Source organism: Xenopus laevis, chromosome 5L, assembly GCF_017654675.1.
Source record: "Xenopus laevis strain J_2021 chromosome 5L, Xenopus_laevis_v10.1, whole genome shotgun sequence".
NCBI lineage: Eukaryota > Metazoa > Chordata > Amphibia > Anura > Pipidae > Xenopus > Xenopus laevis.
In genome coordinates this window covers 20090561-20217840 of record NC_054379.1, presented here as the reverse complement: position 1 = coordinate 20217840, position 127280 = coordinate 20090561, and the positions used below count along the sequence as shown (strand labels likewise).

Sequence of the window (127280 nt, the reverse complement as noted above, 5' to 3'; positions counted from 1 at the left end):
AGAAGAGGCTCATTACACAGTTACAAACCAATAAAAATGTGTTACATAGATTACATCACACAGATCCATATCCAATGAAAAACAAGCAGATTCACACAGAACTTGGACCAATAGAAAAAGTGGTTGTGTTAGAAAAGAAATTAATGTAATTTAATTATTTACCAAGACCCCCGAGCAAAAGTGCAAAAGCACTAAGGGGTACAAAGGGCCTAGGGTCTGGCTGCATTTTGCTCCTTAAAATAAAAAAAGTGCAGAGCACAAAACAGGATAAAAAAAGCACTGCATTAAATATAAAATTAACTTTATACAACAGAAAAAATTTAATTAGTGTATAATGGATAGCTACTTGGAATTGGAATTTTTTATTTTGCAGAAAACTGTGTTTGGGTGTAGTTCCCCTTTAAGATCGACCACACGAAGAATATTGATTGAATGTGAATGTCAAGCAAAACCAATAAGTCTGTACTCAATATCAGAACAATGAGAGAGTTCTGCTTTGCACAGATCCCCTTGTCAGATGCAATTTCTACTTGCCCTTTACACTTCATTTGTAGAAAATGTAATTTGGAGAGAAGGAATCTATAGAAATGTGTCTGTTGTTTCATTGCAAGGAACCATTATCAGTACTAGAAACACTGAAGGGCAAGTGATTGAACCCATTGCTGGAATAGTTGCCATACCAACCCCCACTGATAGTGAATGCTCATACAATAACGTGGGGCAACTCTGAAATCTGATCAGCCCCTGTAATGCGCAATTTATAAGCCGACTCTTCTATGGATAATGTCACAATGGGTGGCTTGTCAACAGTGATGACAAATAAACAATGACTAATATTGTGTGCAACTCCCCGCTGTAAATAAGGCATGCAGGTCTTGGCCATATTTACTCGGACTGCCTTCAACCTTGCCATGTAGTGAGAATAGTTACTCCACGGATAACCAGGGAGCTGAATGCTAACACAGTTAGGGCCCTCTGAACTGTGGATCTGCACCCCACCAAGACTGACATGCTGCCTGTGTGGTGTTTGTACAAATGGCCTGTGGGTGTCGCTGTGCACAGGACTTGTACTGTGCATACACAGGACTTTCTGTACAGCTTAAAAGTGAAAGTGAACGCTTACTGTTGTGTAATGTCTGCATGACTCTGCTAATAAAGCACTGTTATACTCTACACATCCTCGGCTACCGAAAAGATAACAAATGGCGACAAGGATGGCTTTTCTACCTCTGCAGCAGCCTGCACCTTTTCTTCCAACCCTGGTGAGCCTACCATACCTTTTACTGCTTGGATTCGTATGTTTGAAAATTACATTATTACTGCTGACCAAGGGGAGATTTCTGTTGCTAGAAAGTGTGTTTTACTTATTCACTGCCTGGGAGCAGAGGGACAGCGTATATTCTATACATTACCATTACCTGATGATACTGATGAAGCTGCTCTTACTGCTATAAAGAACTTTTTTTGTGCCAAGCGTAAATGTGGTTGCTGAAAGATATAATTTCCGCCAACGTGGACAACGTAATGGCGAATTCACAGAACAATTTGTAGCAGCTTTGAGAGAGCTGGTTGTCACCTGTGAGTTTGGGAAACTAACAGATGAAATGCTAAGAGACCAAATAGTGGAAAAAACAAATACAAATAGAAAATACTGCTTTCGCTGTGGTTCAACACAACACACTGCAAAAAGCTAAACGGTGCCGCAAATGCACAAAAATAGGACATTTTGCTAAGATCTGCCGTAGTTCTGCTAAAGATGTTCATGAAGTCACTACTACAAATGTCACAGTATTAAGTGTGGATAAAGCTGGTAGATTTATTCCTGACAAGACATTTTCTTGAAATACTTTGCAAAAGATCTGCTTGTTGCACCTGCCCTGAAACTGGTCAGTTACTTAAAGGATCCAATCTCTATGCTTGGTTGCTTGCCAGTGACTGTACAATTTGAATCAAATACTGCAAAATGTGACTTTTACATTGTGAATAAGGGTACTGCCATACTTGGAAGGGATCTCTTTGCTGCATTAAACCTACAATTAGTTCTTGGTCTCATTACTACAGCACCAGTGCCTGCCACACAGCCAGTGTCTAAAATTTCACCACTTCAGCCAGTACCATTCCCTGATTGAGCATGGGAAAAACTTGCTATTGATATTGTCGGTCCTTTTACAGATGATCCTATAGACTGTAGATTTGCTATAATCTTGATAGATTATTACAGTAAATGGCCTGAAATTGCATTTGTTTCATATATAACATCAGCTACAGTGATAACATTTCTGTCTACAGTCTTCAGCAGAGAAGGTAATCCAAAGGAGTAAATATCAGACCACGGACCACAGTTTGTCTCATATGAGTTTGAATCCTTTCTGAGAGAGAGGAATATTGTGCATAGGAAATCTTCAGTGTATTACCCACAAACAAATGGAGAAATCAAGCGATTCAACAGAAGTCTAAAAGAAACACTACAGACACCAAATCTTACTGGGAAATCTTGGAAAGTATTTACAACACAGTTCCTACATAACTACAAAGCAACGTGCCATGCAACAACCCAATTATCTCCATCTGAATTACTACTTGGCAGACAGATGCGCACTTAGTTACATTTTGCAGACATCAAACTTCCACAAAATACGGCGCCTACAAAATCATCTACTGCTGACATTGTGAAACATCAACAAGCCAAATGCAAGGCTTATACTGACAGAAAATGTGGTGCCAGAGATGTACACTTTCAGCCTGGATCTTTAGTCAGAATTAAGAAACCAGGAATACTGAAACAAGGACAATCTAAATTTACACCCTATCATCTGGCGATAGGGTGCGAATGAACGTTAGCGACGGCCTCATTCACTAGCGAATTGTCCTCTACGCCTGTTAGTGGATTGGCGATGTCCCTGTGGATAGGATTTCTGGCTATAATAAATACCCCCCTATGTGAATTGTCGCTAGCGTCGGCCACTTCACCCTTTAGTGAATCTGCCCCCATCTATTTCCACTCTTTTCTCCCATATAGAAATAGGGGATAACCATGAAATAAGCTAAATGGTTAGGAATAGGAGGACCCACTGACACCTGGGCCCACTGGGAGTTTTCCTGGTATCCTGGTGGACCAGTTCAACACTGCTGAACACTCATGATAGTGACCTGCTATAAGGCAATTATATCCTTGTTTTAGCAACCTAGCTAAATCAGTAGATCTTGCCAGGGCCAGCTTTACATTGTATGCAGTAATGTGACAGGGACTGATATATATCATAAACACTTTCTGTAAGTATTGAATTATATAGTATTGTTCCTAGGGAAAACTTTGCCCCTTCTTTCTACACAACCCCCTAAATTTTACATAAAATGGGACATCCTTGGCAGGGTTACATTTACTTTAGAATGAGCTAGTCTATGCCAGTGCATTTAACCTAAATGTGCCTCACGGGATGTTTCCTTTACAGAAGAGATCAGTTTAGATCTGATTATGAACACTAAGCACCTAATACAAAATTTGGTTTTGGGATGGAAACAGCTTAGAGATTAGCATGATAGCCGTCACAGGAGCTGGACAGCCTGCATTTGACCCTGGAAAATCGCTGACTGTTTCGTTTTGCAAGGTTTTTTTTCTGTAACATAATTGGTGTGTAAAAATTTTTTATATATATATATATATATATATATATATATATATATATATATATATATATACACATAGAAAATGGCAGCGCACTCCTGGGGTTTCATCTATACAAATTTAGTTTATTGATTCATCATTGTAATAATCGACGTTTCGGCTCGTGTCCAGAGCCTTTATCAAGATATATATATATATTTATATATAGTTCAAAAGGACCCGCACTCCAAAATCAGTGAAATATCAGTGTTTATTCTTCAAACTTGATGCACGAGTTTGAAGAATAAACAGGTGCACACCAGGATTCTTTAAAACTTAACAAAATATTACTTTATGCTAAAATTACAGGGAAGCATTTAGGTCTCCATCTAAAACCTTTATGAAGACCCTGATTGATATAAATATATATTTAAATTATATGGATATATTAGAAGCCACTGAGGGGTTCTTTGACCATATAAAGGCAAACGGCTGCAGGCTGAGTTATACAGGAAACTCTGAGTATCAATCATGTATTATAAGGGATCATTTCGCCCCCAACTTTAAATTATAAGGATATTAGAAGTTTCAGAGGAGTTCTGTACCATATAAAGGCACAAGGCTGCAGGCTGAGTTATACAGGGAACTCTGAGTATCACTCGTTTATTATAAGGGATAATGTATCCCCTACTGTACATTATAAGGATATTAGAAATCATTGAGGGGTTCTGTGACCATATATAACGGCACAAGGCTGCAGGCTGAGTTATACAGGGAACTCTGAGTATCACTTGTTTATTATAAGGGATAATGTATCCCCTACTGTAAATTATAAGGATATTAGAAGTCATTGAGGGGTTCTGTGACCATATAAAGGCACAAGGCTGCAGGCTAAGTTATACAGGGAACTCTGAGTATCACTCATGTATTATAAGGGATAATGTATCCCCTACTGTAAATTATAAGGATATTAGAAGTCATTGAGGGGTTCTGTGACCATATAAAGGCACAAGGCTGCAGGCTAAGTTATACAGGGAACTCTGAGTATCACTCCTGTATTATAAGGGATAATGTAACCCCTACTGTACATTATAAGGATATTAGAAATCATTGAGGGGTTCTGTGACCATATATAAAGGCACAAGGCTGCAGGCTAAGTTATACAGGGAACTCTGAGTATCACTCATGTATTATAAGGGATAATGTATCCCCTACTGTAAATTATAAGGATATTAGAAGTCATTGAGGGGTTCTGTGACCATATAAAGGCACAAGGCTGCAGGCTAAGTTATACAGGGAACTCTGAGTATCACTCCTGTATTATAAGGGATAATGTAACCCCTACTGTACACAACAAACATCTCTCAAGGAAACAAAAGCTCATCAATACAGTGTCCTTTTTATGGTGATCCCAGCAGAACAAACTATTCTATGAAGTAGAGACTCAAGGTTCTTGTCTAACAGGTCATGGCAACACTGCTGCAGAAGTGCCCAGAAATGATCTGCACTTGTTGACTGTTTAGCCTTGACCTTTCTATCCAATTCCATCCCACATCAGCGGGCATTAAGGTCATCACTTTTGGCTTTTCTTTATGTTCATTCTTCTTCTAATGGCTCTGGCAGACCTTGAACACATGCTTAGCTTCATTATCCTGTTGCATCACAAAGAGCTGCCCTTCAAGATTCATGGCATTGGATTCATGGCACGGAATACCAGTCACTTTATGTCCCCACATTTACATCAGGCAACCGCCCCCCCCCCAAAACCATAATGCTACCTTGTCAGTGCTTAACTGTTGCTTTTACACATGCAGAATTAATTATTCTTCGTATTTCAGACTTGGATTCATAAATCCACAATACTTCATTCCATATTGCAGGAGTTCTTGTGTTTCATAGTCCAAACAAGCATCTTAACCTGTTGCCCTAACAGAGGTTACATGACCTTTCCTGACCTCCCGAAATCTTCTCTGCACTGTTGAAGTGGACACTTACCTCTGATTCAGCTGGGCCTTAGTATCTGGCACAGTCCGGCTTTTGTTACCCAGGCTAGTGACCCATATGAATTTGTCATATGATCTTGACATTGATATAGGTCTCATCATAGTGCATTTCTAGTTATAAAAATAGAAGTCACAGACATTTCTTAATTGACACTTTTTCCTACACGGCCTATACATATCAATACAAGAGAAAGCTCTAGCTGAATGTAGTAGTCACTTTTTGTGGGTTCAGTTGGTATGGTATTCATAAAACTGGAATCTGCTTTGTTATTTTACAACATTCACCATCACAGTTTATACAACAGATAAACTAACTTAATTAACTAAGGAGCCCCACTTTGGTCTGGGGAACAAGGGCTGCTGCATCAGGGGTCTGCACACCCCCTGGACCATTCCCTGCCTAAGCAGGAACTGCTCCACCCTCTCCACCAGCATGTACCTTCTTATGGAAGTGCAAAGTCTCAGATGGCCGTGGAAAGCGGGTCTGGGCTGGGCCCACCAGGTTTTTTTCCCGGTGTCCTGCTGGTCCAGTCCAACCCTGCAGACACCTTGGATAGAGTTTTTTTTCTAAAGGAATCGTGATTGAATTCACTAGAAGGACCCTAAAATATTGACACCCCCCAATTAAATTCAGGTTTCCTTGTCCTATAAGGGAAAACAGATGTAAGAGTAGCCTTAACTCTAAGTGGGGTTTGTTTCCCTGTAATAGTGTTACAAATTCAATCAGAACAGCTGATCTCTGGCTTAATGAATGAATCCGGTTCCTGAAATAGATGGGAGGGATTATGTAATCCCAAACATTCCTATTGTTCTAATACCATACAAAGTGTAATTTTCCTAAACTGCTTTCATTATCGAATTACATTGTAACTCAGGAGACTGTGGGTCAGTACTAGTTTGCAGTAGCCTCATTGGTTTCAACTGTTACATTGCTAATTGGAGATTTGTCTGTGCATCAGCAGAAATCCCATGTAAAAACAAGGAGAGAAGATTAGGAAGTCACGTGTCATCTCTATGTTCCTTACGCTCAGGCTTCACTTACATTAATCGTGACTTGGAGTATTACTTAAAAAGGCTTTGGTGCTTAGACAGAATACACTTTCTGGCCTATGGCTCATGTTATCATGTAACCAAGTGTCTGATCATTTGGAGGGGTTATTTTGAATTGTCTCTTTTCAACCCGATTTAACCCAGTCAGAAATGCTGTACATTGGGGAGGAAGAGATGAACCTATGGAAAATATATCTCTCCGGTTACTAGTTCAGATGCAGTACAGAAAATGAGGTCATAAAATGCAGCTTCAAATGCAACTCAGAATGCACTAAATCCACATTATTTTTGGTAACCATGTGGCAGTAGATGAAGCCCATAATATCTATTGTACAGTTAACTGATCTCTTAAGACAATAACAATGTAAATATGAGTTCACCTGTGCACTAGACTAAAGCTAAAGCCTAGACTAGTAAATATGGATAAAAGCCTTATTGCTAGCCTCCCGAATACAGCTTTCAATTTAATTTCTGATCTCCAGCCATGGATAAAGGATACAGCAGAAGCCTATTGAACAATACAATAGGCTCACGAGTAATTGACTTGAACGCACAGCACTGCTCTCTCTATTATTTTCACGGTTCAGTTTTCAGATGAATACTATTATAGGATTTGTTTTAAAAAAAATCAATTTGTTCTGCGGCGAGGCAAATACATTTTATGAGATTATTCGTTATGGCTGATATTTAGAAATATGTGTTCATGCCAGCTAATATATATGCTACAAAATAGACATGTAGAAAAGACTATATTCAGACTAATTGTCAATATAACATAGAACTGGCAGACCTATAGACATTTAGCTGTTGATCTCTAAAACCATTTCCATACTGTTGGAGAATTCTGCCACTAGTTTTGTTCCAGAGCCACCTGCTAACCCACAGCCACAGTCCCCTCCCAGAGACTATTATTCCACTGCAACTATAGGCACCATCTCTCCCTACTATACCTGCTATCCCACAGTCACACTCCCTTCCCAGAGACTATTATTCACTGTTACTATAGGCACCATCTCTCCCTACTATACCTGTTATCCCACAGTCACACTCCCTTCCCAGAGACTATTATCCACTGTTACTATAGGCACCATCTCTCCCTACTATACCTGCTATCCCACAGTCAGTAACGTAACTAGAGGGGGGCGGGCCCTGGTGTGTGACGCGCAGCTGGGCCCCATCCCCCTCCGTACAAAATTTTCGGCCCCATTTTTGTTGTTGCGCGGACTGCTGGGGGGCCGTGAGGGGGTGCGGGCCCTGGCCTCCTTGCACCCCCTGCTCCCCCGGTAGTTCCGCCACTGCCCACAGTCACACTCCCTTCCCAGAGACTATTATCCACTGTTACTATAAGCACCATCTCTCCCTACTATACCTGCTATCCGACAGGCACACTCCCTTCCCAGAGACTATTATCCCACTGTTACTATAGACACCATCTCTCCCTACTATACCTGCTATCCCACAGCCACACTCCCTTCCCAGAGACTATTATCTCACTGTTACTATAGACACCATCTCTCCCTACTATACCTGCTATCCGACAGCCACACTCCCTTCCCAGAGACTATTATCCACTGTTACTATAGACACCGTCTCTCCCTACTATACCTGCTATCCCACAGCCACAGTCCCTTCCCAGAGTTACAAACAACATGTTACCCAATTGTGGAACTGTGGAACCAAAGAACTTAAAATGTGCAGGGCATACAGGAAAGTAGGTGAGGGTTCAGATGATCTGGAGATGTTTGGCACAACAGGAATAGACAGGACAAATCAGGGAATTGCTAAAAAATCTTCCCCATTTTGATTTTCAAATGTCAGGACCAGTAGCAGAACAAGAACTATCTGTGTCCAGGCCCGGACTGGCAATCTGTGGGTTCTGGCAAATGCCAGAGGGGCTGCTATAAGGTGCCATAGAAAGTCAGTGTTTAGTGGGCTGGTGGGGGCTGTTTGGGCCTCTGCGTGGGCTGATTGGGCCTCTGTGTACCTGAAATGCCAGGGCCTATTTTCATTCTCAGTCCGGACCTGTCTGTGTCCCCTGCAAAAATATCTTTGGTGGGGCCCAGTGTGTGCTAATCCCTCCCCACCACCCCTTTCCCCACCCAATCTCACACGCAAGTATTCGCTGCTGGTAGTTTACAGCGGGCATGCAAATTTTTCAGAACAAAACTGCAGCTTTGGAGGAATGGCGTCCCCCCTTCCCTCTGATTCCTCTATTGTTGCGCCACTCTTAAGGACTTGGGAAGTATGTATACAGGTTGTTCCACATTAAGGGGGTTATTATTATTTATTAGTCCAAATGCCAAAACCTTGAAACATGTTAGTTTTTTTTTTTACTATAAAATCCGAAACTTTTAGCAGAAAAAAAAAACTTGCATTTTTTGGGATTTATTATACCCCGAGTATGGAAGAGGTCCAAATCTGAAAATCCAGCATCTCAGACCCGCCTAGGTTGTATGGGAGTCAATGGGAGAAATCTCGAAGATATCCTGATCTGTGCTGGGTTTCGTGTAATAACCCGAAGATTTTGTGGTTTTCCTGAAAAAAAGTTTTTTGGGCAGAAAATTGCAAAACTTGTAAAATTTATTTTTTTATGATTTATTGATTTTTCTTGCACCGAACTTTTCGTAAAAAATTATTGATAAATAAGGGGGGAAAACTGTGCGGATTTGGTCGGAGTAGTTTTCAGAAAATGTATTTTTGGATTTTGATAAATAACCCCTAAGAGTCCATTACCAGAGGCTTCTTAGCAGCATTTATACTCCCACTGGGAGCACAAAGAGTTGTTAAATCTTGCACATATTCAGGCACAATCAATGCTTTCATGGCATCTAAATGCTCCATTACTGCATGTTCAGGTACTGTGGAAACTATAAATACCTAATGCAGTGCATAAAACTCATTTATTTATACACAGTTTTGAGTTAACAAGGTCTGGTTGTGGATTTGTTTATGAATAAAGTGTGTGTGTGTGTTTTAACTTTATTTCATTTGAATATTTTCTTCTTTAAATTTAAAAATCATTTTTATTCAAACTTTCCAAAATTTGACATCATACAGTATTTTCCAGTGCACATATAATCCTCATAAAGCCGTAATAAGGTTTGAATAATCAAATCTAAAATAAACAAAAGACAATATAAAAGGCTCAAGGTACATTTTGCTTATTCCCCACCAGTCATATTCATCCATAGGAGAACTTCCCACAGTCTGTGCCGTTAATACTAACCTCAAAACTTGCATGGGCTGCACTTAATGGTGTTGCTTGATGCCAAGGGCCAATGCCTCAAGCATTTTCCCCAAGCCAAGCCAAGGGGACCCAGGATGGTGGGTTTACAGATTGTCCCTCTCTTCCTGGCTCCTCTGGATTCTCTGAAGATTCCCTCTCTAGGACCACCTCAACTGTAGCATATTGTCTTTCCACAGCTCTGGAAGCAGGCATGATAACACTGGCCCCTTCAATGGGAAGTCTCCTACCTCGCTACTTGGGGTAAGAATTCCACCAGCTCCACCAACTAGTCCAGTTGGGCTCACCCTACCTGCCATAAGTTACATCACCACCTTAGGTTATACTATTTGCTTTCATCCATAAAGGAGTCTATTCAGCAAACCTGATGGCATTGGCCCTTGACATCATGCAAAGCATGGTATGCTTCCAGCTCACAACATCCACACAGCAACTCCTTCACTCTTTGGCCATCAAAGACCACTTTTCCGGAAACGCCCTGGCCCAAACATATGGACGGCCTGCGTCAAGCACTAGCCCCCTCATTGGCTTTTCGAGTAGGGGTGTTGTTCTTTAACTGTTGTGCTCTGACATGTTGGTATCTGTTTCTATTGGCAATTTGGACTGCACAACTGCTCCGTTATCTTCCTGGGCTGTCACTGATTCCAAGATGGCACCTGTGATGTCATGTCGCAAGTGCTGCCCTTCAGGTTGGAAACATCTCTCAATCTGTAAGGACGGACTACAGGTGTGTGGTTGGCAGGTAGGAGCCTATGTGCTGTATAACAAGGGTAATGCAGGAACGGAGCATGATAATAGGCAGATGACATGTTATAAATTAAGTGGATTTATTATTGAAAATAAAGAACAATGTTGCAGGTTAAAAATAAACAAAAAGTACTTTTACCAAGCCAGGGGTCAGAGGCAAGTGGCAAGTAATCAAAATCCATTAAACAGGCCGAGTTCTGAACAGGGAGCAAGCAAGGCAAATCCGGTAGGCAGGCCGAGGTCAGGGGCAGGTTGCAGACAAAGGATAAACCAGGGAACAGGCCGAAGTCAGTACCAGGAGATCAGTCGAAAACAGGCAGGGCTCAGGGACAAAGACTCAGATCAGGAATCGGCAAGGAACAAAACAGGAATCAGGCAGGGAACAAGCAGGAACAGAGTAACGGGCTGGATCAGGCTTGTGGGCTACAATGATCAAGCAGCTGGTAGATGCAGGAAGCAGGCTTATAAAGGCCCCAGATTGCTTGATCAAGAACAGATGAATCAAACCAATTGGGAGGAGGGGCACTGTGTGGAAAGGAATGTAAAAGACCAATTATAGAAACTAGTCAGTGCAAGTGGTATATGCTTCCAGTGGCTCACTGAGGTAATGCAGGTGAGTGGAAACAGTGGGGCTCATTTATCAACACTGGGCAAATTTGCCCATGGGCATTTACCTATAGCAACCAATTAGCTTTTTGAAGCCAGCTGCAAGCAGAACAATGAATGCAACAATCTGATTGGTTGCCATGGGTTACTGCCCATGGGCAAATTTGCCCAGTGTTGATAAATGACCCCCAGTGACTAGAGTTCCAGGAGATCCTGACACAATCACTGTGGATTGGCTCAGGGCCGCCATCAGGGGGGGACAGGGGGGAGAGTTGTAGGGGGCCCCGAGGGTAAGGGGGGTCCTGCCACACCGCACTTACTTGATTAGCCGGGCCCCCTGCTTTCTGAGAGCTGCCAACTTCAGAAAGGCAGGGCGGGAGCACAGGGGGAGGTATCTTCTGTCCATTACTTTCACTAATTGGTCACAGAGTTGTCCCGGTTGAGCTGCTCAGGGATTGTATAGCTGAGGTTTGAACTTCCCCTCCAGCTCATCCAATCACCACGCAGCTTTACCGGGACTTGAACTTCTGTGACCAATAAGGGAAAAAAATGTTGTCACTGGAAGAAGATGCAGCCACCTGTGCTCCACTCCTCCCTGTAGTTGGCAGCTCACTTATAGCAGGTGGGCCAAGCTAATGAAGTAAGTACAGCATGGCAGGGCCCCCCTAAAGGTAATCCTTTGTGGTCCCTGTTGTGTGGTGGGGCCCTGGGCACCAATTTTTTTTTCCTTACCATGTGGGGTCCTAGCCACCAATATTTTTTAATGGGGGGCCCTGACCACAAATGTTTTTTTATTGGGGGGCCCTGACCACCAATATTTTTTATTAACATATTTACTGTGTAGTGGGGTGAGTACAGTGGACCTATAGGTGGGGCTTGCGGTGGGCTCAGCCCAGGGGGCCCAGGAAATTTTGTCGTATGGGGCCCTGCAATTTCTGATGGCGGCCCTGGATTGGCTGTTCACAATGTCTCCCACTTTTTCTCCCACTTTTCCTATTGCGTCTGGCTCTGTAGCTCCTCTTGTGATTTTATTTCATAGTGCACAATGATTTTAAGCCTTTATGGCCCACATATTGGACACAAGAGCTCCTAAGGTTTCGATTGCATTAGCTGGTATACCTTATAGTTGGTCAGATAAGCCTCGGTTCTCTCATAGGGCAATATGTTTTATGTGACTGTTCCTTTTCAGGTGAGTGCTTGCTTTACTGTTGAAGGATGGGTTAACCACATTGTATTCCAACATTCTTTCAAATCACTTGGGTTCCATTGGTTCTTTAAAAACAAAAGAAACTCTTTAGAAAGAAACTTTATTTGGTAGATGATTCACAATATAGAATAAGGGTGCTGATTATGGTGTTACAAGATGTTCAAGTACTTCTTTTCAAATCAGTTGTTACTCACACAATCACAGCTGTAGTGTACCCAAATGTAGTACTTTGCTGCCTCGGTGAACCAATCTAGCTGTTAGAGCTCTCCTAGGAAAAATAAAGAAAATAAAGCTCAGCAAAACCTTTACAGTTCTAATCTACCATGTGCCATGTTAAATGTGTCCAAAATTTGGCAACCCCCAACCCCAAAATCTTTTGTTTAACCCAAACTATTGTCTGCTGCCAAGTGGAGTAAATCAATCACTGTTTGAATAGGGTTTTTTTTTTCTTAGGTATTTTTGACATATTTAATACAAATGTACAAAAATATGAAAATTTTGTAAGCTCGGGTGCTATTTTAATCCTATCAAGTTGCATATTATTGATTTATTTATCTTATTTTTAAATGTCAAAAACTCCTGCAATATAATTTTTTATCTATTATAATGTGGTAAAACCTGTAATTCATTACAAGAAGGTCAAAAGGGGTCAATGCAAAATGCATGCTCCCCCTTCAAAATTTTGTGTGGCATTTAATTCTCCTGGGCTCCCGCCCTACTGCTCCTGTGCTGATTGTTCCCAAGTTCTGTTTGTTGTCTTGTTCCACTAGCACAATATCTAAGCACCAAAAACCTCTACTGCTGCTGTGCCGCATCAGTGGGGAAGACACACAAGATGCAGTTGGGCTTTTACAGTGTCCCAGTGCTTCCAGTACAGTTCAGCCCATTAATATTTGTGGTTCAATGCCATGGCTAGGTGCATATGCAATCTGGATAAGAGGTGCCATACCCTTATCATGCCTATAAACTAGACTGGTGCTCACTTATCATTTAGGGTACAATCTTACCAAGTTCCTTCTTTGTCCCTTTTTCTTTCTGTTCATTTTTTCATATTTCCTATTTATTATATTTATTGGATATATTTATCCAATGCCTACTTTTTTCAATTCTTTTACGCTTTTACCTTCTCCCACTCATGGTACATTCTATGCTCTTTCTCTGTTTGTGTGCCCTCTGATTGCCATTTTTGTTCTATCTTTCCACGCATGTGCCATTTTCTGGATGGTGTTAATTCCTGCACTTGGCATCAAAATGCCTATTCACGGTTTGATTTTGTCTTATGAACCTAAATAGACTGCAAGGCAAGAGTGTAGCAACAGGTCTTATTTCAAAGATGGTTCAGCCCAGATTAAAGGGGTGGTTCACCTTTAAGTTATCTTTCAGTATGTTATAGAATGGCTAATTCTAAACAAGCTTTTAATTTAACTTTTTATAGTTTTTGAATTATTTGCCTTCTTCTGACTCTTTCCAGATTTCAAATTGGGGTCACTGATCCCATCTAAAAAACAAATGTTCTGTAAGGTTACAAACGTATTGTTATCGCTACTTGTTATTGTCATCTTTCTATTCAGGGCCACTCCTATTTATATTCCAATCTCTCATTTAAATCAGTGCATGGTTGCTAGGGTAAAATGGACCCTAACAACCAAATTGCTGAAATTGCAAACTAGAGAGCTCCTGAATAAAAAACAAAATAACTCAAAAAATACAATTGATAAAAAAAAGAAAACCAATTACAAATTGTCTCAGAATATCACTCTACGCCATTCTAAAAGTTACATTTATGGTGAACCACCCCTTTAAGTAGCAGAGAGGTTCTCAGAAAGCAAAATTAGAATCAATTAAATTTTTAAAGGATTTAAATGTGAATGCATGACTTTTGTTTGTGATCATGTATGTTTCTGACACATTTTTGATCGATCATCACTACAATTAAATAAAAACTGTCTCCTGGTAGAGAGGCCTATTTATAGCAGATAAAGACAATGACCGAGGGAACAAGTCAAGAGGGTTTAATTTTTTGTGCCTTGGCAAACAAGTTCTGAATTAATCTCAAAGAAAGGAATCATTTGCAAATGCAGAGGATTAAGTAACATGCCTGTCTAGTAATAAACACTATTAAGGGGAAAATGCAACAACCATACATATATATACCCTAAAATAATGTTGTTGTACATGATATTCCTGTCTGTATTGCTGAAGTCACTGTCACACAGCACATCCCCTTTCTATAAATTCTCATATAAGATAAAATGTATTACCTACTTAAAAATATAAGGATATTTAAAGGTACATTTTAAAGAACTCTAGGGGGCAGATTTACTTATGGTCGAATATCGAGGGTTAATTAACCCTCGATATTCGACTGCCGGATGTAAATCCTTCGACTTGAAAATTGCAAATAGTTCGATTGAACGATCAAACGAAAAATCGTTCGATCGAACGATTAGATCCTTTGAATCGTTCGATTTGAAGGATTTTAATCAATTTTAATCCATCGATCGAACGATTTTTCTTCAACCAAAAAAAGATTGCAAAGCAAGTTCGAATTGTTCGATTCGAAGTCGTAGTCGATGGTCGAAGTAGCCCATTCGATGGTCGAAGTAGCCAAGAAAAACATTTGAAATGCGAAGTTTTTTTTATTCTATTCCTTCACTCGAGCTAAGTAAATGGGCCCCAAGGAGTTCTGTGACCTTTTCAACTGAGCCTGCAGCCTTGTGTCTTTACATGGTCACAGAATCCCTCAGTAATTTCTTATATATATATATGTGTGTGTATAATCTATCTATCTATCTATCTATCTATCTATCTATCTATCTATCTATCTATCTATCTATCTATCTATCTAATATATATTATATAGATAGATAGTATATATATATATATATACTTCTCATTTATCGGCACTCACCACTCAGCTCTTCACCAGCCGGGTGCTCGCAAAAAGGCACTCACGGCATCATATTTCGTAAAAGAACAATAGTCTATTTTCCAACCACATACCAATGCATTTCGGTCCGAAAAGTCCGAACAGTACTCAGTTCCCTGTATAACTCAGCTTGCAGCCTTGTGCCTTTAAATGGTCAAAGAACCCCTAAGTGACTTCTAATATATCCTTATAATTTACAGTAGGGGGTACACTATCTCCAACTACAACCTTGTGCTTTTATATGGTCCAGAGCTTTTCTAATATCCTTTTACAGTTGGGGGTACATTATCTTATATATGTACATACAATATTAATCATCTGCTGTGTAAATTCCATTCAAAATTACTTGGCTACAAGATTGGCTGCTGACTTGTCCACTCTTGATTGAGTTTGTGACAAACATGTACGGTATCAGAATGATGCCCTCCATATTTGATACATTTTCAGGCATCAGTCAAATCCATACAAGACTTGTTAGCCTGTGGGTCAAAAGATCAGATACGTGTGGCCAAGTCTGGCAAAGAATCCCATTGTTTAGTAAGCAACTGAAAGGATTGATCAATGTATGGCCAGTGCAAGACTTGTAATGGATGGAATAATGTATACTAATATATTATACTGTATGTATATATATATATATATATATATATATATATATATATATATATAAAAAATTGTAGAAAGGACCAGCACTCCGTGTTCCAAAAGAATTCAATGTTTTATTCAAAACTCACAGTGTCTCCAACGTTTCGACCCTCTTTGGGGTCTTTATCATCCTTGATAAAGACCCCAAAGAGGGTCGAAACGTTGGAGACACTGTGAGTTTTGAATAAAACATTGAATTTTTTTGGAACACGGAGTGCTGGTCCTTTCTACAATTTTTTATATATCCACATTTGACCTAGCACCCGGCGAAAAAATACATGTGAAGGAGTGCGGGTATCTTCTATATTTTTGTTATATATATATATATATATATATATATATATATATATATATATATATATATATATATATATATATATATATATAAACACCCAGGCTTTGGCTACCAGGGCAAGAGGAACATTTCTATTTGAAGCCTGGAGACTTGTGTACCAGCTGATGTATTTATACAGTACAGGTATGGGTTCCGTTATCCGGAAACCCATTATCCAGAACGCTCCAAATTACAGAATGGCCACCTCCCATAAACTCCATTTTGTCAGCATTTTTAAAAATGATTTTCTTTTTCTCTGTAAAAATAAAACAGTAGCTTGTACTTGACCCAAACTAAGATATTATTAATCCTTATTGAAAGCAAACCCAGCCTATTGGGTTTATTTAATATTTATATGATTTTCAAGTAGACTTAAGGTATGTTATCCAAATTACAGAAAGATCCATTATCTAGAAAGCCCCAGGTCCCGAGCATTCTGGATAAAAGGTCCCATTTCTGTGTATCTATAGTAATAAGTCAATACATACATGTGCATGCACAGTGGTAAAGTTGGCAGAAATAAATATAACATGCAATATAGAAATAGCACGGGTATCACGCAATGGAAAATAAATACGGGAATAAAGGAAAGGGATAATCTTACATCTCTGTAGCAATGAACTACTGTAAACAACTTCCAGTCTGCACTGCACAAACAGCCATATAAATAATGCAGCAGCCTCAGAGGAATAATATACAATGGCTCCAGCAATAATAACAGCCTGGCCCAGTTAAAGAAGCAATTCACATTGGAATTAACATTTTGTATGATGCAGGCAATGTAATGTAATATATATTAATGTAACAATATACAATTGGTTCTCGATTTTATATTGGGAGGTTTTCAAACTGAATTTTTTTCTCTTTTTCTGTAACTGTTGTCTGCCAGCTGGGACCCAAGCAAAATATTGGGTTAAATAGCAGATTATAAGGAGAGGATCTGAATAAAAATCTAGATGGTGACAAATATTAAAAGGAGAAGACTAAAATAATGAAGAAAATAATATTTTCCTAAAGAAAAAAAGTATTTGTAAAAGCTCTTGGAATCCAGAGCACTATTTGTCCCTTTCTAATCTTTGCACAGCTGGATCTTTTGACAAGATTTAGCAGAATATTGTATCCAAAGGGTGTGAGGGTCTCCAAAAATAAAGAAGCAAATATAAAAAGTAGAAAAATTTATTAGGACATGAAGACCTCCTTCTTCATGTCCGTCTTCAGTTCCTAATAAATTTTTCTACTTTTTATATTTGCTTCTTTATTTTTGGAGACCCTCACACCCTTTGGATACAGTGTTTTTGGTTTTTGCACCTTGGGACTGAGGTGAACTGTGAGTGTTTTCTCCTTATTATTTTTTCTATTATATATTTTTGTATCTTTACTTATCTAATATTTATTTGTTGAGTGGTACCATAGATATTTTTTGTTATGTGGCAGTAGCACAAACCAAAGTATTTTCAAGATTTAGCAGAAGCCAGCTCTCCTACCCCAGGTCTGTTAATTAGCTTCTGCAAACCTGTTTCAGGAGACAGAACCAGCAGTGCAGAAAACAAGCAAAGGCAGTCAGACACAGCTGTCAAAAGCAATTACATATAATTTTAAAGAAGAAATAAACCCTAAAAATTAATATAGCTAAAAATTCCATATTTTATATATTGAATTTATTGCACCAGCCTAAAGTTTCAGCTTGTCAATAGCAGCAATGATCCAGGACTTCAAACTTGTTACAGGGGGTCACCATCTTGGAAAGTGAGTGTGACACTCACATGCTCAGTGGGCTCTGAGCAGCTGTTGAGAAGCTAAGCTTAGGGGTCATCACTAATCATTATCAAGCAGAAAATGAAGTTGGCCTGTAATATTAGATACAGGGCTGATTATTAAATTCTGATGCTAATTGCACTGGTTTCTGTGCTGCCATATAGTAATTATCTGTATTAATTACTAATCAGCCTTATATTATGACATTTATATTCTATGTGTATTGTATATTATGAGTGGGTCCCTAAGCTCAGTAAGTGACAGCAGCACAGAGCATGTGCAGTGAATCAGCAGAAAAGAAGATGGGGGAGCTACTGGGGCATTTTTGGAGACACAGATCTTTACCGGTAAAGGGCTGTGATTGCCTTGGGCTGGTACAGAAGCCCAAAACATAATGTACAACATTTCTAGCCTACTCTTTGGTTAAGCTTTAGTTCTCCTTTAAAACCAATGAAATTAAATATATTCACACTCCCTAGCAACACACTGTAACTTTGGTCTGCACAGCTAAACCAACTACACCTCAGTTATAAAGTAAATACTATGTATAACGTATATAGTGAATAAAGTACCCCCTCTTGTAAAAGATAAGGATATTATAAGTTACCAAGGAGTTTCATGACCATATAAAAACACGAGGCCAAAGGCCGAGTGTTTTTATACAGGTCATGGAACTCCGAGGTAACTTCTAATATCCTCATATTTTGCAAGTGGGGGTACTTTATTTATTATAATACACAAGTTCCAGTGAGTCGTGTGACAGAAATGACATCAGAACTCACCGTTTATAACTGATGACATCAGAACTCACCGTTTATAAGGATATAATTTACAGCATATTCATGGCTTTTGTGTATTATATATGTATATTTACTATACTATACCAGTATACTCAGGACTGTACATTTTTGCACTGCAATAAACATAAACCTGTTATTGCTACCTGCTGCCATGGGCAGATTAATCCACAGGCTCCACTATGCTATAGCCTAGGGGCCCATCTAGTTTTTTTTTTCCAATTATTATTTTCGTTTACTATTTTATTTTATTTGCGCTGCTGGGTCAGGTTGGGCACAACTGCTGGGAGGGTCTGTGCCCGGACTAGGGTTGCCACCTGGCCGGTAAAAATGACGGTTGATCCCAATGTTATTAATAGGGAAAAAAGATAAATATATAGGAAGGCCGGTATTTTTTTTCCAGAAAAGGTGGCAACCCTAGCCCGGACGCATGCAGACCCAGTGCGCAGGCTGAAGCCAACACGGTGTAGTGAGCTTGGGTGCATGTGTGCCTGGATCTGCACGCATTAAGACCCAACAGTAGCCTAGAAGAGTGATCTGTAAATGTAGCCTAGGGCCCCACCTCTCATTAAACAACCACTGCCTGCTGTTACCATTCATTGGTATGGAAAACACAAGGCAACATAGGTTTGATAACTTTTCCGTCCAAACATAGCTAGTTTTCAGTCCAAAAAATGCTCCAATATACAGTTTCCATTCAAGTTAGCAGTGGCGTATGTAACTAACATACAGCAGACCACACAAGGGAACCTGCCACCTGGGAAATGAGGGTTCCATAAAGGGGTGTTTCACATTTAAGTTAAATTTTAGCTGGTTATTTATTAAAGTTCGAATCCAAAAAAACTGAATTTTTCGAGATTTATAATACTCCGAGGATGGAAAATGTCTGAATCCAGAAATACTCCATCTCAGACCTGTGAGAGGTCCCTATCCTATCAGTTTCTGTGGTACGACTATTTTGGACTTTTCAGGCACTTCTGGTTCGTGACAACTGCGCATGTGCCGTCAGCGTGACAGAAATTGCCGAAGGGAAGGAAGAAGAACCGAAGAAGACGGAAGAGCCGGAAGACGGTGTCCGTGAGCTCCGCTGCGCTGACTCTGCAAGGAGAGTTAAGTAAAGAATTATGGGCAATTACAGGATGTAACACCTAGGCTGGGGGGCTATGTAGGGTAGTGATTTTAAATAGCAGGGTGGTTTATTTCCCCAGGATTGGGATGGGCAAGTGGAACACCATTAAAAAAAAACCTGGTAGGCTCCAGCCCTCTTGGGCCCTGCTACCCAGGCCTGATTACTGCCAGGAACTGTGGCCACTCCTGTACCACTGCTCAAAAGGTTAAAACTTACGCAGGGGCCAGTTGGAAGGGCTGGATTGCTTTTTAGCAAGTGAAGGAATACAGGGTTATGGGAGATAGCTCATAGTACAAGTTGATCCAGGGACTAGTCCCATTGCCATTTTGGAGTCAGGAAGGAATTTTTTCCCCCTCTGAGGCAAATTGGAGATGCTTGGGTTTTTTCTGCCTTCATCTGGATCAACTGGCAGTTAGGCAGATTAAAATATAACAAAAAGGTTGAACTTGATGGACGTGTGTCCTTTTTCAACCTTCCTTACTGTGTTACTATGTTACTATGTAAGGGCTCGTGACTGGGGCCTACAACTGGGGTGTGGCTAGGGTTGCCATCCTTTCTGGGAAAAAAATACCAGCCTTCCTATATATTTATCTTTCTTCCCTATTAATAACATTGGGATCAGCCATCATTTTTACCGGCCAGGACAGTAAAATACCAGCCAGGTGGCAACCCTAAGTGTGGGGCCCCTGAGTTGGCAAACCCAATATCCCCCAGTCCAACACTGGGCCTCAAGCTAGCGGCCTGGCCTGTAAAAGTGATAGTTAATCCCAATGTTATTAATAGGGGAAAAAAATAAATATATAGAAATATATAGAAAGGCAGGTATTTTTTTCCAGAGAAGGTGGCAAACTCCTATAATATAGCAACACATGATGATTTTGTTTGTATCATTTTGTTCACAGCTGAGGCAATTTTTTAATTTTTGAAATAAACGTGAAAATGAGATGTTTTAATTCCACATAAATCTATAGTTTCGCGATGATATGTTTGCGTGGACAAACATATCATCACGATGTCTATTTCCACTGCCATTATATTATGTTATACACACACATTGGGGTAGAAAAGGCCGGCAGCGGGTTTATAATGGAACAAGACTGAGAGAACTTGGCCCGCAGCCCCTTCACACAACAAACACACACACTGCATCTTGAGACACAGCTCGCGCTGACGTCACGGCTGCTAGGATACCGAGGTACGGGTAACAGCCCAAAACACGAGCCAAACCCTAAAGAATTATACACGGCTTTACAGCAAAGGGGCGTGTCGGAATACGAGCAAACAGCATTCCGGCACCATAAGGTCTTGGCAGTGATATCATGATTCCAACACCGCCAACTGTCACGAAAACCACCTTCAAATGCGTATAATTATAACGTGGATACGTATTAAAGTAATAAGGGGCGTGGTATTTTCCTTTGAGAGGCGGAGCTCTAAGATGTGTTGCCCATTACGACGCTTCCCATTGGCTGGCGAGCAGAGTTTCCGCTGTCTGTTAAACTAAGGTACTGGCGTTCTGTTTTCTCCCGCCCTTTTTCTGTAACTGGTCTTTCTGCTATCGAGACCTCCCTTTGGGCGTGGCCATACGCTGTTGTGACGCGGCTACGCCCGGCTCGAGTTCAGCTGCTGTGGTGAGGGAAACGCAAAATGGCGGACGGAGAGCTGAACGTGGACAGTCTGATCAGCCGATTACTGGAGGGTAAGTACCTGGGATATGCCAGGACATGGTATTTATAAAATACTGTGGTGAACTTGTGGGCCTGAGAATCGCGCGCTTGGAAAGTCTAGTGTCTGCCCTGCCAGTGACACTGGAGCTGAGCCTCGGCCTGGAGGAGGGGGTGTCTCTGGGGCGCGGGGGTTGGCTGTTATGGGGCCCAGAGACACTACAGCTGTTGGAAATTAATAAATGCACGTGGTTTATTAATGGGGAACATAGAGCAAGTGGGATATTAATGGGGAACATAGAGCAGGGGGGATGGGATATTCATGGGGAACATAGAGCAGGTGGGAGATTCATGGAGGACATAGAGCAGGTGGGAGATTAATGGGGGACATAGAGCAGGTGGGAGATTAATGGGGTGCAGAGGAGGGCCAGGTGGGATGGGCTGTTATTGTACAGATGGGGTTTAGGATAAAGAGGGGTACGTTGGCTTTAGGAAAGGAAGGTGCCAAGAGGTTTGGAATATGATAGGACAGGTGAGCTGTTAAAAGGTGCCAGTGACTAGACAGGCAGTTAAGTGTTAATTGTAGAAGGATTTGCACCACAGGGAACATAACTTTGATGGGTTATTATGTAATTTGTTTTTTACATAATTATTAAGGGTCAGAATATTCTGCAGCTCTGTACAATAAATACGGTAGAACTGTAGAATTACAATGGCATGTGGCTGCCAGCACTGTATTTTCTCATCCGTTACTGAAAAAGGTTTTCGGTTAAATGATGGACCTTATTCCTTGGTTAAAAAGTAAAGGGCACAGTAGTACAGTACAGAGCACGGCGGTGTCTCTGGTGTTGCCCTGCCTGTGCATTCTGCAGTTGCTCCTGGAAATATCACATCCGTAAAAGGCACAAATCCACTAAGGGGCTATGGTTAATACATTATTTTTCATGTATATTGTAGCAACCCCAGAGCATGATATTTTTTTAGACTGAAACATTGTGTATTGTATGCCTCCGACATACATAAAATGTACCATTAGTGGCTGTACTTGTGGTTTATGCAAGATATGTGCTTGTGCAATGTATTGATTCATTAGGGTTTTGGTTATTTACAACCGAAGAAACCAGGCACACCCACATGTCCCACTGCGCACACATGTGAAGATAGTCCTTACGCTGTGCCTGGTTTTCTTGTAAGTGACACAGAAGTGTTTAGTATTTCCTTGCGATACTGTTTTGCATGTTCTGTTTATTGTCCCAAACTTTTGGTCCCTATCACTCTTGTGTACTGGATTTTACTATAACCTTTACTCTGTTATAAAGGTCAGAGAACTGGCAATGCAGCATGAAAATTTACAGGGTGATTGCTTTGTGTATTTGCCACACAGGGGAGAATATATTGATTACCATTCTGAATAGCATTACTTGCTACTCTCCTATTTATACCTGTAGTAAGGTACCCTCCCTCCCATGTAGATTGTAAATTCTGCAGGGTATGTACCTCCTTCTCATGTGTCTTAATGTGTAGCTTCATATTTATGGGGTACTACATGGGGGTGGTGTTATGAAAATTAGCCTGCTATGCAAGAGAGTGTATAGGTCAGGAAGTAGACTACTTTAAGAATATTATGTAGGACTGAGTATACATTGCACGTTTATGTTCTATGAGTCCCATTTTATAGAGCAGGGATCCCCAACCTTTAGAACCCGTGAGCAACATTCAGAAATTAAAGGAGATGGGGAGCAACACTAGCATGAAAAATGTTCTTGGAGTGCCAAATACAGGCTGTGATTGGCCATTTAGTAGCCCCTATGTGGATTGTCAACCTACATTGATGCTCTGTTTGGCATTACACCTGGTTGTAATGCAGCCAAAACTTGCCTCCAAGCCTGGAATTAAAAATAAACTCCTGCTTTGAGGCCACTGGGAGCAACATCCAAGGGGTTGGAGAGCAACATGTTGCTCACGAGCTACTAGTTGGGGATCCCTGTTATAGAGTATAAGAAGTAGGATCATGTATGCAAGTATATGGAGTAGGCTCATGTACTTAGTTGTGCCACCCTAGTGAGTATAGGGAGTAGGCTCATGTACCAGTTTGCCATGTTAGAGAGTATAGAAAGAGTCTGATGTTCTAGAAGTGAAATCCTGGGGAGTACAGGAAAAAGGCTGAGGTTCTAGGCGTGCCAAGCGAGCAAGTATAGAAAGGTGACTGATGTTCTAGAAGAGAAATCCTAGGGAGTACAGGAAAAGGCTGTGCTTCTAGGTGTTCCAAGCTAGCAAATATAAGAAGGAGGCTGATCTTCTAGGAAGTGCCATATTGAGGTCTATAGGGAGTAACAAGACATTTTGGGGTTGTTACCCTGCCTAAGCTGGCAGCATTGCAGTAAAGCTGTTCATATACAGGTAAACATTTACTTTTGATGGTCTCACGCTACACTGAGTTGCCCACCTGTTGCACCATGTAAGGGCCCAAAACGATGATCTTCCCATTTGATTGCTGGTTGTTCACAGTTTTTCATAATCTTGCATGTGGTTTGATTGATTATATTTTCTGGTTTGAAAAGTAAGGTTACCTTGTTTTGGCCTATCATTTGGGTGACAAATTTGATTTGTTTCTTCATGAGCGAATCTCAACATCTGATGTAGCTAGCTGGATAATCACTAGAATTAAGTGAGCGGAAGAGTTCAGCTTCTTATGGGTAGGATGATGGTAAGTTAATATTTTTCTGTCTTCGTCTGTGTGGTCCATACTAAGCCCATTGCCTGCTGTGTTCCCTAGTAAGTGTCTCCTATCCTTACAAATGCCACCGGCTAGTCCATTCAGTATTAATGTATTCATGTTAGTCAATAGTCACGTCTCTCGCAGATCACGATTTCAACCTACTGCAGTTGCTGTTAGGAACTGCAGCTGACCGTTTCAGCTGAATGCATAGAGTGGAGAGTTTATTTCATAACGGAATAGAAGATTGTTAGGAGGGGACCCGAATAGAACAATCAGCAATAAAAAATAAGAATTGCAACATAATTAAAATCTTACAATCAGCTTGTTTTTTGGTTGCTGAGCTCAGTGAACTGTACAAGTAGATGGAATTTTTAGTTTCTGGCTATACTTTAAATGCCATGCAAAGAAAGGAAATTCCATTTTCAAGATTTATCATACTGTGGCCCTATAAGAACTTGAATTTGACTATTCGCCACCTAAAACCTGCCGAATTGCTGTTTAAGTCAATAGGAGACATCCAGGGATCAATTTTGAGTTGTTTGCAGCCTTCCTGAGTTTCTAAAATTCGAATCAAATTCAGTTCAAGCTTTCGGCTCGAGTACATTCATCCGAGTGTTTAAAAATTTTATTTTAATTTTTTTTTTAAATAAATTTATATTGGTCGAATTTAGAATTTATGGGATTTTAGGGGAGTTTTTAAAGACTCATGAATTTGAAATTCAACTTTTGATGAATGTGCCTCTCAGTAATAAGGTAAGAGGTACTTAGCTACAGCCGTGCCATGTACTGACTGCTTCTAGCAGGGATGTTGTTTCTCAGGGGAGCTGTATGGTCTGGGCTATCCAGGCACAACCTTACTATATTTGGCTTTGTTTAAAGCAGATTTCCCATTGCTTAGGCAACTAGTGCGTCTGGTTTGTTGGAAGGAATCTTGTATTACTGCTGGCCGTGCTGTAAGGGTCTTACTGCGTTTGCATGGAGATGGAATTAGCCTGTTTGTAATATCCAAGAATCAGCTCTTTATTTTTAGAGTATTGTATTTCTAGTAGTAAAGGCTTTCCAGCTGCCAGAGAAAACTGAATTTCTGCTTTCAGATTAAACACTCATCAAGAACTACTCTGAGACTTAGGGCAGTGGCACACGGGAAGATTTGTCGCCCGCAATTTTTTGTGTGGCTGCGGTCGGCATATCTTTTGAAAATGCCCCTCCATTGCCATTAATTGAAGTCACTGGCCAAATTTATAGCTAAATCGCCCGAAGATTCCTTCAAAGTAAATTTTGACCCATTTAGCAATATATTGTGCATACAGTGCTACGCAATATGTTGGTGCTATATAAATACATGTTAATAATAATACCTCCAGGGATTTCAGTTATTGTTAATGGAGAGGCATTTTCGGGAGATTACCTGCAGCAGCTCATATAAAATAATCGTTGCCGACGAATCTTCCTGTGTGCCACTACGCAAACCATTTAAAATACAGATTGTGATTATTAGCATTGGCATAACATTAACCCTATGAACAGTCCTGTGTTGCTGTCGCTTGCATAAACTGAGAGGCACATTTATCAAAGGTCGAATTTTAAATTCATGTGAGTTTTTAAAAAAACTCTCAAATTCAAAATTCGACCAATCCAAAAAAAAAAAGCAATTTCAATTTCAAATTCTGTTGAATTAAATCGACCCAAAAACTCGCATCGAGAAAAAACTTGAATGTCGGGAGGGCTGAAAACAACTCCAAATTGATCGCCGCACGTCTCCCTTTTAGTTCTTAAAGGGCCAGAGTATGATAAATGTTGAAAATCAAATTTGAATAACTCCCTAGTCAAATTTGATTGTTTTGACCATAAAAAAAAAGAAAATTTGAATTTTAAATTTGACCCTTGATAAATCTGCCCCATAGTGTATATACAGTATAACATTCACAATACAAGGCTGATTAGTAATTTATTCACATTAGATAGACTAGTGTGGTTGGCATAATCAGTCCTGCCATCTTCTGGTGCTCATGAACATTTAATGGAAATAAACTGCAACATCTAGTAAACAAAGTAAAACAACAACATGGTGTGATATGCTGATCTTGGGTATGATGCATGTGCATTGGCTGCTTTCATTTTTTTATATGCAGTTTTTCATTTTATAGGAGAAGGTGTTGGGATTCTGAGCGTTCTGAACTGTTAAAATTTGCTACTTTTAGTTGATACATTTAGTTTAATCTGAAAATGTTGGCAACTATTGTACCAGTTGAAACAGCTGTAGGGATTCTACCGGGCCAAAGATAAGCAATGCATCAACTAATGTATCAATTTAAAACTGTTACAGAATCAGCTACCCCCCAGCTGCTTTAGAAAGACATAAGGTGAAAAATGAAACTTTTACACTTCAATATTAGAAACAGTCTAGAAATAGAAAGTAATTGGAAAAAGTCTTTATTTATCTGAAACCAACTGAACTGAAAAGTGTTGGCATGTGACCTACCCCTTTTAATAAGAGCTGAGAGTAATAAGAACAAAAATTAGTGGTGTGGGTAGAGTTCCCCCATAACTTGCACCCGACACTAACCCGATCCCGGCTCACTCCATGCCCTGTATTTATAGACCCGCCCCCACCCAGCTGTGATGTCATCAAAGGGGCAGGGCAAGTGCAAGTCTAAATTCAGGGAACGGAAGCCCAGAAGCTGGCAGTGTGAGGTTGCAAGTGGGGAAAGCAGAAGGAACCCAAAGATTTTTTTACGGTAGTTGGCCTGAACCAGGTAAACCCGCTGGTTTTGGGCTGGCCCGCACATCACTAGTCTCTCTAAAAGGACCAGTGTATCCTAAATACCCATGCTGCCTTTTGCTTTATATTGATGCACTGAATTCAGCATTCTGCTAGGTGTTGGCTACATCTGAGCACATTTTGCATGGTTTGGAGTTGGTTTCATAGCTATCTACAGAAACAAACAAAGAATTCCTTAGGGTTCCACAGCAATGATGATAAAAGTGCTGGAGCCACATGACTAATTGGGTTCGGTTGTGTTATCCCATGGGCCACTGCCTGGTTATTTTCTGGTGTTTGTGTTATTACGGTGCCTCAGTAAATCCACTTTCTTATTTTGGCCATAGGGACTATTTTTCAAAAAGGTGCAGAACACCATAAAAATCAATCAATAAGTTTGATGCAGACAGGCATATTTAGAGACAACTTGCAATAGATCTTCATTTATTTTTTGGAATTATTTAGTTTTTGTTTTAAAGTTCTCGAATTTTGGCTTTCAACAGTTATCTGGTTGCTGTGGTCCAATTTGCCCTATCCACAAGGCAGTGGTTTTAAATGAGAGACTAAATATATACAAGTGTAGCCCCACAGAGTTTTTTTTGGCTGTTGGAGTCAGTGATCCCGATTTTGAAAGCTGGAAAGACAGGAGAGGACGGAAAATAATTTTAAAAACTATTAAAAAAAATATATATGTTTATGCTGTTTGAAAAGTTGCTAAGAACAAGACATTTAATGATATATAATAATTATTTAGAAAAAAAATCTGTATATTTGTATAATTATGAACTAACATTTGCTGCCTTCCAAGGATAATTTTTGATTAAGTGTGCAGCACTTTAAATGTTATTGTTCAGTGAAGGAATTAATTTTTTTTTTTATATATTTATAAAAAAAATAATAATTTTGTTTTTCACTAAAACAGTATGCAGATTAGTTGAACTATTTGTTAAACTCCTGTTGAACAGTAGGATATATTCCCTCAATATATACATTGTAGTCTAAGGACTGCCAAGTGAACAGGCTTTATTTGGCCCCAGAGCCTTACATGGCTATATTTAGTGCTGATCTTAAAAGGATTTACTTTGTTTAGTGTAATTACATAGAGGCTGTCTTTGTCCTAATTCCGTGTTTTGGGAATGCTCTATACAGTAGACCATTAAACTACACATTGGACAGGAAGTTGAAGTGCCTAGCCATAGGTAAAGTGACATGAATGAGCAATTGTGTGCAGGATTCTGGTGATTATTTATACATATAATATGCTGGAGCAGAATGCAAAGTATTCAATTCATTTGAGTGTTGGTTTTCTATTTTGGACCGTGTCTGTGTACTAGTACTCAAAGTGTGTTTAATTTGTGCTTTATTTTACATGCTGTATGCAACGTTTCAGCCCCTCTTGGAACCTTTATCAAGAAGGTGTGTTTATGAGAACTGTTATCCACAATGCTTGGGACCTGGGCTTTCCGGATAATAGATCTTTCTGTCCGTGTCGGACTGGCCCACCAGGATACTAGGAAAACTCCCGGTGGGCCCAGGTGTCAGTGGTCCCTCGGGCTGCTAAACTTTTGGCTGATTTGATGACCGTTCCCTAGTTCTATAAGAACAAAGAGGCTAAATAGGTGGAATAATAGGTTATAGTATGTAAAGAAAAGAGACTAGTTGAATAGACGTTGAGTGAGGAGAGGAAGAAAATAGTACTGAGAGCGGGCCCCTGGTCTAAAAACCTTTGGTGGGCCCCTGGTCTAAGGTTTTTTGGTGGGTGCCTGGTTTCTCAGTCCAACACTGCTTTCTGTAAATTGGATTGTAAATTCATACCTTAAAGGGGATCTCCGGCTTCCAAACCAAAATTTGATAAAGAGGCCCACATAACACAGAAACCCTTAATATACCCTTCACAGTCACCGGTTTCATCAAGAAGTATGAATAAATGCCATTCTCTGTGCTGCAATCCCGCTTGTTAGGGTTTAAGCACACGGGCAGATTCAGGGAGATTTAGTCGCCTGGCAACTAATCGCCTCTTCTTCAGAGGGCGACAATCTTCCCGAACTGCCTTCCCCATGCCTACCGCCTGCTAAAATGAAAAAAAAAAACACCTGCACCAATGCACTCGCTGCACTTCGATTTCCGAAGTTGCCTCACGAGGAAACTTCAGAAATCGAAGTGCCGCCGGTGCATTGTCGCAGGCGTTTTTTCATTGTAGCAGGGGAAAGGCAGTTCTGGGAGATTGTCGCCCCAAAGAAGAGGTGCTTCGTAGCCAGGCGACTAAATCTCCCCGAATTTGCCCTGGTGCTTAAACCCTTAACAGTTCTTCTCTTTCAGCATCATTTGAAATCCTGGCAGGGAAGGAGGGACTAAACACTGATGTAACAACTTCTCCACAGCTTACAGACAGCATGCAGGAACTACATAACCCATAATGCATTGCACTGTGATGTTCCGTTCCCTATTGAAATCAAGTGTGCAGGAATTGTGGGATTCGGAGGGTGCAGGCTGAGGACAGCTGGCTGTTGATACAAAGTAACAGTAGTCAGCCAGCTTAGCAAAGTAGTCAGAAAGATCAGCAGGAGAGCAGGGGGCTAGGCTTAGGGAACTGTCCAAACGATTAAAAATCATGAAAAGTCTGCATATTTTTAAATTGATGTATATTATATACATATATAGATATGCAAAGTTGCTTAAAATTAAGTTTACTTTTCAAAAAGCTTGTTATGTTTTTGGGGAGTTCCCCTTTGATTTAAAATCATGTAAAAGTTAAACACAGTGGTTTTGCTTCAATCAGGATTAACTATATCTTATTTTGGATCAAGTACAAGGTACTGTTTTATTATTACTGAGAAAAAGGAAATAATTTTTAGAAATTGGATAAAAAGGAGATGGCCTTTCCATATTCCTGAGCTTTCTGGTTAACAGGTTTCTGAATAAGGGATCTCATACCTGTGTGTGTCTAAATATGGATGTGAAAGAGACATTCTTTTGTATGCTTCTTTGAGGCAGGGACTGGATGATGGAACTTTAACCCTTAAATGTTTACCATGTTGTGCTGCCTGTTAATTGCCTAGAAATGTTTTATTTTCTTTCATTTTAATGGAAGATATGTAGAATGGCTGAAATTTAGAATCTAAATTACTTGCACTTTTTTGGTTTATGGATTCCCCTCCGTGTCTGCTTCCTTGCAATGGCAATTTCAGTCCCCTGGTGATGTGAAGAGGCACATATTTATTACAGCCCTTTTTGCCGGGCACACTGCCTGGCATTTTTCCCCCCACCGCCAGCTCTCTTCTACCCCCCGGTGCATTTTTTCTTTTATTTTCCTTTGGGATATTTCAGAAGCTGGTAGAACTTTGTGCTATATTTGCAGATACACCCAGCCCTACTGGCTTCAACAAAAAACACTAATAGGACAAGAGAGAAGGGGGAGGCATATCATTATTTTTCTCTTGCCAGGGGAAACACTGGAGAGAATTTCTGAAACAAATACGCTTTTAGTCTTACCCTTAAGGCCATAACTAGGCTGATAAAATCTGCCAGCTTGGTCCCACTGGACTGGGTCGGGAGTTTAGGGTAAGGGCACATGCTAAGATACGGGGAGATTTAGTCGCCCGACGACAAATTGTCTCTTCTTTGGGCGACTCGTCTCCCCGAAAAGCCTTCCCCCTGTTACAATCTAAATTGCCAGCAGAAAACAAACTGCTCCGAGTGCCATCCCGCCGGCGATTTAGATTCAAGCCACCGGGAAGGCTTTTTTCGGAGATGAGTCGCCAGGAGAAGAGCCAATTTGTCGATGGGCAACTAAATCTCCCCGAATTTTAAGCATGTGCTCTTTACCCTTACTGGCCCATATATAGGGCCCTCATGCAGGGTTGCCTAAACATTATCTCTCTGAATATAGGACAGATATCTGTTGGGCCAGTTAGAAAAATCCAAGAATTTACTATTGACATTTCAGCTGGACATTGTTTCTCATCAGACCTTCCCAAAGAACAATCGGTTGTGGAGGTGGTACTGAACGGGCTATGGGCCTGTTGTGAGGTGTTCATATAACAATGGTCCATTACAGAGGGCAAGTAAGGTTCCTTCTGAAGGTTTAATCTGAGATTTTGTATTACAGGGATTATCTGCACATGTCTGGCTTGTGTATTGTGGAGCCAGACCTGCAGCAGTTTATTACATGAAGGTCTATGAGGTTTAAATCACTCCGTGTGCTGCATTGCACTCTGCCCGCTCATGCCCTATTCACCTTCAGCCCTTCTGTGGGAGTTCATATAAGGAGAGACATGAATGTTACTGAACACTGGCACTGAAAAGTCTTCTAGGAGATGTTCCATTATTATTAAAGGGGGACGATCGTGAAATTGAAAGTTGAATATAAGCTTCATCATACTGAAGTAAGAAACTTTCTACATACAATCAATTAAAAATGCTGTAATGTTTCTGAAATAATAGTTTATCTTCACTATCCCTCAAAATCTAACAAAATAGCTGCCTTTTGCCCAAATTCTGCATGTAGAGAGACATATCTGGTGATTTCAATAGAGTGAGCTCAAATACATCTTCTAGGCAAAAGGAGCCCCCCTATAAGATATTGGATCTAACTGTCAATGATTATCTGACACCCAACTGCTGAATGAAGAAAAACAGATGCTGAGACAGGGACAGTGAAGATAAACTTAATTATTTCAGAAATGGTACATCATTTTTAATCGATTATATTTAGAAAACTTACAAACCTTATTTGGCTGTAATATAACTAGGTACCGGCCGAATCCTTCTACCTGGCCTGGAGGAAAATTGCGTGGCTTTTTGTCACAAAGCAAGGAAGTAAAAAAGTATTCCCCTTCCCACCCCTAATTTGCATATGCAAATTCGGATTTGGTTTGGTATTTGGACAAAACTTTCACGAAGGATTCGGGGGTTTGACCGAAACCAGAATAGTGGATTCTGTGCATCCCTAAATATAACCGACTTTCTACAACTGCCCACATATATTTGTAGAATACTGTCTGTATAAATAAAAAGTACAGATTTCTGAAAAAAGAAAAGCTGTACAGGTGTGAGATCCATTATCTGGTAACTTATTATCCAGTAAACTCTGAATTATGTAAAGGCCGTCTCCCATAGACTCCATTTTTATCCAAATAATCCACAATTATTTCCTTTTTTCTCTGTGATAATAAAACGGTAGCTTGTAATTGATCCAGACTAAGATATAATTGATCATTATTGGAAGCAAAACCAGCCTATTGAGTTTATTTCATGTTTAAATGATTGTCTAGTAGCCTTAGGGTATGAAGATCCAAATTACGGAAAGATCCTTTATCCGGAAAACCCCACGTCCCAAGCATTCTGGATAACAGCACCTGTTACCTACCTACCTACCTGTTCTATTTCTCAGAACTGGTGTTGCTTCTGAAAAAAAAAATTGGACTTCTAAAAATGTAGTTCTTATGTGGGGGAGTGTATTTGCTGGTACTCGCATGTCTAGTTATGTTTCCTGTCCAGTAACAACATTCCTGTTCGGCTTTATGGCAGAGATTCCAAATATAAACTCTGGGTCAGAGGAGTAGTTTCACAAATGTTCGAAAGATAAATATATGAATCTGACCCACAAACTGTTAAAAAAAAAAAAAAAAAAAAAAAAAAACATAAAAAAATTTGGCCCTGTCTAAACGTGGGACGGACCTTCAATGAGTAGTGCCTGGCCAAATGTTAGACCTTCAAGTGAAGCTGAAAAGATTTTCTCTAGGAAAGCATGGTACCATTATAAAATGTTTAAACAACTAGAAAAAGACTAGTAATTATTCCTTAAATGTTTAGTGAATTTGGCAGAAGAAACGTTTTGTATAAGGGTTAGGCCACATGAGCAGAATCGGGGAAATTAGTCGTCCTAGCGACAACAAATCTCCTCTTCTTCGGGCGACAATCTCCCCGAACTGCCTGCCCTCCGCCAACTCAAATGAAAATGGCCTGCCGGAATGCACATGCGGCACTTTGTTTTCCTAAGTCGCCCGAAGTTGCCTCATGAGGGGCGACTAATCTGCCCGAATCTGATTGTGTGGCCTGACCCTTAATGTTCAATAAGTATTGGTGACTTTGTTTTGATTCTTTTTTTTTTTGTTTGTTTTTTATTTGAAGGTTTAAATTTGAACTGTTGTCAGCTGAGCTAAAAAAAAAAAAATATATATATATATATATATATTTATTTAAAAAAAATTTTTTTTTTGTCAGAAGAGTCCAGTGTATCTTTCTCCATCTTTGTTCTACTGATATTGTACCCGTAATAGTCAAATTATATTTTTATAGACTTAAAAGAATGATGATCCAAATTACGGAAAGATCCCTTACCCGGAAAACACTAGGTCCAGAACATTCTTGTTAATAGCTTCCATATCTGTATAGAAAAATGGTTGGGTTTTACCCAGCAATTGCTTTCAAGCAGATATCTCAGACATGGTATAACATGTTTGTCAAAACATTTGCAAAATAACCGTTGCTCTGATGCAGACATTACTAACTAGCAATTTGCTGCAGTTATTTGTGGTTTTATTCACTTTCTGCTCCACAGCACTCAGGCTGGGCATATGATATTCTATGGGGGTGTTCTGATTAGACATGCTTGGAACAGGCCGTTCATTGTCAAGGTAAAAATGCAATGGAGAGCACTTCTATAAAAATGTGAAAGAAAGCAATATAAGATTTTGTTTCCAGAACACTGACCATAGAAACCACACAGTATAACCTTTTAAGATGAAAAATAAAAAAGCATGGTGACTATATAAACAAACACACAAATTAAGTCCAGTTGCTCAGATTCAAATGAGCAATGTGGCCTTAAATGAAGTAGTAGACGTGTTTTCCCTGCTGCGTCTGCATTGTATGGGCTGACTCCTGTGTGTTTAATTAACCCTTTTCATGCCATGCAGGTATGTGCCTGCTATATTGGAAGCAAATAGCCCTTGATCTATTCTGCTGGGCCATTTTCAGCTCTGTTCCTGGCGCTGCAGATCCACTGGAATAAATGGGACCATTAATTAGAGGCAATGGAAAATATACTACAGAATCCCAGTGGGTACATGCCCCATCCTTGCTTTCAGCAACCTGGAATACCAAGGAGATTCCTTCGATCAGTGATGTGCTGAGCGGCTAATTGAGCAGCTCTGGTTCAGTGGCCTTTGGGCTAGGACTGGCCTCCAGGGATGAAGTAGTACAGATCATTAAATTGATGTGGGTGCTGCCTGGTATTGGGCCATGCATTAGTCTGTGATTAAGTCCCAGGCTGCCATTGCATTGCACCACTGATCTTCACTTTGTTTCTACAAGCTGTTTAGTTTAGCTGGAGAAACACAGGCTGAAGATCAGTGCCATATAGGCTGCTACTCTTTGCAGACACTTGGGAATTCCTGTGGGAAATCTTGTATATGAATTGTAGTTAGGCAGTTGATGTGCTGCTACCTACATGCAGTTCACCTTTAAACTAACTCTTAGTATGATGTAGAAAGTGATATTGTTAGACAATTTGTAATTGGTTTTCATTTTTTAATGTGGTTTTTTGTTATTTGGCTCTCCATTTTGCAGTTTCAGCAATCTGGTTGCTAGGGTCCAAATTACCCTAGCAACCATGCACTGATTTCAATAAGGCACTGGAATAGGAGAAACTTAGAGACTAATTCTAAGCAACTTTTCAAATGTCTATTCTAGAACATACTAAAAATTAACTTAAAGGGACAAAGGACTGTTGCTATTAAACCATGGATGTTCCCCGTGTGTATTTATATGTATTTGGGCTTTGGAAGCAGAGTCGCTGAACCTTTACACTACTTGGTTCAGTCCATGCATTTCAGATGTAACTCCCCCTTTCCCACAAGGGTTCTGTAAATAGCCGGTCTAATCTGATTTAATGAGCGGATTTGCAATGCTTTGCTCACTTTCTTTTTGTTTTTCCTTGTGCAAAAATATACGCTGATCCTCTGGATAATCCCACCAGCGCTGCACATTCTCTCTACAGGGTAGAACGGTTAGTGCTTTAACCCTTTCCCTACCAACAGCATGACCAGCAGAGAAAGTGACATTCTGCCATCAATATAGTACCTGTGTCTCCAGGGGTAAGGTTGTCTAGCAACCGTTTTGCCACCAGATTGCTGGCAGAAAAAGGATTAAATGTGTGACCGATGTAGGGTGTTCATGTTAAAAGTGATGCATGACTCTAGCACTGCAATGTAGAATGCCGTGTTTTCCTTCAAAATGAAGGAATTTGGATGTTTCATGGCTGGAAGATGTTCTGCCTGGGTTCTATGTCTGCAAAAGCATGATCATTGGGTGTGCCAAAATGTTAGGTACCCCAGGGGATTGTAATCCTTTAACTGAGACCCCAGGCCAGTGTTTCTGTTCCTACAAGGTGCATCTGCTCAGTAGAGTGAAACGCCCACATTTTTACAGTTTTACTCGTGTGAGCACTTGTACTGGGCCATAGAAAGGATCCAGGAACAAGATGGAGGCATGGTGCCCCTACAGTAGTACACCAGACTGGTGCAGTTTTCGGAGAACAGGAGCATTGACCCAGGGTCTCAGGTAAGTGGTTTTAATCACTGGTGGGTACTATCGCGAAAATGAAAATTTAATATACGCCTTATCATACTGAAAGAAACTTTCTAAATACAATTAATTAAGAATTCTGCATTGTTTCTGAAATAAGCAAGTTTATGTTCACTATTCCTCTCTCAGCATCTGTTTCTCTTCATTCCGTCTTCATGCATTAGTTGGGTGTCAGATGAATGATCCAATATATCTTACAGGTCGGCTTCCTTTTCTAGCAGATGTATTGGAGCTCACTCAAATAACTGATTCCAGTACAGGTATGGGACCTGTTATCCAGAATGCTCGGGACCTGGGGTTTTCCGGATAACGGGTCTTTCTGTAATTTGGAACTTCATACCTTAAGTCTACTACAAAATCATGTAAACATTAAATAAACCCAATAAAATGGTTTTGCTTCCAATAAGGATTAATTATATCTTAGTTGGGATCAAGTACAAGATACTGTTGTATTATTATAGAGAAAAAGGAAATATTTTTTAAAATTTGGATTATTTGATTACAATGGAGTCTATGGGAGACGGCCTTTCTGTAGTTCAGAACTTTCTGGATAACGGGTTTCCGGATAATGGATCCCATACCTGTACAAACAAAATCTAACAAAATAACTGCCTTTTGCACAAATTCTGCATGTAGAGAGACATGATGTCTGGTGATTTTAATAGAGTGAGCTCTAATACATCTTCTAGGCAAAAGGAGTCCCCCCCCCCCCCCATAAGATATATTGGATCATTCATCTGACACCCAACTCCTGAATGAAGACAGAATGAGGAGAAACAGATGCTGAAAGAGGAATAGTGAAGAAAAACTTGATTATTTCAGAAACTGTACAGATTTTTTTAATTGATTGTATTTAGAAAGTTTCTTATTTCACTATGCTGAAGCTATTTCAATTTCCGCGATAGTTCCCCCTTTAATGTTACGCATTTGGCAAGACTCAAGCAGTCTGAGTTGTAGCTCTATAATACACGAGACATGTATCCTGTAAATGATATTCTTAAGGGTTAGTTCACACGAGGAGATTTCTTCCCATAGGCTATAATGAAAAGTCGCCTGCGCTAAAGCACACGCGGTGATGCGTTTTCCGAAGTCGCCCGAAGTTTCCTCCGTGAGGCAACTTCGGAAAACGCATCGCTGCGTGTGCTTTATCGCAGGCGACTTTTCAGACTTTGTCTATGACATTGGCTGTAATATGGATCCAACCATAAATACAGCGTCTTGCTCTTCAAACTAATTGACCCGTTTCTCCTTATGGAAGGCTCCTCATTAATGAAAGCAGCAGGGGGTCAGGATCTCCATTTGCTGCCAGCCCAGTAATGTTCCAGTGATTTTCCAACGTGACACTTTCCATTCTATCCGAGATCCTGGAACTCCAGCCAGAAAGTCTTTCATAAAGGCAGAGGCGCCAGGAGCATGTTGTCAGCGTGCCCAGGCCATAAATCCACAGCCACCTTGGGTTTAATTGTCCGCACTGATTCTGCAGTGACATGGGAGCCGTCGCATTGTTCTGTGGGCTCTTTGGTTGGATTGTTCTGCAGCCAATCACAGGGGGGTGGGCTATAAATCACTTGGTAATTCTGAGTTGCAAGCAGTGCATTGATTAATCATCACTTCTGGGTTGTGCAAGCCTTTGCTCATTACTGTAAAATCCTATTTGCCATGTAGTGAAGCAGCCTTTGTATAGGGCTGCTTTATTCCTTGGCCTTGGAGGTCTTAAAGGAACAGTAACATAAAAATTATTGAAAAGTGTTTTAAAGTAATAAAAATATAATGCAGTGTTGTCCTGCACTGGTAAAACTGGTGTGTTTGCTTCAGAAACACTGCTATAGTTTATATAAACACGCTGGTGTAGCAATGGGGGCAGCCATTCAAAGGAGAGAAGGCTCGGGTTACACAGCAGATAAGGTCTGTATAATATAATGGTGTTATCTGTTATGAACCTGTGCCATATAGTCTTTTTTTCAATTTCTGCCATTGATACACAGGAGCTTGTTTATATGACCTATAGATCAGGTTTACCAGTGCAGCGCAACAGTTACATTTTTATTGCTTTAAAACACTTTTTTTGGTTTATTGTTCCTTTAATGCTTTGATACTGCACCATAGAATGTTACGGGACAGTGCATAGTAAGAAGAAAAACACAGATGGAGCCAGCAGAACCCCAGTATACTCCATTCTGTCGGCCTGAGAATTTGTGCCTTTATTTTTCTGAATGATAGGACCTGCTTTGCTGGTTACCAGGCAGTAACCAATCAGTGACTTGAGGGGGGCCACATGGGTCATATCGGTTGCTTTTGAGTCTGAGCTGCATGCTAAGGATCAATTGCAAACTCACTGATAGTTATGTACCATGTGGCCCCCTTTCAAGTCGCTGACTAACTCAGAGTTAGAGAGCTGAAAAGCAGGAAGTAGTATTCTGGCTATTATTAGACATCCAGTCACTCCAGCCTTTATACATTACATTTTTGCCTAACGAACTATATTAGAAACATTTTTTTAATCTGCACAGCCTATCTATTTACCCAGTTTTTATTTTTACACTGAACTGTTCCTTTAAGGAATGACCATATAATGTACTATTGTCCTACACTAGGAAAGCTGAAAAAGGAGAAAAGGCACAGGATATACAGTAGATGAGATAAGGTCTGTAGTATACAAATTGATTTTACTGAGTTTATCTGTTAGCTACTGTGTATCCTGTGCTTCAATGGCTGCCCCCATTGCTACACAGCAGCTTATTTATAGAAACAATAGTAGTGTTTCGAAAGCAAACACACCAGTTTTACCACTGCAGGGCAACACTGTGTTATATTTTTATCACTTTAAAACACTTTCATTTTTGATGTTACTGTTCCTTTAATTTATCCTCCAGCCTGGTTGCTAGGCTAAACTGGACCCTAGCTATACGATAGCTGTCCAAATGGGAGAGCTTCTAAACAAGAAAAGAAATTTGAAACCGTAAAAAATGGAGACCAATTGCAAGCTGTCTCAGGCTATTTCTGTCTATCATAGTGAAGTTTAATTTAAATTTGAGCTATCCCCTAATCTAAAAAAATAAAAACCACACCTTTTTAAATATACCAAATATCTGTTTGTAATGGCTGATTTCAGTGATTGTAATGGATGGGGCTTAAGTTAGGTGTAAGGGGAGTGATACCGTATTATAAATACCTTTTAGGCATAAAATATTTTCCACTTCCAAATAAATAGGCCCCACAGTCTTGCTTGGCTTAGTACACTTGCCTTAAATAGATACAGAGCACACTACCCAAATTCCCTGGGGTTTAAAAGATAATCTCTTGCAGTACCCTGGTTATATAAAATGCATTTCAGGGCTAAGTAAAAATGTTTATAGTGTAGAAATAAAGGGTGTGTGTGGCAGAACAATACAAAGCACTAAATGATTAATGCAGCAAAGACCGCCAGGTTGCGTTGTAACAAGCCGGGATTGGGCGCCCGACTATGAATAGCTCATTGTATTTCGGCAGGCACGGAATTCAATACAAAGATAAAGTGTGGAACTTGGAGTGAAAACGCCAGTGTAAACAGAATCTTGTATTGGAAAATGTTATTCACATATATTCATATATGGCAACAACATCAGGTTTTGTTGAGCAGCAACTGCCTGTCCCTGTTGTTAACTGTCAGTTATTGAAGTCTAGAGCAGGCAGCAGGAGTGATAGTAGGTAGTCTTCATTCAAGTCTTGAGGCAGACAGAATGAGCGAGGAGGATGGCTGCCACTCAAACATACGGCAGGCAGCACAAGCAGTGAGGGGTGTTCTCCAGGTGCAGCAAGTAATAATCTAGGCCAAATTGATTCTACTGCAGATGGTATATACACAGACATATAAACATGTAATAATTACAAAATGGACAGAATAAAAGTCTTCAAGTGGTGATATGCGGGCCGGCCTAAAACCCGTGGTTCGGGCAGGTTCCTGCACAAAATCTTCAGGTCTCGGCAGTGTCCAGGTTGAGCTATTCTCCTGCTCTCCCTACCCACAACCTAGCACTGCCGGCTTCGGTCGACTAAGTTTATAGACTCCCACCTGCCCCACCCTTTTTGTGGCGTCACTGCGGGGCGGGTCTACAAATAGATGGAGACCGGTGGGCCGGGCCGTATACGGGTTGGGAGGGGGCAGGTCGCGTGTGGATCGAGAGTCTCCACCCGCACACCACTAATTTTCAAGAGAGAAGGACTAGCAGTTAGGCAGGTTATATATAGACTTAAAGGAGAAGGAAAGCTACCAAAGCAGTTTATTGCCAATATATTAGCCACCCTAGTCCAGGCTATAACACTATATTTATTCTTCAGATTGCTTTACCATACCTGAGTAAACAACTCTAGAAGCTCTCACTGGATAGCAGCTGCCATATTAGCTTGTGACATCACTTCCTGCCTGAGTCCTTTCCCTGCTCTATTAGCTCTGAGCTAACTGAGCATGCTCAAGCCCTAGCCCTGGAGCTTATGCTGAAAACAGGAAGTCTGATACAGAAGTCCATGAATACACAATAGAAGGAAAACAATGTGGTGTTTCTTTTGACAGAGGATTCAGAGCAGCATTACTTTGTGGGTTTACTGGTGTATTTATATAGACCTTTCTGATGAAGCTTACTTAATTTTAGCCTTTCCTTCTCCTTTAGGGTCTGACCACACGAGCAGATTTGGGGAGATTAAGTCGCCAGGCGACAAATCTCCTCTTCTTCGCGGCGACTAATTTCCCCGATCTGCCTTTTGCTGGCTAAAATGTAAATCGCCTTGGGGCAGGCACACGGAGCGCTACATTTTCCGAAGTCGACAATTACGGGAGACTTCGGAAAACAAAGCGTTCCGTCTGCCTGCCCGCAGAAGATTGTGTGGCCAGACCCTTAAAAGGTGGAACTGGAGGGGCATGTCTTTTTTTTCACCCTAACTTACAATGACTATGAGGATATGAGCAAAATTTTCATGAGATGCTCCAACCATTGTGTAAATAATGGTGCCGATAATGTTCCACAATATTCCAGCCCCATAGAGCTTACAGTGAATTTCCAGACGTCACAAGTCATTAGCAATGGGTTCAATGTGCTGTTTTTCAGTTTTGTTTTGCTTGCGAGCCGTATTTCCTGTTACTTGCGATCATATCGACTTCCTTAATCCATAATTAAACCCACTACAGGCTTTATTATTGCAGACTAGCGATCCTCTTATGTAAAGGCATTTCTGTTTTGTTAGAGAAAATTTATAGGATGGAGATTTTCCCAATTTAGAGGACTTTCTTTATGACCTTTTTTAGACATCAAGAAAAAGCGTGCGGCATGAATTTATTCACAGATGTATCTATTTAGCTAGAAATCTTTACTAATTCTCTTTTGTAGATTTTAATTAGTAATAAACAGATGAAATAACTGGTTTATTGCGAACTACTGTACCTTCTAGTGTTTAGCAGTGTTCTGCGAAAAATCTAACTGAGACATTTTTTTATGCTCCGTTTGGGGGTTATTTTGGCTGATAATGAATGTGGTTGCAGTACTGTTTCCTTGTTGCCTGTGACTGCTGGGAGAAAGCAGGTGATGTTAGGATGCTAAAATGATAAATATTAACAAATATTTGTATAGGAGAAAAGAAAGAAAGTATCCCCGTCTTTTTGATCAGAAAAAACACACAAGTTATATATTATCACTATGTAATTTGATTTCAGTTAAACATTTAATCTCGTGATTCTATATCTATTGGTTCCCCCCTTAATAATTCGTCCCACAAAGTGCTGGTGCTTAACCTTAATTAAATTGCATTAAATAGAGTAAAACTAAGACACAATTGATTTTTCTTTTAAATATTGTGCATGCTTTGTAATTTTTAACTCATGAACAATTCATTTAACATTAATTGGTTGTTGAATTACTAAAAATCAACTAAAACACCAATAAGGGTGATAAAGTGCCACCAGATTGTGATCAATTCACTTATGAATCAATTAAAGTGCAATTGTTTATCTCTGATTCCAAGAAAAGGTAAGAAAAGGAAATTAAATAGATGGGTGAAGTCCCGTATTTTCTAGCTGATTGTTTTACTAACTGCGGGACCCCACAAAGAGAGAGAAGTCAGTGGTCTGGAACTGTGGTCTCAATTCTATTTTAACTAACTGGATTGAGAAGCTATCTTTTCTAAAAAAAAACACACAAATTCCAGAGCACTTATAGTGAAAACAGTAGAACAAGAATGCAGATAAGGAATCTCCTTAGGCTAAGGCCACACTAGGCGATTTGACTCGCGGCGACTTTTCGCCGCGACTTTTTGGCGAGACTTTTAAGCAATCGCTGGGGAAATTTTTGCGCTGGCGTCTATGGGAATCGCGACAAATCGCCAGCGTAAAAACACACGCGGCGATCTTTTCTCTACTGTCGCTCGAAATTGCCTCGCTAGGCGATTTCGAGATATTCCTGGGTATCGCCTTGTTCCCAGATATTCCTGGGTATCGCCTTGTTCCCAGATATTCCTGAGTATCGCCTTGTTCCCAGATATTCCTGGGTATCGCCTTGTTCCGCATCCCTTTGTTTTTGTTTTTTTAATTGAATTGACTCATTAGGCCATGAGGAGGAGTCGCAGGACATTGGAGGGCTTTGTAAAATTACTTTTTCCCCTGGCTTCTTCACTTGCCCATTCAAGTTGTTTTGCATTGAAGGTAATGGCACACAAGGAAGGTGACAGATCTCCTGGAAATACCTTTCCCTAAGTAACATTAGAATTGCTGCATGTCAAAAGCTTTACACATGGCAAGTGGAGGTGATTGCAGGAAACCACATTTTCTGCAACTAATCCGGATCTTTGCATTTTAAGGGTCAAAAAGTAAATTTGAATTCTAATTTTTCAGTCAGGCTTGTGTATCTAGCGGTGCCAAGGCAAAAGCAATTGCAAGTGCCTGGCAAGATCAAATGTTTGCACTTACATTCTTTGTTACTGAATTCACATCACTTTCTTCAGTCTCCGCTCGAGACTTGGGGGTGCTCAGGCATCTGATTTTCACTTTTCAAATTTTATTTTCCTATTAACTGAGCACTGAGCTGTTGCTACTTAGTTGACTTGGGTAGCAGGTATCAGCCTGGCATCCTTTTGTCACAGACACTGTGTGCAGCCTGCAGTCTATTGTTCATAGATAGATAGATAGATAGATAGATAGATAGATAGATAGATAGATAGATAGATAGATAGATAGATTCCACGATGAATCCAGCACTCCCGACATATGGTTCAACTTGCCTGGGTGCAGTATCAAACATTTAAATCTATATCAAATAAGGAGGATCCGCACTCTCAGGTCTTGTACAACATTATAATATTTATATTAGTCTCCCATTTAAATAAAAATATTTTATAATTTTGTATAAGACCTGAGAGTGCAGATCCTCCTTATTTGAGAGAAAGATATATATATATATATATATATATATTGCTTTTTATTTTTTAAAAAATCACACTCGCACACGCATCTAGAGCCTTTGTCAACATATATACACATACATACATACATACATACATACATACATACATACATACATACATACATACATACATACACTTATAAGTCCATTTGCACTGGGCTATAGTGAGGATGCTGCAAAGTGCTAAAAAGACCCAGGCTCTTGCCCTCTGGGTTACAGTATATACACTGCCAGTCTAATTCCGGGGAAGGCCGCTTCTTTCCAACAACAGTGCCTGACTGATTGTTTATATTGTATAAGCTCATTTTCTGAGTGGCTTCCATTAATTACGGCTTTTATTTGAAGATGGCCATTCTATTGGAATACAGCATTGTGTGTATGTATAATACAGCATTACATTTACTGTTCATCCTTTGATCCGCTGTGTGCTTAATTGCTGCTCAATACATTCATTGTTTGGTGAAGTGGGGGTTTGTTCTGTGCGCACGTACTGACTGAAGGTCTATGTACCTAAAATACATCAAATATATGCTGATGTATTTAGTCAGAAATATAGTTTAGTATGTTAACGTTTAGTATGTTTTACAATGGCCAGTTCTAAGCAACTTTTCAATAGGTCTTCTTTATTTATTTATTTTTATAGCTTTTTTAAATTATGTTCCGCCTTCTTCTAACTCTTTCCAGCTTTCAAATGAGAGTCACTGACCCTATCTAAAAAACAAGGGCAGAGACACACGTGGAGATTTGGGTAGATTTAATTGCCCAACGACAATTGCCTCTTTTTCTGCGACTAAACTCCCCGCAATGCCTAGAATCTAAATCGCTGGCGGGATAAAGGGGCTGTTCACCTTTAAAATTAACTTTAAGTATCATACAGAGATTGATATTCTGATTTAGCATTTTGTTTAACAGCTCTCCAGTTTGGAAATTCAGCTATCTGGTTGCTGGTGTCCAAATCACCCTAGCAACCAGGCACTAGTGTACATGAGACTGGAAGATGAATAGTAGTGGAGCTGCATAGAAAGATAACGATGCACTGTTCTTGTCCTGCTTTATTTTGAGTGTAACCTCAGAACTTTTTTTTTTCTCCTGCAGTACGAGGATGTCGCCCGGGGAAGATTGTGCAGATGACAGAGGCAGAAGTGCGAGGGCTCTGTATAAAGTCTCGTGAGATCTTCCTGAGTCAACCAATCCTGTTGGAGTTGGAAGCCCCATTGAAGATCTGCGGTAAGTTTGGACCTATATAATCTGGACTCAAGGGAACACCACAATTCCCTGGTTGCAGAAGGGGTGGACTGTGTTGTTGGCTGACCAATCAGAAAGGTAATGAAGCTTTGAGATAACTTTGGAGACTGGTGCTGTAACCTCTGTGCATAAGGTATATACAGTAGAACCCCCATTTTGCATTTTCCAGTGGACCAGAAAAAAATGGTGTAAAATCCAGGAAAATGTAAAATCAGGGAAATCTATTATGCATAATAGATAGGTGGGACCACAAAACAACAATGTAAAATGAGGGAAAACTTAAAATCAGGTTATGTAAAATTAAAGTTTCACTGTAGTTTCTAAACTGATCTATCAGGCTTTAGTTGTCCCTTACCTATACTTCACAACTGCTACATCTGTAAATACAAAAATATTTGCATTGGGGAATATTTATAAAGACTGTATGGTGTTGCTGGGAACCACATTTGGCCACACCTGTTTTTAGCTGTTGTGACACAATCCATTTACCTTTAGCAGGAGAGCATTAAGCAATATCTGCCTGACTGCTGGCATTGTTTGTGCATGAGGAGAGCCTGAATGATGTGTATATTCCTTCTGTGTGTGTGAGTGTACCTTGTTCTTGCTGGTTCTGCTTACACAAGGGTTTGATGCAGAAAGAGGTAGCGTGTGTTTTATTTGGCTGTGTATCGGCAGCCAAGCAGGACTTTCAGAGGACGGCTTATTTATCTGTACAGCACCGAACGTGTACAAATCTCTGTCATTCCACAAGAAACTCCGCTCGATTCATATTGCAATTATTCCAGCACTAATCAATAATTTAGGATGCAGGTAAGACACAGTTTAAACCCTGCAGGATGAGCACATGGTGGCAGTTCTGCAATATTTACTAGAAAATTTCAGAATATTGAAGTCCCTGTATTCATGCCTTGTATAAATGCATACAGCTGTATAATGCTTTTATTCTGGGTATATTTGTGTAGGTAAAGGGTTCATAGTGGGGCCTCCATCCAGAAGCTTTGAAAATGTATACATTCTCACTGGATTTGTGTAACTGATATTGAAAGCAGTGTCTCTTTTTCTTTCTGTTCTCTGCTTCTGACTACCAGAAATCACCCAGATACTCTGCTACATTTTAGTAGAGATTAGTGTATAAGATAAACACCACTGGTTCTGACTGAGAGACAGTAGAGATTATATAGTGAATAAAGTACCCCCTCTTGTAAAATAAATAGGATGTTATAACTTACAGAGGACTTCCATGACCATATAAAAAGTGCGAGGCCAAAGGCTGAGTGTTTTTATACAGGTCATGAAACTCAGAGGTAACTTCTAATATCCTCATATTTTGCAACAGGGGGTACTTTATTTTTTTATAATACAGATGTATCAGCGAGTCATGTGACAAATTAAATCACTACGCTCCAATTATAACCAATGACATCACTATGCGCCTTTTGTAAGGATATAATTTACATGATATTCATGGCTCTTGTGTATTATAAACAGATACTGATCAGTCAAGAGGTTTCATCAGATTTATGCAGACACGCTGAGTAGGCCTGGAATTCTGTAAAGGAGGATGTTTTCATGTCCAAAGCTGATGTAGGGTTTCTGCATGCAACCAGAGCTACAACACCAAAAAAACTAAAACAAATGCCATCTGTTATTTTGGGACTTGGGATATGAGAGGGACTGCATAGGCAGAAAAGTTATAAAAAGTAACAAGTTCAAGCCTCAGGGATAGTTTTTGGCAGCCGTAGGCAGTGACCGCATTTCAGAACTGGAAAGAGAACAAAGATGATAAATGCATAATATAGATAGATAGATAGATAGATATAGATATATAGATAGGCTGTGGCACACACTTACTTAGGCAAAACCCAGGTGCTAGTCAGATAGAAGCCATATAACCATACAGAAAGCTGACGCACACTGGGATTTATCAAAAATAAAAACTTATTTTATTTGGATCGACGTTTCGGTCCACACACGGACCTTTATCAAGATACTTGATAAAGGTCCGTGTGTGGACCGAAACGTCGATCCAAATAAAATAAGTTTTTATTTTTGATAAATCCCAGTGTGCGTCAGCTTTCTGTATGGATATATATATATATATATATATATATATATATATATATATATATATATATATATATATATATATATATATATATATATATATATATATATATATATATATATATATATATATAAATAAAAAAATGAAAACCAATTAATGTGATGCTCAGTGCCTCCTAAAATCCATACTCTGACGTCTCATGGGCTCTGAACAGTGTGTTTGTTGCTTTCCTACCGAGTGTGTGTTGTGACAGCTGGATCATAAGGGCAGTTACGCTTGGGAGAGGAATGCTGCTCTGCTCTTTGATGGAGCTAGGGGGGAGGCTTTCTTACTTCTTTTGGTTTATGACACTCTGTGAGGTCCTACATTTGTTGTAAGGTTCCCTTGACAAGGTTACAGATGGTTGCAAACATGGCAAAACCAGCCATTTGTAGTTTGAAGAGCATCTAGTAGTAATGTGTGGGTCGAGAATTTCTCCCTGGCCCCTGCCTGCTCCAGCCCTCTTTATAGACCTGCGCCTGCCCCGCAGTGACATCACAAAAGGGGCAGGGCAAAGGCAGGCGGAAGTCTATAAGTCCCGGCGCCGGAAGCCGGCAGTACTAGGTCCCGCAACCTGATGAGTTGGCCTGAACCCGCCCACGGGTTTCGGGTTGGCCTGCACATCACTAGTGTCTAGGGCTGGAAATTAGTTTACGTCTCAAATCTCATCCTAATGGACCTTCAGAAGTATCCATCCTAGTGACTTTTCCTGGCCAACCCCACAGTTTAGGAACCATGGCCCTATGGTCTGACTCGGGGGGGGGGGGGGGAGTTGTCTGCACAAGCTCCTGATGATACAGGACAGGTTGTTTATGGTCTCCGCCTGCCCAAGCACTCATTAGACCTCATCCTTTAATTATAATCCCTCCACAGGCATGAGGTAAGTGTATACTTGGATAATAGGCCCAGTACATAGAGACAAAACATGTTGCATTTTGTTTTCATTTGATAGTTTATAGTGATGTGCTGTCCGAGCCAAAACATGAAGGTCAGGTGGGTTCAGGCCGACTTCTGCACAATCTTTGTGGGTCACAAAGCAGCTTAGGAAAAGGCAGCATAAGTCCTGCAGTTTGTTACAGATCAAAGTCATTCTTTCCTATAAGGAATTTTTGACATTCTACATTGGATGGTGCTGTTTCATCTGCAACAGTTCTGTGGTCCTGTTGACAAGTGGGTAATGTGTAATGTGCACCTGTTATTGCGTTGACTGCTGACACTTGGAATAAAGAAAATACATAGAGATCAGTCAGGTCAGCCAGTTTGTCTTCTGTGTGTACTGATGTAAACAAATGTCTTGACAAGTACAACATGGCAGCTCCACATATATCTCCTTACAGATACTCCTATATTATTAGCATGGCTGCCTATTTTGGGGGGGAGGGGGTTGGCTGTAAATGCTGGGAGTAGTAATTCATGACTTCTGAACATATTTTATTTGTAGGCTTTCTTGTATGTATTTCAGATCTTTGTACGTTTTGAGCCATTTGGTGTCTGTACCTTGAACTGGGCACAAATAATATTCTCGATCAACACTGTTTTTATGCACCTTGGTGGTCTACACTATTCCCTGTAGCATTTTCTTCTGTAGCTTCCAAGCTTCTCTTGCTCCTTTGGGGTGGGTGAGGGGTCCAAATTCTGTACATGAGAGAATTTATGATCCCTGCCTGATTGGTGATGTTTTGCTATTATATGTTTCATCCGTTTGGCATAGATCTTTCAGCCTATTCCTCTGTAAAGGTGGCCATAGACACACAGATCCTATTGTACGATTTTCGGATCGTGTGTGGCGTGTGCCGACATCTTTCGCCCGGCGGAGATCGTTTGTTTGGTCGATCGGCGGTCAGGTTTGATTTTGACCCGACCGATCCCGCCGGAACCCACGGCACATCGTAATCGGATCGTTTGGCCATACGCCCGAACAATCAGATTACACCCGATATAGCCATGTTTGTTGCCAAACGAGTGGATCTTTGCATCTATGGCCACCTTAAGGCAGATATCTTAAAGGAATATGCATATACACTATTTCACCTGGGTTTATGCTCCATTAACTCGGTAACTAGAGGAATAAGCTGCAAGTTAGAGCAAATCTGTAAGTTATATAGTGAATAGTTACTGAGTAGTTCCGTGACCATATACAGGTCATGGAACACAGAGTTGACCTCTAATAATCTCATATTTTGCAAGAGGGGTACTTTATAATAATACAAAAGTTTCAGTGAGTCGTGACAAATTACATCACTAAAATCAGATTATAACCGATGACATCACTAAGCACAGTTTATAAGGATATAGTTTACATTCATGGCTTATGTATGTATGTGTACTGTATATCGATCATCTATTCTAGTCCCTAGATATCTCAGTACTGAGGTTGCAATGGGAACTCTGAGATGCTCACACTAGATACTCGTCTCATAAATTCTGCACGATTTCTTTATATTTTTATTCCAAAATACCTTTTTATATTCGCTTTTTAGGGTTTTCTGGCTCAATCATTGAATATTTATAACCCCATTGTTTATAGTCTGATTAAAGATGTAAAATAGAAATAATCATAGAATAGTTATAGTCACATGTTGGTCTATGGATTATCTTTTTATTCATTGCCCTTTAAATGGTGAGATTCTCAGTATGCTTGATGATACCTCTAGATCACCTATATTAGTATGAGGTGCACTTGGCAAATGCAACTGGATAGTATCATGGCACTGTATATAGTGCTAGGCTTGATAAATGGCTAGACTTGGTAAATGATTTATGACTCCATTTATTCCATTAAAAACCACACCTGAGCGACCCTGACCCCAGTCTGAGACCTCTGGGGTCAGAAGGGAGGTTGCTGTGTTAAAGAAAAAAAATAAATTCCTTTTAATTGTTGCCACAAGAAGGATCTTTAATCCTCTCATCTATTAAAGCTACTGAGCAGTGATGCGTGAAATTTCTTTCCAAAATTTAGAAATTTCTTCCAAAGTATGCAGTTTCTGGAGTGGTGCTTTCGAAATCTGGCAGTTGTACTGCTGGAGTTTTTGACCTACACAGTCAGAAACCCCTGTTAAACTATACATATAACAAGGCATCTGGTACAGATGCATTTGGAAGACCTGGAACTTTATCAGTTGTATTTTTGTGCGTTAAACTACAACGCTTAAAGTGATACTGACACTAAAAAAAAACTACTTATAGGTTATGTTGATCGTTTTATGCTGAGAGGTTTGTTTTTGTTAGCAATTGTTAGTTGAAGTTCCTAAACCTGACTGTTTTGCCAACCTGACTGTCCCATCTCGGCCTGTCAGTGAAAGTTTCTAATGCTAATAGACTTCTGCTGCACAAATATGGCAGCCCCCTCATACAGGAACATGGGGCATCAGACAGGTAATGTAAAAGTATTGCACAAATACTTTATGGCAAAGTTATAAGTAGCTTTCAAAGGCAATATTATGATATATGTATAAAAGAGTTTAATTTCTGGTGTCAGTATCTCTAACTAAAGCAGTAGAAATGCTGTACGTTATGTTTTGTTCTTCTGTACCAGCCCAAGGCAACCACAGCCCTTTAGCAGTAAAGATCTGTGTCTCTAAAGATGCCCCAGTAGCTCCCTATCTTCTTTTCTGCTGATTCACTGCACATGCTCTGTGCTGCTGTCACTTACTGAGCTTAGGGACCCACTCACAATATACAGTACACATAGAATAGAAATGTCACAATATAAGGCTGATTAGTAATTAATACAGATAATTACTACATGGCAGCACAGAAACCAGTGCAATTAGCATCAGAATTTAATAATCAGAAAACCTGTAGCATCAGCTTATATTACAGGCCAACCTCATTTTCTGCTGGATAATTAGTGACGAGCCCTAAGCTTAGCTTCTCAACAGCTGCTCAGAGCCCACTGAGCATGTGAGTGTCACAGACACTTTCCAAGATGGTGACCCCCTGTGACAAGTTTGAAGTCCTGGATCATTGCTGCTATTGACAAGCTGAAACGTTAGGCTGGTGCAATAATTTTATTGTTTTAGGGTTTAATTCTTTAAGTTCACACTGATTACTGTAGTCGCATCAATCCTCTCTTGTGCTCGTTGCACCTTGTGTTTTCTTTATATAATAAAGTTGAGTTGCGTTCTCCTTTGTGCCCAAGTGCTGTTTCAATGGCTACAATATACTTCTTACCCCTTTGCGCTGTGCTGGTCGACCATAATCATTCGCCGCATGTCCTGAATTTGTCATTTTTCCCGGGAAACATTTGCACTTGTGGCCTTAGTAACGCCAGCCCTGAATCCTAAATCATCATGCTGGCACAGTGACAGTCAGTACACAATCGGCCAAATGGCAGCTTAGAGCCTTGTGATATTCTAGAACTGTCTCACACAGTACAAATGGGTGTAGCCAGTGCTGTGATGTCACTCTTTCTGTAATAAACATCCCTGGCTCATGTGACTGCTGCGTGCATGTGTCGGAACCAGCAGTGCGTGATTGCTCTCCTACAGGGTGTCGGTTGCCTCTCTCTGTCACAGTCTTGCAGATTTAATGTGTGTGGTGCCTGCCATGTAGTATCAATGCAAATACAATTAAGCACACTTTCTTGGGGCTGTCAATAGTAATGGTGTTTATTGTTTTTGACCTTTATAACTGTGGAAACGAGCCTAGCAATTCTTGCCAAGTAGGCCCATATAGGATACTGTGTGTGTGTTAAGAGACATTTTATATTAAAAAACAAGAATAGACCAGGACTGCCCATACTTTACTGATGCAAGGTCTACTTTTTTAGTGGCGATGCCCCATAAAACATTGCTAGCATTCAGTTCCATGGAAAATATTACGTAAATATTGATTTTCGAGAAAATGTATATTGCTATATTACAAAAAACTATTTATGTGACCATAACATAATACATATATGAATGAAACGGGAGGGTGATTTAGCCAAGCTGTTTATTGACGACAGCGTCTGGAGATCTACTGATCACCAGCTAAAGGTCTACTGGTAAATCCTGATCTAACTTTTGGGCACCCCAGTCTTTGACTGTAAGCTCTACGGGGCAGGGACCTCCTTCCCACTGTCTCTTACCACATAGCTCTTTGTCCTGATCTGATTTCTGTGTATATTTGTGATTTGTCTTTCCCCATCATATACAATCAATCTCTCTCTCTCTCGCTCTCTCTCTCTCTCTCTCTCTCTCTCTCTCTCTCTCTCTCTCTCGCTCTCTATTTTTTTTTTATTTTTTTTTTCAGATTTAGCTCAGAATAGCTCAGTAATTCAGGTGCAGACGTTAAACCGTTTTTTGCAACATTTAGTTGATACATTTCTACAAGCAACTCTGGAATATTGGCAACTATTGTATCAATTCTAACAGCTGCCTTTCATGAAACCCAGAGATTCTGCTCAGCAGGGACAAAGATAAGAAATGTATCAACTAAATGTATCAATTTAGAACAGTTTACAGGGTCGGCAACTCCCCCCCCCCCCGAGCTGCTATAGAAGGTGGAAAATGACACTTTACACTTCAATATTAGAAAAATGGTGACACAGAAAATAGAAAGTAATTGGAAAAAGTCGTTATTTATGGTGATCTTTCTGAAAAACAACTAGTTGTTTGAAGGTGAACTATCCCTTTTAACAGTGCTTTACAAATAAAAACATACATACATATTTCTGCCAAAAACCCTACTAGTCCTGCCCATCTGTTCTACTTCCTGCTGCCTCCTTTCCCAGGCTGTGCAGGGGAGCCAGCGGCACAATGCACTCTAGGACAGGAACCAATCAGCAGCTAGGCTGACCTTATAGAGAACCGAAGCCTGTCTTTTTGCTTGTGTGACTGCAGGGCTGTGATTGGCTGTCCCCCCTCCTACTATGCTTCTGGCAGGGACCATTGGGACATGCCCACCTCTCTTTTGAAACTTTTACAGGGACCTTAGCAGATCTATAGGGAGCTCCAGTAAAGGGGCCTTTTTAAAAGAAAATATAATTTTTTTTGGACAAAAGTAAAACCTTACAGTATACATTATTGCCTACAAAATTAGGGGTGGGGGGTTCATTAATCCTATATGTCTCCTTTAATGCAGTGCCCAGGAACTTCTAGTCCTGCTCAGATGGGCAAATGCTGGCCAATCCTCTGCAATCCTTTCTTTTGTTCCATTTATTCAGCCCAACACACTGAATGATCAGAACATTAGGAAATCATCTGCTGATGCACCATGTATTGTCAGATATGGTACATTACCTCTGGCACCAGCTTGTTTATCATAACCATAACCAAGTAATCCTGCCGTCAGTCTGAGACGTGAAAGAATATGTTTGTTTTTAGAAATTAACACCCATATTCTTATTATGCTGTTCATTTTTCTATGTAACCTCCCCTTTTCTGCTCTGATTGCCTCTTTGTGTATTCCAGCTTTGTATAACTGAACCTTTTCCTTTCTTTCCATCTGCAGGTGATATCCATGGACAGTACACAGATTTACTGCGGTTGTTTGAATATGGTGGCTTTCCGCCAGAAGCCAATTACCTCTTCCTGGGGGATTATGTGGACAGAGGGAAGCAGTCGCTGGAAACCATCTGCCTGCTGCTGGCATATAAAATCAAATATCCAGAAAATTTCTTCCTTCTCAGAGGAAACCATGAGTGTGCGAGCATCAACCGGATCTACGGCTTCTATGATGAATGTGAGTGTTTCACACTGGGCTCTGTGCCTGTTCATTGGGTGCTGCTTAGCCATTCAGTGCTATTCCAGAGCAATAAATAGTTCTAAACCTTGTGTTTGTGAAATGTTCTTTTAGCTCTGGTGGTATTCCTTTCTCTTATGCACTGCAAAATATCTGTGCTTTGTTGAATAATAATTCCCTTCTTAAGACTTCAGTAGTAGCAGTTCGTGTCTTCTTGCCTGTAGCTCGGTCCAAATGTCTCTGTTCCTAAAATACTTCCATTACACACTCTTCCCATTTTTATCAGATTCACTTGTTCACAGTATCTATTCTACACACAGTATGGAAAGTTAAACTTGGTTTAGTTTGCCCTGCTTTAATTAACCTAATTTGGCTGTCTGCATTTTTTTTTAAAAAAAAATTATAATTCTCTTCTAGTCTGTGTGTGTGATGGTTTGAATGAAAGCTCACCCAGAATTCCAAGACAGCCATGTTGTTGTCCATCATTAGCAAGGCCTCAGATTGCCCATGCCTACCCTGTTCTGCAGTTCAACAACGACAGAAAGCCTTTAAAGTTTCAAAAGATTATCAGGTTCTCCCACTTTATTGTGGCAATTACAAGGGAATACCTATAACACTGTAGTTTTATGGTATCTCTCTGTACAGGCTATGGGCAAACTTGGGTTGTTCCTGCTGAATTGTGCTTAGTACAGAGGAATACCTATGCTGCCATAGTTTTATGGGATCTCTCTCTACAGACTATGAGCAAACTTAGGGGCTGTTCCTGCTGAATTGTGCTTAGTACAGGGGAATAGCTATGCCGCCATAGTTTTATGGTATCTCTCTGAAAAAGCGTGCACCAAATGGAATAGTTAAAAGAAGGGGTAGAAGGAAGGCCTAGAGTACTTGTAACACCAACAACATGAACCATTGTTATTTCTTTACTTATTATTTTCCTCCATCCAGCACTGGCAAAACAGGTTTCTTTGAGAGAGACCTTTTTTGGTGGCTGCGTGAATATCACAATAGACCCATCAATTTCCCCTAAATGTATTTATATATTTCTGCGTTTATATCATATTTTACCTAGGTGCCTTGCAGTGCGTAAAGAGCTCTTTGTGCTATTTCTCATTTCTCATTCTCTAGGCAAACGGAGATTTAACATAAAACTTTGGAAGACTTTTACAGACTGCTTCAATTGCCTGCCTATTGCTGCCATTGTGGATGAAAAGATTTTCTGTTGCCATGGAGGTATTCCATTTTTTTTAAAATTTATTTATTTTTTTAACGTGTGTAAGCCAATAAGATTCCTTTATGTACGTATGTTTGCCGTATGCTACCACAAGGTCACAGTTGTCTTATCTGGATCCTGCCTATAGCAAAACGCTTGTCCTTATTCCATTCCATCATGTTTTGCCGTAGGCTCTATCATTATTGGTGAATCTGTGCTGGAGAGTGACAGGCCTGGGGCTATAACCTGATGGCTCTGTAATGGCCAGTGCAGTTGTGTTGCTAACGTTATTTAGTTATGCTGTGCTGGCTCAGATGTTTCAGTTAAATCCTGTATAAGTGCAGTTACCCTGTTCCCCACATAAGTATATAAACGGTACTGGATATACCTGCTTTGTTACTTCTGAATTTGGCTTCGTGTACAGCAGGGATTTCTGACGGGTTTAAGCCCACCTTTGGTGTCCATAATTTGATAAACCCCTTAGTTCGTGTGTATATAAAAATCGTCTGAGCAAATATCACCACTAACTGACCCTCAAGTTGTGCTCACGGGATCTAAAGGAACAATTCTGACTGTACCTTTCCTTTTAGGGTAATGACACATGAAGAAAATGTAAACCATAGCAGGCTGTGTTAATAACAGAAGTTAAAGAGCATGTACGACCTAAAAATTTAGCTAATAAAAGAACTTTTTCTAAGCAAGTTCCCAATGTGCATTAATTAAACATTTTCAATGTTTTTTTTTAAAGTTAGTTTTTGCAAAAAGAATTGTTATTGAAAGCAGCATTTATTTAGATCCTGGCTGTTACTTTTTGAACAATATGGCAAAACGCCTGAGGTCCCGAGCAAAGACAATCAACTGCCTTGTCTTAAATTGTATTAACAGTCTAAGCCACCAGGGCATACAAAATAAAGGACAGACAAACACTGCTTTCATATACAAATAACTTAAAGTGGACCTGTTAGAAATAAGAAATAATGAAATGATTCCGAATCCTATTTTATCATTTTAGTTAGGCAAAATAAACTTTACTTACACAATATAAATTATTTTAATGTTGTTCCGGCTGAATTGTGCTTAGTACAGGGGAATACCTATGCTGCCATAGTTGTATGGTATCTCCCTGTACAGACTATGAGCAAACTTAGGGGACTGTACCTGCCGAATTGTGCTTAGTACAGGGTGATACATATGCTGCCATAGTTTATTGGTATCTCTCTGTACAGGCCGAGTGTTAGGCACCCTCTACATTAAGTAACAGCTGGTAAATATAAATGCTGTTGCTGTTTATTCTCTTGATAATTCTTGTAGCAGCAAGGTGCAGCTAGTACTAGTAGGATTAGCCTGGGCAGTGGTTTCTCTGGTCTTTATCACTGGGCCGTATGTGACAGGACTGGTCCAACTGGATCTCTCTCATTGTTTATTACAGTCTATTGATGATTTATTGCTGCCTGCTCTTACAGCACATAATTGGTGACGGCATGCTCAATCTTGCTGCTTACAGGCCTGGGGATTTTATAGCTATGGGACTGAAATTTGTAATGGAAAGTTTGTGTTTAGTACAGCAGGGTTGTTTATCCCTGGGGCCCCATGCAGACTTCAGATGGGGTTGTATGAGGGGCAACACAGACATGGATTTATTTGTGCAGGATTATCTGCTTGCCACACGGAAAAGGTTGGATACCACAGCTTTATAGCTCCACCTTGCTTACATATATCCATCTTTCTTGTGCTTAATTGTTTCAGGTCTATCACCAGATCTCCAGTCCATGGAACAAATCCGCAGAATCATGAGACCAACAGATGTTCCAGACACCGGTAAGAGGGGCTGTCATCAGTTCAACAATGCATTCCCTTCTGGTGGGGTCAGAATGCATATAATATTCCATAAAATACACAAAAGCCATGAATATCCTGTAAATGATATCCTTATAAACGGCTCTTAGTAATGTCATCAGTTATAAACGGAACTTAGTGATGTCATCAGTTATAAACGGAGCTTAGTGATGTCATTTTTGTCGCATGACTCACTAAAACTTGTGTAGTATAATAAAGTCCCTGTTGTTGTATGAGGATATCAGAAGTAACCTTAGAGTTCCATGACCTGTGTAAAAGGTTTTATACGGTCATGGAACTCCTCTGTGACTTATAATATCCGTATATTTTACAATAAGGAGTACTTTATTCACTATATATTTTATTCGCTACATACATCTTTTGGGAGCTGCCATACTATATGCCTTCGACATTGCAGAATTTTTGTAGCTCATTCTATGTAGTGACTGTTCCTTGCATCTATATTCCCTGTGCAGATGAGCAGCAGCAAGTCCTTGCTCGGTGACATTACACAGCCTTTCAGGACAGCTGCCAACTCTTTAGAATGCCAGATATAAATAGCGGCCTGGACAAACCTCATTGAAATTCAAGAAGTGCATTGCTCACCCCTAGCTAGTAAAATAATACCGCCATGGCGGTAGGATTTCATGTTTAAGTGGCTCTGTCATTTCAAAACAACTTCTGTTCAGTTCAACAATATCTACATTACCGTTATTTGTGGGGGGAAACAATAGGCTTCACGATATTCCGATTTCTGTCCATTTGCAGTATGAGCTTTCTTTAAATTTCTCTGTACTTTAGGGTCGCGCTCAGTTTTGGGGAGATTAGTCGCCCGGTGACAAATCTCCTCTTCTTCGGGGCGACTAATCTCCCCAAACTGCCTCCCGCCGACTAGAATGTAAATCATTGGCGGGATGGCACTCTGAGCGCTTCATTTTCCGAATTTGCTCAAAGTTTCCTCGTGAGGCAGTTTGGGGAGATTAGTCGCCACAAAGAAGAGATTTGTCGCGGGGCAACTAATCTCCCCGAATCTGAGCGTGTGCCCTGACCCTATATGTTATGGCATTGCAATTGTGCATAGGGACTCCTGTGTATCCCACCCTTTGTTAGGAGACCTGTCTGACATCATGTGTATCATAGCCTGCTGATTCATCAAAACACAAACCTGCCTCCTGGCATATGACAAAATATTTAGCCCTGTGGGTTGGAGGAGAAATTGTAAGCACCAGGTGCAGTTTTGTGACAGCTGATAATGACTTGAAACCCATTCCAAGTGTATTAGTAGTTGAAACAGACACAGTGCTGTATCTTTACACTTCCCCACCTTAAAGGAAAACTATACCCCCCAAACAATGTAGGTCTCTATAAAAAGATATTGCATAAAACAGCTCTTATGTAAAATCCTGCTTCGTGTAAACAAACCATTTTCATAATAATATACTTTTCTAGTAGTATGTGCAATTGGGTAATCATAAATAGAAAATTGCCATTTTAAAAAAATTACGGCCGCTCCCTGGGATCATACGATTCACTATGCACACAATTATACCAAACAAACTATACTTCCTAGGTCACATGAGCCAATTAATAGAGAGAGTTGTGACTTTTGCTTCCACACTTCTTCCTGTTACAGTTAGAGCTGCAGTATTTCTGGTCAGGTGATCTCTGAGGCAGCACACAGACCATCACAAAATGGGGGTTCAAGGCAAGAGATCTAAAAGGGCAATATTTACTTAAATATATATTCCAGTTTGGTAAGATTCTTTAATATGCCACGTAATATATAAACTATCTGTTGCTTAAGTATTCATTTTGGGGGTATAGTTTTCCTTTAAAGGGCCACTCTTGCTTACCATTGGGTTGTGTCTTTAGGAGTGTGGATTACATTCAGTATAATTTTGTCCTCTTTAGAAAACTTGTTTTGGTTTCCAAACCCTGCTGTAGAGAGTTCATTAGTAATCCTATTAACATGTCATATTAAGTATAAAATACAAAAGAAAAAAAAAAAAGAGAGACCATACATGCATCTCTCTTTATTTGGCATGACCTAAATAAAAGATAAATGGATAAATAATAAATAAAGAGAGGAGCAGGTATGGTCCTTCTCCTCCCAAAGAAAATACTCTTTTCACTTAAGCTCCCCATAGACGCGACAATTCTTCTTGCCGAACGACCGATTTTAGGGAAGTCCAATCAATCCTTTGAAATTATCGTGTTAGTGGGATTCGAACGATCATACATCTTCTGATTTTTCGGCCGACATCTGTCAGGAAATTGATTGGCCAGGTCAAAAAATCTTTGTTGGTCCCAGTGCAATCTATCTATTTTTGCAGGGCCAAGCAGGCAGCTCCCCTTTGTTTTCCTGGCAAATTGGTCTTTTTAGTTGATGGCCAATTCGTATGATCTTTCCGAGATAATCGTGGTCTCACGATGAGGATCGGATCTTTTAAAAATCTCAACATCTATGGCCAGCTTTAGTTAGGACTGATGCATGGACACACGGGTGCATCAGCTTATGCATACTTTGTACGAACAGTAAAAGTGTCTCTTTTTACTACATACAGACATTTTCCTTTCAATCTGTTTTTTTTCCTAAAGGCTATATAATAGGAGTGCTGGGGTAATTTGTTTTGTTCAATATATGATATAAGCCACACACCCATGCACCCAACTGGTTTTAATTGCAACATGGGGATGAGCAGCAGAACTTTGATAATATATATTTTTTGGATATGCCTTTAAGTGGCGCAGAGCTTTTGGCGGTGGTAAGGTATACAGCCTCACTACACCCTATTAACACAAGATGCAACTTTCCATCACATTTTAATATGGAAAATACACTTCCTTGAAAATCAGAGCTTTAGAGGCACATTAATCAAGGGTCGAATTTATGCGAAATTTGTTTTTTGACTTTTTTCAACTTGGATGAATTGAATCAACTCAAAAACACAAATCGAATTTGATTTAAATTCAAAAAACTTCAAATTTAAAAGACTCGATTTTTTTTCTCTCAAAAAAAATATTCGAATGTCAGGAAGGCTGCAATCATCACCAAAATGATCCCTGGACTTCTCCCATTGACTTATACAGCAATTCAGCAGGTTTAAGTTGGGAATAGTCGAATTTGAGTTCTTAAAGGGCCAGAGTATGATAAATCTCAAATTCTAATTAAAATTAAAACTCCGATCGAGTTTGGATAATTCACAATTCGAATTTAAGAGTTTTGACCCAAAAAATCTGCCTCTTAGTGTCTATTGAGAGATTAAAACTTGTTCTGCCAGCAGAACATTCTTCCATTGTTTATTTGGAGCCTCCATGTAGCTTCTCTTAGAAATTACAGTACAACTTCTTGTGTGCCCAGAGCATTCATTCTTTATACATCACATTTAAAGCATAAGGATGCTCTCTGTGATGAATGTGTATCTTTATTTTTACAGCATTTCAGATTTGCATTAATGTCAGATACAGTAAATACACACAGCGACTCAATAATAATGTGCAAAACATCTGCAAGTGTTAAGCATGTTGGAAGGTGTGTGGGCTTTATGATGTAGAGCAGCACATTTCCATGCCCTTGACACCAAGGCTTACACACGACAGCCGTTGAATAATCTCTTGTGACCATCTCTTAAATACAAGCGCATCTCTCATCTTGTAGAATATTTGTTGTCGCTAGAATAGTCCTTGCCATCTACTTCATTATATCTTTCGTTCATAGTGGAAAGGCCACATGTATTCTCTCACAGGCTGAATGAACAGTAACCGGTTTAAAATGTGAATTGTAAATGTCATTGTTCATAAATATTTCATGCATTGGGCTTTTTTATCAAACTATAAGTTAAAGGGGAGGTTCACCTTCAAGTTAACTTGTAGTATGTTCTAGAATTCTAAGCAACTTTTCAATTGGTCTTAATTGTTTATTTTGTACGGTTTCTGAATAAATTGCCTTCTTCTGACTCCAATTTCAAATGGGAGTTACTGACTCCATTTAAACAACAGATACTTTGAAAGGCTACAAATGTATTGTTACTGCTCATTTTTATTACTCCTCTTTCTATTTAGGCCTCTCCTAGTCATAGTCCAGTCTCTCGTTGACATCAGTACATGGTTGCTAGGATTATTTGGATCGTAGCAACCAAATAACTGAAATTGCAAGCTGGAAAGCTGTTGAATAAAAAGCTAACTCAAAAGCCTCAAATAATAAAAATAATGAAAACCAATTGCAAAATGTCTCAATATCACATCTACATCATACTAAAAGTTCATTTAAAGGTGAACAACCCCTTTAAATTGTTCATAGTATATGTAAAGAGTGCAAGGATTTCTGCTTTCTCACTGGTCGGTATAGTCTGGTTGTGTTTGTTGAGCCCACAACATGCCCATCTTAAATGCATTTGCTTTAGAAGTTGTAAATCCTGTGCTCAACTGACACCTGCACCAGACATTACTATGACAACATGTGCGGTTGTATCGGGGAGCACCTAAGTAACACGGTCTCTCCTCTCTGCCAGGGTTGCTCTGTGACTTACTGTGGTCGGATCCAGATAAAGATGTCCAAGGCTGGGGCGAGAATGATCGTGGCGTTTCCTTCACATTCGGGGCAGACGTCGTTAGTAAATTCCTGAATCGCCACGATCTAGATCTGATCTGTCGGGCCCATCAGGTAGGTATTTGATCTTCTCTTCCTTCCTGGGTTAATGTGTCCCTCTCATTCATGCGCACCTTTTAAAATAACTTGTATACAATTGTTATGCACTCTAATGAATGTCATGTAATCTACGGATAGATGTCTGTATGTTTAAAGAAGCAAATCCAACGTGTGTGTGTGTGTGTGTGTGTATATATGTATATATGTATATTTCCGTTTAGATGAATAGATGAAAGTCTTTGCTGGAGCAGTTTTTCTTTATAAAATAAAAGTGATCTATACCATTACATTGTCCTTTAAAGGAGAAATCAACCCATTTGTAAAAAACCGATTACCCCCCACCCCAGGTTGACCTGCCTCCCTCCCTCCTCCCCCCAGGCTAACTGCCCCCGGGGAAATGCCCCATACTTACTTACCCCTCGGCGCAGATTCTGCCAGTGGAGTTCCACACATCCATCTTCCAGCTCCTCGGTATGCTGACTGGGAGGTCAGCAATTTCCGTGTAATTCCACGCATGCACAGTTGTCGCAAACCGGGTGGTGAGGTTTGGGGTGAAGAGTTAGGTCTACCTGGGATGGGGGTACTCTGTTTTTTTACAAATGGGTTGATTTCTCCTTTAAGGTGGCAGTCACATAAATACACTGGCCCCAACTGAAATCCTGAACCAAACAGGGGGTCTCATCGGTACCCATTCCCCTGTTGTATTAGTTCATAGTAGCAGCATTTAAATGGACTAAAAGCCATAGCAGAAACTCCCTTATGAACTGAATGGCAGATCCAGGAGATCAGAGTAAGTTGAGCAAGCAAATTGTTAGAGAAAGCCCATATCCCTGATTCAGCAAAGTATATTGTAATATTCTACATTAGCTCTGGCTCTGCTTGTCGTTTGAAGAGGAACATGGCCGCTCTTGTTGAAATCACCAGGACTTTTCTCTGTTTAACAGGTGGTAGAAGATGGGTATGAATTCTTTGCCAAGCGTCAGCTGGTCACCCTCTTCTCTGCTCCAAATTACTGTGGCGAGTTTGATAATGCTGGGGGCATGATGAGTGTCGACGAGACCCTAATGTGCTCTTTTCAGGTATTACTTGGCTACTGTTGGCAAATATCACTTGGTATTGTCTGACATGTTTTTTTCTGAAATGTAGGTTTTAAAAATAACTTTAAATAAAGGGGTTATGCGCTGGGCCAAATTGGTTGATCCAGTTGTTGGCCCAGGGCCCAACAGAGGCACCCGATTGCAAATCAGTGAAGGTGATATGTGCCTCGCTGGGGAGATTTCCTACTCAAACAGACAAATATAAGAAGTCCTATGCACTTAACCCATTATCAATATATTTAGGACATTGAGACAATTTGTGCCTTAAAGGAGAAGGAAAGCTACCAAAGCATTTTATTGCCAATAGATTAGCCACAATAGTGCAAGCTATAAGACTATATTTATTCTGCAGAATGCTTTACCATAACTGAGTAAACGGCTCTAGAAGCTCTGTTTGTTTAGGATAGCAGCTGCCATACTAGCTTGGTGTGACATCTCCTCCTGCCTGAGTCTCTCCCTGCTCACTCATAGCTTTGGGCTCAGATTACAGCAGTTGGGGGGAAAGGGAGGGAGAGAGGAGCAAACTGAACATGCTCATGCCCTAGCCCTGGAGTTTATGCTGAAAACAGGAAGTCTGATACCGAAGCCCATATATGTATATAATAGAAGGAATAGAAATATAATAGAAGGAAGGAAATGAGGTGTTTCTTTTGACAGTTGGTTCAGAGCAGCATTACTTTGAGAGTTTACAGGTGTGTTTGTATAGACCTTTCTGATAAAGCTTACTTAGTTTTAACCTTTCCTTCTCCTTTAAGCAACTGAAAAATGCCTTACCCTTTAAACAAAACAGGGATTGTTTGTCCTTATACTGCAATATATTTAAGCTGGCCAACTATGTCCCCCTACTCGCCAGATACAAGAGGTATACATGCCACACACAACATATAAAATCTTCAATACCTTTGATGAACAAGGAAAGGAACACAAAATAGTGAAGTATGTATTTTAATTCAGCAAAAGACTACCAGTAGTGTTGATGTATTTTTGAATTGCAGATTTTGAAACCATCCGAAAAGAAAGCAAAATACCAATACGGGGGATTGAACTCTGGCCGCCCAGTGACGCCTCCTCGGACAGCCAATCCTCCAAAGAAGAGGTGAAGCGGATCCCTGTAGGATGAAGCACCATGTGATCTCCATCAAGACAAACTCCACCTTATAATAAGTGTGCACTGTAAAATCACCCAGCCATTCTGATCCCCTTTTACAATATCACATGCATTTACCTTCATGAGACAGGTAAAAGATTCCCAGCTAGAAAAAAAAATTAAATAAAAAACCAAAAAATTGTTCAAAATTGTATCACTTGCAGCATAAATTAAGCACCTTATACAAGCCGAGTTGGTGTTGCCGACTCCATCTCTGTACAAAAAAAATTCTGAGGGTACTAAGGGGCCCTGAGAGGTGCGCAGAAAATTTAGGGATTTTGAAAGCCAAAGTTCTACGATAGCATTATCTCTCATTCGCTCTGCTGGCTGGTTCTTCGGTGCATCCTCCAATTGACCGTAACCGCAGGAATTAATTCAATTGTAACTTTTCTTTTTCTTTTTTTTTCCTATTCAAACATCCAGCGCCAGAGGAGTTTGCAGTGCACGGGTGCCCACTCCTCTGGCTTTGAAGGGGGGGGTTTAACTTTACTGTTGTCTCTAAAGTTCACTGCTTTTATTTCCTTTACTCTGTGTGTGTTTGTGTGTGTTATTAGCCATCATTTCCAGTTTGCACCGACTGTTCACCATTGTGCTCTGCAGTATTTGGCCACTTCGCCCTTCAACATGCTTCGTTTTTCTCGTTTTTGTGTTTTTGTTTTTTTTTGTCTGACATATGACCACTTTTTCCAGTTAATCTGCTTTGACATTAAAGATGACTTTTGCTCCTTGGTATGAATGGTCCGTGCCAAAGTTTTTTTTGTTGACTGCTTGCCCTTTGATACGTTCAGCTTTGAGGACAATGAACAGATAGTTGCACAGTAGAATAACACAATGTATCATATCTCTCAATGTTAAAGGGGCTCTATCATGAAAATAATTTAATATAAGCTTCAATAATAAGACTTTCTAAATACAATCAATTAAAAATTCTGTACCATTTAAGAAATAATCAAGTTACTCTTCAGTATCTCATTCTCCACAGCCTGTCACTCTTCATGCTCAGGTCTGGGTTAGATTTTGATTGACCGGTAGGTCTAATATATCATTTAGGGGACTGCATTTAGAGTCCTGCAGCAGGTCGTTACCCGCAAAAACCTGCGGTACCCTGCGTGTAAAAGTTCCGGGTGCGGGTATAGACACGGGTCAGCGATTTTGCGGGTCGGGCCATGGGTCTTCTCAATAGCGTGTTTTACTCCTTTTTTTCTGATCACGCCTACTTCCGATGATGTCACTTCCGGTTTACAATGACAGCACTTCCTGATTCTTGGTGGTCAGCAGGTCCGGGTTGTGGATAAGGTACTCGCGGTTACAAGATGAAACAGCACCACCTTCCTTGAAAATTAAAATGCCTTTATTGGAACCCTTTTAGGGCATTACAGCTTAATGGTACTTGTGGGTCCAAGCTGGTAAGAATGCGGGTTCGAGGTTGAGTTCCAAAAAATGGACCCGCGCAGGACTCTAGCTCCATTTTATAGCAGAATAACTCAAATAAGCAACTCCAGCACAAACAAAAGATAACAAAATAACAGACTGGCAAACACCTTGCACACACAGAAACAGGATTTCCATCAGAGCTGGTTTTTTTTTTTTTTAAAGTGCGCACTAGGTTAAGAGTGCAACCCCCCCCCCCAAAAAAACACCTTACTGTCAATTAAAAACTGACTCCACCTACTGCATGAAGACAGAATGAAGAGAGACAGGTTGCTCAGAGGGGAAGAGTGAAGATAAACTTGATTATTTCTTAAATGGTACAGATCATTTAATTGATTGTATTCAGAAAGTTTCTTATTTCAGCAAGATGAAGCTTATATTAAATTTTAATTTTTGCGATAGATCTCGTTAAACCTCTGTTTAGCCTCCATTGCTTACACAATGCGATCAAATGTCTCTGTGAGTCTTAAACATTCACGGGAAGGCTATTTGTTTCTACCTTATTCTATAGTCCATTAAAATACAGCATGTGTAGATGAAGCCTGTCCCCTCCAATACCTTTCTACTGTCTACATGACTGAATTTATAATTAAATCTCTTTCTTGGAGCATCTTTTTCCCTTTAATTTAAATTATTTTTGTTTTTTCTCTGTATTTTACAACCTTACTTTTCTTTTGCCATTCTAATTGGGGATGGTAGGAATGAGGTAAGCTCCATTGTGCTTTAGTCACTTATGTATAAAGGACAGGATTAGCAAGCTGTTAATGCTCTGCTAGCATCCCTGCTCTCATTCTCATAAGCAAATCACTCTTCACATTATACAAGCAGCCGCCACAGAAATTGTACCTTTTTGAATGCGTTGTATTCTTTACAAGCGATCGACTTAACTGCTTTAACTCTCCTTTTGTTGTATTCCTACCGTTAATTCAATAAAATATCATTAGAAAAGTTAATATAGTTGATCATTAATAATTACAACATTTAGGGAACTCGCACTGCTCTAAGACTTTTTGATGTGGTCATTGCATGCCTTCCCTTAAAGTAGGCTTAAAGGGGTGGTTCACCTTTAAAGGAAAACTAAACCCCCCCTAAACAATGTAGGTCTCTATAAAAAGATATGGCATAAAACAGCTCTTATGTAAAACACTGCTTAATGTAAATAAACAATTTTCATAATAATATACTTTTCTAGTAGTATGTGCCATTGGGTTTAACATAAATAGAAAACTGCCATTTTAAAAAACATGGGCCGCCCCCTGGCATCGTATGATTCACAGTGCACACAAACAAGCTATACTCGTTGGGTCACATGAGCCAATGAACAGACAGAGTTGTGTCTTTTGCTTCCACACTTCTTCCTGTTACAGTCAGAGCTGCAGTATTTCTTGTCAGGTGATCTCTGAGGCAGCACACAGACCATCATGAAAGACGAGATGTAAAAGGACAATATTTATTTATTTAAATATATATACAAGTTTGGTAAGATTTTTTAATATGCCACTTGATATGATAGAAACTGTTGCTTAAGTATTCATTGTGGGGGTATAGTTTTTCTGTAAGTTAACTTTTAGGGGCAGATTTATTAAGGGTCAAATAGTAAATTCGAATTTTCAAAGATTTATGTTGGTGTCAAAATTCAAACATCTGATTATGAGACTTATCACTACTCAACCATGGAAACTGTTGTAATTCGAATATTCGCACACCTAAAACCTGACGGTTCACTTAGAAGTCCATTGACACATCTGAATATGTTCATTGCCTTCCTGACGTTCGAGTTTTTTTCAAAGGGAAAATTCGATTCAAATTTTGGGTCGGGACTATTCGATCAAATATTGCATTCAATTTTTTTTCTTAATTTACCATTTGAGTTGAGTATATTCAAATTTATTAGCGTAAAAAAAAAAAATCACATAAATTTGACCTTTTATAAATCTGCCCATTAGTATGTTATAGAATGGCTAATTCTAAGCAACTTTTCGATTGGCTTTAATCTTTTCTTATAGTTTCTGAATTTGCCTCCTACTGACTTTCCAGCTTTCAATTGGGGATCACTGACCCCCCAGCTACAAAACAAATGCCCAGTAAAGCTACAAATGTATTGTTATTGCTACTTTTTATTACTCTTTCTATTTTGACCTTCTCCTATTAATATTCCAGCCTCTAATTCAGATCAGTGTATGGTTGCTAGGGTAATTTGGACTCTAGCAACCAGGTTGCTGAAATTTTAAACTGGAGAGCTGCTGAATAACTCAAAAGCCAGCAATAACAATACAATTAATATCGCTTTCTAAATTTTACTAAAAGTTAATTGAAAGGTGCACAACCCCTTTAAATGGGTTGTTTACCTTTGAGATAAATTTTAGTATGATGTAGAGACTGCGACAATATGCAAGTTTTCATTTTTTATTATTTGTGGATTTTGCATTTAGCAGCTCTTCAATTTGCATCTTAAAGGGATACTGTCATGGGGAAAAAATTTTTTTTCAAAATGAATCCGTTAATAGTGCTGCTCCAGCAGAATTCTGCACTGAAATCCATTTCTCAAAAGAGCAAACAGATTTTTTTTTATATTCAATTTTGAAATCTGACATGGGGCTAGACATATTGTCAATTTCCCAGCTGCCCCAAGTCATGTGACTTGTGCTCTGATAAACTTCAATCACTCTTTACTGCTGTACTGCAAGTTGGAGTGATATCACCCCCTCCCTTCCCCCCCAGCAGCCAAACAAAAAGAACAATGGGAAGGTAACCAGATAACAGCTCCCTAACACAAGATAACAGCTGCCTGGTAGATCTAAGAACAACACTCAATAGTAAAAACCCATGTCCCACTGAGACTCCTTCAGTTACATTGAGAAGGAAAAAACGGCAGCCTGCCAGAAAGCATTTCTCTACTAAAGTGCAGGCACAAGTCACATGACCAGGGACAGCTGGGAAATTGACAATATGTCTAGCCCCATGTCAGATTTCAAAATTGAATATAAAAAAATCTGTTTGCTCTTTTGAGAAATGGATTTCAGTGCAGAATTCTGCTGGAGCAGCACTATTAACTGATTCATTTTGAAAAATTTTTTTTTTCCCATAACAGTATCCATTTAAGCAATCTGGTAACTAGGGTCCAAATTAACCTAGCAACCATGCGTTGATTTTAATAAGAGACTGAAATCTGAATGAGAGGCCTGAATAGAAGGATCAGTAATAAAAATGGCAATACATTTGTACCCTTACAGAGCATTTGTTTTTTTAGAAGGGAGTCCGTGATGCCCATTTGAAAGCAGAAGAAAAAGGCAAATAACTTTAAAACTATAAAAATAAATAATGAAAACCGATTGAAAAGTTGCTTAGAATTGGCTGTTCTATAACCTAATAAAAGTTAACTTAAAGGTGAACCACCACTTTAAGGTGGCCATACACCACAATCCATCCAATTCGGTCCCCCCCACACTCTGTGCTGAAGTGGGCTGATCCAATCATTGGCCCAGGGTCCTACAGTTGGATAATAGAGCAGGGCCTATGGAGGCTTGATGGATGGCAGTTTAAAACCTGCAAAAGTGATATAACTTTCAGCCAAATATTGGGTAGGCAGGCCAGTGAGTAGGCCGCATACATTGGCCAATAAGCTGCTGACTCTGGCTAGAGCAGTAATCCCCAACCAGTAGCTCATAAGCAACATGTTACTCACCAACCCCTTTGATGTTGCTCCCAGTGGCCTAAAGCAGGAGCTTATATTTTTTAATTTCAGACTTGGAGGCAAGTTTTGGTTGTATAAAAACCAGGTGCACTGCCAGAGTCTCAATGTAGGTTGGCAATCCACATAGGGGCTACCAAATAACCAATCACAACCCTTATTTGGAACCCTGGGAACATTTTTCATGCTAGTGTTGCTCCCCAACTCCTTTTACTTCTGAATGTTGCTCATGGGTTTAAAAGGTTGGGGATCCCTTGTCTAAAGGGACCGAAGTGGCAGTTTTTTCACCCTGTGTATGACCAGCTGTACTAAGTAATGTTGCTGTTATCTAACATGAGTCTGGACATGGGAAAACACAAATTGCTTGTTCAGCCAGTGGCCCAGCAGTGTGAGAGAGGTACAGCCCGATTCTGATCAGATTTGCTGTTGGATTGGTCTGTCCAAAATTTCTTCCTATAAATTCACCATTGGCCAGGCAATAATATCCATACACACATTCTATTTCTGTTTTTTGGTGCAACTTAGAAAGGGGTTGGGTTTGCATCTAAAAGGTAGTGATTTTCCCATCTGAAGGGCAATGTGTGAAAAACAACTTGAGGTGTAACAGGGCACTGCTTTTCCAAATTAGCATGCAGTTTGTCAGTCATCCTACAAATATTATAAAATATATACCATAAAACTATGGCAGCATAGGTATTCCCCTGTACTAAGCACAATTCAGCAGGAACAGTCCCCTAAGTTTGCTCAAACTCTGTACAGAGAGATCCCATAAAACTATGGCAGCATAGGTATTCCTCTGTACTAAGCACAATTCAGCAGGAACAGCCCCTAAGTTTGCTCATAGCCTGTACAGAGAGATCCCATAAAACTATGGCAGCATAGGTATTCCTCTGTACAAAGCACAATTCAGCAGGAACAGTCCCCTAAGTTTGCAATTTATTATTATTAACATGTATTTATATAGCGCCAACATATTGCGTATCACTGTCGCGAATACTCTATACCTATAGATACCATAAAACTATGACAGCATAGGTATTCCTCTGTACGAAGCACAGTTCAGCAGGAACAGCCCCTTAGTTTGCTCATAGTCTGTACAGAAAGATCCCATAAAACTATGGCAGCATAGGTATTCCCTGTACTAAGCACAATTCTGCAGGAACAGCCCCTAAAAAAATTATAACCAATTGCAAATTGTCTCAGAGTATCATTCTCTGCATCATACTAAAAGTTAATTTAAAAGTGAACAACCCCTTTAATGAACAGTAATTAAACCTCTTAATATCCTAGAAAATTCAGAGGATTGAGTAAACATGCACTAGAATTTGGTTGGGGTTTCTATATAAATGAGGGAGTTAAATGCTAGAATCTTATTTACTAAACATCTCTCTTTCTGGGTGTGGGGGGGGGGGTTGCAATCTTCCATTTAATGACTTTCCTCATTAAAGCTCCCTCCTTGGCTCTGTTCATGCTTTGTTAAGCTATTTCTGCCTGTGATTTTTATCTCATTTGCTCTGCTTTGAGATGTAATTGCTGTGTATGCTTTATGTGGAGCGAGTGGAACATTCCCCACTGAGTTTCCCTGGCTCTCGCCTCTTGGTTACGCTTCCAGGCCTTTCAATATATTCATGAGCTAAGAGCCAAGCAAGGCCAGTTTTTTTTTTTTTTATCCCAGTACCTGACTTTATTTGGTAAATACGGGTGCAGGGTCAAACGTGTTGCATACAAATTTGTTGAAAAGACCCGCACTCCAATTTGTGATCCATCAAAATACTTTTATTGTGTACATATATCCGACGTACTTAAACAGACCGTACTTCGATTATCGAATAGTCGAATGATTTTTACTTTGAATCGTTTTAATCATTCGATTCGATCGAATTTGACCAATTTGATGGTCGAAGTACCCAAAAAAATACTTCGAAATTCGACTATTTTTCAATTCAAATTATTCATTCGACCTTAGTAAATCTGCCCCAAAATGTCTCCTTTAAACTGTTGTGAGACAGCGCGGTCGACACTGTCCCATAATCTGGTATTAGCAGTCTAAAACTGTTACCATCTCAGAAGCCATTAAAAATAGTAAAATTATTTAAACTGCAAAAAGTGCTCGCAGAATTACATCAATTGAGTTATTATCCATTCATTTTTAGGTTTAGATTCCCTTTAAGATTTGCTATTGCTGGGATCAGGAAAGCATGGAAAACTGCCCCAGACTTCTCCCCAAAACATAACAGTATTACACATTTACAAAGGTAATTTTCTCCTGGCATTCAAATAACATGGGCTCGTCTATCAGACTGCCACATTATGACGGCCAAGAATGTATTTACACTGCTCCAGAGTCCAGTGGCAACATCATGCCATTTCAGCTAATGCCTAGAATTGGTGATGAACACCTCACTGATAAACAGTTGCTTCTAGGGACAGTTTGGAACTGGGCACTAAGTGATCTAACTGAGGAAATATGGTGGGAGAAGAAGTATGTTGATATGTTTTGGGCAAAGAGAATATACAGAGAATATGCCTGTTGTATACTGTATATGGGAATGTTCAATGTAAATGACTAAACATAGTATATGGTCATGTAAGTGGGGGTTACCAGCAGAGCCGCCATCAGCGGGTGAATGGGGGCCGGCAGTGCTGCAGTTTTGAAAGACCCGGGCCCCCCTTGACAGCGCCTAAGCCGTGCGGCCATTTTGGACGTCCCGAACAGCCGAAATGCGGAAGTGTCTAAAAGCCGAACAGCCGAAGGACCTGAAGCCGCGAAAACAGTCTAAGCAGCGAAAAGACCCAAAGTCACGAAAAGAGACTAAATTGAAGTCCTGAAGCGACGAAAAGACCCAAAGTCACGAAAGGAGGCGAAGTTGAAGTCCTGAAGCCACAAGTTAAATTCTACTGAACACCAATTTGTTTTTTAATCCCCTGGCCACCAATGTATTATTTTAATATTCTATAGGCCCTGGCTACCAATGTTTTTTTTTTTTAATTATTTTTGGGGCCCCGATTTTTTTAACTTGTAAGGGGGGCTCTGGCACCAATATTTTTTTTTAAAAAAAATTTGGGGGCGCAAAAGTTTTTTTAAAAAATATTTTTGGGGACCCAATTTATTTTTTACTTGTAAGGGGGACCCTGGCACCAATGCTTTTTTTTTTTAAAAAAAAAAAAACTTTTATGGGGGGCCATGGTGCCAATGTTTTTATTTTTTTACTTATAAGGGGGCCCTGAGAATCAATAGCTTTTTATAACTTGTGTGTGTGGGGTTACATTTTTAGCGCTGATGTCTATGTGGTCTTTTAACTGTGATGTGGAGTGGGTAGGATCTGGGGTGGGGCTTGGGCGCTAGCGTGGGCCCCGAAAATTTTGTTGTACGGGGCCCCGTGATTTCTAATGGCGCCCCTGGTTGCTAGCCTCAAGAACTAGGCTGTCAGGGCCTCCTTGTGCTGTACATCTGCTAATGTGAAGCATAGAAAGCCTCCAGTCTTCTTTCCTGCTCCAGTTTTCTGTGCAGGTAAATAAACAGAACCAGGACTGGGGATTATAATGTGGAGGATTTGGCCGTCTGCCGTGTGATGTATAAACACAAGGGTGCTATTCATTGCATGCAAACGGACTCCGTGCCCTCGTGTCCTGCTCATGTGAAGCTTGTGTGCCACGCAGCCATAACACGCACAGCATGAACTGGAGTCTGGAGAGGTGCCGACCCGCACACACTGCTATATCATCATTCATTTCTAAAGGCAGTACCAGGTTCTTTTGGATTTAGTTACAACCTGGGGGGTCCCCAAAGCAGAGTCTCCTCTGTCTATAGTCCAGGGCCGGAACTAGGGGTAAGCAGAGTAGGCACGTGCCTAGGGCGCAAAGCTGAGGGTGCGCCAGGCACGTACCTGCTCTGTCGCCTACCCCGTGTCCGGTCCCATCTCTCCCCGACTGCCACTGGTGTCTTCCGTGTAAATGCACTTCTGCGCATGCCCGCACACATTTTGCGCATGCGTGCTGGAGCGAAGTTTTGCGCATACGCAGTCGAACGCGCACAGAGCCAGCGCCGTGGCCCACCAGGCTGCCTAGGGCACCTGCCCGGGTTGGCCCGGCTCTGCTATAGTCAGAGCAGATCTTAAAGGGGAACTATTGCAAAAATGTAAATTTAAAATAAGCTTCAGCATAGTGAAATAAGAAACTTTCTAAATATGGTGGATTAAAAATTCTGTACCATTTCTGAAATAATCAAGTTTATGTTCACTATTCCTCTCTCAGCATCTGTTTCTCTTCATTCTGTCTTCATGCAGCAGTTGGGTGTCAGATATTCATTGACAGACAGTTAGATCCAATATATCTTATAGGGGGGCTCCTTTTGCCTAGAAGATGTAATAGAGCTCACTCTATTAAAATCACCAGACATCATGTCTCTCTACGTGCAGGATTTGTGCAAAAGGCAGTTATTTTGTTAGATTTTTTTGAACTGGAATCAGTTATTTGAGTGAGCTCTAATTCATCTGCTAGGAAACGAGCCCCCCCTAAAAGATATATTGGATTAAACTGTCAATGAATATCTGACACCCAACTCCTGAATGAAGACAGAATGAGGAGAAACAGATGCTGAGAGAAGAATAGTGAAGATAAACTTGATTATTTCAGAAACAATGCAGAATTTTGAATTAATTGTTTTTACAAAGTTTCTTATTTCAGTATGATGAAGCTTATATTAAATTTTAATGTTCGCTATAGTTCCCCTTTAAGGGTTGAGGGGCCTGGGACAAGTGTAGGGTTGCCACCGGGCCGGTATTTTACTGGCATAGCCGGTAAAAATTATGGTTGATCTCAATTTTATTAATTGGAAAAAAGATAAGTATATAGGAAGGCAAGTATTTTTTTCCATAAAAGGTGGCAACCATAGACAAGTCTGAAAGCGCTGAGCCCATTCCACTCTGTAGACCCCAATAAGCAGGACATGTTAATACTGCAGCTGGCAGGGCTATGTGTCATTGGGCAGGCATTGCGCTTTCCACCATGAAAAAGGTGCTCCCGTTATTAATTGTATTACGTGGATACCATTTCTGCACCAAAGCATGTTTGCTCCTCCCTCTCAAGTGTAGGGTCCGGGGCATTGTCCCCTAATTGCCACCCCATTTTGGAATTTACATCATGTTCTGATCCTGCAGCAACGTAGATTCGTACTGGAGCGGTGCTTTTTAATCCCAGTTCTGCAGTCCTTTGCGTATGTTTATATTTTATTGTAAAAAAAAATGATTTCTTTTATGTATATTGGGCAATATTTAAGATCCCATTCTCACAGTGCAGAATTGATTCACTATTCATTCCTTGTGCATTTGTGACACCTATTGGCCAATCAGAAGACTGCAGAAAGCCACCAAACTGCGCATTCCAAACACCATCCCCGCATATCAGGCCCGGACTGGCAATCTGTGGGTTCTGGCAAATGCCAGAGGGGCTGCTGTAAGTTGCCTTAGACAGGCACTATTTATTGGGTATGTGGGGTCTGTTTGAGCCTCTGTGTAGCTGAAATGCCAGGGCATATTTAGAATCTCAGTCCAGACCTGCCGCATTTGTAATAAAAGGCACTAAGTTTGCCCAGGAGCAGCAACCAATAGCAGAGCCGGGCCAACCCGGCCAGGCGCCCTAGGCAAGCTGGCGGGTACGGCGCCGGCTCAGTGTGCGCGAAACTGCGCATGCCCGAAATTAGGCTCCAGCGTGCATGCGTGAAATTATGCTCCAGCGCGCATGCGCGAAATGGTGTTCGCGCATGCGCATTTTCGTTAAAGTTACACTAGGCAGTCTGGGAGAGACAGGACCGGACACGGGGTAGGCGACAGAGCAGGTACGTGCCTGGCGCCCCCCCAGCTTTCGCCCTAGGCACGTGCCTACTCTGCCTACCCTTAGTTCCGGCCCTGACCAACAGCAACCAATAAGATGATTGCCTCTGAACAGGTGACCAGCAAATGCTTCCTGCTGATTGGTGGTTTTGGGTCACGGCTACTGGGCAAACTTAATGCCTTTCATTTAGGGATGCACGGAATCCACTATTTTGGATTCGGATGAACCCCCGAATCCTTCGCAAAAGATTCGGCTGAATGCTGAACCAAATCCTAATTTGTATATGCAAATTAGAGGTGATGAAGGGGAAAAGATTTTTTACTTCCTTGTTTTGACAAAAAGTTGCGATTTCCCTCCCTGTCCCCAATTTGCATATGCAAATTAGTATTTGGCTCAGACGGGCAGAACTGAATGCTCTATTTGGTGCATCCCCACTTTCATTACATAACTCGCTTCTAAAATGGCGCAAAAAGGAATCCGACTTTAATGTTCTCAGACACACGATGGCTCAAAATCTGTCCTTTGCCTCAACCTTAGTTTAAAACCAACAAGGCTGTTACTGTAATTTACTGTAATGTTACTGTAATTTTACAGTGGTTGTCATGTTTATGCAGCTGGAGATGACTCCACACAGCCATGCCATTTCTGACAGACTTTCTGTACTGCACACAGCCGTCCTGCTTACTCTCTGCCCCGCCCACTTATCCTTCCCGCGTTTCCCTCTCACACACCGACAGGTGGGCGGGGTTTGTTCGCGCAGCGCCACCAGCATGTTCGCTGATTGGCGGCACTTCAGGGAAGGCAGATCCTGACTGGATAAAACCGTGGCGGCAAGTTATAAACATTCTGTGGTGACTGAGGTGAGAGTTTGGCTGAAAATATAATTCTACTTCGCGCTCGAGGCCCTGAGGGGTTTACATGTACGTACATTTACTCCACACATGGAGGAGATTTCCCGCGTTTAATGAACCCTTTCTTACTGTACAAGAACATAGTGTCAGCCATGTGCACTGTTTGGCATTGACACTGAGGCACATTTATCATGAGAAATTTATTTTCCACAACATGCTGCGTTTTTACTCAATGCCCAAGTGGGGTATTTGATTTACTGACGTGGCAACTCCCATGCCCTGCTGTCAGAGGTTCTGGGAGTTGTACTGTTACAACATTAGCCCACATGGATGCTGCTGGGAGTTGTAATTAAGCAATATCAGTGGCTGTGGCATGCTGGGAGATCTTATAGTCCACAACCTCAGCTGTCGGGCTTGGGGGGATACCAAGAATTGTGGTCGAAATAATCCCTCACCTGGCTTGTCATGGATTCCTGTACAGTATGGGATCATTTATCCGGAAACCTGTTATCCAGAAAGCTCAGAATTACAGGATGGCAGTCTCCCATAGACTCCATTTTATCCAAATACTTCACATTTAAAAATAAATATTTCCTATTTCTCTGTAGTAATAAAATAAAATCTTGTACTTTTACCAATTTAATGCGTATATTCATTTCTAGTAGGCTTAAAGGGCACCTGTTATCCCCAACCAAAGGTGCGGGCTTATAGAGCCAGGATTCCGGTTGGGGATAACAGTAGTTTTTTTAAAAAAAAATGCCCCCCCGCTGGCAGCCTTGCTCTACCCGTTCCGGGAGGGAGCTCCTGGTGCAAGCAGCCATGTTGTGTCACTCTCATGCGCATAACGCACATGTGACATCACGCGCATAATGAGCAATTCGGGCCAGCTGTTCATTATGCACATGCGAGTGACCGGACATGGCTGCTCGCACTGAGAGTTCCCTTCCAGTGAGGGTAGCCTAGCACCGGCGGGGAGCCTTTTTTTTCTTAAAAAAAAAACTACTGTTATCCCCAACTGGAATGTGAGCTCTATTAGCCTGCACCTTTGGTTGAGGATGACATTTTTACCTAACAGGTGCCATTTAAGGTATGAAGATCCAAATTATGGAAAGATCGGTTCGTTTCCTCGTGAGGCGACTTCGGAAAATGAATCGCGCCAAGTGCCATCCCGCCGGCGATTTACATTTTAGCCAGCAGGGAGGCAGTTCGAAGAGATAAGTCGCCCCGAAGAAGAGGAGGTTTGTCGCCAGGCGACTAATCTCCCCAAATCTGCCTGTGTGTGGGGCTAGACATTTTGTCAATTTCCCAGCTGCCCCTGGTCATGTGACTTGTGCCTGCACTTTAGGAGAGAAATGCTTTCTTGCAGGCTGCTGTTTTTCCTTCTCAATGTAACTGAATGTGTCGTAGTGAGACATGGGTTTTTACTATTAGTGTTTTCTTAGATCTACCAGGCAGCTGTTATCTTGTGTTAGGGAGCTGTTATCTGGTTACCTTCCCATTGTTCTTTTGTTTGGCTGCTGGGGGGGGGAAAGGGAGGGGGTGATATCACTCCAACTTGCAGTACAGCAGTAAAGAGTGATTGAAGTTTATCAGAGCACAAGTCACATGACTTGGGGCAGCTGGGAAATTGACAATATGTCTAGCCCCATGTCAGATTTCAAAACTGAATATAAAACAATCTGTTTGCTCTTTTGAGAAATGGATTTCAGTGCAGAATTCTGCTGGAGCAGCACTAGGAACGGATTCATTTTGAAAAAAAATTTTTTCCCATGACAGTATCCCTTTAAGGTATAAAGACCAAAATTACAGAAAGATCAATTATTCAGAAAACATCAGGTCCCGAGCATTCTAGATAACAGGTCCCATACCTGTACTGCTTGTAAAAAGGATGGTATGTATTACTGTTAAATCATCTCCCTCGTTTCCTGTGTGTGAGAATCAACTCTGCATAATAATTTGCATATTACAGTAAATCATATACTGTTTCATTATCCCCTGCCTGTACCTTGCTTTATTCTGATATAGGACGTATGATTAAAACATGAGGCATAACCAGGCCTGCCGGCAGACTCCCAGTGTAGTTACAGTGTGTCTGAAATCCAGCTCAAGAATGCAGCAGAAGAAAAACATTCAGGCAAAGCATCCATTAGCTAATGAAAGCCAAGAATGTCATGAAAGAAATGGGTATAGTAACAATGGACTTAAACGCCTAAAAGGGCCATGTCTAATAATACAACGCAAAGAGATGACCGCTTTTTTTAAACTTTTTGGTAAGTTAGATACTTTTTAAATGCAGATGATGATAATGAACCCCCCTAATGTAAATTATAGGGATATTAGGAGCCACTGTACTCTTATATAAGACACAAGGATACTGATACACAAGGATAAGGATACACAACTCTGAGAATCACTCATGTATTATAAGGGATAATGTACCTACTGTAAATGATAAGGATATTAGAAGTCACTAAGGGGTTCTGTGACCATATAAAGACATAAGGCTGCAGGCTGAGTTATACAGGGAACTCTGTGTATCACTCGTGTATTATAAGGAATTAGGTACCCCCAACTGTAGATTATAAGGATATTAGAAGTCAATGAGGGGTTCTGGGACCATATAAAGACATAAGGCTGCAGGCTAAGTTATACAGGTAACTCTGAGTAACACACATGTATTATGAGGGATAATGGACCCCCTACTGTAAATGATAAGGATATTAGAAGTCACTAAGGGGTTCTGTGACCATATAAAGACATAAGGCTGCAGGCTGAGTTATACAGGGAACTCTGTGTATCACTCATGTATTATAATGGGTAATATGCCCCCTACTGTAGATTATAAGGATATTAGAAGTCACTGAGGGGAAGTTTCGGACTGGGATGCCAGGGGCCCACCAGAAAACCTTAGACCGTTGGCGCACTTTCCAAACTATTACTCTTCTTCTCCTCACTCAAACTCTTTATTCTCATAGTCTTTTATATACTTACTATATTCTTCCATTATTACGCATTTGTTCCCATAAAGAAATAGGGAATGACCATGAAATTGGCCAAATGGTTAGAAGCAAAAGGGCCCACTGACACCTGGGCCCACCGGGAGTTTCCCTGGTATCCCTGTGGGCCAGTGCGACACTGCTGAGAGGTTCTGTGTCCATATAAAGGTACAAGACAGCAGGCTATACCGAGAACTCTGAGTATCACTCATGTATTATAAGCGATAATCTACCCCCTACTGTAAATGATAAGGATATAAGGAAGTCATGGAGGAATTATGTGACCATCAAAAAAAGGTACACTGACACGGTCATGGAAATCCAAGGTGATTGTACAGCAGGTTATTCCTTTAAATACAAACATTTATTACAGTGTTACAGTTATATAATACTCCTATTATCATTGCTGGGAGAACATACAGTATAGGCATACTTTATCTGTAGTAAATGCAATTTTTTCTTTGTATTAGATGATGACTTGATCCAGGATTTCTTGTGGATGGATTGTTGTTGTAAAATCGCTGACAAGGTAATAATCACTCATTAGGATAAAGTTACTAATATGACTCGCAAAAATGTGTTTTCCAAATAGATATCAAAGATATATTACTGCAGGATCAGTGTTTTACAATTATGTTTCTAAAATACAACTTACCTTTTCTCTTTATTTCTGTGTTATGAGAATTACCGTATGTCCTGCACAAAGGAATAAAATTATATTGGTGGCTGCCCAGCATGTAGCAGGAACAGAGTTTTTTCATATAGTTATGGACCCTGTATGTACAGGTATGGGACCTGTTATCCAGAATGTTTGGGACCTGGGGTTTTCCAAATAAGAGAGGGTCCAAATTATCCCAGCAACCATGCACTGATGTGAATAAACACTATGCACAATCCCTAACCTTTGTGTGTACTTGAGGGAGAAGACCTCCTGAACTTGCTTCTTGATTTTGTGTAATAACACATTCTTGCCATGCATTATCACATTTCTTTTATCGTGTAGTAAATCAATGTAGTGAATCAAAAAGCTTGCAAAAAATATTTACATGTTTCATTATTTTCTGCACAGTATCTTTTGGCTATGACCTTTGTTTATTTCAAGAGAGCTGGATTCCGTATAAATGAGTATAACAGGATGAACTTCTTTGCTGCATTGTAAGTGTATTGCAAGTCATTTAAAACATTATTCTTGTGATATTGTTACTGTATCAATCATTGTCTCCATTTTTGAAAATATCTATATTTAAGAATGTTACACAGGGTTTGTAAAGTATGTCTCTAAACCATGGACTACTCTGCGGTTCCATTTAAAAACGACTATGGTTATCTCCGCAGACATTAAATTTGTATCAGTTAAAAAACAAGAGTCAATCCTAACACTTTATTAGACAGCAATGTGGATCACTAATCTATTTAATCTCTGTGTAAAAAAAAAAAGCACATCAGGTGCAATGAGAGATGTATATTTCTATGAATAGTAGGGATGCACCGAATCCAGGATTCGGTTCGGGATTTGGCCAGGATTCGGCCGAATCCTTCTGCCGAAACTGAATCCTAATATGCATATGTAAATTAGGGGCGGGGAGGGAAATCGCGTGACTTTTTGTCACACAACTAGGAAGTAAAAAATATTTCCCCCTTCCGACCCCTAATTAGCATATTAGGGTTTGGATTCGGTTCGGTATTCGGCCGAATCTTTCGCGAAGGTTTCGGGGGTTCGGCCGAATCTTTCGCGAAGGTTTCGGGGGTTCAGCCGAATCCAAAATAGTGGATTCAGTACATCCCTAATGAATAGATCATTTAATATTTTGTAAATTCATTTTTGTTCTGTAGGTATTTGGCAAATACAGTTGAGGAGGATGAGGAAGAATCCAAGTATGAAATATTTCCTTGGGCCTTAGGCGAAAAATGGAGGAAGCTTTATCCACATTTTCTCAAGTCAAGAGATGACCTGTGGTCAAAAATTGACTATAGAGCAGCAGTCAGTAGGCGGTGCTGTGAAGAGGTAAGTTCTGGCATCCTATTATATCAAGGTGTTTTATTTATTTTTGTATTCCTTCAAACAAGTCTACCCAGATATTAAAACACTAGACACACGAGTATTAGAGTACAGGTAAGGAACGTGTTACCCAGAATGCTTAGGGCCTGGGTTTTCAGAATAATGGATCTTTCTGTAATTTGGATCTTCGTACCTTAAAGGAGAACTAAACCCTAAACCAGATTGCTGACATTGCAAACTGGTGAGCTGCTGAATAAAAAGATAAATAACTCACAAACCACAAATAATAAAAACCAATTGCAAATCGTCTCAGAATATCACTCTCTATACATCATATATAATGTTAATAAAAAGATGAACAACCCATTTAAGCTGTTGCTGAGTTACCATTGTAGCCACTGGGTTTAAAATATACTGGAAATTGTATCTCAAGTTGGAATTGTAGCAGGGAAGAAAACTATATGTATCTATGTTTATTTTGTAATGCCTGTTCAATATTAGGTTAGCAGTGCCTGTCTGTGTGTTCCATAACCTCATAAATGCCACCACATTACACAAGTGAATGCTGAGGCTCAGTTTATGCACATTTATGATACACAAGTCTTAATAATTACATTGCTCTGCACCTCTTTAAAAAAAACACCTTTTATTTTCCACATTAGTAGAATGAAGTGCTCCCCCTAATGGAATAGCATGGATCATTCTGTTTTATTTCTGTGCCTTTCTTTTCACTTAGTAATAGTGCCTTATGATGAAGCCGATGTAGAAAAACTGACTGCATTACACTTGAGGTACACGGAATGCCTGATGGATACCTCAAAGTCTAAAGGCTTGTCTACAAAATATTGGTCCCAATTTATCAGGTGTATTTTTACCCACAATGCAACTTCATTTGTCACTGCAGATCCAAATGGCACCTGCCACACTGCAAAAAAACATACAGGAAGATTAAGGGGAAAATTTATTAAAGGAAATGTAAAGGCAAAAAAATAAAATCCCATTTTTACTTTCTTTAATGAAAAAGAAACCTGTTGCCAATATATTTTAATTAAAAAAATGTCTACAGTCTTTATAAGAAACCTGACTGTATGTAGTGAAATCCTCTCTTAGTTTACTTGCTTTGACTGATGCAGATAGGAAACTTCAGACGGTCCCTAACTGCTCTGCAAGGAAATGATCATACCTTCAAACAGCAGGGGGAGCCCCCTCACCTTACCTCCCAGAACTTGAGCAGCTTTGTTTGTTTACCTGTAGAGCAGCCGGCAACTGTGTAGAAATTCGTATCCGCAGCAGTTAGAGCGAGTAAATGAAGGGGGAATTTCACTGCCTACAGTCAGGTTTGTTATAAAAACTGTAGATATTTATTATTGGGGATAGGTTTCTTTTTCAGTTAATAAAGTAAAAATGGGATTTTAATTTTGTCTTCACATCCTCTGTTTCCAACTCCAGCTGCAGGGACAAAGATCATGGAGCCAGATTAAAACAGATAAACTGAGATTCTCACTGAAGGATTATTTTGCTGCAGCCACTGGTTCAGGAGAGTTGGAGAAAGTTTGTATTAAACAATACAAAAACTATAAAATCCACATTAGATTACATGACAAAACAGGACCCAGTGCAGTCTGCATATTATATTATTAATCGGTTTTGTGTATCGGCTTCTGGCAGATATTATTTGACCTGTGCTGTTTTGATAAAAACAGCACAAAAAAATTTCAGATTGTTTCCATTTGATCGAACGTTCACATTTTCATAAATAACCTCCCATTTCAGTTGTGAATACATTCAAATTTATTAGATTAAAAAAGAAAATTCACATCAATTCAAAATTCGACCTTTGATAAATCTGCCCATAAATATCTCCAAGTGAATATGCCCCTAGTGTAAATGTGATAGGTCCACTGGGATAAAGGGTAAATAAAGAATAATAAATTATATATTCTGTATGCCCTTTTGTGATTGGAGTGAGCAGTGGTATATTGATTAGTCCTAATTTTAGGTTGTGTTTAGTTTCTTTTAGCTTTCCTAAATGTAATATTGTGCTTTAGGTAATGGCAATTGCACCAACCCATTATATCTGGCAGAGGGAGCGTTCAGAGCACCATAGTGGAGCAGTTAGAAATTATAGTAAAGATGATGTTTATCTGCCCCGTGGGCCTTCTGCTACACCACAAGACTGCACTGTCTGTGGTAAGAAAGGGAGACTGACGGTACTGGGTTTATCAAATTCAACAACTTCCTCATTTAGTACCACATCTTCCTCATCCAGTACCACATTACAGGTAAACAAACACATTTTACCACAGAATTCATCACAATCGTCGGGGGAGAAAATGGTGAATGATCCACATGGCTGCAGCATTAATAGAGGTGTGTCCAAATTTTATATTATTCCATATAAAATTGTTTTTCATTTTAACTTTGAGCTTTAGAGGGTCTAGCATACAGCGCCTGCAACTGAAAAGAGGCAAATTTGCCTTGAGAAATGTCATCTCAGGTATGTGGTGGGCCATGAACAGGGCAGCCATCAGGGGGGACAGGGGGAAGAGTTGTAGGGGGCCCGAGGGTAAGGGGGGCCTTGGCCACGCCACACTTATCCGGGCCCCCCATCTTTCTGAGAGCTGCTGACTTCGGGAAGGCATGGACGTTTAAGGGGCCCTGGACACCAATTTTCTTATAATGTGGGGGGGGGGGGCTGGCCACAATTTTATATATATATGTGCACTATTTTACATCTAGCACTCAGGTGCCTTTTTCCTGGTTCACTAAGCACATCTGCCTTCACTAAGAAAAAATCTAGGGTTATTTCTTGAGCTAAACAGGGCAAACAGGGAAACTGAACCTAAGCAATGTTTGGTCCTTGCGAGATCGATATTTAGATTACCAGTGCACAGATAATCCCCCTGCATAATGCTAACAAAACAGTCATAACAAAGGGGGAGGGAGGGGCTGTGCACTGGGAATATAATTATTACCTCACAAGGATCAAACATGGTAGTAGCTTCTTTGCCCTTTTTAGGGCAGAGATACACGGTCAGATTCAAGGAGATTAGTCACCTGGCGACTTATCTCCCCGAACTGCCTTCCTGCTGGCAAGAATGAAAATCACCGGCGGGATGGCAATCATTTTCTGAAGTCGCCCGAAGTTTCCTTGTGAGGCAACTTCGGAAACCGAAGCGCTCCAATTGCCATCCCACCGGCGATATACATTCTAGCCGGTGGGAAGGCAGTTCGGGGAGATTAGTCACCCCGAAGAAGATGTAACGCCAGGCGACTAATCTCCCCGAATATGATCGTTTCTCTGCCCTTAGCTCAAGAAATAAAAACTATGGATTTTTTATGATTAAAACAGGCAAGTGTGTTCATTGCATTCATGTTGCACAGTGGGGGATTATGGGCCCCAATAAATACTAAACTTCTGTCTTCTAAGCAGTTTGTTCTTTGGACCCCTACAGTATTATAAACTGCATTTTAATGTCTGATGCAGTTTAGGTAAACAGTACATTATGTATATCACAAAAAGCATAAAAAATGTTAGGCACTCCCCCCATCCCAGGGTACTATGTACAGCCAAAGAGCAGGCTGGAAGAAAATAAAGATTGCAGTGTGGTGCTGTTACAGTAGTGTCCTGGGATAGTGCAGTTCTCAGTGAACAGGAGCACCAGCCTGGGTTCTCAAGTAAGCGATTATAATCACTAGGGCAGGGGTCCCCAAACTTTTTTTACCCGTGAGTTGAGGAGCAACACAAACATGAAAAAAGTCCCTTGGGTATGCCAAACAAGGGCTGTGATTGGCCATTTGGTAGACTCTGTGTGGACTGGCAGCCTACAGGAGACTCTGTTTGGCAGTAGACCTGTTTTTTATGCACCCAAAACTTGCCTCCAAACCTGGATTTCAAAAATAATCACCTGCTTTGAGGCCACTGAAAGCAACATCCAAAGGCTTGGTGAGCAACATGTTGCTCACGAGCCACTGGTTGGGGATCACTGTACTAGGGACTGCCTACTGCCTCCCACTCCCAGTGATTATGCCTTTGCTTATCCTTTAATTGCACATAAAACCCTTTCATTTATTAGTGTTACTGACCCTTCAAACTGCTGATTGCCAGTGCAGCATGTTGTTCTGTTTCACATAGAACCTGGACAAGTAAAATCAATGTCACTGGCACTTTGTAACTTTGCTGTCTGCAATGTAGGGTCTGTGTAGTTGGCAAGATATCAGTACCAATTGAAACTTGTTATTTAACCAAGTGGCTTAAGAAGCTTATTAAAGAAGATTCAATTTTCTTTTACGTGATAACATAGCATTAACTTAATCATTAACTTAATCATTTCAGTGTGAAAGAGTTTGAGAGGAAACGCCATTAAAGAGATACTGATACCAGATATTAAACTCTTTTTTACATCATACTATTGACTTTGAAAGACACTTATAACTTTGCCATAAAGTATTTGCACAATGCTTTTACATTACCTGTCTGATGCCCCATGTTCCTGTATGAGGGGGCTGCCATTTTTGTGCAGCAGGAGTCCGTTAGCATTGTAAACTTTAACTGACAGGCTGAGATGGGACAGTCAGGTTGGCAAAACAGTCAGGTTTAGAAACTTCAGCTAACAATAACTTAGAAGAAAAAAAAAATATCTACATGACCTATAGGTAACTTTTAATGTACATTCATATTTTAAAAAGTAGTTTTTAAGTGTCAGTATCACTTTAAGGCTTTAAATAATCTCATAAATCCTTCACATGGGCTTTACTTTCATTCTTTATAGAACCTCATGAAATCCACCAGCAGAGGAGACGCTGCAGCTCACAAGACAGATCCATGGAGTGGTTTACACATAACAAAGAATAAAGTCCGTCCTGAGCAATAATGGGGCTGCACTTAGCTATACAGAGATGTCCAAAGTATATGTCACTTTCATTTCACATCGAGTTCTTTTAAATCTAAATTGATGTTTATAACAGAGAATGAAATATGTTTAAAGTATATAGAAAATAATTTCATTAACTGGAGTCTTCCGGTTCTGTGCAGTTAGGAGCTGCTCTGATCTTCCTCAGCTGAACAAGAAAAGCTACAAAAGGAAGAGATATACAATACTGCTGTTAATAATTAAGGCAGAAAAAATAAAGCACTTATATAGATAAATATATGTAATATATTATTTACAGGGTTTCGTATAAATCTGGATTTGTCTTTTTATCATACTCTGCGGCTGGCAGAATTTCACAGTAATTAAATCTCAGCTGTTAAGAATACATTCTGTATATTTTTTCATAAAGGATAAGTAAACCTTTAAAATAAGTGAAAATGAGAGTGCTATTCTAAGCACTTATGTAATTTACATTCATTATTTATTTTCTTTTTATTCCAAAATATTAAGGGATACATACATGTACTGTTAAAGGACCAGTAACATCAATTTAAAAAAAACAAACAATTCGTTAGTATACAATGAAAAAAAAACAAAGACAAATGAAACTTTGAAATCACTAAGTTTTTATTAAGAAATAACTTGCCGAAACTCTGCTTGCGCTACTCTTTAGAAAAGGTGATCCATCCGCTCGATTTCTCCTCCCTGCCTTCCTTATAGGAGATAGCCAGGGAGGAGAAATCAAGCACCGTACGATGGATCGTCGCCTTTTCTGAAGAGGAGTGCAAGCAAAATTTCAGTAAGTTATTTCTTAATAAAGACTTAGCGATTTCAAAGTTTCATTTGTCTTTGTGTTTTTTTTTTCATTGTATACTAATGAATTTTACAAAAAAAAATTTGATGTTACTGGACCTTTGAATGAATTTTGTTACAACAGCACCAGCTGCTGGTCAGTTTCTGACCACCAATTAGTCAAGGAAGTAATCAGTAGAAAGATAGATGCTGCTTAGGAAAAAAATCAGAAACCTTTCTCAAATCTTAAGCAGAAGAACATCAGAGCAGCCTCCTTCTCTCTCCTGACAACTTCTTTGACTAATTGGTGGTCAGAAACTGACCGGCAGGTGTCGCTGTTGTAACAAAATTCATTCACATTAACAGTACGTGTGTCTTGGAATAAAAAGAAAATTAATATTGTATGTAAAAAAGTGCTTAGGCTAGCACTCTCATCAATTGTACATTCATTTATTTTAAAGGTTTACTTATCCTAAAAGCTAGAACATGGTACTTTTTTTTTTTTTTTACCTGTATGACCTGATTGCCATGGCAACGGCCGAGCAATATAAGGCACTTGTCCAAAGGGTTTTACAGCATTAGAAAGCTCCTCAGCTGTAGAGATGGGAAACACAGTGAATAGAGAGCAGAACAGTCATAAGCAAATAAAAACAGAACATCATTTTTGGTCTGTGTTTAATACAATTACTTTCTGTTAATCGTATTCCATTTTTTTATTACGTTGTGGTGTGGGTGGTGGGATGGACCATGACACAGTTACAGGCTGGATTGGGCTGACGTAGCTATGGACTACAGAGCCCCATGCAGTGCTGCAACTATGTAGAAAAACAAAAAGTGATCTGGCTGCAGGGGTCAACTATACCTGGCACCCACACAGCAGGCTAATTTACAAGCTTTTATTATTTTTATTGCTGTATTTTCATTTTCACGCCTTTTATTCATCTTTCAGTCTATCACTCAAACCGCTGCTTATTAGCTGGAGGTAAGTCAGATCCCGAAAGACCACCAGATACTTGTTAAAATTCCAGACTGAATAGAAGTGAAGAATCTGTGCAACAGTGCAACCAATGGCTCGCATAAGCAACTAGTGAACAAAGCAGGGTGGATTTTTAAGAGTTCATGCCAATTACAGGACCGTCCAGGAATGCAAAGAATTTCCAGCTATATATTTTTGCTAAGTCATATATGTCAGGAAAACAGCAACAGACATCTTAAAGGGGTTGTACACCTTAAAGGAGAAGGAAACCCTTTTGCAAAAAAACCCTGCACCCCCCCATCCCACGTAGACCCTCCTCCCCCCTGGGGAAATGGCCCATACTACATACATACCCCCCGGCACAGATTCTTCCAGCTGAGTTCCACGCTCCATCTTTCGTGTCCTCGGTAAGCTGACTGGGAGATTGGCAATTTCAGTGTAATTCTGCGCATGCGTAGTTGCGCAAACTGCTCCAACTATGCATGTGCAGAAATACTGATCTCCCAGTCAGTTTACAGAAGAGCTGGAAGATGGATGCGTGCAACTCCGCTGGAAGAATCTGCACCGAGGGGTAAGTATAAAGTACGGGGCGGTTCCACGTGGGGGGGGGGTAGTTAGCCAGGAGGGAGGGGGGTCTATGTGGGGGGGGTACGGTTTTTTGCAAAAGGGTTTCCTTCTCCTTTAAAATTAACTTTTAGTATGGTGTAGACCAGGGATCCCCAACCTTTTCAACCCGAGAGCAACATTTAGAAGTAAAAAGAGTGGAGCAACACTAGCATGAAAAATGTTCCTGGGGTGCCAAATAAGGGCTGTGATTGGTTATTTGGTAACCCCTATATGGATTGTCAACCTACATTGAGACTCTGTTTGGCAGTACATCTGGTTTTTATGCAACTAAAGGTGGCCATACACGGGCCGATAAAAGCTGCCGACAGACTGTGTCGGCAGCTTATTGGCCCGTGTATGGGGGCCCCCGACGGGCTTCTCCGATCGAGATCTGGCCGAAAGTCGGCCAGATCTCGATCGGATGGGACAGAAAATCCCGTCAGATCGCGGCCGCATCTGTTCGTTGATGCGGTCCCGCAATCCGACCGCCCGTTTGCCGAATGCTAGGATCCGATCGTTGGGCCCTCAAGGTGGGCATATCGGAGGGAGATCCGCTCGTTTGGCGACATCGCCAAACGAGCAGATCTATCCATGTATGGCCACCTTAAAACGTGCCTCCAAGCCTGAAATTCAAAAATAAGCTCCTGCTTTGAGGCCACTTTATAAAGTAACCCCCACCAAATTATAGTGCATGTTTATTCAGTCAACTGTATTGTCTGGGATATTAAAGGGGTTGTTCACCTTCCAAACATTTTTTTTTAATTAAGTTGTTTTTAGAAATAAAGACTTTTTTTCAATTACTTTCCATTATTTATTTTTTACTGTTTTTCCAAAATCTAAGTTTAAAGTTGAATGTTCGTGTCTCTGGTGTTTGAGTCTGGCAGCTCAGTAATTCAGGTGCAGATTCTGAACTGTTACAGTTTTGCAACATTTAGTTGATACATCTCTGGAGTATTAGCAACTATTGTATCAATTCTAACAGCTGCCTGTAATGAAACCCAGAGATTCTGCTCAGCAGGGACAAAGATAATAAATGTATCAACTAAATGTATCAATTTAAAACAGTTTATAGGGTCGGTGACCCCCCCTCCCAGAGCTGCTTCAGAAGGTGAAAAATGACACGTAACACTTCAATATTAGAAAAAAGGTCACACGTAGAAAATAGAAAGTCATTGGAAAAAGTCGTTATTTTTGGTGATCTATCGGAAAACAACTAGTTGTTTTAAAGGGGAAGGAAACCTAGTCGGCGCAAACCCCCCACCCCCCCTCCCGTTTGTTGCCCACCCTCCCTCCTCCAACCTGGCCTACCCGTTCCACTGGGCAAATGCCCCTAACTTGTTACTTACCCTTCTGCGCAGGTCCAGTCCAGGGAGTTCACAGACGACATCTTCTTCCACGCGATCTTCTTCCTGCTGTGAACGGCGCATGCGCAGTAGGATCATTTCGCCGGTACGATCTACTGCGCATGCGCGTGACTTTTGGCGCATGCGCAGTAGATCCGTACCGGCGAAATGATTCTACTGCGCATGCGCCAAAACGCCGTTCACAGCAGGAAGAAGATCGCGTGGAAGAAGATGTCGTCTGTGAACTCCCTGGACTGGACCTGTGCAGAAGGGTAAGTAACAAGTTAGGGGCATTTGCCCAGTGGGACGGGTAGGCCAGGGGGGAGGAGGGAGGGTGGGCAACAAACGGGAGGGGGGGTGGGGGGTTTGCGCCGACTAGGTTTCCTTCCCCTTTAAGGTGAACCACCCCTTTAAGAGGATTAATTACTGTCTATTAAAGGATTCGTTCACTTGTAAATTAATTTTTAGTATGATGTAGAGAGTGATATTCTGAGACAATTTGCAATTGGTCTTAATATTTTTATTATTTGTGGTTTTTGAGTTATTTAGCTTTTTATCCAGCAGCTCTCCAGTTTGCAATTTCAGCAATATGGTTGCTAGGGTCCTAATTACCCTAGCAACCATACACTGATTGGAATAAGAGACTGGAATATGAATAGGAGAGGCCTGAATAGAAAGATGAGTAATAAAAAGTAGCAATAATAATACATTTGTAGCTTTACAAAGCATTTGTTTTTTAGATGGGGTCAGTGACCCTCATTTGAAAGCTGGAAAGATTCAGAAGAAAAAGGCAAATAATTAAAGAACTATACTATACTAAAACTAAGTTGCTTAGAATTAGCCATTCTATAACATATTAAACGTTAAATTGAAGATGAAACACCCCTTTAAAGTGAATGCATTTAAAACACTAAAGATAAAGTTTTCCCTACTGTCAGCGTTGAGTTCTTCATGATGAAGTTCCACATCCGACTCTGTATTCCACTGGGGTTCCACTCGTTGGGATATTGTCCCGTCCTTGCGTACAGCCGGAGCCACCAGCCAGTCCTTCACAGAGATCTCCTTTATCTTTTCACACAGCAGGGACAGCTGACAAGAGCGGATTCCTTCAAGCAGGTCGATGACTTGGGTGATGCTTTCATATGAGAACAGAGAATATTTGCCAGTTATTATTTTGCTGTGTTTGGCTTCAATTTCATGGAGTGATGACACAATGTCAGGACAATATGGCGGAGTCCCAAAACTTACGTGGAAAGGTAAAGACTATTAGTAAAGATCAAGCAAAACTGATGAGCTTGTCTCCTTGTGCCAGCACGCTGTTTGAGTGTATGTTTATGCATATTCTATTAGTTGGCCAACGTTTCCTTTTATATGTCACTCACTCATTCCCAAAGCTGCAAGGAATGTACAATTACCACATTGTCAAAGGTCGTAATTAAATCAGTGAATTAGGCCACCAAGATTTGAAGACGAGTTTTTTCAAACTCCCTTAAAATCGATTGAATTCGAAATTCAACTTGGGGAAATTTATTAATAAAATCAAATTATTACAACTCTGTCGAATATTACCGATCCGAAAACTCGAACAGAATTAGATTAGAGTTAAAAAAAATTCGATTTGAGTTTTTTTCCTCCGGAAAAAACTTGAATGTCAGGAAGGCTACAAACATCACCAAACTGATCGCTGGACCTCTCCCATTGACTTATACATGAATTCGGCAGGTTTTAGATGGCGAATAGTCAAATTCTTAAAGGGCTAGAGTTTAAAAAAATGTAATTAGATTTTTAAGAATCAAACTCTAGTCCTTTAAGAATTCAAATTCGACTATAAAGGGGTGCAATTCCAGTAAATATGCTTATTGCAAATCTTTTATTCCAAAATCCACTAATCAGTGCAAAATTGTGCATCCATCTTATGCAAACATAATCACTCCCATATGCTCATTTACTGCGCTTAAAGTGTACCTGTTATACAGTATCAATATATTTTCCTTAAAGTGCACATGTGCAAAACACCAATAAATATTTCCACACTGTATATACTTTAAATTTCTATATAAAACTATATTAAAATCCCATCATTACTTAAAAGAAGGGGAGAGATCTCTCATGATCGGAGCACAATCTGGCAGATCCATTTTATAAAATATTTCATCTATGATTAACTACATACCAGGTTATCATACCTCATAAAGTACTACAATAACATTTTCACCACTCAAATGAACAATAATTATAGTATCTCCAGTTCTGAGATGATCACTCCCCCTCATTATCTATATGAACAGTATAGCCAAATATTACCAAACCTTCTACTCATTCATATATTACAATTATGTGTATAAAGTGCATATTCTCAGATTAAAATTCATATACATTATTTCATGGGAATAGATAACCAACATCAAAAATATTAATTCACATAGTGCTCTAAATAGTGCAATAAATATCCGTTATATAGTGATAGCATAAAATCATAAACATAGTATACTACTCTAGAGCATTAATTGGCTCAACATTATGGGGCCCATTTACTTAGCTCGAGTGAAGGAATAGAAAGAAAAAAACGTCGAATTTCGAATGGTTTTTTTGGCTACTTCGACCATCGAAATGGGCTACTTCGACCTTCGACTACGACTTCGAATTGAACGATTCGAACTAAAAATCGTTCGACTATTCGACCATTCGATAGTCGAAGTACTGTCTCTTTAAAAAAAAACTTCGACCCCCTAGTTCGCCACCTAAAACCTACCAAAGTCAATGTTAGCCTATGGGGAAGGTCACCATAGGCTTTGCTAGCTTTTTTGGGTCGAAGAAAAGTCTTTTGATCGATGGATTAAAATCCTTCGAATCGAACGATTCGAAGGGTTTAATCGTTGCGGTAAATCCTTTGACTTCGATATTCAAAGTCGAAGGATTTCAATTCGGCAGTCGAATATCGAGGGTTAATTAACCCTCGATATTCGACCTTAAGTAAATTTGCCCATATATATATATATATATATATATATATATATATATATATATATATATACAAATTTAAAAATTGGCATTTTTTTTTATGCTGGAGCACATGTTTGTCAGTGTTGATGGGGTTAATATATGCCTGAAGGGTTGGAGATTCTGGAAATGTTCAAAATTTGAATAGAAAGAAATGATGAGGGAGAAAGAGGAGAGAAGGTGGAATAGTGTCTCATGATGACCCTCTGAAATAGTGTGCCATTTTGTATGCTGCAATAAGCATATTTACTGGAATTGCACCCCCTCTAATAATAGCTCTGGCCCTGCCCCAGCAACTCTCTGAATATGGAATAAAAATCATGATAGTGACACACGTGTAGGAGAGTCACCCACTGATCTTTCATCCCCTTCTATAGTGACAGAGATAAGACTGTATGTTTTGAGACTGGGTGGAAGGAGGTTTCGCCATCAGCAAAGACAAGGGCGCTCTAGCGGCAGTTACATATTTCCATTTCCATCAAAAAATTAATAGGTTAGGTTTAACCCTTTACATGCCAACCACTCTAGAATCTACAGTAAAAAGCACCATCTTGCTGAATTATTAATTTAGTTAATTTTGTTAATTCATCCCATTTTTTTGACCTATAATTATTTATTTAAAATTTCATTTTTATTAACTTTATCCCTGTACGCCACTACATATTCCCTATATAAGTTACGCCGCGGTGTATTCCACTATGCACGTTGTACTTACTTTGCTACATACACCGCACAAACTCCTCCCTGCTTCAGATTCTGCAGTATCGCAGGTAATGCAACCTGGGGGTTCAGCATGTCCAGAGCCACCTGTAATAAAAATGTAATCAAAACAGGGATGTACAGAATCCACTATTTTGGATTCAGCCAAACCCCGAATCCTTCGCAAAAGATTTTCCCGAATACTGAACCGAGTCCTAATTCGCATATGCAAATTAGGGGTGGGAAGGGAAAAAAATGCATTTTTTACTTCTTTGTTTTGTGACAAAAAGTCATGAAATTTCCCTCACCCGCCCCTAATTTACATAATCAAATTCAGATTTGGTTTGGCCTGGCAGAAGGATTCGGCTGAAAAAAGCCGAATCTCAAAACGAATCCTGGATTCGGTGCATCCCTAAATCAAAATAAAGGAAAAAAGGAGTTTTGCCCTGTCTAGTTACCCATAGCAACCATTCAATAGTTTAACTATTGGGCATCGTTACTGCACGCTACATTTAAAGGGGTAGTTCACCTTTAAATTAACTTTTAGTATGGTGTAGAGCAGGGATCTGCAACCTTGGCTCTCCAGCTATTAAGGAACTACAAGTCCCACAATGCAATGAATGAGCCTTTTAAAGGAGTCTAAAGGCAAATGCATTGTGGGACTTGTAGTTCCTTAACAGCTGGAGAGCCAAGGTTGCAGATCCCTGGTGTAGAGAGTGATATTCTGAGATAATCTGCAACTGGTTTTTATTATTTAAGGTTTTTGAGTTATTTCGCTTTATTCAGCAGCTTTCCAGTTTGCAATTTCAGCCATCTGGTTGCTAGGGTTTAAACTACCCTAGTAACCATGCATTGATTTGAATATGAGATTATGATATTCGAAGTTTTTTTACTTCGAAATTCAATCCTTGATAAATGTGCCCCTAATTATGTAGCCTTACAGAGCATTTGTTTTTTTAGATAAATAAATAATGAAGACCAATGGGAAATTTGCTTAGAATTGACCATTCTATAACATACCAAAAGTTAACTTAAAGGTGAACCACCCCTTTAAGGTGATTGGTGCCAGTTTATGTTTTAAAGGAGAACTAAACCCTAAAAATGAATATGGGTAAAAATACCATATTTTATATAGTGAACTTATTGCACCAGCCTAAAGTTTCAGCTTGTCAATAGCAGCAATGACCCAGGACTTCAAACTTGTCACAGGGGGTCACCATCTTGGAAAGTGTCTGTGACACTCACATGCTCAGTGGGCTCTGAGCAGCTGTTGAGAAGCTAAGCTTAGGGGTCGTCACTAATTATCCAGCAGAAAATGAGGTTGACCAGTAATATAAGCTGATGCTACAGGTTTGCTGATTATTAAATTCTGATGCTAATTGCACTGGTTTCTGTGCTGCCATGTAGTAATTATCTGTATTACTTATATTGAGACATTTCTATTCTATGAGGCATATTTATCAAGGGTCCAATTTCGAATTGAAAAAACGTTGAAATTCGAATTCAAAAAGAACAACCAAAATTTAGTCGAATTTTTTTTTTTGGTCGAATAGGTCCGCATTTGGCCGAATTAGAATCGTACGAATCTAATACGAAAGCGCATTAGATCAAATTCTATTCGAATGTTTTTCCAAAAAAAAAAGCTTTAATTCTCCTTTAAAGGAAAACTATACCCCCCAAACAATGTAGGTCTCTATTAAAAGATACTGAGTAAAACAGCTCATGTGTAAAACCCTGCTTCATGTAAATGAACCATTATCATAATAATATACTTTTTTAGCAGTATGTGCCATTGGGTAATCATAAATAGAAAATTGCCATTTTAAAAAATAAGGGCCGCCCCCTGAGATCGTACGATTCACTGTGCACACATACAAACCACATGTAAGGTCACATGAGCCAATTAACAGACAGAGTTCTGCCTTTTGCTTCCTCACTTCTTCCTGTTACAGTTAGTGTTGTAGTATTTCTGGTCAGGTGATCTCTGAAGCAGCACAGATAGAGTCACGAAATGGTGGTTCAAGGCAAGAGATGTAAAAGGGCAATATTTATGTAAATATATATTCCAGTTTGGTAAGATTCTTTAATATGTCATTCAATTTGATATAAACTATCTGTTGCTTAAGTATTCATTTTGGGGGTATAGTTTTCCTTTAAAGTGTAGTAGAGATTTATGCTGGGTTGGTTGCAGCTACAGGGAGCAACCTAATGTGCTAGCAGGGAAACATTTGCTTAGCCTACATCTCCCATCATGCTCTAATGGAGTACAGAGCTTACAGAAAATAGTGATTTCTGTTATGTAACACAGGGAAGAAGTTGTATGCAATCATTTGTACAAAGCAACAACAAGAAACCTACTTACTGCATCAAAGGCCACAGATCCCATGTCAGGCAAAGCAGCCGACAGGTCCTGGTTGATAAAATGTACATTTTCCGGCCAAGGGTGACTGCTCTGTATGTCCCAGGAGCTCTTCCACTTTCTGACATTTTTCTTTGCTATCGCATGGTGATCTGCACGTACTTCAAAGCTGTAAACACGGCCCTCCAAACCCACTGTAAGGGGATTAAAAAATATATTATTTTAACCTATATAATATTCTCCTAAACATGGAAGAGACTGACACGTGCCCAGAGCTGCTGCACTCCACACCAAACAGACTTTTTCTACTATCGTGTAGCCCCAATTTTATTATTCATTTCATCTCAGCTCAGCGACCAAAACAAGAAGCAACCAATCAAAATTCAGAGCACTGAAAGAGGACCATAGGCCTAATTTTAAAGGAGAACTAAAGGTTAACTAAAGAAGTAGCTAGAAATGTTGTACATAATGTTTTGTGCTTCTGTACCAGCCCAAGGCAACCACAGCCCTTTAGCAGTAAAGATCTGTGTCTCCAAAGATGCCCCAGTAGCTCCCCATCTTCTTTTCTGCTGATTCACTGCACATGCTCTGTGCTGCTGTCACTTACTGAGCTTAGGGACCCACTCACAATATACAGTACACATAGAACAGAAATGTCACACTATAAGGCTTATTAGTAATTAATACAGATAATTACTACATGGCAGCACAGAAACCAGTGCAATTAGCATCAGAATTTAATAATCAGCCCTGTAGCATCAGCTTATATTACAGACCAACCTCATTTTCTGCTGGATAATTAGTGACGAGCCCTAAGCTTAGCTTCTCAACAGCTGCTCAGAGCCCACTGAGCATGTGAGTGTCACAGACACTTTCCAAGATGGTGACCCCCTGTGACAAGTTTGAAGTCCTGGATCATTGCTGCTATTGACAAGCTGAAACTTTAGGCTGCTGCAATAAGTTCAGGATATAAAATATGGTATTTTTAGCCATATTCATTTGTAGGGTTTAACTCTCCTTTAAATGCAGGGGTTGTATGAGCCTAAGCTTTCATAATGCCAATGTGAGACAGACCCTTGCAAGTACTCATGTCTGCCAATCTGGTTGAAATGAGCACACAGGATGAGCAGATTGGTTCATACACACCCAGCTTGAGTGAATGAATCCAAAGTACCTGCTCTTGATAAGAACAAAGTGAGTCCTCCAGAACCGGAACCAGCTTCTAACACAACGTTCCCAGGGCTTACATCCATCATCATCATCATCTCTGCAATATCCTGAGGGGAAACAGAGAGGATTTAATAATTCATATTTAGGTATGGAACCTGTTATCCAGAATGCTGGGGACCAGGGGTTTTCCAGATAACAGATCTATCTGTAATTTGGATCTTCATACCTTAGGTCTACTAGAAAATCATGTAAACATTAAATAAACCCAGTAGGCTGGTTTTGCTGATTATTATATCTTTGTTGGGATCAAGTACAAGGTACGGTTTTATTATTACACAGAAAAATAAATCATTTTGGAAAATGTAGATTATTTGGATGAAATGGAGTCTATGGAAGCCAGCCTTTTAGTAATTTGGAGCTATCTGGATAACAGGTTTACAGATAATGGATCATATATATATATATATATATATATATATATATATATATATATATATAGTCCAAGCAAATTAGGAATGCACAACCATATAGCTATCCCCATCAATGACGGCACTCCATAATCAATCAGGCTTAGACAGGAGATCTAATCATTCCGAGGTTTAAGGTGTTTAAACTGGTTTTCTGTGTTCTGGCACTGTTTTCACCCTGGCGAAGATTCCTGTAAGGAATCAAAACGTTGGTCCACTGATAAACCTCTGAATGATTAGATCTCCTGTCTAAGCCTGATTGATTATGGAGTGCCGTCATCGATGGTGATATATATATCTATATATATCTATATATATATATATATATATATATATATATATATATATATAAGAAGAAATTCTTCTTTTGTGACAAAGTCATGTGATTTCCCTTCCCACCCCTAATCTACATATGCAAATTGGGATTCAGATTAGGTTCAGCCAGGCACAAGGATTCGGCAAAATCCTGCTGAAAAAGGCCGAGTCCCAAACCAAATCTAGGATTCGGAATATGAATAGGAGAGGCCTGAATAGATAGATGAGTACAAGTAGCAATAACAATACATTTGTAGTGTTACAAACCATTTTTCGCCGCGAGTGCATTACCGCAGGCGATTTTTCTTTTTAGCAGGTGGAAGGCAGTTCGGGGAGATTGTCGCCCCAAAGAAGAGGCGATTAATCGCCAGGCGACTAAATGTCCCCGAATCTGCTTGTGTGCCCCTGCCCTTAGATCCAATATATCTTATAGGGGGGCTCATTTTGCCTAGCAGATGTATTAGAGCTCACCAGACATCATGTCTCTCTACATGCAGAATTTGTGCAAAAGGCAGTTATTTTGTTACATTTTGTTTGTACTGGAATCAGTTATTTGAGTGAGCTCTAATACATCTTCTAGGCAAAATGAGCCCCCTATAAGATATATTGGATCTAACTGTCAATGAATAACTGACACCCAACTGCTGCATGAAGACAGAATGAAGAGAAACAGATGCTGAGAGAGGAATAGTGAAGATAAACTTGATTATTTCAGAAACAGTTCAGAATATTTGATTGTATTTAGAAAGTATCTTATTTCTTATAAAATGTTCATTTTCACAATAGTTCCCCTTTAATAGCCTGGGAATAGCCACAAGAGTGTACATTGCACATGCGCTCAGATGATCACTGAATGGCCCCCCTCTCCATAAATTAATATTTTGGGTTTAGGCAGGATTTTTATTATGTTTTAGTATTTTCTGTTGAGTCCCTTTCCTAGTCATCATCCCGTCTGCCATTCAGACCAAACATGCACGGGATAAAAATTAAGATTATCTGGATATTTATTCAAAAAACATGGGGCAAGGAATGGGCGAAATGTTCCCAAAGTTGCACCTTAGAGATACACCTTGATCTAAATACAGCAGAGACAGCGGATGGATGGAGGGCAGTACATGGGAGTCCCCTAGTGTAAGTATCATTCAGACATGCAGACTAGGGTGCACCAGAGGTGGGGCTGCTCTACATTTTAGCCAGATCCATAGGAGCAACTATTCTCCCACATTCAGCATGTGGCCAATAAAATGAACAACCTTTGGATAAGAGATAGTGGGGCCCCTCTTCATTAATAAGATGTATTCCGTTAGAGACGGCCTTTTGAGCAGTAATTCAAAGCCACGAGAAGTCCTTAGTCTCTGCCCTGGCAGTTTGCCCACAATCTCGTTGTGCCCAATGACCCCCCAGTTGCTGTTGAGTTTGCCACTATCAGTGAGAGTGAACATTTTCTTAAACTCAGTATAATGTCTTCTCTTAAACTCAGCAATGGCCAGTTCCCCTGGTATAAATGCTGTTCCAAGGGGAGGCGGTGGGTCAAGCCTAGAGGGTTCCCCCTGCAGTGATGGGGTAAATACCGGTTCCTCCTGCAGTGATGGGGTAGATACTGATTCCTCCTGCAGTGATGGGGTAGATACCGATTCCTCCTGCAGTGATGGGGTAGATACTGATTCCTCCTGCAGTGATGGGGTAGATACTGATTCCTCCTGCAGTGATGGGGTAGATACTGGCTCCTCCTGCAGTGATGGGGTAGATACTGGCTCCTCCTGCAGTGATGGAGTAGATACTAGCTCCTCCTGCAGTGATGTTCCTCCTGCACTTCTCAGATCTTGGATTTCTTGTGAGATAAACTGGGGAGGGATCATCTGACTGAGTCTGTCTAGGGGAGACAAAGAGCGCCCCCATGCCCTTCTGCCCCTCTCAGACCTAGTTTGGATCTGGTCATTAGAGGGTGAAATATCCAACGCTGGGGTGTTGTCCAAGGTCCCATCTCCAGTGCTGTCAGTGTTATTGTTGGGATCACCAGCTCCTGGGGTGCCTGGGTAGCAAGCAAAGTGCTGCACATGATGTCTGCATGTCAGTCCTGCACTCAATCTAGTGGCTGCCTGGCACCCAGAAGCTGACACTCTACAGCTTGATACTGCATGACACAATGAGGGCACCCTCCCCACACAGCGCTGCAGCATCCTGACCCTTCTTTCGTTCTTCTTCACCCGTAGAGGAGACAGTGCTCTCAAGAGTTAAAGTCAAGCTCCGTGATGTCATCAACCGGCGACAACAAGGAAGTGCTCCCACGTGGGCTGATTCCCCATGTGATTTTTGCCGTGTGCGCAGACAGTGCTTCATTTTCCTACTGCCCCCCAATATTATTCCTCCCTGGGGGGAAGCTGACGCCGAATGTAATTTATACTCTATAGTCTCCCCTTTGCCGAGACAATAAAAGTAATTCTTTCTCTGGGCGCGGGGCTGTGATCGTAGCGTTTTTAGTAAAACAGAGAGAGGGTATCGCCTATGTATAATAATAACTGGTAGATATTTATCATTTTATTTATGTACAACTAAGGCCGTAACGATATTGGCTCTTAGTTAAAGAGGATGCTGGGATTAGTAGTTTAAGAACTGCCGGAGAGTTGTAGTTTGGTACTCCCTGTGACTCCATTCATTTTATTAGGGGGCCTCGCTTTCCTGCAATCCCTGGGGGGCCTTGAGCTTTAACTCTAGAATATCCAAGGTGTGATCTTCCAATAGTAAAGGAGGGAGTGTACCCCAATATACAACTTCAGGAATTTCTCATGTGACACCCCCCAAACACCCACAATGTAGCTGCCACCTTTGACTTCCGCAAAACCGATCAAGGGGCGGGATGATGGTATGGGGGTGGGGCAGTGACAAATGGGGGTGGGGTTATGACATTTGGGGGCATGTCTGTGCTTGGTGTGGGCGTGGTTTTGCCATCATAGGCGGTCATTGGCCAGAAGATCATTGTTAGGGTTTCACAAGGCTGAAGCCTGAACAGGCAGTTGTAACCCAAACTATTATTATTTTTTTATTAACATGTATTTATATAGCGCCAACATATTCCGTAGCACTGTAAAGTAAATGTGTTTATACAACTAAATCACATGAATTATATACATAGAACATATTGAGTTACATACATCACAATCAATGCCGGTACAAAAGGTGAGGAAGGCCCTGTGCAGAAAGAGCTTATACTCTAAAGGGAAGGGAATAATACACAAGGTGTGGGAGTGGGCAAGGTCAGAATTAAGTGGGTGAGAGATGTGGTACTGTATGTGGTATTGCATGATGCATACCTCCCAACATTTTGGAAGAAAAAAGAGGGACAAACATTTTTCTCGCACATAGCACAGCAAATTTTTTTGACCACGCCCCTTTCTGTGGCTACACTCCCTAATTACCATGTTCATTTTACAAAATTTAGCAGGTTATGAAAGTTTGAAAATTCTTCTTATTTAAACTGTTTTTTTGTGTTTCAAAATTGTTGCAAAGTATCTTATCAAAGCACCTGTTAGGTGTTCTGGGCTCTCTGCTAAAAAGTGAGAAACTTTGTTTCTTTTTCTGGCTGTTCAGTGCAGAGAAAATAGGGACTTTCCAGAACAAATGAGGAACTGCAGGTTGAGCTGTCAAAAGAGGGACTGTCCCTCCGAAAGAGGGACAGTTGGGAGGTATGTATTGCAGGTCAAAACCAAACAGGTGGCAGCCTTATCCTCACATTATAATAATTAAAAGGGCCGCCCTTTATGAACAACAAATGTAAAGAGAGATCAAATGTTGCTGCTCATTTTCATTATGTTTTTAACCCCCAAATTTCCATTAATTGCAGTTAAACACAGTTCCTCCATTTATGCACTGAAAACGATATGTTTATCTTTAGATTGGAATCATTTGTTGCTACTGACAGAAGTTTAGTAGCAGGTATATTTCTAGACATCATTAGATAAAATATACAGCAAGTCAGTTACAAGGGGCCAGTAATCTGAGTTTTGGGGACACCACAGAGGAGCTTCAAACACTTGTGCTGCACACTCAGTTTGGCCTATAGAACTACAGTCTGGGCCCCCTGCACTGTATGGACTTATTCTTCCTGTACACACAGCTGTACAAATGCTTCTCCACTGCACCCCACTGTACTGAGCCACTTGAATGTAGATCACACATGGCTAATGTTGTAGACTGTACAATTCATGCTAAATGTTTGTTTCTAATCCCTGTGTCATCTGTGGGGCTCAGAAGTTATAGGGGGCCAATAAGACACTGACATAACTATTGTGTGTGTATATATATATATATATTAGAAACTGTTAAGGCAGAGAACTATGGGGGTCTACACATATGTATTTTCCAACGTAATTTCGAATAAAATAATTTCTATTTTTATATGTTTGAGTCACAGGATATTTCTGATTGAAATGTTTCTCCCTTTGGTTCTGATGGTTTGTTCTGTTTCTCTTTGGCCCATGACTGGCCTTGTATATCTGTTTCCCATGTTTAGGAATAGTTTTGAGCGCTGGATCCCTGTCATTCTGATTCCACGTGCAAGTACTGTGGCCGCCGCCATGATGCCCAGCGGCTTCTAGCGAGTGGTGACGTCACGTTCGGAGGACGTTCTCCTGACAGCAAGCCCCTCCCACGCCGCTCTGCGCATGCCTCAGCCTTAAACACGTGGCTTGTGGCGGAACGAGCAATGGCGGCAGCGGGCGGCGTGTACGAGCTGCTTCCCCCACCGTGCGCCTTCTCCCCGCGCAGCCGGGACCTACTGGCTCTGTCCGGACCCGACGGGAGGATCCAAGTGTGGGACACACAAGGCGGGGGCTTGAGAAAGGAATATGTCCCCTCTGCCCATCTCAGCGCTACTTGTACCTGCCTGGCGTGGGCACAGGGCCGAGCCGACAAGGTGAGTTTGGAGCGGAGGCAGGAGGGCCGCTTAATCTCTATTCCCTCTCCGGGATATGGGGCTGGATTGGCCGGGGCTGTAACGTGCGGGTATTGCGCCTTCTGGGCTTTGAGTTTCCCTCCCTTTAAATCTCTGATCAACTTAAATATCTCGCATATCCCCCCCCCCCACAAACCATAATCCTTTAATTAATCATAACGTGTCCCAGGAATCTCCATTATATTAGATTGTATTATACTGTATTGTGCCTCCAGCAGTTACAAACTTCCTTGCGGGAATCTTAATTTATAGAGCCCCCCCATGTATATTAGTGGGTGTCTTATGGGCAATGAGGGGGGTGCAGGGTTAATCATTCCAGCAGGTCTGGGAGTCAAAATAGGTCCAAGTACAGAGAGGCCCAGTCAACTCCCACCAGCCCACTAAATAGTGACTTTCTATGGCAGCCCCTCTGGCATTTGCCAGAACCCACAGATTGCCAGTCCAGGTCTGTATTATATAACTCACCTCTTATCCCCAGTGGAGTCTCAATCCCTTATTTATATCCCCCCCCCAGTATTTTGTACCCCCTGTTTATCAACCCAACTCTTATCCTTCCTCTTACAACTTTACGGTGCCCATAAACCCCCATGTGTGTCTGTCCCACTATAGAGTCACCCACAGACCCCCAACATTGTTGTCACGTTCAGGTGCAGGATCTCGTGCTGTTACTGTTGGTGCCCCCCATGCGGCAGTGCAGAGTGATACTTGTGTTGCACTAGTGCAGCCTGACGGGCCCAGGGGCTGACACCATGCTGGTCACACGTGCTGACTGGTGGTTTCCCTGGTCCCGCCTCCTGCTTAGCACTGACTGTCTCTGCCCCAGTGGCAGTCTAATTGCAGAGAGAGAGAGATTTTCATGGAAAATCAGATGGCACACACAGAAGCTTTCGTGCTAAATGGTAAAAGTTTTATTGAGATCCCCACAATGTTTAGGAGGCCTCCTTTCTCAAGTCTGTTAATAGGATGAGGGGGCAATCTGCAGTGCAAAATAAACTTTTATGCACATTGAGACTAATACCACATTTTCAAAGACACGGGAGTGATCAGGTTCTGCCCCTTGGAATACTTAGATCAGGAGGGCCCATACCTTACTAAAGTGAAGTCTACTTTTAGTCATGATGTCCCATTATGATCTACATCCATAAAAGCATTGTTAGCATTCTGTCCCATGGAAAATATTACTTAAATATTGATTTATGAGAATTTATATTGCTATATTTCACAAAACTATTCTTATGTAACCTTAACATAATAAATATCTGAATGAAAAGCATGAACTGGTGTAGACAAGCTGTTTGTTGAGATCTACTCATCACCAGCTAAAGATCTACTGGTAGATCCTGATCTTCCTTTTGGGCATCCCTGACTTAGAGACTTTGGATTGTAAGTTCTCCTATTGATTCCAAGCAACGTGCCAATGGAACAGTAGACTTTCCCATGTACATCAGCTCTAAGAAAAACATTTGGTTTTATAGCATTTACTCAAGTACCTGATAGAGAGAGGGGTTTTTTGTGTCCTCATCACTTCTACACGCATCTACTAATATCCTAATGTGACTGTGTGAATAGGACGTGTGTGTATATACAGTATGTGTGTGTGTGTGTGTTGCACTTATCTGTGTCACTTGTGTTATTGAAGGGAGTGACAATACAAAGGTGAAAGCTGAAGTCACTGACATGTTGGAAATATTCAACTCACTATTGCTCCAATTTGATCACAATCCGATGCCTCTGAATTTTGATTACTGGCTCAGCCCGTAGAGCACACGGGAGTCTTGTGTAACGTCTCTTTACTTTCCATGCTGTCAAATAGTGGCAAAAAGTTTATCCTGTGTACAAGCAGCCAACTCCCTGCCAACACTGCTGCTCTGCTTCACTGGGGAGATGTTTATATTTTCTGCACTGCTGGTTTTCACTCTTGAAACCGTGTAAATGGGTGTCAGCTGATTAACACACGCTAGTGATGTGCGGACCGGCCCAAAACCTGCGGGTCAGGAGTGTTTGGACCCACTACTGCAAAAAAAAAAAACCTTCAGGGTGGGTTTGGTTCGAGCGCTGTTTTCAGCTCTCCCAGCCAACAATCTGACACTGCCGGCCCCTAAATGTATAAACTTGTGCCTGCCCCGCCCCTTTTGTGATGTCACAGGGAGCAGGTCTATAATTAAGGAATTCGTTTTGCTACATTGTTTCAAGAATCAGACCCATAGGGCAGAAAGATACAGACACAAAGACAGCTACATGTAACCATAAACCCAGTGAGAGTGTGGAATAAAGAGATGTTGGGAATTTGCTTGGAATTACCTTTTCATTGGGCAAAGAAAAAAAAACCCCATTTTGGATGGAGTTCCCTTTAAACAAGAAGCATGTTAGAAATACAGGCTGGTTTCCATGAGGAGGAGATATAAGACACAGCCCTTGCTAGGAGGGAAGTAACGTGAGTACCAGGAAATTCTCTCCCCCCCACTCAAGCTCGAAAGGAACTTTTCAGAAAGTTTGTCACTGCAGCAGTTTATGAACTTTTGGGGCAGATTGAGCAAGGGAAACAGTGCAGCTGGGGACAATATTTAAATTAAAGCGATTGTTCACATTCCAACACTTTTTATTTATTATTTTTTCAGTTGATGTCTGATAATTCACCAGAAAAATAAACTTTTTTTTCCCCAATTACTTTCTTTTTTCTAATGTGACCATTTTTCTAATATTGAAGTGTAAAGTTTCATTTTTCACCTTCCAAAGCAGCTGTGGGGGGAATGGGAATCTGACTTTCTAAACTGTTCTAAATTGGTACATTTAGTTGATACATTTCTTATCTTTTCCCTGCTGAACAGAATCTCTGGGTTTCATTACAGGCAGCTGTTAGAATTGATACAATAGTTGCTAATACTCCAGAGATGCTGCTGAGAAATGTATCAACTAAATAAGTCTGTAACTGAATGACTGAGCTGAGCACCAGAGACAGGAACATTAAACTTTAAAGGGAAAACATGATTTTTTTTTTTTTTTTTTTCAAAACACATCAGTTAATAGTGCTGCTCCAGCAGAATTCTGCACTGAAATCCATTTCTCTAAACAGCAAACAGATTTTTTTATATTCAATTTTGAAATCTGACATGGGGCTAGACATTTTGTCAATTTCCCAGCTGCCCCATGTCATGTGACTTGTGCCTGCACTTTAGGAGAGAAATGCTTTCTGGCAGGCTGATGTTTTTCTTTCTCAATGTAACTGAACGTGTCTCAGTGAGGGGGGGGGAGGGAGGGGAGCGATATCACTCCAACTTGCAGTAAAGAGTGATTGAAGTTTATCAGAGCAAAAGTCACATGACTTGGGGCAGCTGGGAAATTGACAATATGTCTAGCCCCATGTCAGATTTTTTGAGAAATGGATTTCAGTGCAGAATACTGCTGGAGCAACACTATTAACTGATTCATTTTGAAAAAATGTTTTTTCCCATGACCGTATCCCTTTAAACTTAAGGTTTAAAGGGATACGAAAGTAATTGAAAAAATGGAAAGTATTTGAAAGTCTTTTTCTGATGAACAATCTGAAAACAATTAAAGTTTTTGGAAGGTAGACAACCCCTTTTAAGTTAACTTTTGCGTTAACTTTGAATATGATGAAGAGTGATCTTCTGATTTGCAATTGGTTCATTTTCTGTGTTTTTTGTTATTTAGCTTTTAACCCTAACGACCCTGCATTGATTTGTATAAGAGACTGGAATATGAATAGGTGAGGCCTGAATATAAAGATGAGCAATAAAATGTAGCAATAACAATAGATACAGTGACCCCCCCCCCCTCATTTGAAAGCTGGAATGTGTCAGCAGAAGAAAATAAACTCAAATTAATAATGGCCAATTGAAAAGCTGCTTAGAACGTGTCATTCTATAACGCTAAAAGTCAACTTAAAAATAAGCCACCCCTTTAAACAAAAGATTACATTTTGCTTAGAATGGGCCATTCTGTAATGTACACTTTCCCTTTAAAACTTAGCAGTTATCCTCTTGCGATGTAACAGACTGATTGTCCCACCCCTCTCTCTCTCTGGGCCCTTTTGAGGTGGGTATTTTTGGCTGCCCAAACAGCCCAATTTCAATCTGCTTTCTACCCCTCTGAACTGCAGCTCTCATCATTGACTCTGCAAGGGTCCTGGGAGTTGTATTTTATCTCAGACAAATAACAGTAAGTTTTCACCCCCTGCAGTTTAGTGTGTTGTCTTTGTGTTTGATGGGCATATGTGTGAATAGGAGTTGATTTAAAGGAATAATGTCGACATTTCTCTCCTGTCCTTATTAGGAAACTCATCAGAAAAAGAAAAGGAAATCAGAGGCGGCAGACAGGGACGGGCAGTACGACCTTCTCACCATCGGCACAGCCACTGGCACCATTTTACTGTACAGCATTGTTAAGGGAGAGCTACAGAGCAAGCTGGTGAGTTTGTGTGTGTGTACTGCAGGGATCCATACCAGCCAATTGCAGTGCCGGGGTCCCAGGTTCAATTCCAGCCAGGGCTTCATCTGCAGGGAGTTTGTATGTTCTCCCCATACCTGTGTGGGTTTCCCCCATGCTCCAAAAACACTTTATTTCCAATTGTCAATAAATACTTACATTATATTTATACAATTACAGTTTAATGTGTTGGGCTTGGGTTTTTTTGGGTGCTAACTCCTGGTATCCTGCAGGATGGAGGGCATGACAGCAGGGTGAACTGCGTGAGGTGGCACCACGAGAACGGTTCCTTGTACAGTTGCTCAGAAGACAAACACATCATTGAATGGAACACACAGACCTGTAAAGTCAAGTGGTGAGTTTCCTGCATTTGAGTATTTCTTGGCCAGTAGAGTTCACCCTACATGCAAAGGATCAGAAATATCTACTGTAGGTTGCTCCACCTGTTGGTTTGAGCTCCTACTCCCAGCATTCCTTTTAGGAAAATCTATTTTCTGTTATGTTTGGGAATGCACCCAATCCGGGATTCGGCCGCAGCAATAGTTTAAGGTCTGCTGGGATCAGTGACCCCATTTGAAAGCTGCAAAAATTTAGAAAGAAGGTAATTTATTAAAAAAAAAAAACTATAAGAAATGAATATCAGTTGAAAAGTTGCTATGAATTGACAAATTTATGACCTACTAAAAGTTAACTTGAAGTTGAATTACCCTTTCAAAATTAAACCAAGAAAATGATGGCCTTTGACTCCCAGTGCCGCTGTGATGACTCTCACATTGGTTTCGCTTGTTTCTGAGAAGCAGTGACGTCACCTTGTTCCTCTTGGCTGTCTGAGCGAGCTTGGATGGGGGTGTATTGAGATTGAGGTGGTGGGGGGGGCAGTTATTGGCTATTGAGTTTAGGGGGGTATTAACCTGATTCTCCCCCTCCCCAAGCAAATGGAAAGGAGACAACAGCAGCGTCAGCAGTTTGTGCATCAGCCCTGATGGGAAGATGTTGCTGTCGGCGGGAAGAACCATCAAACTCTGGGATCTGGAGACCAAAGAAGTCTACAGGGTAAGTGCCGCGTTCCTATTGGCCAGTAGCCCTGATGCAGTACCAAATGCTCATCTGGTAAATCTTCTGCTTGTCTCATTGGCTAAAATATCTCCCCTGTGCTGAACTGTAGCACTTTCATATTTCCACATGTGCATATTGGGGTCTTGGGAACCACAACTGTTTATGTAAATTCCTTGTGCAGCAGCCCTGTGCCCTGAAAGTGATTTCTCAGATCCACTGCTCACCCCTTTTACTTATTCAGAGGCTACTCTTAGGGGTTTGTGCAAGTGTTGCCCCCCCATCTCTGAAAGTTGTTGTGCCCGCCCCTTGATAGCTTCAGTTTAGAGGTGAATCTGTCGATCATTGCTGCCTGCACAGATATATAGAAGTGATAGAATCATTTGGGACAAATACTGTGATGATGCCAAACATTGTGGTTTCGACTCACTGATTTTTGGTGAAGACCCCGTACCTTGGCTGTGTCTGAGAACTGGCAGCTCTACCCCTTCCCCCACTGAGTTTGCTAAGCAGGTGGGGAGGCCCAGACTGGCAATCTGTGAGGGGCTGCTAAAAGGTGCCATTGAAAGGATCTATTTAGTTGGCTGTAGTGGGGTTGTTTGGGCCTCTATGTATTTGGAATGCCTGGGCCTATTTTGACTCCCAAGTCCAGACCTGCAGGGGGGCACATTCTTTCTAATGCAGTGCCTGTACTGTGTGTGCTTAAATTAGTGCGTTTAATTTATATATGGGGATGCTGTATGCGCTCTTACCCACTTGTAGCCAATCAGGACATTTGGCATAAGAACAGGAAGCTAATCAAAACACTAGCATATTAAAAAATTCCCAGACCTATTAAAGCTAAAATTATAATTTTCAGTTAATGTTATTAACTTAGTGTCTCTCTCTCTCTCCTGACTGTCGCTGTCTCTAGCAATTTACAGGGCACTCGACCGCAGTCACGTCGCTCATATTCCTGACAGTGCAGCCTCCCCGGGAGTCTCGGTCTATCCAAGACACAGCAGGTCTTTATTTCCTGTCCAGCGCTGTGCACGACCGATTGGTCAGCGTATGGTAAGTCACTTGTCCACTTGATGATTGTGCTGGGTAATGTTCATTTGGTACAGAATAGCGCCACCTAGTGTTGGTGTTAAATCTACTTTGTAGCTCAGTCAGAGTTGGTTTGTTTGTGACCCACTGGGTCTGTCGTTCCACATGCTCTGCCCTTAGCCTCTCCTCAGTGGGGCCAATACGGTGATGATGCCAAACACTGTGGTTTCAACTCACTGATTTTAGGTGAAGACTCCTTACCTTGGCTGTGTCTGAGTATTGTCATCCCCCCCCTCCAATGGGGGCTCCTTGTGTCTATCTCAGCGCGGCTCCTGTATCTGTATGAATTAATATGCCAATTTGGCACTGCACTGGTTAAAGGAGCGGAAATGGCAGATTAGTGAGTTGGTTCCCCGGTGGTGGGGGGTTGCTTTACAGCATGGCAGCCCCCCCAGTGTGGTACTTCTCTCAATAGGTATAACTGGTGTGTCTATTGCACAGATCCATTAACAGCTGCTCTGCTTTCAGGCAGGTTCGGTCTGCAAAGGACAAAAGTTCTGTCCTATCCTTCACTCTCACAGAACCACCCGTATTCATGGACCTGAGTACAACCGAGAGCAAAGAGGAGGTAAGTGGTCTTGGGACGGTTTAGGGTCAGTAAAATAAAACTGTAGCTTTGATCTAGAACTGTGGCCTAAAGTCACTATACATGGGGGGGGGGGGTGGATTTGCTATCTGACCTTGACAGGGCTGTTAACCCTTACATTCCCTGTTTGTATGTTGGATAGCAAGATTATTGCACGTGGGCCTTACTGAATTGGCTTATCTGTATGTGGTATGCCGATATCAATCGTCCCACTACACTCGCATGGCCCTTCCAGTCTCTTATTTCCAAATACCCTATTCCCCTCTTGGTGTACGGGCCCAGTCGCTAATTTCCCCAATCCTCTTTATTGTGTTTCAGCCGCTGAAGCTGGCGGTTGTTTGCCGGGATGGGCAGTTGCACTTATTTGAACATGTGTTAAACGGGTAAGGTAAAGAGCGTGGAACCATGTCCTCTTAATTGTTTGTTTTCAGTATATCATATTTATTTTTGCTGATGTTTTCCCTTTTCTCCTCTAAGAACTCACAAGAAGCCAATCGCGCCTACTTGTACAGTACAGATCGCAACGTCGGGCAGTGATGACTCCACCCCCAAGCCCATCCCTATTCTGGCAGCTGCTTTCTGTGCAGACAGACAGTCCCTGCTCATGTTCTATGGCAGCACCTTACAGCCTATCATTGAGAGAGTGGTAAGTCTCTGCCCTAAGCAGTGGCAATGGGTTCTTGCCAGTGGGTTGGCCACGTCTGCCCAAACTTTGCTGTGATGACTTTATATTGTGGTTTCCATCACTGAATGTGTAATAATGAGGACACCTATTTCCTTGGCTGTGTCTGAGCAAAGTTTGAGCCGTCCCTTTCACTGGTGCTGAATTGTGGCCGACTTCCAATCACAGATCCGCTCTTGTGGCCAAATCATTCTGCACAGGCTGTTAAAATAGGTGTTTTTTTGGTTCACATATTTGCATAACTGATTGTGTGCACAACCCTTAAACTGAAGAAGCTGCTCGGATGAGTAGTGAAACCCCTTCAGTGATTACTCGGCAAGTCCAGTTGTTTTTAGAATTACTTCTATGCACCTCTCCTGATAAACCTCTTCCTCTTTTTCCATCAGGCGCTGAAAAGCGATGAACCCAACATTTGTCTTATCCGCGACATCCAAAAGACAGTGTCTCTCAGAAAGGACATGCCTGTAACAAAGGTAGGTTATTCCAGGGGGAAGAGGTTAACTCTTGAGTTCCCTGTTTGTGTTGTACAAACTGCAGGAAGGAAACTATTCTACACTGAGAGCAAGGTTTAGTGTATGGTACACTAATGGTTATGGAAGGGTCTCTTTGCACTGGTGGCAGCAGCATGCTGTGATGATGATCAGAGAATGGTTTCGCACAATTCTGAAACCTAGTGATGTTCCAATCTCTTGGCTGTCTGAGCATGCTCACAAACCCCCGCATCCTGGTGCTGCTTTTTTCTTACCTTATAAGTGCTTGGTTGGCTTCCCTGTCATGGCACAGCCTGTATCTCCTTGTATCCAAAGGGCCGCGTTAGTATTGGATTAATTTCCTTTTTCAGTTGGGGTGTTACCATCTTCACAAATCCTTTCAGATCTAAGGCTCGTAGAAAAAAGGAACAGCAGATGTTTGCCGCTGCTCCGTCACCTCAATTTCGATCACTTTCCTCCCATAGCAGCCCCCTACCTACTGGGTCATAACTGAAAGCACCACAAAGATTCACCCACTTCTTCCTCGATTCAGTGTAGATCTGTTCTTGAAGCCCCAAAGATAGTCTCCGCTTGTCTCTTTCCCCCAGAAATCATGAAGGTTTTCCCCTCGTTGGGTCCCCCACCAGGAGCCCTTTCCTCAGCACAACTTAACTACCCTCCAGAAGGGTTTAAATGTGCAAAATTCTGACTTTTAACATCACCCACTCCTAACCCCATAGATTTGTCATCTTGCTGCACAGACTGTGTTGCTTGTCTTGTATTTTTGACAAATCTATGTGACTTTGTGTAATTCTCTTGGAATGTCTTATCTGTTTCAGCAGTAAATATTTGTGTGTTCCCCCTTCTTTGCACAAAGGTGCAACTTTTGTCTGTGTGGCCAGAGAATAAGGCATTTGGCTAACTGACGGCCATAATGTGCCTAGTTCATAATATTTACTTTCGCTTTCCTTTAGGTGAAAACTCCAGTTGTAAATTCAGACTCGAAGGTTCTAACACCAGGAATCCCAGGTCACAGCTCGGCAATTTCAGCTGCCTTGGCACATACCAAAAAGCAGGAGAGCAAGAGGAAGCCAGGAGACAATGAGGTGAGGCTCCATATTCACCTTTATGATTCTCTGATTGCCACTTCCAATGATTTGGTCCTGCTGTGATGAGTTGCCTCTGGTTTCGCTTGTGTCTGACAATCTGTGACGACACATTTCTCTTGGCTGTCTGAGCAGAAACCACCGATACATCCAACGCCATTGTTTTGGGGTAGATTCTCTGATGGTGCTAATGACTGGAACCTTTGCTAGTAGCCCTGTAGCAACCAATTGGCAGTTGGCGTTCATCAATCTAGTGCAAGTTTATTTCAGCTAATGTAAGCAGATTTCTGATTGGCTGCTGCACGTTTATTTAAGTCTCTCTTTGTTAATTTGCAAATGGTCTTTCCCCAAGGCCAGCATAGAGGATCGTCTTGGCGCTATGGATATAGACCCCACCAACGTGCCGAGTAAAGGAGCCTTGCCGCAGACTGACAACTTTGCCGTATTGCTGGTGCAAGGCCTGGAAAGCAACGATCTAAACATTCTGAATGTAAGTCTTGGGGCCGGTTGGGGGACTATACTCTACTGGGTGTGTTACTTTATTATGCAGAAACTACTCTACTGGGTGTGTTGCTTTATTATGCAGAAACTATGAGGTTATCTCCATCCCTCCAGATTTTGGTGTTTTAACTCCGTTTGGCTTGGCATTAAACACGGGTAATAACCCTTGAGCAGATTTCGTGTGCTGGATTAATTCTATTTACGTACCATTTATTGGAGGTGCCGTCCTCTTATGTTCCATGCACTGTGAACGTTGAAAGAGGGACCAGGTGTGCATCTGCATTTCGTTGGCCTTCTAAAAACTTCTAAAGGGGTTGTTCACCTTTGAGTTAACTTGAAGGTCAAAATGCCCCTAGCAACCCTGCCTTGATTTAAATAATACACTTGAATATGAATAGGAGAGGCCTGAATAAAAAGATGAGTTATAAAAAGTAACAATACACTTGCAGCCTTGCAAAACATTTATTTATTTTTTTAGATGAGTTCAGTGACCCCCTCCCCCCATTTGAAAGCTTGAAGGAGTCAGAAACGTTCTAATATAAAAAATAATGGAGACTAATAGAAAAGCTGCTTAGAAATTGCCTTTCTATAATATCCTGAAAGGTAATCCACCCCTTCAATATAAAGCTTGAGGTGCGCTAGTTCCAATAAGGGATCTTTATCTTCAATGGCTCTTGCTATCTGACATTTTGCTCTATGCCCAGTTCTTTGAAGCCAACATTAACTGACTGCCTGTTTCTTGCAGAAAGTCTTTCAGACCAAAAACGAGTCCTTAATAAGGAAGACTGTGGCCAGGATTCCCGTTCATGCCGTCATCCCCCTGGTGCACGAGGTAAGTGCCCCTATTTTACTGGTGCAGCTGTTACCCAGTGATCAGTTTGGGGGTCTGTGAGTAGATGGGGCTGGAATATTCTTTTCCAACCAATGTTCCCTCTTAACCTGTGTTCTAGCTGCTGCTGAATACAGTGCCATGTATATCCTGGCTGCCATGTTGTATCCCTCAAGCTGTTGTGCTTTGAATAGATCCTGTATGGCCATTTGCTACCTCCTTCCCACGGGTGAATTTCTCTGTTCTGAGTTACACGGGGGTGTTCTCTAGTTGGAATGAGCATGAAGCGCTGCCCATATCTGACTATGGACTTGGCACATTAGGCAGGAGCATTTGATGACCCAGTGGTGTTGCCTGTTTGCTAATATATTTGCATTTATTTTTTAGCTAACAAGGAGATTACAAGGACATCCTTTGAGGTGAGCGGAAACTCTGTGGCATTGCACATGTTGGGGCGATAGGGGGTCCTGTTTAGTTTCTTGACTTTGCAAGTGTTTCATCTTTAGAGGCCTCAGTGATGAAATCAGAGAAGGTTCTGTTAAACATGGTGTATGAGTGCAATAGTCTGAACGGCACCTCTGGGGGCACCAGGGCACACACACTCCATCCTTCGTTGATATTTGTATATTTCCATAAGCAACAGACCGTTGGCCCTTGTCTATAATGTAATGTTCTAGCTATTGGGTTATTTTGTGACCTTTGTCTATTTCTCTCCAGTACCATACTGATGGTGAGATGGCTAAAGGCTGTGTTGGTCCTCCATGCTTCCTACCTTTCCACTGTAAGTATTGTGCGCTCTGTGCTATTGTCTATCGGCAGCCGGAATTTATTTAGTTTAGTATTTGTGTCTGAACTTCTGCCTTTATCACTAAATAAGGGAATCTACTGGGGCTCCTTTATAAACATTGGGCAAATTTGCACCAGGGCAGTAACCCATAGCAACCAATCAGTGATTAGCTTTTCTTTCAGCCAGCTGTGGGTTGAGAACTGAAAGAACTGATCTGGTTGGCTGCCATGGGTTACTGCCCAGGTGCAAATTTGCTAACTGTTTTAAATTGGGTTTCTCTTTGCATTTACCTAAAACAGCAGTGCATGCACAGAGCATTCATTTGCTAAATATATATGGGGGAAGAGTTGCCATGTTGCTTGCTCGGGGAAGATGTGCTTTCTAGACTCTGCTGCTCAGGCTCCCTATGGGATTCAGTGGGTCTGAGGCATATGATATGGGCACTCGCATGCAATATACAGATTTCTGAATGCCCGGAGTTTACTCCAGTTTTACTATGTGGATAAGCAGTGCCACAATACTGGAGAAGTAAAGTTTGTGTCTCTGTGTCGGATTGGTGCTTGGGTAACAGCACAATGGTACAAGCCACACCTTCAATGACAAACCACTCCGAGAGCAAACACGTCAAACTGATTGTGTTTTGTGTCTGAATGTAGAAACCACATGTGACTTACATGTGAAGGGTTAATCATGTTGTTGTTCCCTCTGTGCAGTTGCCGGACTTGGTCCCACAGCTGGGGATGTTGTACCAACTCATGGAGAACAGAGTGAAAAACCTGCACAAACTGTCTCGGCTCAATGGGAAGCTCTATCTAATCATAACACAGGTCAGTGTCCTCTGGGTGGGGGCAGTTATTCCTCACTTGTTACACCAATTCCATGTTCATTTTAAAAGACCCTCCCTCTCATTTTCTCATAATTCTGTTCCATGGGGCTGACGCTAATGTCCCAGTAGATTCCTCTCGTTATCCCATCTGCAGAAGAACGTTGAAAGTACAGTTATGGGATCATCCAGAAAGCTCCAAATTACGGACAGAATTGGCGTCTCTTCCATAGACTCAATTTTATCCAAGTAATGTAGATTTTAAAAATGATTTCCTTTTTCTCTGTAATAAAAAAAAAAAACAGTACCTTGTACTTGATCCCAACTAAGAGAATTAATCCTATTGGGTTTATTTAATGTCTACATGATTTTCTAGTAGACTAAAGGTATATAGATCCAAATTACAGAAAAAAAAAAAAACCCAGGTCCTGAGCATTCTGGATAACAGATCCCATACCTGTACCGATAATCGACTTTGCCCCATTGCTGTGGAATGTTTTGGTTTTTTTTCTTGTTAAACTGTATAATTCAACACTTGTCTATCATTAACCTGTAGCAGCCAATCAAATTATTCTTTTTTGGTTATACAGACTGCTGTAATACTAATGACTGGTTGCTATGGGTTACTAGACCAGACTCTAGATGTTTTATAATACTGCGAGTAGAATCACTGTTGCTAAACCCGCTTTACTTACTGTGTCCCCCCTGTGGTGTAGGTGTCTGCGGCTCAAAGAGTCCAAAGTACATCGCTTGATCAGGAGGCAAAACTGGTCTATGAAGAAGGTGAGTAAAGATCCAATTAGTAACTGTTTTGTATAAAGTGCCACACTAGGATTGGCATCAGGGGCGGGGTTACAAGCATTGCTGTCCTATTGTGTTTGAGAATGTTTAGCTGTAGGTTAGTTGTTTACACCAGATGTCATGGGGAAGGTTATCAATGGGGTCAGTGACCATTCTTTACCTATAAAATGGGCCAGAACTGTTCCCTGAGCTCTCTTCCCAGTAAACATTGAACTTCTCTGCTTTATTTATTTTTTGTTTATAGAAATTGTTCAGTATAAAGTTAAAAACTGTGTAAAGAAATAGGATGTGCAAAATAAAAAATGTTTCTAATATAGTTAGTTAGCCAAAAATGTAATGTGTAAAGACTGGAGTGACTGGATGTCTAACATAATAGCCAGAACACTGCTTCCTGCTTTGCAGCTCTCTTGGTTTCCACTGATTGGTTACTGCCTGGTAACCAATCAGAGACTTCTTATTCATAACTTTTGAATCTGAGCTGAATGCTGAGGATCAACTGCAAACTCAGTTATGTCCCATGTGGCCCCCCTTCAAGTCTCTGACTAACTCCGAGTTAGAGAGCTGAAAAGCAGGAAGTAGTGTTCTGTTAGACATCCAGTCTATTTACCCAGTTTTTATTTTTACACTGAACTGTTCCTTTAAAGGGGAACTCCACTCATAAAATCTCATAAAATTATAAGCAGTTTTCCAATATCCATTCAATAAAACGTTTTAGTGTTGCATGTAATTGCTACTAAATCCATTCTCCGGAAACAATGTTGCATTAGTCGGTTCTTTAGGTCTGTTTCCCTCGACCAGCTTGTCGGGAGTCTGAACCAGCAGTGCTGAATATATAATCAGCCAGACGCTGCTTTCAGTAGTAATTAGATTAACACATTGTTTGACAATTGTGGCTTTTAATGGGGTGTAGGATCACATTTATATTATGTTCACTACTTTTTCTTTTGGATACTGACATCCAGGACTGAGTGAAGCTTTTTTGGACAGACGTGGAGAGTAGTTGTGTGTACCATTGGGGCTTATTAGCTGCTACAAATTTTCTCTTATCCATCTACCCACCAAGCTTAGTCACCCAGGGAATATTTACAGCCCTAGGTTCTAGAGTAAGCAAAGAGCTGCCAGGACTTGAGACACAGGGGGTTTAGTTGTCTCCAAAAAAAAGCCTGGCCATCAAGCACAGCTCCTATGTCTGACAGCTGAATACACTGTCAATATAAACAGCTGCTACTGTATTCATTGTTTGCTTGTTTGAATGCTTTTCAGATTTTCCTTGTTACTCATTATACGGGTATGGGACCTGTTATGTTATCCAGAATGCTCCGGACCTGGGGTTTTCTGGATAATGGATCTTTCTGTAATTTGGATTTTCATACCTTAAGTCTACTAGAAAATCATGTAAACATTAAATAAACTCAATAGGCTGGTTTTGTTTCAAATAAGGATTAATTATATCTTAGTTTAAATCAAGTACAGGCTACTGTTTTATTATTATTATTATTATTATTATTATTATTATTATTATTATTATTATTATTATTATAGAGAAAAAGGAAATCATTTTGAAAAATTTGGATAAAATGGAGTCTATTGGCGACATCCTTTCCGTAATTCGAAGCTTTCTGGATAACTGGTTTCCGGATAAAGGGTCCCATACCTGTACTAACTGCTTGAACTCATACAAGCCAACTACGGATTGGTTGCTTTTACTACTAGACAGAATTAAACACTCCAAGCTAGATGTTCTATCTAGGGATGCACCGAATCCACTATTTTGGATTCAGCCGAACCCCCGAATCCTTCGTGAATGATTTGGCTGAATACCGAACCGAAACCTAATTTGCATATGTTATTTAGGGATGGGAAGGGGAAAGCATTTTACCTTCATTGTTTTCTGACAAAAAGTCGCACGTTTTCCCTCCCTGCCCCTAATTTGCATATGCAAATTAGGATTCGGTTCAGCTGGGCAGAAGGATTCGACCGAATCCTGCTGAAAGGCAGAATCCCGAACCGAATCCTGGATTCGGTGCATCCCTAGTTCTATCATTGTGCAAATGAGGGAGCAAAGTTCTCACTTATGTTTCCTTCGGTTTCAGAATCTTCTGAAGAGTCTGATGATGAGCTGCATGGGGAGCAGGAGTCTGATGTAAGTGTGTGATCTTTGTGTTGGCGCTGGGGAGTGTAAATGCCGCTGTTTGTGTTGGTTTCTTGTATCGTTGGTCTGTACAACAGCCCTGAGCTTCTCCTGTTGATTTGCAGGAGGATTGGGCAGAAGGAGAGGAGGAGCATATGGAGGAAGATGAGGGTGAAACTTCGGAAGAGGAGGAGTCTGAAGACATGAATGTGGGCAAAGTAAATGGGGATTCTGATCTGGACGCTGGCAATGAAAGTGAAGAGGAATAGACTCCACCCCCTCTGTAGTGGACCCTGGCTGCTCCCCGGAGCCTTCGGCCTCACCAGTTCACTGTGTAGACTTGAGCCCTAGCGGTCCCAGAGGATTTCAGCCACAGAATGTTAGCCATGACCTGCCTTTCTCACCTCCGAAAAAATCAGATCTTTCTCTCTGTTCTCCCGGCGACCCAGTCACCTGTTTATGGACCTTCTTTTTTTTTTTTTTTTCATTTGTGTTTGGAATAAATGAACCACTGCCGCCGTATGGTAAACGTTACTTTTTATTTTTTAATTTGCGTTTTACTGAGTTTGCGGCCGCGAGATGATACGGCCCCCCTGTATTCACATACACTTGTATCACTGACCTCCCTCCTGTACAGGACACGGTCGGCATGATGTGAAGTTTAAAAAAAAAAAAAAAAAAAAGTGAGAACTTTTTTTTGTTTTTGTTCGTCAAAATTTCTCATTAACCCACAGTGACGACTCTCTGCCTGTTGGTCCTGCGCCATTTCCTAGGGGGGCAGAGCTTTTCAAAACATGATTAATTCCCACCGTGCGCGCTTATAGAGTCGAGCTTTTGAGCAAAAAAAATCTGAAAAATTGACTTTTTTGTACAATGAATATTCCTCACTGTAAATCAAACGTCTCCCGTTCAGTCTGTACATAAGGACAGCCCAGGACTGAGTGCCATAAAACTCCCGATGTCGGGCGCGTGTGAAGTAAATATTGTGGACTTGATTTTATATCATAATTTTTTTTTTTTTTAAATTTTACTTTGCGCAGCAGATTGTGGGATCTCATTTTTGTATTCAAAGTAAAAACCAGTTTGATTTTTTTTCAAATTTTTCAGAGAGCGGACTGCACTGCTTTATCCACCAGTATAATGTACAGTATATTTGTCTATAAACAGCTGTTATTGGCCAATGCCGTGATGGCTCCACTGTAAAGTGAATAAATATATAGTTCTCCTCTAATCGACTTTTAACCAATTTCTCTGACATTCAGGGGTACATGAGGTTTTGGATTTGGCTTAACCCCCCCACCCGAATCCTTCGCGAAAGATTTGGCCAAATACCGAACTGAATCCTAATTTACATATACAAATTATGGGTGGAAGGGCAAAACATTCATTCTGGTTTTGTGACAGACGCGTGATTTCCCTCCCCGCTCCTAATTTGCATATGCAAATTAGGTTTGACCGGGCAGACGGATTCGAAAAGGCCGTACCCCGAACCAAATCCTCTATTCGGTGCATTCCTTATTACAGGAGACAATTCTCTAAATTCTGACCTAAAATTTGCCAGATTCAGTTTCCGATTTAAAGAACTAAATCTCAACAATTGGTATAGAAATGCTACACTTCATGTTATGGGTTTCTGTACCAGCCACAGCCCCCAGATGCTTTTAGCAGTAACACTTTATTCTCGTGATGATGCCCCAGTAGTTCCCCATATTTTAAATTAATGCCCAGAACATGCTTTGTGCTGCTGTAACTTCCCTGAGCTGATGGACGCACTCACGTTATACAGTATATATACAATAGAACATTCACAATACAAGGCTGAGTAATGGATTTAGATTTACAGTACATGGCAGCATAGAAATCTGTGCGTTCTGCATCAGAATTGATTCACAATCAACCCTGTAGCATCAGCCTCTGACAGATGAACCTCACTTTCTGCTTAATGATTTCTCCCGACCCCTAAGCTTAGCTTCTCCCCAGCCCAGAGCTCACTGAGCCTGTGCAGAGCCACTGACACACAAGATGCCTAACAAGATCCAAGAGGGGGAACTGCTCAAAGCAAGGCATGTTTCTTATCAATGGAAATAGAATATATTTACAGAAACTGTTATGGACAATGCTTGGGCCCTGTTTTCCAGTTAAGGGATCTTTCTGTAATTTGGGTTACAATACCTTAAAGGGATACTGTCATGGGAAAAAATGTTTTTCTCAAAACGCATGTTAATAGTGCTGCTCCATAAGAATTCTGCAGTGAAATTGGTTTCTCAAAAGAGCAAACAGATTTTTTTTTTTATATTTAATTTTGAATTCTCACATGGGGCTAGACGTATTGTCAGTTTCCCAGCTGCCCCAATCATGTGACTTGTGCTCTGATAAACTTCAGTCACTCTTTACTGCTGTACTGCAAGTTGGAGTGATATCACCCCTCCCTCCCCCCCAGCAGCCTAACAAGAGAACAATGGGAAGGTAACTAGATAGCAGCTCCCTAACACAACAGCTGCCTGGTAGATCTAAGAACAGCACTCAGTAGTAAAATCCAGGTCCCACTGCAACACATTCAGTTACATTGAGTGCTGCTCTTTCTGAAAGCACATGACCAGGCAAAATGACCTGAGATGCACCTACACACCAATATTACAACTTTAAAGAAAATACACTTGCTGGTTCTGAAATGAAATTTTATATTGTAGAGTGAATTATTTGCAGTGTAAAAAGTGTAATTTAGAAATAAAAACGACATCATAAAAATCACAACAGAAAACCTCTGTCTACTAAAAAATAATTTTTAACTTTACATGAACCCTGAAAGGTTTGTTTTGCTTACAATAAGCATTGGTTGTGTTACAGTTGGGATCAGTACAAAGTACGGTTTCATTAGTCCAGAGAAAAAAGTAAATGTAAACTAATTTGATTCAAATGCACTCAGTGGGGAAAGTTATTTGGAACTTTCTGGATAACAGGTTTCCAGGTAACTGAATCCTATACATGTACAAGGTCAATCTAAGGCAGGGATCCCCAACTTTTTGAACCCATGAGCAACATTCAGAAGTAATAGGAGTTGGGGAGCAACACATGCATGAAAAATTTTCTTGGGGTCCCAAATAAGGGCTGTGATTGGGTATTTGTTAGCTCCTATGTGGATTGTCAACCTACACTGAGGCTCTGTTTATCAGTACACCTGGCTTTCATACAACCAAAACTTGCCTCCAAGCCTGGAATTCAAAAAGAAACACCTGCTTTGAGGCCACTGGGAGCAACATCCAAGGGGTTGGAGAGCAACAGGTTACTCGCGAGCTACTGGTTGGGAATCACTGCTCTAAGGGATGAGATCTTATATTCAAGGTATAAAAGTCATTGGATGGCAGACAGTCTTTTGCAAAGCACAACCTTAGATGAATTGAATACACGTCTACTCAGATGTGCACCTTGCATGATGGCTTATATATATAAAAATGCCTCAAACATTCTGCAGGGCAGGGGGTGTTTCATTGATCATTGAAGACTTCCTGGCCAGTTGCAGCAACTTTCATGAATATTCACCTGCGGCCTATTAAATCCATAATATGTGTTGGGAGGATTCCTTACATTCTAGGAGCACAGCTGGCTTTGCCATGGTACAAGTGAGCGCTATTCGTGCATGATTATGTCCTGCTGTGAACATCTAATAAGGAATAATACAAAGGATGGACTCCCCAAGTTGAGCTTTGATGTATATGCAGATGCCCTGGAGCTGCTGCCAGTAGATATGGACTAAGCCAACACATCTCTCATTGAAAGTAACTGGTGTCCTGCAGGCCCGGAGGGGTGAGACTGTAATAACCAGAAATTCATTTCAGCTATGATAATGGGGTGATGGAGCCAGATACCCCGCGTTTATAGGATTACGAACCTGCTACCAACTGGTGATGGCAGCAAGAAGGGGAAGGTCTTTGTAGTTAGCAGGTTCTCAGTTGGGAAGGAAATATGGGAGGCTCTTTCCTTTTTACTCCAACCAATATCTTCCCTTTTTCCTGAACCAATCCGTGCTCTCCAATGAATTGGTGTAAGGGCAATTAGCGTCTTCTTGGCTACAACAAATGAGTTTGTAATGAGAGTTAAACACAACTGAGTTCTGGCTATTCATCAAGGTTGTGTTCAGAGGATCATGGGAGTTTGGTTCACTAACCTAACTGACTGGAGGTCCCAGCTAGAGAACAGAAAGCCTGAGCCCTTTGGATTTTGGGAGCAATAACAGTGCAACCTCTGCTGTGTCAATGTGGCCCTAGAAACTAGATTCAGCTTTGTGGAATGTAGATGTTTAAGGGAATTTCCACAGTAATGAGTCAGAACCAGCAGTGCGGAGAATATAAGCAGGTAAGTTTTCAACAGCAATTATATTTACAATTAACCCAGTGAGAATGTTGAATGAACAGATATTGGGAAGTTTCTTAGAATTTCATTTTCTCTAGTTAGCAAGAACTGACTTTTCGGGGGGGGGTTTCTGTGCTGGAGATGAAGTTTGTATCTGACAGCAGAGAACCTGTCCAGTCCCCCTGTTCCCCCACTTGGGGTGTGGCTAATCTCTCGCTGGGAGTCTTAATAACGATCTCATTCTTTAGATTGTGCTGCCGACTAAGGGGGGGCACCGAGCTCTGAATGATTTAGTGCCATGGGAACCCGTTGCTAGGGGGACGACAGAAACATTCCTTCCCTTGGCTCCATCAATGAAAAGACCAAGAAAAAGCCCAGTGGCCTGGAGCCGACAACTTTTCTCCCATCTATCAGGGGGCAGACAGGCTGCGAGCAGCCCCTGAGTATCGTCTTCTGTTACCTGGTCAAGTGGAGTGCAACTTCTCGTGACTTGTTCTAGTGGGCTGACTGGCACCCCATGTTGGTAGGACTGATAAAGGCACCTAGATCCTTCTGACAAGGTAAATAATATGTTCTACTGGGACATTAGATCCATCTGGATCTTGAAATGCAACTTGTAGGGTGCTAGGAGTTGTACTGCAACATATAGAGGGTCACTAGTAATACACAGGGCTGCTGTGCTGATGCTTGTGGAAAACAACCTATAAAACAGGATGATCCACCTATTAATTTCTATGGATATTAGTACAAGTGCTGTGTACAATACTCCTAGTGGGTTACGGCAGTATGGATTTGGGGGGGTTGCTGGTCCTAAACTAATAATTTTATAACAATTCTCCTATAGGAGGGGTTTCCTATGTTCTGTAAGGCATTGACTTCCCCCTTAATCCTTCATTCCCAAAGCCTTCCTTTAGTCTGAAAACCTAAAAATACAACAAAAAAAAAACCCCAAGGGCCATGATAAGTAGTCAAAAGAAATGCCCAATATCATGGGCTCAGAATTAGCCGGCTATTCTAAGGCCTTTCAACACTATGAACAACCCTGTATATTCAGACTAAAAATAATTGTCAAGAGCTAAGTATTACCTCTTCCATTCTCTGTTGAGAAAGGTTAATATATTTTTAAATAACAGTGTGCAGCTTCAAAGGACCCTATTAAAATAGTAAATGAACATACTCATTTGCATTGACATCACAATTCAGTATTATCCAGTGCAGAAATACAGATATGGGGCCTGTTATCCAGAATGCTCAGGACCTGTGGATTTCTGAATAAGTAGTATTTTCCTTCCTCTGGATCTCCATACTTTATGTCTACTAATATATGATTTAAACATTAAATAAAACCCAAAAGGCTGTTTTTTCCTCAAGTAAGGATTAATTATATCTTAGTCGGGATCAAGTACAAGCTACTGTTTTATTATTACAGCGAAAAAGGAAATCATTTTTAAAAAATCAGAATTATTTGCTTATTATTGAAGTCTATGGAAGACGGCTTTTACGCAATTCGGAGCATTACGAGATAGGATAACGGGTTTCCGGATACCGAATCCCAAACCTGTATAGATTTCATTTTATGGTGCTAAATCCCACCCTGTTTTTTGGGTAAGCTCTGCTCCTTTATGGGTCTTTATGGGCCAATTATGAATATGTATGCATAGAATGCTATCGTAGGGTGTAATGTCATTAGCAGGCCTGCAGGTGTCACCAAATCACCCAATTTCAGCAAGTGCTGTGAGTTGAGGGTTAAGTATGTATGTATGTATGTATATTTTTATTAGCATAGAGCTCCTTGAGGACAAAGCACTGTACAGCAGAACAATAAATTAGTAGAACAAATGGGGTCAATACCAATAAGTTCCAATAAGTACATTATTAAAATGCAATTCACATAAATACAAAATATAATTGCAATTAAAGATTAAGTGCTCAATGTCAAGGAAACAACAGAATAGAGGTCCCTGCCCATAGGGCTTACAGTCTAAATGGAAGGGTAATTTACAGACACAATTTGGAGGGGTTATTAATCTTCCTTTGCTCCCTATTGGGGGGGGGGGCATAAATCCCACCAAACAACTCAGTGGGTCATAGGTGAGGTATATAAGAATCTTACAAAAAATACCTTTTAATTCATTCTCTCCCATTCTTGCTTCTGATTCAAAAAGAGCTTACAATCAGTATCTGTTTCTCAAGCTGTAAAACTAACTTGCCTATCTGGTTTGGGCTTTTTTCCCCTAAGAGTCAGTCCACACGAGCAGATTCGGGGAGATTAGTCGCCCAAGCAATAAATCGCCTCTTCTTCTGGGCGACAATCTCCACGAACTGCCTTCCCCCTGCCCTCCGCCGGCTAAAATTAAAATCGCCTGCGGCAATTCACACGCATCGCTTCATTTTCCGAAGTCACCCGAAGTTTCCTCATGAGGCAACTTCGTTTTCCGAAGTCGCCCAAAGTTGCCTCACTAGGAGTGAATGTGAATTGCCGCATGCGATTTCCATTTTAGCCGGCGGAGGGCAGGCAGTTCAGGAGACTTTCGCCCCAAAGAAGAGGCGATTTATTGCTGGGGCGACTATTCTCCCCGAATCTGCCCGTGTGGACTGACCCTAATACATGTCATTGGCAGCTTACAAGGGAGTCCTGTTGTCCTGCTCATGATATTTTCCTGTGAATGCAGAGTAACAATGTATTTAACAGTAATTATTGCAGGTTCCTGTACATTGGAAAGAGCCAAAGGTGAGGTCTGGTCTTTACGTAAGGGACGGAGGTGGACTGGCACATGCGGGATATTGGCCTGTAATGTTTGTATTTTGTGTATATTGCCCACCTCTCTCCCCCTTTGTGTTTGGAACATATTCAGGGTGCACCCGAATTGCTGGGTGTATAGAGGGGATGACATCAACAAACTGGTGGGTATGGGGGATACATTAGGAACAACCCTGCACTAAATTTCACCCCAGGCATACCCCTGAATGACAGCATGGGGCTATTTAACTAAACAAATTGATACTGATGCATACCTCATACCATGACTCTTGATGTGGATATTGGATAAACAATGAATGCAGATAAATCCCACAAACAGGTTTATGTAAGAAATGGTGCACTGGGGCTAATCTTGCCTGTATAGTAGTTGCCCTATGTGCCCTACCTTTTGTAGGCTTTAGCAGCTCCATCTCCCTAAGGTGGCCTTATCAGAAGCAAGCTGCTCCTCGGGGGGTGGGGGTCTGGGAGTCAGGGGGTTAGACTGGGTGCAGCCAGGTAGAAAGCACAGGTCACTTACATCCAAGGAAGGCTCGTACTGCTCTAATTTAGCCAATCACCAGACTCCATTATTACACCTGAATTAATATTTTCCATTTACACACATCAATTATATTTAGGTTGAAAAAAAGAAACTGTCATTCCATGTGTCCCCCAGTCAAGCTGACCCCCATTATGTCCCTGGGTATTACCTGGTTTAGTAATACATTGATCAGACTCAAGACACCTTTCTATACACAAAAACCATGCATAACCCTGAATCCCATCTGTTTCTGGCACGTGTTAAACAGCTCCATCTGCACTTCCTTCTCTAATGACCTGGTTATAGAATTCTCCCAGCAGCCAAGAGAGACAACATTTCACTTGGACTCATGAATGATTTATGTGCAAGTGAAAGAGACTGTTATGTAGATCATTAAAAGGTGATTAATTGGTGATTACACACGTTAGTGTTGCAGGATTATGTTCCTACATTAGTCTCTGAATCTGAAAAGGATATTTAGGGTTAACCTAGGCACCTGAGACCCATCGGTGTGAGAGGTTACCCTGTGCCCCCCAACCTCTTACTAAAATCCCCCTGCCCCTTAAAAAGCTAATCATTGCCAGTACTCTTTTATCCACCTTTGAGTTAACTATTGGCATGATGTCGTAGAGTGATATTCTTAGACAATTTGCAATTGGTTTTAATTTTTTATAATTTGTGGTTTTTTGAGTTATTTAGCTTTTTATACTGCAGCTCTCCAGTTAGGAGTTTCATTTGCTACTGGGTTGCTAGGGTACAATTTACCTTAGCAACCAGGGAGTGATCTGAATATTATTTATGTTGCTTGTTTTTCAATTTAAAAATTTGAAAGTGGCACCACTTGCCATGTTTTCCCAGCATGCAATGGAGCATACCTCCCAATTGGTCCGTTTTGAGCGGGACAGTCCCGATTTTGAAAGCTCAACCTGCAGTCCTGTATTTGTTACCGAAATGTCCCGACTTTCTCTTTGATCTCCTACACTGAACAGCCAGTAAAAGATAAAAAGTTTCTAACTTAATTGGCTTTTGGCAGAGAGCCCAGAATAGATACTTTTGTAACAGTTTAAAATAAGCAGGTCTCTTGGGAGAATTTAGACTCACAGCTTAAGGGCAGAGACGCTCAGATTTGGGGAGATTTAGCCGGGAGTTTTCCAAAGTCGACCCAAGTTTTCTCGTGAGACAACTTCTGGCGACTTTGGAAAATGAATCGCACCCATGGCCGTCCCGCCGGCACTTTACATTCTAGCTGGCGGGAGGCAGTTCTGGGAGATTAGTCGCCCCGAAGAAGAAGAGATTTGTCGCTGGGCGACTAATCTCCCCGAATCTGAGTGTGTTTCTCTGCCCTAAAGGGCAATTCACCTTCATTAGCAAAACTGTAATAACACATACAATCCACAGAAATGTGTTCAAACTTTCATAACCTGCCAGATTTTGTAAAATGGATATGGTAATTGGGGGGTGGCCACAAAAAAATGGGCGTGGTCCAAACATTTTGTGGCAAATCTTTTTGTCCCTCTTTCTGTTTCCAAAATGTTGGGAGGTGCCTATGGCACATGACCAGCTAAGAGCAGCCAATGAATACTTACTCAAGCACCATGAACTGTACGAAAAAAATTATGCATTGTAAAAATAGCACCCAAAGCCCCGTGCCTCATTCATATTAACTCCCCATTTTCTCAGAAGGCTATTTTCTGTTTCTTTTTCTGGACTTTCCGCTATCAGTATTTACATCATCCTGGCGTTCTAATAACCCTTTCCCCTGGGGACACTGCTTGTTCCTGGAAACCATTCCAAGGGAGGCCATTATTGCTACTTTAGTGTAACTATCCCTGGGGTAGGGACTGCACAGGGCTTTATTTTTAGAACTCTGCATATGGAATATATCTGGTGACCCAGTGTCAATAAAACTGTACACAACATGGTGGTCAGAAAGAGGTGTGGCTTATAGGAAAGTAGGTGGGGTTTGGGGAAAAGTCAGTGGGTGGGTTATACCTGCTGGACATTGTCACACAGGGGTCACTTTTTGTGTAGTATAGAGGTGTCTTCACTTAATCTTTTTGTTAATCTTGTATTCAGGAAATTGTCCTTTGGCAAAACCGATTGATGATTTCCTTAATTGTAATGTGTCCTAATTTTTTTTGTTGCTCCTCATACTTCTTTAAATGTTATTTTTATACCTTTGAGAATCAAACCCTGAATTCAAATTTTATTGATGAAAGGTTTTTGCATCCTGCCACTAGGTGGATCGGGCAACTGAAATCTAAAAACAGAGAGAATGTTTTACTAAAATCCACAGAATATGACATTGCCGCAAATGCTCTAGAAATCACTCTCGGCAATGTTATCACTGCAATAGTACAGTAACCTGGTGCAGATTGTCTTTATAGACTTCTTACAAGGGTTGTTCACCTTTCAATTAACTTTTAGCATGATGAATAGAGGGTGATGTCCTGAGACAATTTACAATTGGTTTTCATTTTCTTATTTTTTTTTTTTTTTTTAGATATTTAGCCTTTTATTCAGCAGCTCAGCAGTTTGCAATTGCAGCATGCTGGTTGTTAGTTACCCTAGCAACCATTATTTGACTTGAATAAGGGACTGGAATATGAATACTGAAGGGCCAGAATAGAAAGATGAGCAATAACAATACATTTGTAGCCCAACAGAGCAGTTGTTTTTAGATGGGTCACTGACCCCCATGTGAAAGCTGGAAAGAGTCAGAAGAATAAGCTAATAATTCAAATATGTAAAAAATAAAAAAATAAAGGACAAATAAAAAGTTGCTTAAAATGAGCCATTCTATTACACAATGAAAGTTATTAGCTCATCAGAC

General features: G+C 40.7%; 4 protein-coding genes and 6 non-coding genes across 14 annotated transcripts; 9 read left to right on the top strand and 1 right to left on the bottom strand.

The window, feature by feature from the left end:
* The first annotated feature begins 21680 nt into the window (after window positions 1-21680).
* On the top strand, window positions 21681-63269 carry ppp1cb.L (protein phosphatase 1, catalytic subunit, beta isozyme L homeolog). Its single transcript, NM_001091957.1, has 8 exons — window positions 21681-21749; window positions 44303-44434; window positions 52992-53222; window positions 54348-54452; window positions 56179-56250; window positions 60780-60931; window positions 61861-61995; window positions 63009-63269. Exons 1-8 carry the CDS (start codon window positions 21698-21700, stop codon window positions 63111-63113), a joined length of 984 nt encoding a protein of 327 aa, NP_001085426.1. The 5' UTR covers window positions 21681-21697; the 3' UTR covers window positions 63114-63269.
* Window positions 63270-74586: 11317 nt separating this feature from the next.
* On the top strand, window positions 74587-84865 carry spdya.L (speedy/RINGO cell cycle regulator family member A L homeolog). 3 transcript variants are annotated; one of them, XM_041562589.1, is made up of 7 exons: window positions 74587-74974; window positions 76991-77235; window positions 78432-78490; window positions 79031-79116; window positions 79795-79966; window positions 82009-82242; window positions 84733-84834. In XM_041562589.1, the coding sequence occupies exons 2-7, from the start codon at window positions 77007-77009 to the stop codon at window positions 84832-84834; spliced, it is 882 nt and encodes a 293-aa protein (XP_041418523.1). In that variant the 5' UTR covers window positions 74587-74974; window positions 76991-77006. The 3 variants fall into 3 exon arrangements, with proteins under 3 accessions (XP_041418523.1, XP_018118181.1, XP_041418522.1); XM_018262692.2 differs by having other exon boundaries at window positions 74589-74974; window positions 82009-82330; window positions 84733-84865; XM_041562588.1 differs by having other exon boundaries at window positions 74970-75034; window positions 82009-82330; window positions 84733-84865.
* Window positions 84603-99378, bottom strand: trmt61b.L (tRNA methyltransferase 61B L homeolog). Of its 3 annotated transcripts, XM_018262689.2 has the most exons (8): window positions 98322-99378; window positions 97815-98291; window positions 95784-95886; window positions 94613-94803; window positions 92267-92358; window positions 89484-89686; window positions 86137-86220; window positions 84603-85035 (listed from the first exon to the last, which is right to left on the bottom strand). In XM_018262689.2, exons 1-8 carry the CDS (start codon window positions 98739-98741, stop codon window positions 84968-84970), a joined length of 1638 nt encoding a protein of 545 aa, XP_018118178.1. In that variant the 5' UTR covers window positions 98742-99378; the 3' UTR covers window positions 84603-84967. The 3 variants fall into 3 exon arrangements, with proteins under 3 accessions (XP_018118178.1, XP_018118177.1, XP_018118180.1); XM_018262688.2 differs by having other exon boundaries at window positions 97815-99377; XM_018262691.2 differs by having other exon boundaries at window positions 98133-99377.
* A 1836-nt stretch (window positions 99379-101214) lies between these two features.
* On the top strand, window positions 101215-118047 carry wdr43.L (WD repeat domain 43 L homeolog). Its single transcript, XM_018262687.2, has 18 exons — window positions 101215-101473; window positions 105806-105940; window positions 106192-106313; window positions 106891-107011; window positions 107925-108064; window positions 108569-108668; window positions 109005-109069; window positions 109164-109332; window positions 109755-109841; window positions 110813-110944; window positions 111297-111434; window positions 112191-112277; window positions 112662-112693; window positions 112992-113055; window positions 113775-113888; window positions 114601-114667; window positions 116779-116828; window positions 116942-118047. Exons 1-18 carry the CDS (start codon window positions 101264-101266, stop codon window positions 117083-117085), a joined length of 1977 nt encoding a protein of 658 aa, XP_018118176.1. The 5' UTR covers window positions 101215-101263; the 3' UTR covers window positions 117086-118047.
* LOC121393995 lies at window positions 106712-106793 on the top strand. Its single transcript, XR_005961455.1, has one exon. It is a non-coding gene; the product is annotated as a small nucleolar RNA SNORD53/SNORD92 (small nucleolar RNA).
* LOC121393999 lies at window positions 107404-107484 on the top strand. The gene has a single exon (XR_005961459.1). It is a non-coding gene; the product is annotated as a small nucleolar RNA SNORD53/SNORD92 (small nucleolar RNA).
* Window positions 108240-108320, top strand: LOC121393997. Its single transcript, XR_005961457.1, has one exon. It is a non-coding gene; the product is annotated as a small nucleolar RNA SNORD53/SNORD92 (small nucleolar RNA).
* On the top strand, window positions 109399-109482 carry LOC121393998. Its single transcript, XR_005961458.1, has one exon. It is a non-coding gene; the product is annotated as a small nucleolar RNA SNORD53/SNORD92 (small nucleolar RNA).
* Window positions 109994-110073, top strand: LOC121393996. Its single transcript, XR_005961456.1, has one exon. It is a non-coding gene; the product is annotated as a small nucleolar RNA SNORD53/SNORD92 (small nucleolar RNA).
* LOC121393994 lies at window positions 111002-111079 on the top strand. Its single transcript, XR_005961454.1, has one exon. It is a non-coding gene; the product is annotated as a small nucleolar RNA SNORD53/SNORD92 (small nucleolar RNA).
* Window positions 118048-127280: the final 9233 nt, after the last annotated feature.

Coding starts and splice junctions, on each gene's coding strand:
- spdya.L (XM_018262692.2), top strand. CDS start 77,007: ATGAGGCATAACCAGGCCTGCCGGCAGACTCCCAGTGTAGTTACAGTG. Junction 79,117..79,794: donor ATGAACTTCTTTGCTGCATT/GTAAGTGTATTG, acceptor TTTGTTCTGTAG/GTATTTGGCAAATACAGTTG. Junction 79,967..82,008: donor GTAGGCGGTGCTGTGAAGAG/GTAAGTTCTGGC, acceptor ATTGTGCTTTAG/GTAATGGCAATTGCACCAAC.
- trmt61b.L (XM_018262688.2), bottom strand. CDS start 98,741: ATGCTGCAGCGCTGTGTGGGGAGGGTGCCCTCATTGTGTCATGCAGTA. Junction 95,887..97,814: donor CCACTATCTCTTATCCAAAG/GTTGTTCATTTT, acceptor GTTTCCCCTCAG/GATATTGCAGAGATGATGAT. Junction 85,036..86,136: donor ATGGCAATCAGGTCATACAG/GTAAAAAAAAAA, acceptor TTCCTTTTGTAG/CTTTTCTTGTTCAGCTGAGG.
- ppp1cb.L (NM_001091957.1), top strand. CDS start 21,698: ATGGCGGACGGAGAGCTGAACGTGGACAGTCTGATCAGCCGATTACTG. Junction 56,251..60,779: donor AACAGATGTTCCAGACACCG/GTAAGAGGGGCT, acceptor CCTCTCTGCCAG/GGTTGCTCTGTGACTTACTG. Junction 60,932..61,860: donor TGATCTGTCGGGCCCATCAG/GTAGGTATTTGA, acceptor TCTGTTTAACAG/GTGGTAGAAGATGGGTATGA.
- wdr43.L (XM_018262687.2), top strand. CDS start 101,264: ATGGCGGCAGCGGGCGGCGTGTACGAGCTGCTTCCCCCACCGTGCGCC. Junction 101,474..105,805: donor CACAGGGCCGAGCCGACAAG/GTGAGTTTGGAG, acceptor TGTCCTTATTAG/GAAACTCATCAGAAAAAGAA. Junction 112,694..112,991: donor TTACAAGGACATCCTTTGAG/GTGAGCGGAAAC, acceptor ATTTCTCTCCAG/TACCATACTGATGGTGAGAT.